The sequence below is a fragment of the Lepeophtheirus salmonis genome, chromosome 6 (assembly GCF_016086655.4).
Source record: "Lepeophtheirus salmonis chromosome 6, UVic_Lsal_1.4, whole genome shotgun sequence".
NCBI classification, from domain to species: domain Eukaryota; kingdom Metazoa; phylum Arthropoda; class Copepoda; order Siphonostomatoida; family Caligidae; genus Lepeophtheirus; species Lepeophtheirus salmonis.
The window spans coordinates 9,320,517-9,446,818 of record NC_052136.2 but is presented as its reverse complement, the minus strand read 5'-3'; the positions used below and the strand labels follow the sequence as shown (position 1 = coordinate 9,446,818).

The following is a 126,302-nucleotide window of genomic DNA, read 5'->3' as shown; positions in this document are numbered from 1 at the left end:
ATTATTCATAATGTATATGGACTTGAAGGTCAATTCCTCGGTCCGATGGATTAATTGTAATACTATAATGTTTACTTATACTTAATCAGTACAACTCCATCTGACCACTTAAGGGAACATTAAAAAAATATTCTCTCAAATTTAGTATCCTCAAAAAATTATATATATAAAAAAAACAAAGTTATTTGTAAAATTTTATATTTATCAGAATCATCAAAAAACTACCCATTTGAAAATACAATCAGACACCGGTGTGTTAGACCGTGGATCGAAATTTAATTGTTATCTTATCGTGACCAATTTTTTCAGCGTTACTCTATCTATGGATAACTTTTTTTGTTCTCAATATATGGACCTCTTTTTTTCTCCATACCAGTCAACCATAAACTTTTGTTTTTTGTATGTAATAAAATTTGTATGGTGGATAAAAATTACAACATATTAATATTCTGATTAATTTTTTAATATTGAAAAAATATTTTTTTGTACTAAAGAAAGAGATTTTGCAAAAATCACTAAACATGGTTTCAAGTAAAAGACAAATCCCGATATTTTGAGATAAATTATGATTTGGAAAACACACAACGTCATCTACATTTAATTGATCAAATCAGTCTGGACTGAATTTTATATGAGGGTGAACAAGAACATTTTTTTTTACCTATATAGATTGTTTTTTTTTTTCTAAGTGGTCTATTAAGACCAGATTTTTTAAATAACCGAATTGGTTTGGGTAGCAAATATATCCGTCCGAATCGGGTGTAGTATTTCCACAATAATGTTAGACTTATCTTTATTATGCTAAAAAATATTCACCATGCACCATTCAACTTTGATCACTTAAATAAAAAAATTACGGATCGTAGAAAAATATATTTGTTTTTTTCGCATTTAAAATTGCCAAATATTATCCTGCTTTTCTGTAACAAAATTTCCCAGAGTGATTTTTTTCCCAGAAATTATGTTTTCTTTGTTACGGAAACTATTACCAGTCTGCATTCTTCTTTGATATTATATTTATTAAGTCTTCTGCCTACATTTGCTAAGTAGTTACAGCAGCAAATAAAGATTAATTCCTTCCCGAATTTATAATTAATTTTCAGAGGAAATGGTTTTTCCAAATGGTTTCATAAAAATGGATTACAAATAAATCTATTATATATCATCTTTCTGATGGTGCACACAGACAACTCGAGGTAATGACGTATTTTAAGAAAATCATCATTAGAGGTTTTTTGGTATTTGAAACATAAGTCAAATCGGGTTTAACTTTTTTTGATGGCTTTTATTTCTTTCTCTCTCCTTGCAATTCGATACAAACTTATATAAATATAATTTATCCTCCATTTTTAGTAACTTGGATGCCCTGTTTAACAGCTCTTAAAAATGATATGCATTTATAGTAAATCCAAGAAAGTAAGTTTTCTAAGTTATAGAAAAGAAGGAAGGAATGTTATGACGACTAATGTATGGGTGGAGATGTTTTTTGTTGTTGTAAGAACGCATGGAGAAGGCACTAGAAAGACATATGGTAAACAAGAATTAAAACCTTTGTTAACACCAGCTGCTGTATTAATGCTATAAAGAGGGAAACCTTCTGCATTTAAAATAGCATTAGTTTAGGGAAAATATCATAATTATATTTAATTTCATATATATTAATTTTATTCTGCATTTTGAATCAATATAAAGCAAAGATAGGCGATAATTCTTCTTTTGGAAGGATATGTTAACAACCCACGACTTATTAAATAATGAACAAAAAAAGCACACGCTCAACCGTTTTTTTTCTTTTTTAATCGCTATACTTAGTTTTTTCTTTACACACATCCCATCCCATCTTCATACATAGCACATAGAACAATATTTTCTCATATTCCTATTCTTCTCTTGTGTCGTCACTCACCATTCACACATATAACATCCTAATAAAAAATCAGTTGGAAGTTAGAAAATTTTGGACCAATTCTTCCTAAATGTGGAATTATTATACAATCATTCTTGGGAATTGTTCAGTGTTCACAGCTTAACAAGAGCTGATTATAATTCAACCAATCATCGTTCATGACACTGATTAAGAGAAAAGAAATAGACAAATCTATATCTGACAATAAAATACAATGTAAATTTTTGTGTGAGGGATGAAAGTATTGATGTTCATGTGCCAATTTTGTGTGCACTGTATAAGTTTTCTCTTTCTATCTCTTAATTGGAGACAGTAACAGTGGAAAGTTGAGATTCATTTATTACAACCGTTGAATACTAAGGAAATAACTGTGCCAAGCGCAGAATATATTATTAGGAGGAGAGGGACCTCGACTTTTTGAGATACTGAGACAATTAGCACTTTAAAGAATCATGAAAGTAGATGGAAGGTCTCATTACGTGGAGAAGGTTATGAGTTTCTCTCTTCTGGAGTATACAGGGGGAAGGGAGGTAAAAGAAGGACTCGGAGTCGATCCATATACTGAGGATGCAGGCCGGCGAGGATCACATTGTACAAATAGTCGTAGTACTTTACATAATGAGATGGGATCTCCCTCATCCTCAGTCCTCGGATCGACTCTAAGACCCTCTTCCCCATCTCCAATAACATAGGTTTTGCGTCGCTTCGTCATTATATAATGAATATCTTATGCTATTAAAAAAATTATCAAGGGATTTTCCAAGGGTTCAAGAAGCAATAAAGGCTTACGCACGCACTTGTTGATATAAAATGTAGGTGCTCCAAAAATATATGTATCTATGTTCATTTCTATTGCCAAGGCAAAACTTGACGCAACTTTCGTAGTGGTTAAATCTTTTCTATCTCAATTTTTATTTTGGAACGATACCCTCTATAATGAATATAGTCCCCTCCTCTAGTCAGTCAACTAATATTTATATATGCATTATGCCTCCATTTATCAAAAAAAAGTATTTACGCATGAAAACCAAGTAATTGAGTCATTTGTTTTTCCCATTGGGTTTTATTCTGAAGAAGGTGAATATGCATTAAATTAACATGCTGCTCTATCCAATTTTGAGATAAAAAGAGAAGATATGACGTGCGGGCAAAAATATACAGTGTACCCCTACTTTGTTAATTTTATCGTATCTTGCAACCTTTGATCCAACAATAAACAAGTGAAAAGTGCCTAACATGAATTGGCAGACCGCAATTCTCAACAACTATATAAAGACTACACAAATTTTGTTGGGAATTGTTCAGAGCAACTTTCATTATCCAATTTTTGTGGTATAGTACAATTATAAATGCATGGGTACTCTGGTACCTTTGTATGTCTGGTATCAGGGGGGTCCCCAGGATTATATTTTTATTGAGGGCCCCCTCAATAAATGTTTTTTTTTTTTTTTTTTTTTTGGCAAAAAATATCAAAAATTGAATTTAAAAAATTAAATTTGTTGCAAAAAAAATTAAAAATTCAAGATTCATAGCTATTTACAAAGAATTATATTTATAAAAAGATATTTCAAAAATTAAATGTTTTGGAAAAAAATTCAAAAAATGAAATTCCACATATTTAATTTTTACAAAAATACGTTGTTATTCACAGAAAATTATATTTTTTCGAAAAAAACTTCAAATGTTAAATTTTTTCAAAAAAAAACAAAAAAATTAAGCATTAAATTAAAAAAAAAAATTTAAAAAATCCACAAATGTTCACTGAAAATTTAATTTTTCCAAAAAAATTTCAAATATTAAATTTTTTGCTTTGCAGTATAATTTGCCAAAATTATTTTTTTTTTAAGAAAATAAATCTGTAAAAAAAATTCTAGTAAAAAGTAAAGATTCCCATATTTTTTTGGGGGGGGAGGAGGGCTCCAGCCCACCGTCTTCGGATGCCCCTGGGTATACTGAGCTATGAACACTAATAGATAGATACATTTGACAAAATACTTGATTGATGTGTTTTATTGCTCTTACGTAATTGAACCAAAATTCGTATTGTATTTCAATCATGTTTCTAGGATACCATTTATTTATAATAATATTGGAATCACGTTACTTCTTTACACACATGGGTAATACATATGTGGATGGACTCAAGGATGAAGAAAATTAATTAGAATCTGCATCAAATTAATGAATATGACTGAATGATGGAACCATAAAATATTGATTCTCCTCTAACAAATCAATACTCTTTTTCTATTGTGTTTTAAAAATAATTTTCTTTGATGAGGAAAGAAAGACAGATTGATGAAGCATCTATATGTTTGTTCAGAAATGAGTTTCAATAATAACCTCAAACCTTTCTCCATTTACTTGGAAAATCCCTTTTACTATCATTTTTATTTATTTATGCTTATAAAAGGATACTATGAATAAGTCCTCAGTCCAAATAATGTTTTTGTATTTTTAACCCTCCAAATTATTAATCAAAAGGCTTTTCAAATTAGCTGGAAATATTAGTAGATCAGTATTGTTTCTTTCCATCATTTTCTCTTAATCTTCATGTAAAAAGGATTAGTTGAGCAATACATGTCGTACAGACATACATAGGTGACAAAATTAACTCTCTTAATCTTTCTTCTTCCGAAAAGAAAGAAAGAAAAAGGTCCAAATTATCAAGTACAGGGATTCTGAATTTGGTGGCCCTCGGTCCATGTCCGGCCCACGAGTTCATTTTATACGGGCCGCGAAAATGATTTAATTACAATAAATAATAAATGCATTGGATGTAGGTATAATTGAACTAAATTGTGTTTTTATGGCTGACTGGCATTCACTACCCAACAATCTCGGGAGGAAGTAAATCAATTTCCAAAAAAGTTTTCTAATGGTCCTATGTGATATCCTCCTTTTTTTCATATCAACACATTACATCAACCAACATTACTTTCACGCTAAATTATTAACGAGTAATCCAACCACCGACTTCCGTGTTCCCTAGTTTGATTGGTTTGATCCTATATATTTATTAAGGATGCCAGCATATTTTCCCTGAGATGAATGTAGTTAAAAGTAAATATACTAAACTCACTCTAGAATGGGAATATATCAAAACTTTTAATTTGGAGATTGTTTTAAGGGTAAAAAATGACTCTGAACGATGATAGTCCCGAATTACTAAATTCCCAGATATTTCATAATTCAGATGACTGAGAGAAAAACTGAGATCAGTTTTGGATTGTACGCTCAAAGATAAATTTATATTGAACGCCCAATGAAGCACCTATAACAAATCAAAAAATGAATATTTGATTATGATTAATATAACTTCACGTTCTAATGTGCGAAACATGAACTAATTGTGAATTTTTAAGAATATGAGATTAGCACTACCTAAAAGTATATTTCTGCTTATTTAAATAGAAAATAAACTATTTTAAATTGAAAGTATTAATTATTTAACTATTGCAGATTAATCGGTAATCGATCAAATTGCTTCGGTGCATGATAGACTTTCATTAAAATAAATATGCATGTATCTTTTTCTGAAATAAAGAAAATTGTTTGAAAGTAAGTAAAGCTGAGGGAAGAATTGAAGAAAAAATTCATATTTTTCTTTTGGAACTCATATTAAATCGAATAAATTTTAGGCGTTAATGATACTTTTTTTAAAGACCAACTTCAAAAAATTTTCAAGTTACTAAGGATTCCTTCCTAATAATTAATTAATTATGGATAATTGTTGAAAGCATAACAAGAACTTATTCGAGTGGTTCAAGCAATCAACATTTTGAGCGTTAATAAAGAATTCGAATAATTTTGGACATCTTACAAAAATTGCAGGGCAAAACCGTACTAAGGGACAAAAAATGTATTATTGTGTGTGATCAAAATAACTTTAAAAATGGCCTGAGCATTTAGCTATAAATAATTGTTTTATATAATCATTAAAAAATTGTATGCTCAACTTATACACATATATGTTAACAGTTGCATGTACAATTATATTTTTTTGAAATTGCCGGATCAAAATAAAATTAAAACATTGAATTGCATCATTTCTTAAAAGATATTCCTTTAAATATATAGTGCTTGATTTATCTACATAAAAAAGTACCTTATTAAAACTATAAATAGTAACTTTTCTAAGAAATGTGATTAGCCAATGAGTCACTTTAATAATCCATCTAGGGGTTTTTTTTCATTAAGGAAAATTTGTGGGAAGTTTTACGTAATACTCTAACGTCCTTTACTATTAAAAATAATTTTTGGAGTGAAAGATAATTTTTTTCTGATTGCTAATACTATTATCTCATTAAAATAAAAATGTACGCTTTATTTTTTGTTAGCTGTCGACTTTTCTGCTTCTTTCCCCCCAATCATAATCAGTGTTCTTAACATTGATTGGTTGGATTCAAATTATCTCTTGTTAAAGTGCCTTGAATAATTATTGAATTATAACTATAACTACAGTTTGAGAGCCTGACACATAAGATTTCAACTTATTTAAACTGAATTAAATTGATTTTTTTTAACCTGAGCCTCCCTGCTGGTTCTAGCCTCGGGAATCCCCTGAAAATATCCTCCAGAGGATAATTTAACCATGAGTTACATGACAAAACTTGCACCAATGTATAGACTGACAAAAGAAATCGCTCGGAAAACTTGAGGTCAGACCCCTTACAAATTATCCTGAAAACCCGTAATATTGACAAAAAAGTCAATGTTCTAGGTGACATAAATAGTTTCTGGGAGTCAAACCTAATGTACTTTATTGGTGAAATGTTCCGTGCTCTCAGACTATTAGTATGAATGGACCAATTTTGTGCTTTTTTAAACTCTTTTTGGGAAATGTTGCAAGATACAATAAAGGTATTGACGTGCGAACCCCTTGGGTTGTGAATATTTTGGACACAAAGTATTCGTAATCATCATGAATTAGGTAGACATGTTATTGGTAGCAAGTTCTCTTGCTATAATATATCTTCCAAAAAGGTCATACATTCTCATCTCAGAGAACAATTATACGTGAGTCATTATGCTTGCAAAGTCAAGTTGATTAAATTATTAACGTAAAATTGATAATAATAAAGACTGGGTTATTATAATGGACATAGGAGGTTTTTCATTTCCTAGGAAATTGTGATTCAGTGGGATCCCAGAAAATTCTAGAATGAGAAAGTAAATAATTCATGCTGTAAAGTTCCTTTATTTGTTATATACAAGGGAAATGAGAAAAGCTCTCGGCCTGACAATGAAAGACTACAACTGTGACAACACTTTTCATCCAGCAAAAAAATGTATCGATCACTTTTTAACCCATGTTTCATTCGTGGTTCTAAATTGCCGCACCAAAATAAGTTGAATACCTGTTGAACCTTTCCAAAATTGCTGCAAAAATTGTATGGGGATTTGATTTGATCATCCTTCTGAAAAGGCAGTACCCATCTGGTCCAGAGCTGTTGCAACAACAATACTTCGTTCAAGATGTTTTGCCTTCCTTCTTCCGATATACTCACATCCGCTTTCGTCTATTGTTAAAACGATATCCTCTACTTTTTCTATGGCTTCCTGTGTGGTTGGAATTTTTCGCCGTCTTTTGCATGGATCATCTTTAAGGAATGTTAAACCACCTTTAAATTCAGTTGCTCACTTTTTGACAAATGACATATAACTTTTTTAACTTAGGATGAATCTCCTTACGTGTTAATCCATCAAAAATGACTTTTTTTATAATTGTACGTTATTCTATTTTTTCCATTTTAACCAAAAAAGACGAAATATGTTTACTGAAACGGTTCACGTAAACAAACTACATGACTCAGCCAGTTGAAACAGGTCATAACAAGGTATGATCCTTTCACTCAGCAGGAAACATACCTTATTGCCAATTGCAACACCATAGAATCGAGAACTTTTCACTTACCCCAAGTATTTTATGAAGAAAACATAAATTTTATGCTAGTATTTATCATCTGTATTTTCATTAAAGGTCCACAATTAATTCATATATCCTACATAAAAAGACTAAGTTATATAAATTAAATATTTATTTGTGGGGTTTGCTTTATAGGTAGGTGCATAGTTTGGCTTTCTTTTTTTTCGATAAACATAGCAATTAATTTGCAACGTAGCATAAATGAATAACTTAATTTTGTAAAGATAAGAATGGTTTATTTTATAATTGCCATTTTTTAAGAAAAAACCAAGCCTTTAAGGTCCTTTTTGATAAATGTTGTTCATATTTTATTGAACGGCGTCCTGATAAATCCCAAAATGAAACTGTAAGCAATAAATCCGTGAAATTTACATTAAAGTTATTTGATATTTTAAGAATTAAAAAAACAACTAGACGTACAAGATCCAAAATTAGTTAATGTTTCCTACGTAAGAAGGTGAAGTTATATTAATTAAATATTTCTTTGTTAGTTTGTTAAAGATGTTTATTTGAGCATCCTCACTTTTTGTCAAATCACATAACATATTTGCACTCTAGTATAAATGGATAAAAACTATATCTCAAGTGAATCTACCATATTAAATATATTCAACTTTTCACTTAATGAATTATAAATATTATATATTTAAGCTAATATTATGAAATAATTAAATGCAAGACTTTCCCAGAAAAATATACTTTTTGTGGATTTTTTTATAATTGTAAAACTCCAAGAAATCCCGAGAGAGAAACTCTAATGGGCAATATGATTATTATCTACAGATGATGTTTTGTGGATAATAGTTTTGCATTCTACATCCTTTCCCCTAGGAGCTTAAAAAAAAAGCTAATTTCTGACTGCTCTAATTATATTTAAAAGTATAAAAGTAAGCAAAATATAAATTAATTAAAAAGTTCAATGTATTTTCTTAAATCAACTTTAGTCAATGAGAAGAAAAATACAGCAAAATAGGGGAGAACATATCTAGTTGGTGCAAGGGATATGATGAAATTCTTCCAATTTTTATCAGTTGTACAACAACACTTTCGTGGAATAAGCAGTGTTGCATTAGCTTCGGATCTTTGAAGGATGTGCACATACCCATTCTTGAGCTGTGACAAAAATAATATTTTTTTTTTATATTTATTAATTTTCTTCTAAAACTCCAGTAAAAACTCAAGTTCGTAAAATCTTTTTATTTATTGAAAATAAATTATTTTTAGTTAATTTAAGAGATAAATACGTCCAGAGAGCTATAAAAAAAGTGGATGGAAAGAGCCTTGTGAGAGTAGAGATGACAATTTTGACGCCAACAATGAAAGAAACCCTGTCCACCTTTGTAAGACTATTTATAATTATTATTTTGAACTATTTTTTGACACTTTTGCCCTCCCAGCCTTACTGACGGATGCCAACCCCATCGACGACTACACCTTTTGGGTGCTTCAACGTCTATGCTGTCAGCAAGCTCGAAACGTTGGACAGGGAGAAGGAAGAAGCTCTGTCAAAAATCCCAAACTGGACCCGGGGGAATTAAAGAAAAGTGACCAGGTCAATGACCTCAAGTCCATGAGGGTTTATGCAAGAGATCTCGGAGTTTCACACCAGATTGTCCAGAGAGCTATCAAAAAAGTAAGTGAAAAGTACCTTATGAGGGTGGAGAGGCCACTTTTGACACCAGCAATGAAAGAACCCCATCTCCTCTGTTGTAAGACTCTTTTGAATTATTCTTTTGAACTCTTTTGCCCACCCCAACATACCTGATGCCCAACCCCTCGAGTACAAACTTAGGGTGCATGTTGAGTGGAAGGAGTGCAGTGCCTTTCATACAATCAACGATGCCCACAAAGCCACTGTCAGTCAGCAATGGGACGCCATGAGAGAGGATTATATCCAAAGCAGATAATAAGCCTTCTGCCGCCACCTGGAAGCTATAATTGTCACTAAGGGTGGCTACATTAATTATTAAGAGAGCTCAGACCCACATCTATTTGTAGTATTAATTTTGTTGGAATTATATTTGAATTAGTAAATTATATCTTGTTGAAGTTTAAAATTCAAAGGAGATCATTCGGTAGAGTTAATTAATTCAGTGAGATTTTAGTATGATGAAAAGTCCTTGGTATTTTGGACATGTTAAAAAAAGAAACCGAACATCAACATGGTATCCCTGAAAATTTGAAGCATGTATTGGAGGAGAGCAGATTAGCTGTCATGACGTTTTATTATATCAGCTACAATCAGCTGTGACGAAGGAAGAAAAGGAAATAAACAAGGACTTTGGTAAGAATTATTCCGATGTTGATACTCAATTCTATTCTGAGTCCAACAAAGACTCGTATATTATAACTACATCTTTTATTAGCACATCGAACGTTCAATCAGGGTTTGAATAATAATATAATAAAAAATGGAGTTTACTGAATTTTATTCTTCAGATTACCAATTAAAAAAAAAAAAAATAGGCCAGTAAAAAAGTTCAAAATTCACACAATTTACAAAAATGAACATTAGTGTTTGGGGGGAAATTGGGTCAGCAAACAGCAAAAAAAAAAAAAAAAAAAAAGACAAAAAACATTCAAATATAAATTTAAAATTCTCGTAATCTTACTTACCAATTTATGATATCACTTTAATTATGTTAAATTAAATAATGTTAATTTATTATTTATTTTCTATGTTACATATATGTAGATTCTATGGAATCAAGAAAAAACACCTAAACCCCAATTTGTGATATGTTTAAAACTATATTTAGCTATATTTTATATTTGATATGTCCTCCTTTACAAGAAACTACAGGCTAGACACAACAGATCGGCAGCTCTTGACGACGAAGCCCGTGTCTATGACGTGATGGAAGTTCGGAGCGAATCCTACTTTGGATGAGAGGTGCAGCAGATATTCTTCTACAAGACTCCACAAACTAAGACTGAGGTCAAGGTTGTAGGAGGGTTACATAGAGGCAGGCAAGAAAGTCAGCTATATTGTTACTATATAAGTTTTTTGAACTATTCTTGGCTGAGTGAAAAAGAGAACCCCCACCCAAAAAAAAAAATACTTTTGCTTTTTTTTGTTGCGGTCCCCACATTTTTACATTGAGACATGGTATAAAAAACAAAACTTGTTTAATATTGTTTCAGCTATCGTTTGGTTTCGTAATGAAATCTCATTATTAACAAAAACGGCGATAAAATCGTAATTTAATCCTGTTATTAGTTTTGAGTCCCCACTCGAAATGTATAATTTATTGTAAATGAGGGGACTCCTTAGGGGGTTGTCTCCCCCAACTAAAGGAATGTTTGCTTTTTACTAGAATTTTTTTTTTAATGAGAATAAATAAAATTTGTGCGATTTTTTTATTATTATTAATCCCTGCGGACGCCCCTGTAAATGTTTATACAACATAAATAAGTTAACTAGTTTATTATATTATTTGAAATATATTTAGTGAAATTAAATTTTGCTGAAAAAATTGTCAATATTTAAATTGCTATTACAGCTTAAGTACTACGTTATGAAATTGGTTCCAGAAGTTGCAAATTGTTTCGAATTTTAATTTTGTTTTTATGAACTGAGTGATTACATAAAATACTACGTAAGCCTTCAGTTGGATAATTATTGATTCAGTTATCGAGAGTTTTTAGATTAAAATAAAGTTTGATTATGTTGGATCGATAAAATCTCCATTATTGGATCATGAATTATTTCAATATTAGATGAAGATCCCTGATATTATCAATAAAATGAAACTTTCTAACACTTTGCTCCCGAGTGTTATTTCATGCCAAAATGATCGCAAGATGTAGATGCTATTTATGAATAATCCAAGTTTATTTTTATTTTTTATAGTGTACCTTAGTATATGTAATTTACGAAAATATTCTTCTCTACTTCGCCACATGTCTGTAATTGTCCTTGAAAATTAGTGTAGGAAATTACAACAGTCTATTTTTTGAGAAGTAATATATCTGCATCAATTTTAGGATAATCGAAAAAAATTGGCAAGTTATTGATGTTGAAGTGAGGGTTCTAGGATGTTACGCCCTCTGCAGTTTCACCCTCATACATATATTATAGAATAAATGTATCTTCTACATATAATTTAAGATTTAAAATTAGTCTCCCCCCAATTGAAGTCCTTTGTAATGCCTTTTGCATTCAGTAGTGTAAAATTAGTGCATTTAATTCAATTTTAATATATTTTAAAATAGAACATTTCAAACAGTTCGCATTCATTATAATTAGAAGCAACAACTATTTCATATTAATTACTCAAATGCCATAATTTCATAATTAACTACAAAGGACTTCAAGTTGAAGTAAAGGAAGACCTTAAATTATATGTCGGATATACATTTATGCTATAATATATGTATGATGGCAAAACTTCCGCAGGGCGAAAGGGTAGTTACATTTCAGCTCCTGTTTTAGTCACACACTTGGATAAATATATGTATGTTAATCTTGATGAACATTAGGACAAAAAGATAAAAAACATTCTCATATTCTGCAATGTGTTCCATATACAAAAGTATAAAATAATAGAAACTTAAGTTTAAATCTTTGATTTTCATACAAACGGAAGATAAAAAAACTTCAAAAATAAACATTTTCCATTCGATTATGTATATTTACAAATTATATTTTAGAAAAAACAAGTAACAATTATTTACATATCCCAGTTTGCTCTTAAGAAAATGATTACATGTAGTAGATCCTCCATTCAATGATCAATTGATCCCTTCTGCTCACTTAAAAGGAACGAGATACCAGAGAACAATCATTCGATACTCAATTGTGATGATAGCATTGCCAATAATGTTTAAGAAGAGAACGAATGTCTGAGGAATACATTGAAGAATCTTTGTTTATTGCGTCAAAGGCTGTTTTTCCTCGGAGTTGATGTCCATTCTAAACATTTATGATTACATCCTTCAATACTATTTTTCTTGTGCTGGGATAAAATTTTGGATGAGTTCTCTTGGAACGTTTCGAAAGAATATTTAATTCTTGTCATTTATTATAGAGTCCAATTCCGTCAATATGCCTTCTTCTTTGTTAATGTGAAACATTTTTATTGCTGTTTCAATGATAACTTATCTGTCCAACATCTTATGAGATTCTTCTAGTAGAAGACAATATCTAGGATCGAGATAAACCCCTGCCAAGAATAGTGAATTTGACAAGTTCTTCTTTTTTTTTTGCCATGGAATTTTGAATTTCATAAGAATCTTTGAATCTCTACACATATTGAGTTTTGTTAAGTCAATAGTTTGTTTATTCTCGATAAAAGATTATGATGTTTATTCTGTGTTATTTTTTCATATATAATTAATGTAAAAATATATATGAAACTATGGAGTCCAAGTTCCCACCTCTCACAATGATTGACCATTGTAACTTAAACTATAAATCTATTATTATAATAACAATCAATAAATCATATATATATAATTGAAAACTCAGGCCTCTTCTCTTTGGTGGGAAATTCAAAAAAGAACAAAATTAAAGAATAAAATAATTTCTTCTTTCCCCACACCAATTTTAGAGTGTGAGCTAGGCTTCATCAATCACTCTCTTTTTTATTTATTGATATCCCAATCCCAGCCTACTTTAGTAAGAAAAATGACAGAGTGACGTCATATGAAAGGCGACATCTTGCAAAAAGTGTTAACACGCTGCATCATTGTATCTCCTCAGGGCAACGGTTTCGTTTGACTAATTATATTTAAATTCATATACCTATATTTGTTTTATTAGGTATTTTACAAAAAAGATAGTAGATATTACTAACTTCCGAATGATAATTTAACATAACAACCGTTTTTTTCTTTTCTAATTTTCCAACTAGTTTTTTAATTACAAAAATAATATCCTTGATTATTATATAATTCCTGGAGCAATATTCCTATAACTTTAATTTGTGATTTATTTTTCACTCACTAAAAAAATACAACTCTTATCGTGTAAATCAAGAAAACTCTTAAATATTTTATTCAATTTGCAAACGTGACATTTTAAAATATGTTCCAACTATTTGAATTATGTTGGTTTAGTTAAATATTGGTTGTATATCATAGTGTTGTGTCAGTTCTTATATAGGACCGAGGACTGCGGTCCGGTCCCATCCAGTCCCACAAGTCAATCCTTCAAGAAGGTAAAATTGATCCCTTGTGACGTCATTGTGGGCGTCTTTCCTTTTTTATTATTTGGTTATATAGTAACAAAAAATATATAACTATGTAAAATATATTATGTTCGTATTATTATGACAACTGGGATATTTTTGGCAAGATATGTGCAATAATCGTAATACATATCTCAAATATATTATTTGGCTTAATAAACCAATGACTTTTTGATGAAAAGTTCAAAGGACCAACAGGAATGGTGCCTAGACGGGATGGGACCAAATAAATAAGGACCAACGCAAGACTAAATGTACCTTAATTGGGGTTTCCGTTTTTTTAGTTAATTCGCTAATGTATTATAATTCTCCATTTCGGGCTTCCCATGGTCTTCATATTTCTATTGGCACTAACATCCGAACTTGCGATTCAAAAATTAAAAATATAGAACTATCAAATGATATTTATTGTTGAAGAAGTGGAAACGCCATTTAATTTTTTTAGTAGGTTATTATCTTAGAGATGAAATACATTGAGTGCTTACACGGAGCAAAAGCATGGGAAGTTTTTTGAAGTCTAAAGTTAGTTGTCGAAAACAATGGAAAATATATTTGCTTATACATCAATCACTCCCAATCTTGTATGAAATCATTCTATACTTCTATCAAAGGGAAGAATTCCATGAAAAAAAAATTAAATAAAAATAGAATCAAATGTAAAAAGCAGTGACGCACTTAAAAATATTAGATCGCTCTCTATGTCGTTAACATACTTATTTATTAATACTATAATTTGAATGTTTTGGTCAAAAAAACTTTTTTCTACATCATCATTCCATATTTTTATCTAAAACAAAAATTTAAGTCCTTATCCACAAGATGACGCCACTGCAATTAGCTATAGTATTAAAATATACCGAGTGTTGCAAAAAAAGAATACATTAATAGCTTAATTATGAATTTTCACTTTTATTAACATGTATTGAATTTGTTTTTATAAATTAAAGCTTAGATATTATATTTAGTTAACTAAGTTTTCATTCAATTTATTCTCCTTCGGCTTCAATAATGACCCTTAATTAGGGTCTAAAGGCAGCTCCTACATTGACGTTGTACTAGTTGACGGTTGACTACCTTCTTCCTGGTATTGATATTTTTGTGACGTCATCTAGAGGCTTTGAACTTAATTTGCAGTCAAAACGCTGGACTGTCGAGAGATCTCATTGTTTCTTTCAAAAAAGTAAAAAATACTTATGTTTTTTCTTTCAATCTCTTTGTCAGAAGGTGGTGTCACTATTTGTGGCTATGTAAACAAATTATTATTTAGTCAAGAACGCTTATGTGACATTGAAAATTAAGATAAATAATTTTTTTTCCTCTGAAATTCAATGATTATATGAATATTATAATAAAAGGTTTTGATGACTGCTTATCAATAAACATAATTTTTCATACTAAATAATTTTTCCATCATATAAAAGCGTTTCTTACGCAACACATTATTGACAATCATAACACATTCAAGAGTGTAATTTACTTAGAAGTAAACTCAGATAAAGCAATATATTACTATATTTTTCAAACTCTATATAACTTGGAAGGATAGATGTATATAAGTGTTCATTTTAATAACCCAATTCCATTTATTGGGTCGTGGGATTCAAAATTTTATTCTTCGTCATTAGAAATATTATTATTGCTCCCTATTTGTACAAACTTTTTATAGCTGTTAGCGTAAGAAATATTGAGGGAGAGCTAGAACGGATATGACTATAGGTTTTAAGAGACAGGGGCCACCCTAGAAAAAACAATTAATATTCGGTCTTTGATGTATATAATTAAGAATTCATCGATAAACAATTTTCCCGATTAGTCAGCAGTTTTTTCTGTTAAATACTAGATACAGTAAAATCAGGCCCAGTAAGTGGGAGTAATATTTATAACATTCTAAATTTTACTGGCAGCAATACCCTAGCCTTGTGCAGTCTCTCACACTAACAATTAGTTACTTTCTACCTGTCGGAAAAGGAGAATATATATGACTGCAGTTCCTGCGTTACCCTTAGCAAAAGCTTTAATACAAAATAGCGAAACCTGCCTGTTAGCTTAAGTAGATTCATGGTTAGAGATTTAAAAAAAAAAAAAATTTGAACATTGCATTATTTTGTAATCGGTAGCTGAAAATATTTTTTTATTTATTAAAGCTGTCATAATTATTATAGAAAAGAGAACAATAAAATAAGCATAGTGCGCGAAAAGAAGAAACGTACCTAAGATGAATTGTTGTGGAGTTAGTATAAGCTATATGTTCTTGTTGGGGCCGCAGTAGAATTGATGATCGACATTGGTGTAATTCCTTCCTGTATCATTGCTAGATACGGGTTGGGATTTTGTTTATTTCCTTCATATCATAGCTACTCCCAACTAATTTAATCTAATGTCATGCCAGCTTATCTTCTCTCCTCCCAAACATTCTTAAAATTATCAGGATGACCAGGTAAATTTACAGTTTATTTTTATTGACATACCAGAGTTTCATTTTACTATTTGAATTTATATTCGTGGTCGTACTGATATTTGTTTTCTCATGCAAGATCTCGCTTTTTATGATACCACTAATGGCTTCACTATATCTTTATTTGTCGTTATCCCTTATACCGTAATCAACTTTTCTGCCCTCAGTAGAATTGACAATGTTAATTAAGTTAAAAGGGTGAATTCATGGAGACTACGTTGTCAGTTATGGAGTGATATTCAACACTCCTACCGGACATATAAAAAAACTGTTCCTACTACCAATACCTTGTACAAATATGGATCATGTGGTGATTCGTTTCGCCACTTGGTCATGCTTTGACCTAAACTTCCGCTATTCTCTTCAATAGTCTCTTCTTACGTTTGTAAGAAATGTTTCAGCTTCTTTATCTTAATCAGTGATCTGGACGTTGATCAGTCGCTTTAGATTTAGCTCTTGTTAGGTTGTGAATAGTTGGGAAGAACTACCAACTCATTTTGGACCTTTCTTACTGTTTCCTTTTGTATAAAAGGTTACGTGATATAAATAAAGTTAACGACGTGCTGTAACTTTGTCCTTAATTTGTGCTATTTCTCTTTTTAAGTTTGCTACCTCCGCAACGAAGTTGAATGGAGGTTATACTTCAGGCTGTGTTTGTTTGTTCGATAGTCATCAGAGTTACAACTTATGTTACAAACCGATTTTGAATAAAGATTATATGTAGTCACAGTGGCCATTAAATTCCAAGAGTTCAAGGTTAAAGTTAGCACAAAACATTAAAGATGCATAATCCAACATGACTTGGTAACAAATTGAAATATATAGTTTAATTTGATTATAGGCGGAGGTTTGGGGCTCTATCAAGTGCCCATTCTACTTGTGAATGTTATCCTACATTCTCTTATAAATTAAATCAATGAATGTTTATGTTTTATAATTGCTAATATAGTTATTGGAGTGTTAAACCCTCAAGTTGTAAATCCTAACTTTTTTTTGTAGTTGCCAGAATCAATTAGTTTCCAATCAATTGGTGCGCTTCTATTTATATTGATTGTGAATTGTTAACAATTTAGCAAAACCAAATTCGAGTTCAAACAATTCAGGCTCAGATCACTGCTAAGTAGAAAAAAGGATATAAATCGACAGCTGACAACAAATTACAATGTAAATTATTTTGTTAACATAGGTAACAAACACCCTGTAAAACCACTGTTATTAGTTTTTATAAGATAAAAACTTGTTTGCAAATATTCATTCTTATTTTTGGGGCTCATCTTATGCAATATGATGCAAGAGGATTTGACGAGTGTGTTTATTTTCGTTACCTCCTTCTTTTCCTCCTCCATCCGTTCTTTGAAACAACAGATGAAGTCTATTCCAACCCACATTGCCAATAATTATCTTTTCGCATCACAATTGGAACTTATATTCTGTATAGCGTTACATCCCTAATACAAAATACACTATATATTTTGTTGTTAGCTGTCTATCCCCTCCTCTGATTGATAAAGCATGCTATTTAATTATTTTTTTTTTTTTGATAAATACACAAAATAATAAGTTATTCTATACATATGCTCCGTTTCCAAAAGGACAGGAATACAATTTCTGTTTGACCCTTCGTCGTTTATATAGTATATATATATATTGGCCATTTTATTATTTTTATGAGGAAATTTTGGCTATGATATGCAAATAAAAGTTGCGTTATATCATAAAGGTAACACTGTGTCTGTGTATAGATGTAATTATTATTAATTCCCTATTCTTGCACAAAAAGTAGTGGTATCACAGGATACAAATAATATTTTTGTATCCTGTGATGGGATGTATCACAAAGGGTCATCATATATTTTGCATATGTGCAAGTGTTTCTGAAATATAAAAACATACATTTATTCGTCACCTGTTGTATTGTTTACATCTTTTATTAGATCCTATTTATGATTAATAAATTTGTAATAATTTTTGCATTCATGAACTCAGAACGACAATATAGACAGAGCCGGTTTTACGGTGAGTGAAGTCTTTTTTTTTTCTTTTTTTAAATTTCGAATTTTGTTTTTACGCCTCAACAGTATCAATAACAGGGGGGTACACATAAATATATATTTTTTTCTTTTGGGTGGGCTTGGTTTTTTGGTTTTTTTTCCTTCACAATATAAAAAAATTAATTTTTTTGGAAAACAATTTAAAAAATCCATAACTATTCTCAAAAAAATATCTACAGCTTTTAATCTTTTTGCCAAAAATATTAAATTTTTTGAAAAAAAAACCTTATAATCTATAGCCATTCAGAAAAAATTTAATTTTTTAGAAAAAAATTTAAAAACACACGGCTGTTGAAAAAAAAAAATTATAGAAAAACATTTAACAAGACAACAGCCACTCAGAAAAAGATAAATTTTTTGGAAAGACATTTCAAAAATCTATAGCCATTTTGAAAAAATTAAATTTTTTCAAAAAAAAAAATCAAAACCCACAGCTATTCAGTAAAAATTAAATTTTTTGGAAAAAAATAAAAAAATTCATAGCTATTCTTAAAAAACTAAAAAAATTCAAAGCTTTGACAAGAAATATAAATAAATAACATTTCAAATATAAAATTTTATGGAAAAAAATATAATTTAATTTTCTAGTAAAAAGCAAAAATTAATTCGGGGTCAGATGGAGGGGCTGTATCCCGACAGAGTTCACTTTTTTGGGGTTAAAATGCAAGTATTTTTGACATTAATGTTTTTGGTTCGATTTCAAGAGTACAGGTATTTCTCAGAATTATCTCTAGCTGAAACTGTCAATGTCCTCCTCTAAGTATTTAAACAGTTCCATATGTTTATACAGGGTGAGGCAAGATAGATTCCTTTTATTATCCTACTTGGTAATCAGGCTGTAGAAGTAGAAGAAGGGGGGTCGATGTTTTGTAATAGAGACGATATTTTAAAGTTATCTTGGAAATACAGTGAGTGGCTATTATGCAATGGAGTAGTGAGGAACGTGCATTTACCGGGTAACAAAATATTGCCAAAAAATGATTTGGCAGAATATTTTATCAAATTAGACTAACTGTTATTTAACACCTGAGTTTGTTATTAGTGTAATTTATGAAAATCACTTAATTGCTTCAATTTCTAATATATAAAAAACAATTTTTTCAGTTCATTGTAATAATTTGCAATTATTTGAAGACGAATAACTCCACATTTAATGAGGAAAAAGAGCTAAAATTGATCCATCATATTTATGTTATGTCAGGCAAGAATTTTAAACCGGTGGAATTTTTTCAACTTGGGTAATTGAAACCGTATTTATTTTGGCAAAATCAACATTATTAAAGCACTTTCCGAATTGGCAATTACTAATTATGTAATCAACTCATCATTCCTTTTTAAGAAATAAAATATGTTGTTTTTTATATTTTTCATCATTTTGTATAAAATAAATATCCGTCTAGAACTTATCATTGAAAAGTATTTTTAAAGAGAGGCGAAGAAATGAAAAATGACTGGGTATTAAAGTCAAGATAATCGATTTATTCAGTCCATGAACAATGATGTAGGAAACTGTTTAAAACAAAACTTTAAATGTGTACTATCATTATGAAACAAAATAAAACTTTTCTGATTCATAAAACTTACGTGATTGCCTATTGGAAAAACTACTATAGATAAGGATTAAAGACAGAACTGAAACACCTACTGCCGCAGTCCTCAAATTATTCAAATTACTTATTATTTTTCATTCATTGATTTGTTCGTTATTGATTCACTTTTATAACGTCTCAAATAACAATGAGGAATAAAGTTAAAGAGACTACAGTCAAATGCTGATTCAACCTTGTTTCAGGTGCTTTTTTATAGTAGTCCTTGGTTATAACATTAACATGTACGTTGTACATATAGAGTTGCATGAACCTGCTGAAAAAGAAACGGGAAATGAATATGATAACCGGGACTTTACATTAACACTTGTCTGACCGTCCGAGACCCGCAATTGTTTTGTCAGACAGGTTAATACAGTATATACATATGTTGTCTAAACAGACAAATGGCCACAATTAATGCAAACTAAGTTCGTTTTGACATGTGAGACTATTGTACCGGGTTGTCCATTGAAAACTGAAGACTTACTAATCCAATAATTAATGGAGGTTGAGGGATTTAAATTTCTTCATATTTCGATATATTTAAGTATAAGCAATTAGTTACAAGACAATACAAACTTAAGTACAAGTCGAGTAAAAGACAACTTGATCGTGATCGAGAATCTCCATTCGCGCACTCCAAGCTGTTGGGTGTCTCCAAGACTGTAGTATACACTGTCAGAAATTCTGAAAAGTTGGAGAGTAATAAGGGCTCTGTCAAAAAGGTCAAACGGATGAGTTAAATAAAATAGCTCAGTATAATTCCCTCAAGTCCATTAGGGCCCATGCAACAAATCTCTGGGATGCACACCAGCCTCTCCAGAGAGCTATCAATAAAGTTGGCGAAAAGAGTCTTGTGAGGTTGGATAGGCCACTTTTAACATGTACATGTCAAGGGGAAGTGTCCATCATCCAAACACCGAGGCCATCAATGTCACTGTCGTCCAGCACTGGGGCACCATAACAGAGTGTAATGTTCCACGAACACCACCTACAGACGGAAGCAAAGGACCGGAGCAAAGTCAATAAGAATACCTTTGGATTGGGGGTACAATCATACACTAAAACATATATTCTGTAAGGGATTACATTTAAAAGGACGTACATACATTTGAGTATTAAAATATACAAACTCGTAAAACACAAGGTACCTACCTATCTATTTAAAACAAATCCCTACGTCATGATTTAAAAGTAAATAAAAGACAATGCATACCACAGAGGACTACATCCACTGTGTACCCGCCCTTCCGCCGCCGCCTGAAAACTATAATTACCACTTAGGCCAGCTACATTAAGGGTTAAGAGAGCTCACAAACCCATATAATAATAGTGTTAATGAATCAATTATACGTTGTTGAAGTTTAAAATTCAAAGAGGTCAGATTTTTATGGACCACTCTTTATTATTGTAGAATCATTGGATTCTGCTTTATTTTAACAAATTTTTATCGACAGGCATTATTTTTACTTATAACTCTCGCACATGCGTACAGCAAAACTTTTCAACCTGAAGGACAGGTACTTTTTTGTAGAACAGGTAAAAAAGCAATGTAAAGACAACTGGAGTACTTTAGCTATCATGACGTTTCATTAGATTCACTATGAGCTATCCTAAATCTTATCCAGCATAGACATAAATTATTCCGTCGTAGATCCTCAATTTTACTCTGAGTCCTAAAGGACTTAAAACTATAACTCCCCTACAGATCCTCATTATTAATCTCTGTCTTTCAATGGCACATGCAATTGTGATTAATTTTTATTGAGATGAATTAAGGAATTAGGATAACAGGTTTGAAAGATAAAAAGCTTGCACTGTATGTAACAACAAAAAATATTGCATGAGTTCTAGATCGTATATTATACAACTCGTTATCATATATAGATGAATCATGACGTAATACATTAATTAATAATGACTTTAAAAAAATAATTTTGTACTAATAGAATTTGAAAGACACTCTTAAAATTTGATAATAAAGATGATCATTGAATAATGAATAGAAAGAACATACATATGCACATAGTACATGATACTTTCAAATGGGTAAATATATGCGTTCCTGTTTCTCTGTTTGTATTTGTGCAAAACAAGTATGAACATACTAGTGTTGAGACTCGATTCAATACAGAACTTTTATCAGCTCAGTCTTAAGGCAGAGGCGTCTGCAAGAGGTGGGTGGAATTATTGCTTTTTACTAGAAACTTAAAGATTTGTAATTTTACTTTTTCAAATTTCTGTCAATAGCTTTAAATCAGTGAAGATTTTCTCGAAAACTTTTATTTTGACATTTCTTTTTTCCAAAAAATTAAATGTTTTGTGAGCAGTTGTGAATTTTGGAATTTTTTTTTCAAAAATTTGATTTTTTCTGACTAGCAGTTGATTTTGGAAATCATTTTCTAAAAAAATTTGATTTTTTATGAATAGTAGTTGATTTTGGAATTTTTTTTTGATTTTTTCAAGATAGCTATATATTTTGGAATTTTTTTCAAAGAATTTAATATTTAAAATTAAATTTTAAATTTTTTTTTCTAAAAAATTCAATTTTTGAATTTTTTTCTCAAAAATAAAATTTTGAAATTAAAAAAAAAAATAATCGAAAATCAGCCCCCCACCCAAACAAAAATATATGTATATAATCCTGCAGATTTCTTATAAGGAAATTTGAACCGATATTTAAGACCAGACAGTGACCTCAAACCGTGAATCAAAATTTAATCGTTCTCAAAACTTTTTGTATCTCAATCTATGTAGCGAAATCTCTCCTGTTCTGATCTTTTGTGTCGAAAAATTTTATGATGTATACTACACATTTAACTGCATATCACGTGATTGTAACCATTTTGAAACACAACTGACGTCATCAACAATTCATTTATAGAATCAATCTAGTAGAAAAAAAAATTTAGACCTGTCCCAACCGATCTTTTTTAAAGAAACGGATTTATCTTACTAAAATTATAACGGTCTCACACAAAAGTCGAGGATTCTCAGACAAAAGCTCAACTCTAATATATACGCATTTATATATATATATATTCAGAAGAGCTCACGTGAAAAAAAGATTAATGAACAAATTATGTTGCCGACATAGGTAATTAAATTTTCAGGGCATCATTCATGTATTTAATCGTATATACATACTAGGATGTACTCTTTTTATATACTTTATTACGAATTATTTTATTATACACATACTAAGACAAACTCGCTAATCCTCTTCTTTCCCTTTATTACGAATTTTATTATTATACACATACTATGAATACAAAGATAAACTTGCTAATCCACGGACAGGGACATACTCGTACAATAATATTTTACTATAGAAGATTTCTTGGATTTACTCAAATGCAAAAAAAGGTTCGAAGTAATTTTACTCCAAATATTTTCGCCTCAAAGATTTTTATATCATAGATTCGAACTTTACGTTTCTAGGAGACTTTGCCGAATGCCACAATACCAAACAGACACATTACCGAATGACCACTTAATGGATATTTTTATAGATTCCTTTTCCTTTTTTATGGTCTTAAAGTTATCAATCGCGGCTCCTCTCTAGAACAAAGCCTGGGACACTTGCCCCCAGTCCCGTCCTAAAATCAGCTCTAAGGATAAGAACTTGAGTCATATCGGTATACAAAAAAAAAATAGAGACCAAAAAATAACATGGTAACTCTGACAATTTGAGTAATGTTTGGGAGGAGAGCAGAGTTATGAGAGGAATAAAATAAACAAAAATCCATAATATATAGCAACGACATGGGAACATACCTATATAAAAATTAACTCTTTTGTTCAATTTGTATACAACTTGTATAAGTTATTTTAGGCCTAAAGCGTTTCTTAGATACTTCGACACTATAACCCGTTTTCAAAAAAGATATCCGTGTGAACCCAGGTGCCCTCTAGCTTCTTACGGATACGCTGAACAGTCCGTAAATTCACTCCTAAGGTTGAAGCAATCGTTGAATTGGAGATTTCACCTCCATTATTAACCAATGACAACGGCGGACCTCGAAAGCTCCTCGTTCCACTTATAGCTCTTTATGTCCTCATATGATGACGGCATGATGCTAACTGAACTACTTATCCTCAGCTGACGAGAATAGCTTTCCTATTTGGTAACCGGTTTTTTATTTGATAATGTTGTCTTCAAGTTATCAAGGTTGAAAGTAGGCGACAATTTGATCCCCGCTCCCTGTATATAGACAGAGATCTCTCAAGCTCAATGGAAACATAGAACATAAAACGAGGTATTCACATATGTTTTTCTGACTGGTTTTAGAAAGAATAAAAATGTAATTGGTTTCTTGAGATGTCACCAATTTCGGCTCCTCCATGGTTTAAGGTCCAACAATGTTAATATATAGTATATATGTATATTCATGTATTTATTGATCAATTTATTCATCTACATATTTTAATTTTCTTCCTCTTTACTGTGTTCATATCTTTTTAATTTTTTTTTGTATAAATAACATAACTAATAACCTAAATTAAAACCTTTTCATCCCTTTAGAAATAGAGAATTTCAGTAAAAAAAAGTCATTTGGTTATAAGGGTCGAAGATAAAATTAAAAGATGACGGTAAAAATGGGGCACCCTAGTACACATGATAAAATAAAAATTTGATTTTTAAGACGTTGATATTTTGTGACCTATGACCTTAAAGCTATACTACATGAATTTAAATTATTTAAAGGCTATTGTTTCAAGTATTAAAGGGATTTAATGATAACAATATTCACGAGTTTTTTCTTATTAGTTTGAAAATAGGTTCTTCCCTCTCTCTTATTTTCTCCCTCTGTCTGTTTCTTTTCTTCTACCTTCCTCCTTTGTATCTATTCCCTTCTATTTAGACCTGCAACGCCGGCACACTCTTCTGGTAGATGTATAAAATAAACCTATTTTTATTATAACTAATTTTATTACGGTGTTGCCCAACATCCTTGATTTTAATTATTGTCTGAATAGAGGATTTTTACACGAATCGACATTATGATATTTTTTGGAATTGTCCCAGAACTAATTTTAAATCCCGTATTAAAACTGATACATTTCTAATTTCATTCAACATAAAGTCAGTAGGATTTTAAAATACAACATATGCTTTTTACTTATGTATTTTTAGCTGGAGGAAGTTCCTTGGGTACTTTGGCACAAGAAGTATTATCTAAATACTCGTGCAATCAAGATCTTGAAAGAACATTTGTATTTAGCACTTTTTAAGCTCACGTAATTTGTACTTATATAATATTAGTATACATAATACGTGAATGACATATTGGCAAATAAATAAATTCTCAGACGAGTGTGCTAATCATTTTTGCCACCTCCAGTACCTCCATTGTACACAATATACATACGTAAATAATAAATTGCATATCTAGGTATAAACACACATCGTGATTAGGAGTACTCCTTCATTACATATTACAGGTAATATACATATTAGTGTTAAGAGTGTGTTCCCAAACCGAAGTTTTTTCGGGACTGGTCTGAAACAATTTTTTGTAGTTCGTTTTTACTACAAAATCGGTCCAAACCGAAGTTGGACCAAATGAGTTAAAATGATAAAAGTCTGAGACCAGTCTAAACCTTCGAAACTGTAAGCCAACACTAATAAATATTGCATAGAATTATGTACTTAGGGAAGAGAATCCTACTTGGGTTAAGAAGTATAAACCTACCTACATAATTAAGATAATTTTTTGTCAAACACTAATGAATATAATTATCATAATAGATCATATTAGTTTTGGAAGAGTACTTCTCGTGTAGGATATAGGTACATACATATTTATTAGGGGGTATCTATCCATAATATGAGATTTGCTTAAAAAATCTGTTCCGCAGGTGCATCTTCATAAAATATATTATCGTAAAGCGCGGGGGAAGACTCAACGTTTACCACAGTCACTTGTTTATTATGGGCATTTGTGAAACACCCGAATGAATTATAGTTTATAAATAATAGAATATATAATTAATAAGATGTTTTCTTATATATAGTAGGCATAGTTGTCGGCCCCTTGAGATCTGGCTATAGTGGATTTAACTGTACAATCAGTACTTGAGTATTGATTGAGTATGAGCCTGATTGAAATATATTTTATAAATCATCAAATTTTCGACTTCTCCTTAATAGTCACGTCATAATCTTTATAGTATCCACAAACTTTCCTGCAACGTAAAACAGAAAAAAGGCCCGAAGTCATCTAGTAGTTAGACAAAAGGCTCCATCCTCCCAACTGCAATTTATCTCTTAGGTACAACCAGACTATCATTTTATTCTATTTCTTCACAATTTTTTATTATGTAATAGTAGTAGTAATTTGACGTTGACTCAAATACCCATTTTTTTATAATAATATAGAAGGTAACACCCCAAGAAATCCTCAGTGAACTGCTCAATACAAAAATAATACTTATATCAATTCAAATTACGTGTCTTTCCTCAAGAATGAAAGAATACAATAAGAGCTTGAGGCTAAAAAATCTTTAATCAAAATATGTTTATGATATGCACTATATACAGCGCACCTGGGGACTTATTCTCATATATTCAGGCATTAAGACAGACAAAAAGACAAACTTTGTTTTATTAATATAGATTTCATAATATTAAAATGATAAATAGTATTTTACTTGATACTGTATAATATTTTTTTTTAAAGTCCTTAAAATTGCGCTAAAATTGAATTTGATTTTAATTTTTTTTTTAAATCTTGGCAATTAGTATATCCTATTAATTCATTATTCGCTCCTCGTATATCTTAAATGAAAAAACAATGGAATGCAGAAATGTCAGCCTATTGTTGTTTATGTTGATATTTGTAAAGTCTTTTTCTAAGTATATACATACTATTTACCTTGATACTGCCACATAAGATATAAAGAATCATCAAAACATTTGATTTGTGTGAGTGTATCTATCTATCTACCTTTCCTACGCAGATGTGTAGGCCAAATCGCCTACACTATTTTACACCACTTGCAGTTATCCCAGCTGGGTATTCCATATACACAGTTCTTCATATGATAAACGGTGGCTAATCGTCTATTATGGTACACATTTTAATAAACTCCTGCTTCAAGACTTACTAATTAAACGACTTCACAATCTAATCATGCTTCCATTGACTTCGGAGTCTAAATAGGAGTAAGGGAGGAGGAACGTTATTTGTTCATTCATACATTGAAGGTCAACAACTCCCAAGGGATAAAATCCGCCCACATTTTATAACTAACTTTTAATAAATCACAGTGACATCTTTACATGGGTGTTTCATGTTGAGGATGATCAATAGTACATTCTTTCAGTAAATATAAAAGGATTCTATTCGATGATTTGCTGACGTAACATGGAACTTAATAAAGGAGTTAATCTTTGTTGATTTTTGAATCTATTCACGGTGTTATTCCACTTGCATCAAAATTTACAGCGTATTTGTTTTTCAACTGTCGATTTTTCTACTTCCTATTACATCAGTATTCTCAACATTGATTGGTAAGCTGTGAATCCTTCCCAGTAATTATGGGATAGTAATTCTATAGTTGGAAATAATTGACTCACTGCTAGTAATTAATTTAGGATTTCTGTTTCTTTTTTGAAGAAAGGTTGCGAGATACATTAAAAGTAACGACATATCTGCTAACATAAAAATGTGATTTTTTACTTCTTATAAGTATTTTGAATGTTGATTGGTTAAATACGAGTTAGCTGTTGTTCAGCCGTGAAAAATTATTTACTAAGAAAGGAAGAATTGGTTAACCAGCAATGGACGTTTGTTCTTTTTTCTGTTTCTTAACAGAAAAAATATTGCAAGATACCACAAAACTAACAATTTGTTTTGTAATATAAATTGAAATCTCTTCTGTCCGACTATTATTGTTTTTTTTAGCCGTATTACATAAATATCTTCAGCATTTTTATCATTTTCCTTAGATTACCAAACTTACTTTGAATTTAATATCCAATTTCACGCGATTCAAAACTTTTTTTTATATCATAGTCAAAAACATCTCTTAATAAAGATTATCCTTTTAATTACTTAAAGGCCAAGGAAATTCGACTTGTACAAAACACACCCTTCACTTGTACATAACCTGTACATCCATGTTCAGTTACTCAAATAAACATATAAAACTTTGTAATTTAGTTTACTGAGATTTATAAATATCTCAAAACAATGAGCTTACCATCTCATTAGGTTCAAAGATAATTGTTCTGAACGTATATAGTATACCTGGGGGTGATTTCATAACTTACAATTTTCATAACACATTTTCTTCTGCACTCTACAGTTTCTTTTCATTTCTTCCTCCCTTATTGAAGTATTGAATAAAATGTAAAAATGATTTTAAGGGATAATTTTTTTTTTTTTTGAAGGAACGATATTTTGTATTTATAAAGTGAGTTTTTCATTGTTTTTACTGTTCAATTATGTTTGCTCTTAGTGATATAATTTGATGAAGATTCAAAATTAACTCATATTTGGTCGTATGAGTTAATACTAAATACAAAAGCGTCAGTTGCAAGGTTTGGAATTTTCTTCGTATTATTAATTCCTCTTTATAGCGGGATGGGGAAAAGTCTGGAAACCATTTTTAATCACATTTTTTGATAGGTTTAATAAGTTTACTTAAAAAGTTTAGTAACTTAACTGTAGGGCTAGGTTATCAGCGTTCGTTTGAAATATATAACATAAGCAAAAACCAAGGTAATTATGAAGGAAGAACAAATACCCTAAATTTGCGTTATAGACCGCGCCAGCAAACACAAGATTTTTTATCCCATTGTGTCTCTAACCCCTAAATTCCTAACAGAGGCCTCGTATTTGGTATTGATGACATTTTTAATGTTGCTACTCTGGTATTACCAAAACATATCAAGAGGTTTTTTTTTTTTTTGCTGGTGGTAGACAGGATTCATACTGAATGTCCTTTCATCAATGCAAAAATCATATTTCCATTGTGTTTTAAGTCATTCAGAAGTCAAATTCTAGTAATTTAATGAAAATCTTTGTATATTTTAATTTTCTATATTGCATAATAAGTTAATAATAATGCAAGTAAAAAAATAAGATACTTTTTCAAAAATCTTTTAAACTAAAGAGAGGTTCATCTAAACGTTTGCAAGCCGAAAAAAAAGAAGCTGTGAACTTATTTCTTTACCGATTTTATTAAAATTTTCATAGAAATCAACCTTATAATATAAATATGATATCCAATAAATAAAAATCGCAGTAAGCTCATACCACACATTCACAACGTCCCACTACCTTTTTGACCGTCACACTGTGTAAAGTTCCAGAATGCCTTCTTTATCCCAGCTCTCAGGGATCTTGTGATGATGTTTGGGCTTTAATTGGAAACCGATCAACTTTACTCCAGACAAAATCGTCTAAAGGGTTCAATTCCAAGACCAAGAACATGGCAGTACGTACATCACATTCGGAGAATCAAGAAAATTGAGTACACTTTTGCTGGTATGGCAGGGTGACCCTTGCTACTGCCAAATCCGAAGTTGGTCTTTTATGATGCTACAGATATAGAGAAAGATTTTAGTGAGCAGAACACTGATGTATACCTTGGTGTTGAACTTTAGGCACTACTTGAAGATAAAAGACGGCATAACCTGATCCATAACTACTAACAACGCCAAGAACCATAACGCCAAGAAAGAGGTTATGTTGAAAAGCTGATAGGACAGAGTTAATAACTACGTCATTGCTACTGTTGTAGTTATCATAAAAGACCAATTCTAAGGAGGCAAAATTTTATTAAGACCGGACTGATGGGACTGCAATCTTTTTATTTTTTATAAACCGATCCAACACTTAAAGTTAAACATAATTAAAAAAAGTATACTCTATTCCTGGTACAATTTATCTTTCTTTTTTCACAAATAAGCATTTTAGAGAAAAATTGAAATATCATCATTGAAGGATTGTTTATTCTTCTAAAAGAATTACAAATTGCTTTATTTTTACTCATTCTTACTATTTTTAGGTAAAATACTATTTTTATTTATTGATTGATCATTTGGCTCAAACTATATCGTTCTTTTTACCTTCATAACTATTTTTGGGCTATGTATACTCAACATTTGGATTAAGTCAAAATTAAGAACCACTCTAATTTCGAACATATATTTTTATTTTATTTCGGTGAATGATGAAGTGATTATAAACAGATTAAAAACGTATTTTTGGGAGGTTTCTATATAAAAATCTTTACTAATACTTTAGATTAAGAGCTTAATTAATTCTTGCTACTCAGAACTTGCTTCTTATGTGTATATTTGTTATACTACTTTGCGAAGGAAGTAAGTGTTATGTAACAAGAAGATGAATGGTTTTCATATGCTCAAGCTTCTCTGAGGTGAAAGATAGAGCTGTTCTAAAGTCGCAGTTTAATGCTACAGGGTAAGGGGAGGGGTGACTCTTCCCCATGTGGATTATTTATATAATGATTTGAAAAAAAATTAATGTCCCTCTTAAAAAAAAGTTCCTTAATATTTCATTGGAAAAAAAAAAATAAGATGGTCTTTTAAAAAAACAAAAACATAATTGATATTTTTTAAAAGATAAATATTATGCGTAATTAAATGAAATATGGACACCATTTATTGAAAAGGACAACATTGGCTTAACCTTTTCTAAAAAAATAATTATTTTATTAAAAAAAAATCTGATTCGATAAGTTAACCAAAAAAATTATTTAGAAAGGTAAAAATATTCTTAACCCCAAAAATGAAAGGACCCATATTTTGCTCTGGGCTCGCATCTATTTATTTATTTTGGTCTATTTTATATACCTATAATTTAAAAGAGGAACTATTGCATGCCTTTGATTATGACCTTCATATGATCCTAACACCATCCCTGGTCTGAAATGACAGTTTAATTGTACTTAATATTTTATATGCTCAGAGCTTTAGAAATTGAGTCTGGACTCGGAAAAACATTTGAACTCAAATACAGCTCTGGAATCAAGGCCCCTTTCCGGAGAAAATAAAGCAAGGAAACTGTAACTGTCAATCACACCGGATATAATTAAAAATTGAAAAACAGATATATGTATCATAGACACCAGAACAGAATACTGTTCAAGTTAAAAATTTTGTACGCCTTATAATCCCTAATTTCAGTAAAATAATGGTCCTTTTAATTATCAAACTTTACTTTAATAATCAAGATATATAATCCCAGTTTCTTTACTTTTTTAATATGGCGCTTAGCATTAGCTACATGCTCTCATTTCTACATGGTTATTTCTTAGATCAAGTAGTCAATAATGCAGTTCTAAGATATTAATTGCACACTAAAAATGACAAACAAAATTTCTTATATATATAGATTTACAAGTTATAGAACTATGGTCATTAGAACTTTATAATGTATCAAAGAATATATATTTCTTAATTATTAATTTCCATTAAAAATCAGGAGTTACACCATAAAAATATCAACACTCCATAAAATATTGAATTATCCTCACCACTAGTCTTTTGTTAGTTCTCCATTTAAAACAATTCATCTCATTTTTTGGTTGCTACACAGCACCATCTCTCATTAAAAAAAAGAGCTAATTACACTGTAAAAAGCTCTCGATTTTTTTCCTTATTAGTATTTTGAAAATTGCCTTGATGAATATTAATTCCATAGTTTGGAACAATTAGCTAACTTCTAGACTAAATTTTCACCTTAAACTATTTTGCCTTAAGAATATTTCGCCATGATATAAAAATAATTAAGATTTATATCTCAGTATTTTTGGATGTAATTGATGATAAAATTGATTGAATTTTTAAATCAAAATATGTAATGCTTATTACTTTAAAAATATGAAATGGGGAGTATGAGTAAAAACCAGTGATTTTCCCTTCTGTATGATCCAGAATATGTCAAAAAGAGGCAGTAGGCTCTAGTGAGGCAAACAACTGAGAGAATTCATGGAGGTACTAAAAGTTTGGTTCATAATCCTTGATCATAAAGTAGAATACTGTATAATCAATTTTTTATTCGAATCGCTATCGTCTTTCTTTAATTTAATTTTTATTATTAATTACTTTTCGTATTTTAAACTTATTCAAAGAAGTTTAAACAAAATGTAATAATGATCACCCTAGAAAAGAGCTACTCCAAAATCCAAGTAAGAAGAATTATAGATTCCTTAAAGAATCTCAATCGAGAATACTCAAAAGAGGATGTAAACACATTTCAAAGCTTTTCATTGTAACCATTAAGATGCAATTGACGAAACCCCAAACGTATTTGAAAGGCTGCATAATCATCAAATTGAATTATATCCCAAGTGGCCAAAAGAAGGCAACCTTTGAAAACAAAGACAAGAATTAAATCAAATAAGCTTAACAAAAAACTGAAACTGAAGAACGCAAGTGCTAATCTGAGACAACTTCTACAGATTTGACAATTTACAAATTAATATTTATTATTCATGTATGTAAAAAAAATATGTATGAAATAATTTTTACTTATTGCTATTATTTTATTCACCACTCTTATACTATGAAATAAAATGGCAAATTAGATAATATGCATAAAGCATATTAATATAAGCTTACATACAGATAGTTCATTATTATTAATATGCAAATTAATGTTAGTCTTTTTAAATAGTTAGTTCTGAAATGGATTTTATTATTCTATAAGTATGTATATTGTCAAGTTTCATAACAATGGAAATAATTATTGGAAATGATTTACTTTTATAGATATTAATATCAATATTTATTAAATATTTTTTGTTTTCATACTTTTTAGTATGCTGCTAAGTTTACAATTTTATACTATAGATAAATTTTAATTTAATTTATTTACATAACTTTTGTTGCCTTACAATAATTTCACTCTACATTTTAAAATTATTACTTTACAATTATATAAGTCAGATTACCATGTGGATCAACAGTGACGTAATTAAATTTTCCTTTTTCTTTTCGTAAGGAAAAAAACCAAAAAAAAACCCACAAGAGTAGAATTTCCTTGCTACCTGTCCTTACTGCAGCCCCTCAAGCCCATCCTCCTCGGTCACCCCAGTTAAAGTTATACAAATGAAATAAAATGTTCAGGTTTCAACTACAAAAATACTCACACCCGTCCAATGTCATATTTTTTACAGCTTGCTCCTAAATACATGATTTTTTTCGTCGAAATGGTTCCCAAAACTTTTAAAAGCTGTTATATATTCCTGAATGTCCATATTTAACGATTTTGAGAATTGAAAGAACATTTTTCGTACTCTTTTTGAGAAAATTGATAGAATTTTTTTATTCATGGCTCGAAAAAAAAAAGTTCGAGCTTTTGTTTGTGTTTTCTTTTTAAGTAATTTTGTTTGAAAATACAGTGTATTACAATATTTTGTAGGTATTTATTTTTATAAGTATGATTTTGCAAAGTTTTGTAGAACTATTCATAACTGTCATAATCAATAAGAATGCGAACTCTCTAAAATTGTTCCTTCCTATTAAAAAAAAAAAAAAGGATAATAAATATGCAGACGCTACAGTTCTCAGAGATCTGAAAGACTCCCTTTTTATCACAGTACAATTTTCTAATTAACTTAAAATGGACTAATTGTTACAAATTATGAACTTATATAAAATGTAAACTCACTTGTGTAAAAATATTAATACTTTAATGTTATTTTTCAATTTTACAACTTTTTTTTCTACTAATTCTCTCTATTCTTGGCAATGAATCAATTCACTTCAAATTTTTTTTTTTTTCAATAGATCCGTCTACAAATTTAAATTATATTTTATATCAACTCAAGATATTTCGTATCATATCATGTTTTTTCGAATTTAAAAACATCTATAACAAAGATTGGTCAATTAAAATCTAAACAATTTGAATTTTAAACTTCAATAAGATATAATTAATTAATTTAAAAAATTAATGCTATAAATAGATGTGTGTTGGAGCTTTCTAAATTATTAATTTAGCTACTTTTAGTAGAAAAGATGACTTCCAGGTGCCGGTGGAAGGCCTAGAACCCGCTGCTAATTTAGTCCTCCGTCATGGTGTCTCAGTGCTGGCTGAGAGTGGTTTTGAGGGCCTCAGTGTTTGGAGGACGGACACTAAAGCCCTTCTCCTCGACTACACCTTCTGTGTGCATGTCGAGGAGGTTGGCATCAGGTCTGTAGTGGGCCGAAATTATCAAAAAAAGAGTTCAAAAGAGTCTTGCAACAGAGGAGATGGGGTTATGTCATTGCTTGTTTCAAAAGAGGTCTCTCAACACTCAAAAGGCTGTTCTTACCCACTTTTTTGGAATTTGTCGATCACGTTCAAGGGTCATTTTCTCATCTCGTACATAAGCTACCTAGCTCTGGTTTTGTAATTAATTATTTATGCTTTAATAAATCGAAATATGAATTATTTCAATCACTCAACCTTTATTAGTTATTGAATTCGTAATTACTCAGATTTCAATGGAACACCCGGTAGAAGGAAGTGTTAAATATTTAGTGTTTTCCAATTATGACAAGATAAATTACTTTTTATAATATTTTATATGATTTTTGTAAATTTGGAGTTTAATCCGAAAACTATTCGGAATTTCTTTTAGATTTCTTGGTTTTTTTAATGAAGGTTAAGACATGAACTCAATAAAATATCGATGGAATTTCAAACAGAAATATTTCTCTAGATTTCTGCTCAAAATTTTACAGTATAGCATGTTATCCCGTCATAACAGAGCTTTAATCATTTTGATATTATTATTAGATATTAAATCAAATATTTGAATGTCGATCATTTTATCATGACTGATGGATGGTGCCATTGAACATACCTTTCTGGCTTTTATTGTCAATACCTGGACCATAGAAAAAATATTTGTACATACGATTTTTTATCTTTTCTATGGTCCAGGTATTGACAATAGAAGCCAGAAAGGTATGTTCAATGGCACCATCCATCAGTCATGATAAAATGATGATTTAATTAATGCTTTTAATATAAAAAATATGAACTAAATTTCAAAATAGTTTTTCATATTAATTAGTCGTTTGATGCAATTTTCCCTTCAGCTCAAAAATTGCAAATTCAAATATATGTCTTAAATATTATCTTTCTTAATTTTGCGAGTACAATCATGATCTCCTTCTGAAAATAAAATGGCAAATATTATATAAACCCTCTTAGTGTTAAACCATTTTATTTGGATTATTTTTGAATCAGGTGTGGTAAGTTATGTCTTTGTACTATAACACATTATATTCCGTGTTTAAAGGTACATTCACATTCAAATTATAAGGATATTTGAGTTATTTACTGTTTGAATTTAGAAAATTTAGATAATTTAGTATAATTTAAAAAATACCCTTAGACAGAGCAGAAACACCAAAGAATTTTGAAATCTATTAGTCCTTTCCAAAAAATAGAGATAAAAAGTTAAATAAAAACGTTTTAAATTGCAAAAAAAAAATATATATAAATATTCAAATTTATATACAGATGAGTTTACATTTTATATTAGAGACATTCCTATTTTTTGCTAATTCGAAAATTGTACTTTCATGAAAAGGCAAACTTCAGTTTGGTGTGCGCTATACGTGATACCCGTAAAACGTCAGCACTATTATTTTCCTTTATTGATAAGGATAATTAATTTTAGAGATATTAATAACAATACTGATGAAAAACTATGTATAGTTCTAAAAAAAAGTTTAAAAAGTCAATTTGACTACATTATATTTCATTTAAAAAAATACATTTTTTTTTTAAATTTCTAATTTCACCTCATCTTGGAATTTTATAAATATGTCCCAAACTTGGAGTTGTTGTTGACTTATTTTAACTTAAACCATTTTTTTAAACCAATATAAAGAAGAGATAAAAATCAATGTACACAAAACAACTCAATAGTTTGTGTTTAAACTCTCAAAATTGTTAACCATAGGCCTCTAATATATTAATGAGCTTTCAAAAGTTTTTGAAACGATTATGACAAAAAAAATCAAAGCGTGTATATTTCAATGTAACTATAAATATTTCCCTGGACTATAAGAATTTTGAATATACGATGTTCTTCTCTTTTATCGTGATTATTTAATTCTTGATGAGTGAACATTCTTTTCATCCTAAATCTGATTGAACATTTATGTGAATCATAAATACGAAGAGTACCCCTGAGGATTTGTTACAGAGTTATAATTGTAAGTTCTTCATCGACATAGAAGTCATTCTTGCCAATATTCTTATTTATTTAACCCCCCTCGAAACAGCTCATAGTAGCTGATCAAATGAAATGTCATGACTGCTCTTCTCCGAAACATTGTTCAAATTAAGAGAGTTACTGTATTGATTTTCGTTTCCTGTTTTTTTACATGCCCAAAATATAACAGATTTTCATCACAAATCATAAGTATATTTAATCCTTCCTTCCCCTTGCGCTCTACAAAAATCCCATCCCTATATATATAATAAGAGTAACGACTTGGTACAAGAAGAAAAAGATCTGAACATTGCATATTCAGATCCAATTACTTACAGAGTTCGGAAGCAAAACGTGGACTGTTAATAAATGTTAAATATATAATTTAAATAGAGAGATTTTCTTACTTTTTCCTGCATATTCCGAATTTCCTGTCTATCTGCATAAGTAAACTATAATAAACATTTCTCAAATCTTTCATCATGAGTGAACAAGAAGCAAAAATGCAGAGGATCTTAGACTTTCTGGATGCCAAAGTTGAGGTGGCAGAGATTGTAGACATTGTGAAGTGCTCCAGGAACCTCATTTTCAAGGTAGCCAAGATGAAAAATGATGAAAAAACCTATCAAGGAGGTCCCCACAAAATCCATAAAACGCATCTCGAATGAGTTTGACATGGACGATGGGACAATCAGGAGGGCTGTGAAGGAGGAATTGGGGTTGTCCTCTTACACAAAGACCCCATGCCACCTCCTGACGGGTTCGTGCATGGATCAAGGCCAATGGATCCACAGTAAAAATTTTCTCTAACGAGATGATTTTCACCGTGGACCAGGTCTACAACCGTTGACTTGGTGGAACACCAGAAGAGGTCAAGGGGCTGCTCCGTACAAAACATCCGGCCCAACCAATGTTCCTGGGGGTCGTGGCGTCCAACGTCAAGAAGATGCCTCCCTTCTTTTTTAAGACTGAGGAGAAAATCGGCCAGGAGGCCAACTACAAGGTGCTCAGGTTCACCATACGGGCATGGCTGAAGGCCACCTAACCAGAGGAAAACTATGTGTGGACCCAAGATAGTGCACCCTCACACACATCGGCAAAATACCAGAAGTTCTGCGCCGACAAAGTGGCTGATTTTTGGCACAAGGAGATGTGGCCATCATCTTCGCCGGATTTGAACCCATTGGACTTTGCTGTCTGAGGCATTTTGGAGAGGGAGACTAACCGGACATCTCACCCGAAGGTGGACTCCCTGAAGGCTACCATTGTGAAGGAGTGGAACAACTTGTCCAAGAAATTTATTATCAGCTCCTGCAAGCCTTTCCACCGCCGTGTGGAGGCTGAGATTGCTGCTGAGAGCGGTCATATTGAGTAAACATGTTCACAATGGTCATGTCTCAAAGTTTTGTTAAAAAAAAAAAAAAATTATTGACATTTTCCTTAAATCAGTAATTCAGTCCATGTTTTGCTTCCGAACCCTTTACCTATTTAAGTTAAAAAACTTTCCAGAAATAAGATATTTATTTGATAAAATGTAATATGTTATGTTAATTTAACATAATATAGGAAATGTTATTTGACTATAAATATATATATATATAAATATTATTAATATATTAACATTAAAATGAAAAGGCTTTTAAATTCCAGTCACGTCCTTTAACGCGACAGTCATTATCATTCCCACAATTACTAATAGAAAACTAATGATGGATAGAAAGTATGTACATAGAAACTACATGTTAGAGGTTGGAAAATATTTATTATTAACATAACACATTGTAATTTATTAATAACTTTTAAGGACAGAGATTCTTCTATTGACCAACTGTATGATGTAGGTAATGGATAAATTTACGGTATATGAAGACATAAATTGAAGAAAAAGTGAAAAAAATAATTAAAAAATTTACAAAAGTTTTTCTAAGTTCTTATTTCAATGTATGAAAAAAGTGTTACAATATCTCTTATGTAAGACAATAGTAATCTTTTATGAACGTACTCGTAGAAGAGTAAAAGTCTTAAAAGGAAGTTCTTGAGTTACGTGATGTGTGTTTAGGATCATCGTCATCCCTCTTTCCTCCTCATTCATGGGATTCATTCTGGCGTAAAATACTTATTAAATAATAATTACGAAACTTTATTTCATCTTTTTCTTTGTACAAAACTGTACGAAATACGTATACTTTTATCTATGATGAAAGTCATTGCATGTGAACTATGGAAACGGTTTTGATTCCAAAGCGTGATTGTATGTATCTATGCATGATAAGAAATGAACAAGAGACTCCGGAATTAGTATGGTAATAAATATCACGTTCAAATTGCATCAAAATCAATTATCCTAATTTTGCCTATAGATACATTTATCCCAAAGAATAACAAAATCCACCCTTAAATTAATGGATACAAATATAATAGAAAATATAATTAGTCATTTTCATGCTTAATCCTTAATAAATAAAACCTTTTTCAAAAGCATCATGATTAATTATCACGTCATTCCCTTTATTGTGTCTGGCAACCTTTATTTATTCTTAATACTTTCTCAAGATACAAAGAGACAAAGTATCTTTTTTCTTCTCAAGATTGTTAAAAGGATATTCATTATCAGAGGCATTGATGATGACATGCAGCAAATCTAGGGTTGTAAATTCAAACATTTTTTTTTTAGTTTTTGTTTTTGGCAAACTGAACAGTGTTTTTTTTTTTTTTTTTTTTTTTTGAAAGAAGAGATAATATCTATTTATGGACCTGGTAACCAACAGGCCCCTGACAAAGGGAATGGGAAATAAAAATATGGCTTAATAATGGCGTCTGTAGAGGGTGGGCTCGAGGGCCCCTCCCCCCAAATTAAGGAATTTTTTCTGTTTACTAGAAATTTTTTCGTCATTTGGGCAAATTGTGCAGCAGATCAAAAAGTATAATATTTGAATTTTTTTGGGAATAGGTATGGATTTTTAATTTTTTCCCCAAAAATTTAATTTTTGAAATTTTTCCAAATAAACTTTGTATATTTAAAGAGACATCTGACACCCTTCTTCCTTTTAGGAAACCTTTTTGATGTGTACCAATCTTCTTATTCAATATTGGCTGAATCTGAGTTGCAATTACTCCAGATATAATGAATTATTTAGCCGAGGGACGAATGCTAGTCCCGTCTCCCTTTTTTTAAATTAATATAATTCTTCCCTCTGTGATTCATCTAGGAAGCTTTCCGTATCTTTCCATAGATTTACCAACACATAGTAAACATGGAACAATCTCATCTTTAGCACGAAAATAAACTTTTCCTTCAATTCCATCAGGACCTGGAGCTTTGTTGTCTTTAAAGTTATTTTTAATACACTTCAATATAATTTCACAAGAAAAAAAACAGGAGCTCTAAACATCTTACAATATTTAGAAAAGCGAATTCTCTGCCCACCCATCTTGCCCTGAAAATCTTTTTGAAAATCTTTTATTATATTGACAGCTTTAGTCAAAACCTTATCCTCATAAATTATCTGTTTAAATTTTGAGAGGTTTGTGTTTCGTTTAATTTCATTCTTCCAATTCTTTGACAGTTTTGTTTCAATTTTCCTTTGAGCGTCCTCCTCCACTATTTCAGAAATTTTAAAACAATTAATATTGTCGGATGGAAAAGTTTGCAAAAATAAAGTTCCTTTCATAAGAATTTTGTCTATCTTTTCTTGTAAGCCATCAGAGTTGTATCAACGATACAATGCTTTAGAGTATTAACTAACCTCCGTGCAGTAAAGGATGCATAGAATTTCACTTTTAATCATCCCTGTAGTAGTTGTATATATTTATCCTACATTAAAATCCACTTTGGGTTCTGAATATACGTGATGAAAAAACACTCTTAAACTCAAGTTCCAATATCTTATGGTCTGAAGATAGTTCAGGGTGATAATATGCTTTTTTAACCTTGGAAAATAAAATGGAAGACCGAAGAGCCAAATCTATCATGGAAAATTGTTTTCCTCTTCTCCAGTATATAAAATCCCTTTGATTCAAAATACCAACCGTATCTAGTAAATCAAGTTACAAATTCAATTTACGAAGAAAAATTGACTTATTTGCATATTTTTCTGATGATTCAAGATCCACATTCATTCTGCCGATTAATAAAAGTGGAGTAGGCCCTTTTATTCGAATATTTATTATTGTCTGAAAGAAGGGAAATGATTTTTCGGTAGGACCATACGCTTATATTAAAGAAAGGTTGATGACACTAATAGAAATTAAAATCCTATGCCATTGACTAGAGCCATTATAAGATTTTGTATACATATAATCTTCTACTTTGTTCAGCACAAGCGTCAGAGTCCCTCTAGTTGAACCATTCCCCGTAAAAAAGTCGTAGAATGATTCAGGCAGACAAAAGGAACATACAATGCCACAAAACGAGGAAACTTTGGATTTCCTGAAGACAGATTACATCAGGTCTGCACGATAATAAAGGCTTTATCAGGGCGTAGTGTGATCTCCGATTTTTCTTCCCCTTATGTTGAAGGACATCATTTTAATAATCCCGAGGCTCTTTGGTATAATATTCGTAAAGTTTTTTACTCTATAATTGAAAAAATCATCCACTTTCATTTGTACTTCTCTCTCCTTGTTTATTTTGATATCATTCATGAGATTCATGACAGAAGAATTTAACATAGACAAATAAAATTAATAAAAAGACGACCCGTTATTTATTTGGAGCTCCTCAATTGCTTTATTCTATTTTATTTAACGATGGCGATGTATCCGGCTTATTTCGTTTACCAACTGATTGTGAACGAAAAAGCTGGGTTAAAATTTGTCGTTTATTAATATTCATAATAGGCTTTGAGGGTTTAATTAACCTTCTCGTTTCATTTGGTTCTTTAGAGCTATTAATATCGACGTAGATTGAACTAATTAATTTGCAAATATTCGATACTAAAATGATTTTTTTATTACAATTTGTCTCTGTTGGAGCTGTATTTTTCGCTTGTTGTAACCTTTTCTTGCACAATACAAGTGTTTACTCTGTCATTTTCTGGAATATTTTTTCCATTACATGTATTTCTCCTCCCATCTAAATAAACCACATTATATATGTTATCCTTAGTCTTGTCAGCAAGGATGGAACCATTATCAATGTTTTCACTTGTTTTATTATTATCCATTGCATTTTCTTCAGAGAAAACTTCCTTGACTGATTTAAGATAATTCCCCCCTCCATTTCACAAACTGATTGATGATTTTTTTTTTTGCACGGTGACCTTTTTCGTAACACCTTGCATTCAAATTGTCAGAGTTACCAGGTTTTTGAGGTTTATTTTTTTAACATACAGAAAAGGCTTACAACTTACAACGTAATCATAGATAGTAATATATAAAATATGACATCACGCATGAAAGATTTTTTTTTTCAAGTTGGCAATCTTAAGAATGTTTTTCATCTTATATAACTAATATCATTCTTGAAGAAAGACCATCTCAATATATAATAACCATTAGTGTGTGTGCTCATGAATGGCGTATAGTAACGCTAAGGATGTGTTGGAGAGTTATAAGTGGAAGTACTTGATGGACTTGGAGTTAATGAGGATCGAGTTTGCAATCATTCTTTCTTGCTAGATACGGAGTATATTTCCTTGCTCACAACTAATTTAATAGGATCTCAATAAAACTAAGCTGCTCTTTTTCACAAACATTATTAAAATTGTCAAAATTAACATCTCATTTTACGGTTTCTTTTATTTTTACATTCTGGCCGATCATATTTTATACAAATGTAAGTATAAATATTACAAGCTAGGGTTGTATTTTGATATTCGATTCTTTCTCAGCTATAGAATAATTATTTTCTTTGTGTGTTTCAACTACGTCCTTATATTTTGCTAAAATATATGGACGTGGGACGCTTGTAAGTTTATGTTTCCAAGATAGAGGAAGTATATTGATGGTAATTTCACTGACTGATATCTATAATAATGAAGTCGCTAAGCAAAGTTTGTTCAATGCAAAGACTTTTGTGTCCAATGAAAATCAAGGAGAGTACATCAATTTTAGGACTGTAAATCTGTAAGTTGTAAGTACTGTTAGTCTAGACAATGAGAGGATTGTAATTTCTGTTAGAGTAGCCAATGAGAGGAGTGTGTTGGGAAATCAGACTCTCCCATCCTTCTACACTGATCCACGAGGCTGGTTGATTATTACTTTTAGCCCAATCCACCAAAAGCTACATCAAAAAGTGGGAAACGCGTATTTCTTGTTAAGTAGATTTCCTTAGTTAGATGAAAACTTTATCCCCTTCAAGATGTTGCATGTGAGATACCACTAATGACGTTATTTATCATTTTTCCTTGTGACGTAAACTGTTTTTTTCCTTCCCTTTGCAGAACTCACCATATTAATTCAAATAAAAGGGTGAATTCATCAAGTTGCATAGTTAGTTACAGTATGTAAAATAGTATTCATTGCTTCATCGACGATCCCAGGGGACAGAAACGTTATATGGTAGTGACGTATATTTAGACAATAATGATCACCTGGTTATCCTTGGTTTGTATCTTTGAATCTATTTATTCGTTTTTTGCCTGTACAACATTTATCTCTAGCTTTACTTCATTCTATGACGTTTATACTGAATGTGAGTTCCACAAGGAATTACTTTATTGGGGAATTGAAACACTCTATATGGTAAATTCCTATTTTCATAACAATCAATCCTAATTTCAAATACACATAACAATAAAACAAGATCACAGTTTTATGTATTTTATTCAAAAATATAAAATAAGTTCTAAATATCATGGTGAACAGGTTTCAAAAATCCTTTTTCGCATGGTATACTTATACACTTATGTAAACCTTTGTATGTAAGTAGTTATAATTCACGCATTAAAAAATATAAAATGCCTATGGGTTTTTTTATTTATTTTTTTACTCTTAGGTCTTAATGTAACTTATAGGAAGTTAAACTGTTCGTAAATACTTAGTTCCTGTTATATATTTTTAAAAGATGTGGAGTTATAATGACATTTCTTCATCAAATATGTGTCAATTGTCATGTACAGTAATTAGATACCTTTGATAACCTAGTACTTGAACATCAAGTGTTTATGCATAAAAAAATGCCCATTTTTAAATGACTTCTTGTGTCACTGTAGCAAAATGACATTTCTAAAACAGCAACACCTCCACCGTATTTTTGGTGCAGCTGTGTGCTTGTATATTCATACTTATTATTCTTGTTATGATTGTTGATCCACTAAACTCGAATTATAGCTTGTTAAGTTATAAATAGCAATGTTATTAAATGTAAAATAGTCCAACAGTTGAGGAGAATGACGCCACTGGTTAGCTACAAGTGTTGTTCGATACCCCAGTAATATAGTTTTACCAGGGTGTGTACAATTTATTTAAAACAATGCTATACTAAATTGATATTGGGACTGGTAATTGCAGCCGCATAAGGTAATTTTAAAAATTGACCCACCGATGATATAAATGCTCAATCTAAATAAAAATGGTCAATTATAATTTTTAAATGTCCCCAAATTTTTGAGCTAATTCCCATTCCAAACAAAATTTCTTTGAGTGCCCCTGTAGGTTCATGTTAATTGTTCTTAATGATATTTTTTTGTATTTTTAGTTTAGAATATTCGATAAGTACCGCAATACCTATACCTATTTTGGTTTACGAAACTTGTCCAAAAAGATCTGTATCATTAAAACACGAATAGGTGAAGATGACATGTGTGTAAAGAAAAAACAAAGTATAGCGATTAGAAGAGGAAAAACGGTTAAACGTGTGCTCTATTTTCTTTTTGCTTCATTATTTAATCAGTCGTGGTTGTGTTAATATCTCCCTAAAAAGAGGAATTATCACGGATTTTTGACATAAATTGATTTGAAAATACATAATCAAATAAATAAATATTTTTTTTTAAATAGAATTATGATATATTCCCTACACTAATGCAATTTTAAATGTAGAAGGTTCTCTCCTCTATTGCTGTAATTCATTTTCAAGCCCCCCATCCCCCTCCACCCAATCATATAAGAGGCCGTTCATATCAACAATAGTCCTTAATTCAGTAATACCGTATGTCTTGCTCCCACCTTCTCCCCGCACTCACTCTTATACAAATCCCATCTCTACTTATAGCTATAGTTGATAATATTGTAGAGAAAAACGCGTGCGAGGAGACAGGGGGGAGAAATACACATGGTATAATTGTTTAAAATACTGATGTGATTATCGCTGATAATCACATCAGTATTTATCAGTTTTATTATGATTTTTGAGGGTGTAACGAAAGTATTTATTAGCAAAATGTTTAATAAAGATATACTACGTATAATTGACTTAGACGATTTTTATCCGTTACTGTAGATTTGGAAACGTCACACTCCATGAAATAGTAATTTATTGTGAACCATATTCTCAGAAAAATAACTAATAAAACGACAAAATAAGAGTATTTCGAAATATATTTGAAGTTCCAAATTTAAAATAGAAGGCTTAAATTAAATATAATCTACATACTAAAAAATAAACCATCATACATTTAAGTTAAATATACAAAATTAAACAATTAGAATCATATAACTAATAATAACAATAAATTATAAATACAGAGTATTGAAATAATAGATTGATCCAAATAATATCTTCTTGTTCTAACATCGGAATTCAGTTCAATATGTCATAACTTGAGGTTTCAAAATACAAGCCAGACGTGGAGTTTAATCAAGAAGATCATCACCTTTTTTCCTTATGTGCAAGTTGCATATACAATTGTACACAGGATAGATATATTTCTACCGATGAGATTTTAATAATTATTAATAATAAAGTAAATCATAAAATAATGTTAGATTTCAATCCATATCTTCTTCCAATCTTAGTAAGAACAGCTTTTAGAATCCCACTTTCATTTATTTCATATTTATCTAATAAAAGAAAAGTTAATCCATGCAGTCAAATTTAACTGATAAGACAATTCAGGCAACCATTCTTAACTTATTGTAGTTTTCTAACATGACAATGATTTATAGCAAAAGCTAATTATGTAGTAATGTCCGGCGATATTACTCCTTATTAAGAGCATCAAAAAAGATTTTTTTCTCCGACATCCTCCATTAATTTAATGATGGCTCCTCGGGAAGGGATAGGTTTACTCGTGTATTTCTCCATAAATTTTTTGAACATAGATGATAAGCAATTGATAAGTAATTCCCAAATTCCTGGGCCTCCATTTTCAGAAATCCAGACAGAAGGCGACGTTATTTTAGGCATTTTATTCAGTTCTCTATCGACTATCACCATCTAATATTATATTAATAGCTATAAGTAAGGGTGATAATTTTGGTAAGAATAGAAAAGCGTGCGAGCAGAAGAGAAGAAATACTTATGGCATCATTGATTAAATAATATACATCCTCTTCTATCAATCAAGAACGTCATCATTCCCGCCTTTATTATTCAATATTAATATAACAATATTAGATGGGGATAGTCGATAGAGAACTGAATAAAATGCCTAAAATAACGTCGCCTTCTGTCTGGATTTCTGAAAATGGAGGCCTAGGAATTTGGAAAATACTTACCGGATGAGAAACAGATGGTTTGCCGGATTTGTCGTTATAAATGTGCCTTTAGTCCCCTGTCTAGAATTACACGCCACTCATTATCCTCATCTCATAACAAGAGTATGGCTATTCATCTATAAAAACAAGTTAACGATGAATACATCAAGTCAGACTTTAACTTTGATCTCACAAAGATGCTTATTGCATGTAATATAACCTTATCCATTGCTAATCATCTACGTTCAAAAAATTTATGGAGAAATACAAGGGTAAACATATCCCTTCCCGAGGAACCATCATTAAATTAATGGAGGACGTTGGTACTGATGTCATATATAGAAATACTTATAAAAATGTTTTGAGTCATCCACACCAAATGACGATCAAGTTATCAGTAAAAAGTTAAAAATATTTACTAATTTCGAAATGGAACTCTGAATTTTGTACTATCTCACAGTAAGTATTCAATTTTTTTTAAATCTAACCATAAAATATGATTCTATTTTAGCTAAACATATCAAGAATTATGATACACAACTCAGTAAAGGGCAAAAACAACTGCTTAAATGGTCACAACAACGGGGGTAGTAGCTTTGGATGGTTTGCAACTAGTTTGTCTGAGACTACTTACTTCGCTTTAAGACTTGGGTATGATAATTAGATTTTCCAATATTACATAATCAATAAATATTACTTTTTTATCACTTAAGGCTTAGCTATGGTTGATGGGCTCCAAGAAATGGTGTTCAGAAAACTCATAAAAGGAAAAAACAACTGTTTAAATGGTCACAACAACGAGGGTAGTTACATTGGGTGTTGCATTATAATTAACAATTGTGTATATCCTTCATGATAATAGTATGTTGTTATATAAGCATACCTAAATAACGGGGGAAAATCTTTTTTGATGCTCTTAATAGGGAGTAATATCGCCGGACATTACTACATAATTAGCTTTTGCTCTAAATCTTTACGATGAATTTATTTCTAACATTTTTTATTAATATATTTATTGTCTAATTTTATGATTTTGAGATTTACTTTATTATTAATAATTAGTTAGATCTCATCGGTAGAGATATATCTATCCTGTGCACAATTGTATATAGCAACTTCCACATGAAGAAGAGGGGTGATTATCTTTTTGATTAAACTCCACGTCTCGCTTGTGTATTGCAACCTAAAGTTATGACATATTTAACTGAATTCCGATGTTAGAACAAGAAAAAATTATCTGGATCAATCTATTATTTCAATATTCTGTATTTATAATTTATTATTATTAATAGTTATATGATTTTAATTGTTTAATTTTTTATATTTACTTAAATGTTTAATGGTTTATTTTTTAGTATGTAGATTATATTTAATTAAAGCCTTCTTTTTTAAACTTTGAGCTTCAAATATATTTCAAATACTCTACTTTGTCGTTTCATTAGCTATTATTCTGAGAATAAGGTTAATAATGAATTACAATTTCATGGAGTGTGACGTTTTCAAATCTACTGTAACGGATAAAAAACGTCAAAGTCAATTATACGTAGTATATCTTCATTAAACATTTTGCTAATAAATACATTCAGTTATACCCTCAAAAATCATAATAAAGCAGGCAGATGATAATCACATCAGTATTTTAAACAATGATACCATATGTCTTTTTTCCCCCCTCCTCCTTGCACGCGTTTTCTCTACAATATTATCAACTATACTTATAGCTAATCAAAGACATCTTTTACTACAGGACTGGAACGCTATAAACGAGTGTGTGTAATTTAGAATAACTACGTGCTTTTCATTTTTTTATTACTGATTAGTAGTTACTATTATATTTCATTTATATATATACATAATGCTAAGTGTATAAACCTATTCGATTTATTCATCATCGCCATTATCCATTCAGTGTTCATACACCACAATTTTGTTTGGATTAATTAAATATTAATTTTATTATCGTAAAATTCTTAGTTACCTGATATTTAAAAAAAAATTTAATATTATTCGCTTAGAATCAAGCAAACGTTAATATATTAATATTATGTTTTGAAACGTTCTGAGGATGATTTTGATACATAAGTTTTTGTGGACAAAAATGATAAATAAATGGAAAAGAGTAATTCCAAGAAATTAGGCTTTTAGTATCAGTTACATCGAAACACATTCATTATATTAGTATAAATATGATTATTACCTAATGATATTTATTGTATGTATCCAGAATTACACCGAATAAATCTATTAGTATAATATTATAATAGCATGTGTTAGTTATTTTCTCCCACGACTAATATCTTCATCTAGGAACAGTGTATATTATTATTTTCGGAATTTATGTATCCGTTGTTATTAATAAAGCCTTCGCCTATTTTGTAATGATTTCTTGATTGTTAAATTGTCATTTGGCTATCGTTTGATCTCTGATAATGTATTATTTCATTTAAAAAGATCCTTATGAATTTCCCAAATAGTGAATCAAGCCCTCCCCAATATTGAGATGAACGACACTGTTAAAAATGTTAAGGAGTCGTCTTATATATATATGGATCTATGGAAAAGTCAATTATAAAAGTCACAAAATGTCAAAAATGCTATAAACTACGACTATTTTTTTTTATCCAATGATGTGGACAAGTTGATAGAGCTCAAACATTTAAAAGAAAATGGTTAAAATCTGAATAATAGAGGATGATTAGTTTCACCTTCTAATGTTATTTATTTATCTTGTGTCTTCACTGTACAACTTTGTATGGAAATTATGAAGCAAAGGTATTATTTTCTACTTTTAGTCAGTCAAATGACTTATCTTCAAACAAATATATATATATATATAAGTCGAGTTCAAGAGCAAACAGAGTTCCGTTCTATAAGAGCAATTGTATGTGATGAGGTTCATTCTTTTGTAGAATTCTTCTGACATATCTCAAATAATAATTCAATGTTACGAGTATATCTAAAATATAATGTCACAACAGTAAGACTGTCCAATATCTCTTAATATGAGTCCAAGTCAAGTGGCGAGTTTTTGGGCAGGTGAGTTAATGAGTTTCAAGCCTTGAGTCTGATTTAAATCTGAACTTTGTCGATCTGATGACGAATTCTAGTCGATTTTTAGTTTTTCACTTTTAGTCCTCGTCAAATCAAAAATTTCTTTTTTCTAATCCAAATTGAATCCTCGTAGAGTATGAAGTCCCAATTTAATAATAATTAGGGGCAACTCGTGTTCCAGGTTCCAATTCTGATTAGTGAGCTATAATTATGATTAATTGATGACCGAGTAAACTGAATAATATTTTCTTTAATTTACTTCTTCTATGTATTGAATATAACAAAAGAAAACAGCAAGCAGTTGCATAAGGTTGCGTGAGGCATTCAATTCCTGAGGTAAAAATGTCTTTGATAGCTAATGAACAACGTACCTGAATGGACAATACGATTGGAAGAATTAATTATCTTGATCTCTATGTGCATAACTTTGCGTTTTTCCTCAAGAAGGAAATATACTTAATGTTTATGTCTTTCAAAGACAATTCCCAAATAAGATGGGTTAATTTTAACACGATAATGTTAATCTTTACTTAAACAGTGCTACTCCATCTGACCAATTAAAGAAACATTAAAAAAACACAAACACATACTAATGGATTCTTTCTCTTTTTGAAGAGAAGGTTAATATTTAGAATGAAGATTGCTATGAATCGAAATAATCCAGATGTATTTGTATTGTATACATTTTAAGCCACTTCCTCAAAAAACAAAAAAGTCATAGCCTTAAGCCTCCCTCCCTCCTTAGTAATGATTAATTTATTTACAATTAAAGGGTTGGTCAAATTTAGGAGTGGAATTTGATGTCTCAAAGCTTTTTAAAAAAGATTGAAAAATTAATTTCTAGTATTTGAGTAAGTCATTATCCGCATCAAGTATGAAAAACTAAATATGCCACTCTACTGCCGATATTAACACCCTTTAAGGTTTTCAAAATCAAATGAGTTTCCTGGTACGGGCACAGAGTTATAGATATGTTAGGGCGAACACTGTTGTCCTCATTTTCATCCACATCTCCTCTTTTTACATCTTGTCCGGATCGTTGGGGGATTTTTTTTTATAAATCAAATTGTGCATATTGAAAGTAGAATTAAAATGAGAGTTAAAATTCAAAATAAATAATTAAGAAGCAGGAATTACAAAATTGAATAGTGTCCCTTTTATTAGAAATCAAAATATGGCTATCCTGCCAAGACATGTAGTTTAGGGAAATCTGAAATGAACATAGATGAAAATATTATTATAATGGAGGAACGACTGGCTTTTTGTAGTTGCTACCTGAATTAGATACTTTAGATATTTTCTAAAGCTGTTCTCATTATTCTTTTCACACTTGAGGAGAAAACATGTACACATAAAGTGTAACCACGAATGTGTTTGATCATAAATCACAGAGCCTAACACTAAGATTTGTTATAAGAGTAAGTCCTTGTTGGACTCGGAGTAGAATTGAAGATCTACATTTGAGTAATTCCTGTCTATATCATTGCTAGATACTGAGTGGGTTTTGAGTTTATTTCCTTGATCTCATAGCAACGAGTAATTTTGCATTATATAACAATATATCAGAAAATTGTGAATTTGCACTAATTTCGCGAAATTTCAAAAAGGAGCTAATTTAATGAAACATCAAAACGGCGAAGCTGTTCTCCTACAAAACATTCTTCAAATTGTCAGGGTGACCAGGTAATTTTCGTTTTCTTTTTATTAACATATCAGCAGATAATATGATTTTCATCTATGGCTATGGATATGGAACAATATCTTTTTTAGACGTCCGCTTATTTTGAGTGGAGTGAAAATAATTTTCTCATATTTATAGAGTTAATACTTTAAATTCTTACTTTAACATCACATTTCTTACCCATTTTTAACTATAATTAAATTTTTATATGTAAATTTCAACTATTAAACAATTCTCATTTTAATGGCATATACTACTAAACTTTACTCTAGGGGCAGACTGGAGGGGCTCATGGCCCCTTCAATATCCAAACTTCTAAAAAACAATCATTATTTAATTTTGTCTTCCAAAAAAAATATTTTTTTTGTGAATAGTTTGGATTTTGTAGTTTTTTTTCAAAAAATTATACTTTTTGTGAAAAGCTATGATTTTTTGAAATTTTTCTGGATTTTCTTTTAAAAAAATTCCTAAAACTAATAACAATATAAATAGATATAATCCTGCGAATGCCCCTAAATTTGTATAAATTATTTTCATTCAACCCAATTTTAAAATGCAACACAATTATGCATAATTTACACTTAAGATCATTGAATATATCTTGCAAAAAATATTTATTTTTTTTCATTATAATACGAACATATTATAAAAGTTTATTCTATTAAATAATGACATAATTAAAAAAAAGGAAAAACCCTCTTATGGACATCACAAGTAGTGTTGTGTCGGTCGTTATTTATTCGGTCCGGTCTCAGAGCCAGTCCTTGGAGTTTTTCATAAAAATATCAAGGGTGTATTAAGAAAAATAATATATAAGGAATATGAATTAAGACTATTACAGATACCTTACAAAAAATATCAATTTTTTCATTATAATACAATATAATACGAACACATTATATTATTACGCAGTTATATTATATAACGGAATAATAATAAATAAATATAAAAACACTCTCATTGACGTCATGAGGGATCAAATTTACCTTCTTTAAGTATCGACATTTTGGACTAGACTGGAATGGACCACCGAACTAATTTTAGACCGACACAACACTAGTCACAAGGGATTGATTGTACCTTCTTTACGAACCGAATAAGGAGGATTGGTTTGGACTTGATGGGACGGGACAGGACCGCAACGCGTTCCTAAATAAGGACCAACACAACACTATAATTATTAGTCTCCCCTTCTAAAACAAACACTGAATGAAGTGCTCTTTTTTTTGGAAATGAAAATATGGCCATCCTAAGATAAGTACTTCTAACAAGTTGAGAACATAATGATAAAAGAACTTACATTGATACATAAAATGTATCATTTACAGTTTCTAAAAAAGCTAGATATGCAAATCAACAACACGTCGGATGTGATCATGTACACATTATTATTACCATTATAGACCAACCAAAAACCACTTATTTGTGTAGATATAACTTTCTAATGGTGGCAGTGGTTCTACATCCATCTATCCATCCATTCTTGTATCCACATATTTTATTATTCTTCAAACAGAAAACCATTATAATGTACAATTTATGAAAGGTAACTTATCATCTCCAGAATAATAAATTATATTATAATTTTTCACAGTCGTTGTGGACCTAATTCTACGTGGGAGCTATGTGTCTATTTAATATACCCTCTCTCCTTCTTTCAAGCTTATATGACTTTATGTATATTATGATTATTTGATGGTCTAAAGATGATTATAATTAATTAAAATATTACTTTACTCCATATTTAATTGATAGAGAATTGATTTAAAACAACTTCAAATATACAGTAGTTTCATGTCCAAGAAATACCGTTAGTACAGGACTCTCAAGGATGGTAAAAAACTTACTTTCAATCCCACACTGAAGAACATATATATTTATAATATAACATCAATATATATGTTTACTTCTGTCGTCACGATACCAATGTTTTCGGACCAGTTCTGTTAATGAACTTGTATCGTTATTTTATAACTTTATTGTATCTTCCAACCTTTCATCCAAAAAGAGAAAGAAAGAAAAAAGGCCGAAAACATATGGTCGTTATTCCACAAATAGCTCAATTATACCAACTGTTTTTATTGTATATGTATTTTTGGAAATAGGTCGCTATGATGCGTTGAGTGATGAGAAACGAATGTTTGCAATAGAAAATCAATATTGGCAAAAAATGCTTTGACGGAATATTTTATAAAAATAAACTAATTGCAATCTAACTCTTGAGTTTTTATATATGCGATTTCTGCATATAAGTTAATTGCTTCAATTTATAATATACAAAATACGATTTTTAAATTTATTTTTATAATTTGAAATTTTTAATTGAATTTTTCATTGAATGCAAATTACTTACTTGATAATTATAGTAGGGAGCTAAATCCATCAGATTTAGTGTCATGCAAGTATTGAATTTGTCCAAATTGGGTTATTGAAACCGGATTCTATCCCAAAAAACCAACTTTTGCCGAATTGTAAAAAAACTATTTACCTCATCATCAACTACATAATATGATATGTTGTTTTGTAAAGTTTTCTATGAAATAACTATCCCTCTAAAACCTTTATATAAAAAGTCAATTAAAGAGAAACAAAACAAATGAAAAATTCACCAGGTATTAAAATACCAAAGTTCAAATGCAAAAAATTTCTTTTTTTGTGACCTGTAGATTTTAGAAATTTTTTTCAAAAAAATTTTATTTTTTAAAACTAATTATGGATTTTTGATTTTTTTTTTCAAATAATTTAATTTTTCCGATAAGAAACTTTTTATTTTCAAAAAAATCAATAACTAAAAATTTTAGAAAAAAATTCAAAACTCCAGCGCTGTTCACGAAAAATTTCAAAAGTCCCAGTTGTTTTCAATCAATAGTAATTTTTGTGAAAAAAATTTAAAAGTCCATAGCTGTTCACAAAAAAATTTGAAAAATTAAATGTTTTTTAATAATTTCGGAAATTCACAACTAATCACAAAAATGAAATTTTTGTTAAAAAATTTCAAAATTCATAGTTATCTACATAAAATTAAATTTTCTGGAAAAAAATATAAAAAGTTCACAACTTTCCCAAAATATTTAATTTTTGTAAAAAAAATTCAAAAATGAAATTTCAAATATTAATTTTTTTTTTAAATAAAATCAAAAATGTATTAATTTTAACTAAAAAGTCAATAATGATTAATTATTTTTTTTCCCTCATATCCATTGGATATTTTGATGAATATTTTAATCCTATTGGACAAACCAATTTTACAAAGCTTCTTAAAATACCAATAATTTAGTTCAACGAACTACAGATTTTATTTCCGCCCATCATTAATCGGTGACCGGCCGTTATTCATAATGATGGAGTAATTTAGAAATAGGAAATCAAGCCAAAACTACTTCATAGAATAATATGATTACAAACATTGATTCAGGTTGTTTTTTTTTTTACACATATGCTTATAACTTAAAACAGTTGCATTTTTTTTTTTTTGTATTTTCCTGGGCTCTGGAGGGCAAGTTTGATTTTTTAACCAATAAGTTGATTTCTTTTCGAAAACAAGATCAATTTCCCGTGTTTCAAAGGTGTTTTTTTAAAGTACGGGTTATAGATTAAAAAATGCACCAAAAAAATTAAGAATCCAATCAAAAGAATTATTGTACCTACAGAAAAAGGGAGAAGGTATATTAAATACGAATTAAAAAAGAAAATTAGGAAGATGATTAGCGTGTTAGTTCTAGTATATATCTTCAATCTCTATTATGGTTAAAGAAGGAGCATAGCAATCTAGCAATGACAATAAATATATCACAGGATCAAGCATTTGAAGAAATTGCTTTATATTTACCAAAATCAATATTTTCACAGGATCAATTATATGTTACATTTTCAAGAGTGTCAAAAAAAAAGTGCAAGTTTGATTATATTTAACTCAAATGGACAGAATAAAAAAAAATGTTGTATACAAGGAGGTTTTACAATAAAAATTTACTTATTATATATGTACTTATAGTGTATAGTAAATTGTTTTAATTTATAATTTTAACATAAACAAGCAAAATATAAATAAAATATTTTAAATTTTTCATTGGCTATATTTAAGATAGTGTGTTCAATCTTGTTTTTATTAAATATAACTAACTTGTTTATAAAATAAAATGTGGCTCACATTTTTTTTCAAATTGCCATTTTGTAAGAAATTTGCAGATGTTTTTTTTATCAAATATATTTTTTTTTTGTATAAAGGAATGTTTTATTTATTTAGAACGACTTTGTATAGGAAAGGCCTTGTTCTAAAGCCCTTGTATCCATATTTTGTTTAATAACTTTTGTTGTATGCCGGGTGGTACATTGAAATCTGAACACTTACTAATTCAGCAACTAATTAAGGCTAAGGGATTGAAAGTAATTCATATTAAGATATATTTAAGTATAAACAATTATTTAGAAAACAAAACAAATCTGAGCTCAAAAGCTATGTACAAATTGATGTATAATGTTGTACAAACGTGATCAACGAATTTCCAATCGTACACTCCAAGAAGTTGGGCGTCTCTCGGACCACATTTACCCTGTCAACAAGTCCAAAATGTTGAATAGGAAGAAGAAAAAAGCACTGAAAATAAGGCCAAATTAGACCTGGAGGAATTAAAAACAGCTCAGGCCAATCCCCTCAAGTCCGTGAGGGCCCATGCAAGAGATATCTGGTTTTTACACCAGACTGTGCAGAGAGCTATAAAGACAGTGGATGGAAAGATCCTTGTCAGGGCGGAGAGGCCACTTTTGACACCAGCAATAAAATAAACCCTTCTCCTTCGCTGCAAGACTCTTTTGAAGTTTTTTTTGATTTTTTGACACCCTTACAGGCCTGGTGCCAACTCCCTTGAGAACAACTCTTGGTTGTTGTATGTCGAGGAGAAATCCTGCAGTGTCCGTCATTCAAACACCGAGGCTCTCAAAGCCACTGTCAGCCAGTACCAGGATTACATCTGCATTGGGTGTCAAGTCTTCCTCTGCTGCCTAGAAGCCATCATTGTCACTAAGGCTGGCTACATTAATGAGTAAAAACGCTCAGACACACATCTATTGATAGTATTAATTTTGATAAAATTATAAGTTATATCTTATTGAAGTTTAAAATTCTAAGTGTTCAGATTTTAATGGGCCACTCTGTAAATACTTTTTCTAAACTTGATTCAAATTCACTTTTTTGGAAAATATATAATTTTTTCATTTAATCAAGTAGTAGGAGGAACACTGCAATGTTGCAGTGTTCCTAAGGCTTTGTGCTCCCGTATATTATCTACAAATTTTAGATTTGCAAATGTATAAACAAATCAATTTTAATTATTGTAAGGGAATATGATTTCTTTTTTAAATATTGATGATTTATTATCAATTAATTAATGGAAGAAAGGCGTATTTGAGCAGATGTACAATCAATGTATGTCTTATTATGGACGATTAAATGTCTAGTAGTGTATTTTTTTTAAATATATTTGTAGTTGTTTTTTAAAATAATAAAAAAACATGAAAAATAATTCACTCTTTGTGGTGACTTGTGTGTGTATTAATAAATATGGTATGTTTGAATATTTTTCAGAGTAGGAAGTTGTGAATCTATATGAAGAAGGTCTTTTTATAATGGAATACGTTTCAAGGGCATTTTTTGCAATAAAATTCGTATATTAAAATTATAAGTCTTATTCAATATAATGTTGTTGTGAATGACTACTAATGTTAGGTTTTTATAGTCATAAAAATATAATCTCCCTCTCTCCTGGAATGTTCATCTCGACAATAATATTAAATTTCTTTACAATATAAATGATCTTTTATACCTAAATGACTCACTTGATGCATGTACAATGTACATATTCATATTGAGGCTTGGCCTGAGACCGATTTTATTTTCGACTCGGTCTTAGATGTTTCTTGTTTCTTTTGTCATATTTCTTTAATTGGTCGGATGAACTTGCACTGATTAAGAATAATAAACATTACAGTATTAATCAATCTAATCTAGGAACAGCCTTTGAAGTCCATATACATACATATTGTATATTTTTTTGGGGGGGAGCGACTATGAACCGAACACACAGGCATTGAGTTTAAGATATTAATTCCTCCCAAGCACGTTGTCCATTGAGCTACGTCACTCCATTTAGATTAACTTTTAGGTCGATTTGGGCCAATATTTTAGACTGTGGACCGAAATTTAATTGTTGTAAAAAAAACCAGTGGACCGTTTTTTATGGTGTCACTGTATGGACTAGGGCTGTCTGGTATACTGGTGCTATAATGTTGCCAAGATACTAACGTATTCAATGTGATAATATAATAAATTGGTATTGGAAAGGTACTTACAGCACCATCAAAATATTAACCCTCAGATAATGTAATCCCGAATTTCTAGGCTAGGTCAAATCCTTCACCAAAAAAATTGTATTTTATATTAAAAAAATATTAACCTGTTCTCTCATCAATTTAAAATAGGTGAAATATTAAATTTTCTATTACTTTTTTGCAATTTTTTGAGGATAAGAAACAAACCCCAAGAAAAAAAAAAAAAAATTTTAAAATGATAAAAAATAGAAAGTATATAAAAAAAATAATATATATTAAATTTAAATTCGAAATGCATCTATTAAATTAAGAATGCGTCCCAGGACTTCATATCATACAACACAAGTTTTATTATTCTTCAAGTATTAAATAGTTAACTTACAATTTCCTAGACAGAATTATATAAAGATTATTGAAACTGAAAAGATTGAAACAATCGTGAAACAGATCAACTCCGATATTTAAAAATGCTTAAATAATTATCCTAAAATACGTATTAAACCGATAATGCTTGCATGTAAAGGTCATCCTTCCTTGGCTTCAGAACATATATGGTGATGCCCCTTAGATCTTCAACCAATTGGGGGCACCCTTTGACACTGCAAAAAGTGTACAGGATTGGCGAAAAACAAATTTCAAGGTTTTTTTTGGAAAATAATATAAGCCTCCTAGCAGCTCTGACCTAAATTCCATAGACTTTTCTATATGATCCATCCTATAGGCCAGAGCTTATAGCAAGCACCATACCACCAAAGACACCCTGAATCCTGTCCTGATCCAGGAATGGGACAATACCTCTTAATTTAACTGCCCTTGCTGCTTCTCCCAGAATGCATCTTTGTCTCCCTCCCCCTATAATCCGAGAAATGTGTGGTTTTTTCCTTATTCTTCACTCTGTAGACCTATTTGTACATCCTAATGGATTCAGACAGAATAAGTAATTTGGCCCAACAAAAATTATAGCGCTATCAGAGTGGTCTAAGGTTTTCAGATCGAAACACAATACAAGTACTTGTTTAGGCCCTCCATCTAAATATATATACATATTATGTAACAACAACTGTTCAATTATAAATAACACAAATCAAGGTTTATTTATAAGTGAAGTGTTTGTATAGATATAATATATACAAGTAGTTTGACAAGGATGTTACATATTTGCTTTCGGGATATATAAATATAACATCCTTGGGATACACAACTATAAGAAACACATATATAAGAACGTATATATATATACATATTTGGACTTAAAGGCAATCTACGAATGAATAATATATACTTACTTGGCTTGTTATGAATAAATCTGCATGACTCCAACATTTGTTTTCCTTAATATGATTGGGTAGAAGAACACAATAAAAAACATAATAAACTGCAATTGAAAAACCAAAAAAAAAAGTATCTTTTGGGTCGTGGATGTCCAAATATACAATAGATACATGTCCAAAGTAACGTCTCTCAAATTGTATATGGTAATAGATATAACACTTGAATTTTCATTTATTTATTTAGGATACAGTGTTTGATATGGAGGGATATGTAACGTTTCTAATCATTACGTCGGTATATGAATGTTTGAATAAAAATAAAGAATTTTTCTTCCAAGAAATAATTTTGTGCTCCCAAATAATGATGAAAATCCGCTGTTGTTTTTTGTTTTTGTTTGTTTTTTGCTCGTCCGGTTTTTTTATATTATTTAGATGTAATCTAAAGAATGAATTTACTTTTTCTCAGCTCATGTCATTATTATTTAACTCCTGAATATTGAACTTCCTTTCTTAGCAAATTCAATTTTATTCAAAGCCTGATTGCATATTCGTATGTCTCATAAAGACGGAGAGTAACCAGGAAAATTTGTTGTGGAGTTATAATTGTAAGTCCTTGTTGGACTAAGAGTAGAATTGAGGATCACCATAGAAGTAACTCTTTCCAATGTCCTTTGTTATTCCCTTCTCCCCCTCCTCCTTTTTTACAGCTTATTATCTAATGAAACGTCATGTCAGCTCAACAGCTCTCCTCCAAAACATTTTTCAAAGTGTCTGGGTTACCATATTGATTTTTTTAGCATGCTTAAAACACACACAACTTCCATCACTCTTAATGGAATCTAAGACTAGTTTTGCTTGTAGCATCGAGCATGTATCCAGGGGGAACTTTATATAGCACTCCCTGATGTATATTATACAAATAATTTTGTTATAAGAAATAACAATGTCGTCATATTAATGGAATGTCGTAGGCATTTTGCATGTAGCATCGAGCGTGTATACAGGGATGACCGCTTTTGTGTGTTTTTGTGATAAAATAGTTAAAAACACTGAATGTGCAATCTAATTAGGCTTAGTAACGAGCGAGTGTAAGAAAAAGAACAGTCCGTGAGCGCTCTAGGGACTAAAGTACTCAATTTTTTTCAAAAACCCATATTATTATTCTTACATTTCGAGGATAGAAAACATCACAAGAATTGATATAAGTATTGAGTAGGTACGTTTGAATGTGCAGATGAAAAACTTAGGATTACTTGGGGAGTTATTTTCTATATTATTAGAGCAAAATTTGTCTTTCTTGTTTTACCTAAATACTCTGAGAAATGACTGTCACTACTTCTAGTATAATATAAACTTAAAAAAACTCTCATGTAGAAAAAACTGGATGTTGACCTCCCTACATTCAACATTGTGTAATGAATTATTAAGACAGATAAAATGAAATATTTCTTTCTCTATGGATCATGCTATATATGTACAATTTACATTGAATGGATGTCCTTGAGTGATATAAATTAATAAAAAGTATATATACTATGTTATACTGTTTTTGAGTTCATAATGCATAGAGTCAGTTTATTTAAATCATACAAGAGTCCACTCATGAAAAATACATAGAATTTTTGTTCATTTCAAGGAGCTAGGGGTGCTGGGATTAACGTCATAAATACAAAGTTAAACCTTTGGTATATTCAGTATGGGCATGACATAATAAGGGTGTATTAGGAGATTTTGATCTTTTATCAAGTGGTACACTGTAAAAAGTTTGAGAAACACTTATCTAAGGGATTCGTACAGTTAATTAATAAAAATGAGAATATTAAATTTTAGCTCAACTTTTCGGATACAACCATGTTTTAACCACTCTGTAAAGAAAAAAAGTTCTGGCCATACCCACCCCCTACCCCAAAAATTACTTTTTGGGGTATGACACCGTATTTTTTACATCTATTGTCAAAGTAATAAGAAAAAACTTGCCAATTTCGTGATCATTAAGGTTTTTTTATGATTGAAGGAATAGTTATATAACATTTTATGTTTATTAAGTATTGTTTTAAGGTCATATAAAAGTTCAAAGGTAACAAAAAAGGTCAACTTCTGTTTAATTTTTATTTTAGCGTGTGTACTTGGGTGTCCAATTTTTATAGTTACATGTTAATTCGATCTTCATATTTCAAGGAAAAATAATGTTTGTAAAGTTTCAGTCTTCAAAGGGCGTTTTTGACCTCTATAGCCATTTCAAAATTACATTTTTTGTGCAACAAACTAAAATTGGAGGGGGGAAGGGCATAGAATAAAAAATTATTATTTTCATTAAACTAGGTAAAATGTTGAATTAATGTCCTGAATATTGATGTCAAATTGGTACCAACACATCAAAAGACTTAAATCTTTATTTCCTGTAAAAAATCTATCTCTCCAGCATCTAAAAATAGTATTAAATGGTATTAGTAGGGTTTTTTTGCTTTTTTTTGTGGATAAAAATGGAGTTTAGAGATTAGAGAGGCAAAAACTATCTATTCTATATGTTTTTGTCAATTCTTTAATAGAAAATCGTGGTATTAACATCTCCTTCTAAAAAAAGAATTTTTGCTGTCTTGATTTGCAAAAATTGTTACATAAAAGCAACATGAAATAAATGTATATGAATTTAAATATAATTATAATATTTTTCCTGCACCAAAGTTATTTTCAATGTATAAAGTTATCCTCTTTATAGAAGTAACTTTAGTTCTACATAATTCAGTAATACCATAAGTTTCACTCCCGTCTTCTCCTCGTGCTCTACAAAAATTCAATCCCTTAGGATAGTTTATTACATCGTTAAATACATTAATATTCACATAGTGTGAAGAGAGGACAATAAATTTGCTATTATATTTGTAAGAAGCATATATTTTTCTCTTGATATCTTACATTTATCATACTTAATCAATCTTAAATCAAATTGATGTAAAAATATAGCCATTTCATATGGATTTTTAGTTTCTAGATATTTAATTTAACTCAAATATAGCTGTTTTTTTGTGTTTTTTTTGCCATCAAGTTGGATTCAATATTGTTGATTAATATTTCTTAAGTTTTTTTTTCTTTTGTTTCCATGCTATTAGAAACTAAAGTGAACACAATTCTAACAAGGATCAACTGACGTATACAAAGAAAGATAGAGCAAAAAAAAATATATATATATAACTTAGAGATATAATATAATACAGCATTAATCTTGTTTAATCTATATTCGAGTATATCTGCAGAACCAATTCATCTTCAGTCATCATACATCTAAAACACTATATATTAAAATTCAGGTATTGGAACGCCGGCTAGCTAAAACCACTGTTATAATTGTTATTTAAGTCATAAAACACGAAAATTATCCTTAAAATTTTCAATTTAAAACTTTAAAGTATTTTATTTTATATCGCGTTTTTAGATTATATTTTCAATTCAAAGCCATATATCGAAATTCAATAACTATATGAATAAAACTTTTTAAAAAAACATTAAATATGATAAAAAATTTCAAGACTCGAAAGATGAAATATTTATTAAATTATCTAAAATACAATTGCCACAAAATTTGTCCAATCTTAACAAAAAATCAAGTAAAATAATGGGTCTTATTTGAAAGCTACTATTTTTTTCATATTTTTTTTCAATTGCATAATATCAATCAATACTAATCAAACATATTAAATCAATTATTTATTACAATTAGTCAAATAATCGATTTAATTGTGTTTATTTATTAAGTATTTTATAAGAAAATTAGAAGATTAGTTTTATTGACAGCAAATCTTTAACAGTTGTTATTTAAGGGTATTCTTTAGCTATAATATAAAGCAATTGAAAAAAAATATGGGAAAAATATTATCTTATTATTATCTATTAGCTAAATTATACTGAAAAAAGTTGATTTAAAAAAAATGCTTTAATAGACAAACTTACCACGATTGATTGATTGGTTTTTTGAATTTTTTTAACAAATTTACAATGTACAATTTGATCTTTAAAAACATTTCAAAAATCCACAACTATTCACAAAAATTAACTTTTTTGAAAAAAAAATTAAAGTTGTTCACAAAAATTTAACTTTTTTTATTCAAATTTAAAATAATTAAACTTTTTGGGAAAAACATTTGAAAAATAAATAAAATTTCAAATATTAAATTTAAACTTACAAAGTTTGGTTTGTTATTTCTAAAGATATTTTTTGAATTTAGATATTTTTAGTCAATTTTCAACTTTTTATTTAACACACGAGTGGCGCTATCATTATTTAATTTATTTCATAACTTGGAAAAGTTATAAATAGTTTAATTCCGGTAATAAATAATAATCAGAATCGCAAATTAATCATTATTTTCCGAACGCCAATCCCTACTCCAGAAAAAACACCTTTCTCAGATTCCGATTAACCTTCCTATCACTATATAGAACACACGTGTCCTTCTTTTTTGAAAATCAATCAAATATCCTAGTCCAAATAGTAGTGATGTAGTACTCAAGTCTGGGCTTATAGTGTTTGAAGTCCAAATCAAGTCTGTGTCCTTAAAAAAAAACTTTATACCTAATTGGAGGCTCGATTCATTTTTTTACTAAAGCTTTGGTATTTTTAATTTTCAATATGTACAGTACACAAAATATTTAAGAGTCGTTATCTTGTAAAATAAATTCCATAAGTCAACTGGAGTGGAACTGGGAGGTATTTTGTTTAGACTTCCTGTGTATATGATATAGGTATATTTAGGAAATTATAAACTGTTAAAGGAAATCGATCTGAGCAAGGAACAACTCTTTATGACGTCGCCTCACACTACGAGTACGTAGACCCCTGCTATAAGCTCATTCAATCCTTATTTTATATATGGTAGGGTAGAGTGGAACTGGTATTTTTTGTGTTTGGAGGCTTGTTATAAGAATTGGAGTGTATTTTTCAAATGATCCATCTTTTCATATTAGCATTATATATCTGAGATATCAATTTTCATTTAGGCAGCTTTAATTTGCAATTGTAGAATTAAAAAAATTGATCAATATATGGTGTCAAATGGGGGTATCAGACTTCTTCGTGCCTTATTACAGAAATTGATACTTTTTTTTTTTTTTAATTATTGTTTCACTTCATCTAAAGAGTATTCCCTACATTTTGATCCTATAGTTAATGGCATTTAAGCTTAACATTTTGTGTAGAAGTCCATTATTAAAAAAGGAATGATTGTCAATTTTATAGTATTAAGAATTTCGCGTGTTTTGTTTTATATCGCGGAAAAAAGGAATATATCCTTCCAAAAAAACAAGTCAATCTGAGGTAGGAGAAATTGTTTTATGTAGTAAGCAGGGGAAGGGGATTGGAAATAATGAAGGACTTGAAACAATTTTTAAGGAACACCACATATATTGTTTACATAGCCATATATTAATTTTATTTTACTAATTACATCTAGTTAGTTTGTCATGTTCCAAATGTCCGATCGGGCAATTTTTTACAATCACTTTTTAAACTTTGTATTCAACCTCCAAGTTTTTTAAATAAACGCGCTCTTGAGCCGGAGAATGACTGAGTTTGTAAATAAGGGGACAGAGAGTGGCGTCGTATTGTGACAAAACAATACAACTTCCTGATTGATAATTATAACTTAGAGGAGACACCAGCGTCCAAATATATTCATATTAGCCCAGGCTACAGGAAGTCACACCAACTTGTGGATAATATATATTATAGAGAACAATTTTTTTGAGTGAGGAGGGGGGCTCAGAAACTTGAGGGGTTACGTCATCGGTGGATCAATACTTTTATGACATAGTGACGCCAAAAGTATTGGTTATGACATTAATATGTGATAGTACCATTTAAACAACTTATATATAATATTTAAAAGAACTAGAGTTGAGGAATGAGTGCACTGTCGTTTGGCCCAAAGATACCGTATGACAATGGCATGTCTCAAATATATCTGGGTTAATATTGGGCATTCAGATGTAGCAGCTAAAGAACCACACGTTTTTCGGCTCTTGTACTAGGCCCTTTAACCCCACATAAGAAAAAATGATGTTTTGGGTAATTTAATTTAGATAGGAAAGAAATCCTTATACTTCCTGAAACTTTATGATTTAAGGTATTGAATGAGCCTAACTTTTACTGTTATGCTAGTGACCAAAAGACAAACGATGGAAGATGTCGCTCAATGGACAACACGGTCGGGAGAAATTATTCTCTTGAAATCAATCTGCATAGGTTCGCAGCCCGGCCGTTCCTGGAGAAGCAAATATACTTTCTATGTATGGACTTCAAGGACAACTCTTAGGTCAGACGAAGGAAATTTAATATTATAATATTTACTTATATTTATTCAGTGCAACTTCATCTGACCAATTAAAGGAACATTTCAAAACAAACACAGTTTTTTGTTGTTGTTTTTTTTACTTAACATTTACATCTCTAAATACTACACTCATAACTTTTCTATTCGAAAAGTGGGTAGCCAGTTGAGTAGCCATGCTATATAGACATAAGGAATATAATATCCTATGCTTGTTAGAAATGAAGTTATTTCGTGATCTATGCATTGATATTTCAAATAATTATGTTAGTTGATAAGTAGTCATTTGTAAATGGACGCATTCACTCCTAATGGTACCTTCATATTGCTGCATTATCCAATCATGACGATCAGGAAGTTCCTCTTCCTCAAGTTTTTTATTCATTTTCATGTATCAATATATATATATACAGGGTGAAGGGGGGATTTTATAGAAATGTATTAATTTTAAATCAGAGAGAAATATATTAATAGTGATACTTTGTATTTAAAACAAAAAATGTTCAACCATGTAATGACTAGCATAACTCAATATGGTCATTTTGTAGTTTTGCTCCTGGTTTTAGTTTTTAGTTTCAGTTATCCATGATGTTTGCCCTCAAATCATTCATATCATGCTGAGAGATCTCATCAACCTCGGCCTCCAAAACGATCCATACATTATATTTCAGATCAGGTGAGTAGAGGAGCCAGAAGGGGGCATAAAACTTCAACCCTAGCCTTTGTGCCTTGGAGACTGTATGAGTTAGAACTCCCTACTGATTCCATACAAAGTAATTGGACTCTTGCCTTTTTGCTTCCTGCGCGCTCATTTTTCGTTTCATTACAAAAAATATAAATTTAGAGGCCAGAGGATACACCAATCTGTCATATTTTTTTTAAATTTCCAATTCCAGAGAATAATGTTCAAATCAAAATAAAAGAGTGCAACCAAATTACCTCCCTCACCTTGTAAGTAATATGTAATTGATTGCCAGTCAATAATACAGTAAATACAAATAGATAATAATTCAGCAAATAGAGGTGTAATATCAAGGATTCAATAAACAACAGACCACGAAAATGAATGGAGGAAGAGAGAGAGTGAGTCTGTTCGAAATTGAATTGAGTGTAAACACTCGTCCAAGTACATACGTAATTGCATTACTGAGGAAAGTATAGATATAAAAATGAAAGATATAAAATGCCATTGTTTAATTAAGAAAATGAACATTTGGTAGACTGTTTCTAATATTTAATTTCACGAATAATCTTTTTACAAAACGATATTTATTTGTTAAAAACTAATTTGAAGCTTCTATTCTTTTTTTTTTTTTTTTTTTTTTTGTCTTCAAGGCAATTCATTTGATTGCTATGAAATACATAATTATGCATGTATATTGTATATACTAGTGATGTAACGGATCGCAAATCGCTAAACTGAGAAAAAAAAGAGTTACCCGTGAACAGTTTTTCAAAAAATACGTCAATGCACCTGTTCGTAAAACGTGAATTTTTACTAACAACGGAATTCTAGACGCATGGAATCTTAACTTGTTTTACTTTCTTTCCCCTCTCGAAGGAATAGAGTAAAAAACTACATTGACTCTTGTTTTTGTTCCAGCCATCAATCCTTTTATTATCCCTCATGTGATAATAAAAGTTATACCGATCATTAGAGATCTGTAGAATTCCATGGTTGTGATAAACCAAAACGAATCAAGTGTCCACATTCAACTAGTGTTTGTTCTCCTTCTTTCAGATAAGAGGTTACACGCTCAAACACCCTGTAACTTAGCAGCTTTTTATCACCCTAAGCAAAATATAAAATTTACCTTCCAAAATTTATAAAAGAATAACCAACTAAGAAATTAATGAAGTTTTTTGCGGTCCCTATATAAACTGCCTAACTTCCTTATGACAATTAGGACAGACCTGCCTCTACCCCTTCCTATACCCGTTGGTCCATTGAAATATGAAAACAAAACCAATCAAAGCTCTCAAGCTTACGTCAAAGTCGAAAAAAGGACACTTGAACGTGATTGACGAATTTACATTTGCGTTCTCCAAGGAGTCAGGTGACTCCAGGACCACCGTCTACACTTTCAGTAAGTCTGAAATTTTGGAGAAGAAAAAGGGCTCTGTTAAAAAGGTCAAAATGAACACGGAGGAATTAGTTTAAAAAAATAGCCTAGAAAAATTGGTCGCTTTTGACACAAGCAATCAAAGAAATCCATCTAGTCCATTGTAGAACTCTATTGAAGAAGTCTTTTCTACGCTTTTTTTGACATTTTTGGCACCCTACAGAAGGGCTGTAGTGTCCGTCCTCCAAACACTGAGGCTCTCAAAGCCACAATAAGCTAGCACTGAGCCGTCTTGACAGAGGACTACATTAGCAGCCTGTTCTAGGCCTTCTGTATCTGCCTTAAAGTCATCATTGCCGCTAAGGGTGGATACATTCATGATTAAGAGATCTCAGACACACATATATTTATTGTAATAAATTTGTTGAAATTATATCCTACATAGTATTAAAATAATTGATATGCGTGTAAGATGTACGTCCCGTTTAGAAAAACAACGAATAAAACGGAATTATTTCAAAAAAAGAGACAGATATAGACAATAGACATAAAATAAAAGTTGTTCAGAATTTTAAGTTACGTCTGTAAGGTTATGTCTAACTCTGATCAGACCAGATTCCTGGTCTCTGGAGGGCAAGTTTGATTTTTTTCATGATTCAAAATCGATTCCCCGTGTCTCATTTTTTTATTTTTTTTTTTAAGGTATGGGTTCTCGATTCGATATTAACCAAAAGAGATCAAAAATCTAAAAATAGTATTGTTGTACCAACAGAAAAAGGGAGGACGAATATTAAATACGAATTAAAAAAGGGAAGAAGAAGATTGGCAAGTTAATCTTAGTATGTATCTTCATTGAAGGATTGAAGGAAGAACATGGCAAGTTAGCAATGACAAGTTTAAAATTTACAGTTTTTAGATTTTAATGGAGCAATCGGGAGCTACTATTATTGGTGTGCCGCTCTTTATTTATGCAGTCCAGTCTTGGGACCGTTCCTTAGGACTGCCATTATTATAATTGATTTTTTAAAAAAATCAGTTCATTGCCGTCATGAATGACCGAACTTTATCAGTTTTTAGGACTAATTGGAGTGGAACAAGACTGAACTAGGCGAGACTACAGTCTCCATTCCTAAATAAGTACCAACACAACATTAGCTATCCTCATTACTAAAAAAGAGGTAAGAAAGACAAAAGCAGTAAAAGTGTTTAAGTACATAGAAAAATATAAAGACCATATAAACTTTCCAAGAACAATAAAACGACAAAAAAAAATGAAAAAAAAAAGTAAAAACCCTAGTTCATTAATTTTTTTAAATAATGTCTTACAATGTTTAAAATACATACACCAATTTCCATTTTCTTTGCATTGATTGCATACACACAGAACTGTAATTATACGATTATTGCATGCAAGTTTACGTCACTTTTTGATATTAGAACAAAAAAATCCTGTCTCGCTTTACTGGCCTTCCAAAAACAAATTCTAGTTCTTCTTCCAATGTGTCATATATTGTAACTTAAAAAGAATATTGTCAATTGTTAACAGTCAAAGAAAAAAGGCTTGTAACGGCCCTAGGAAAGAATTGGACCTTCAGCCTAATCAAGGAACTGGATTGGAATCGGATTAGAATTGCTAAATTATAAATGATTTTCTGTTAAGGACTTAGAATAGGGGGAGTAAAGAAGTGCATTGAACCCGGAACCCTAATTTTATGGATCTATTCCATTACTAATAAGTACTATATAATAAATGTAATTCATTGAGCCAAATGATTTACATATTATGGATTATATTATAACATGCACTCAGCTTATTGTAGATTTGTATGTAAATTGAAGATATGTAATTATAAAATCTATGAATAACAGTTAACGTTTACATCATCATTTGTAAAGGGATGCTTGATGGATAGATACATGAGTAAAAAGTTTTTTAGGTATACATACGAGGGTGATCTGAAAAGTTTCCAACCACAACGTGAAGATAGCAGTACATCTATCTAGCATTTGTTGACAGTTACTCACAAAAGTTTCAACTGTTTTGGACACGTAGTTGGTATGTTACAGTCGTCTGATGAGAGTGTTTTTGTGAATAGCTTTTAAAATTGTAACCTTTTGAAAAGATTCAAACAATAGCAGATATATAAAGGCTGGTTGTGTAAACATTTGGCAAGTCTAAGTCAATCCTACTCGGAGTAATTGAGCCCAAAACAAAATGCGTCTCGTGAACAATTATTGTGCTGAGAAAAGCACTGAGTACTATTGCCATTATTTTGGGAAGTTTTGAAAAAATAGCATGTTCAATATACATAATTTTCTGATGATTTTATCAACTTTTAGAGAAGAAAAGAGTCCACAAGCCGTTCAACCTCTACAAAGAAAAGCAATTTACTCTATTTGGTTATCAGTCTAAGACTGTTCATGACTGTCTTCCATATTTTAACGACCTCTTAAATAAGATTGACAATTTTCTTGTTTATGTATGCAGAATATACCTGGAGAACGCTTTCATAATTGCAGTATTTAAGACTATATGTTGAAATTTTCAATCCGACAGTACTATGTAAATAACTTTCAAAATTGTTTCAAGAATTAGAGGTGGGTACGATAGAAACACTTACAAAATATCATGTAGAATGAAAGCACGTAGACATGGTCGACAAACCCATGAACTTGAACAAGTTCCCTCTGAGGTAGATGTGCAGAAATGGAGCAGAAAGGCATGAGGGAACAGTGTAGCAAGGAATACTGGGTGAACAGAGAGACATGTGAGAGCTACACATATTCCTCAATGAGCAAAGGAAACATCTCCCAACTAATAGAATGAACTGTGGGAGATAGATACCTAGGTAGGTTTGGGTATTTGACAGTACAATCTGCTCCAAAAACGAATCGGTTTTGTTTTAAACAAAGAGGATCAAAGATAACCTTATATTTACCTCTTATACCTCAGAAGTAATTTAAATGAGGGTCATAATAAAACTGAATGTATAGAAAGACAAAATGATTAAAAAAACATTAAGAAGAAGAATAGATCCAATGATTTCGTTGATATCTTCTTAAAAATTGCAAAGAGCATGGTGGTAAAAAAAAACGGGACAGGAGGTTAAGAATTTGATTTTGAATTACGCTTCTAAAGAAATTGGACAGTTATGAAGAACAACATGATTCCATTACCTTTCCTTAAAATGACATCGGTGCAATAGTGTGGGAAATTTGTGGACAAAGGGATTTACTTGGATGAAAATATTGATGGACACACTTCATAGATCATTTGCTTAGGCTTAAGAATGGGAATGATGTACTCGATGAGCAAATATTCCCAGTTATCAAGATTATAGGAAATTGGGATTTTACAGGAATAAAGCTTGTAAAGGTTTTATCTAATAAAAATGATATTTTTTATTCTTAGCATCATTCTGTATTTTTTTAGTATGTTTCTTTATCATTTTATCTATAGCTACCATTTTGAATTTGATTGTGTAATTCTTATTCTAATTACTGAAATACTGGAAACTTCTAAATCGAAATGGGTTTCAAAAATTGTGTTTTTTGTCAATTTTCTGAACTAAAATTAGATTTAAGCGTTTCAAAATATGTCATGTGTATTGGGTATAAAAAAGGCACGCGGTCGCATGGGCTTGCTCACCTTTGTTATAAGACCATGCCAGTTTGTTCATAATATGTCTAGATAGGCTATTTCGAAACTATAAAAAAAACCAGCCTAAATTACAATCTAAAAATCTATGGAATGAACCTCTATGCTGTCCACTCCTATTTCAATAATAACAATTTACTGCCATAGCTATATGAATTTAGAGATGAAAACAGGTCAAGAAATTATTTTTAAGCAGATTATTTTATGAAGTTACACATTGGCTGATAAGTATCGGCCTTGAAAAATAAAACCTTTTTTTTTCTTTCAAAATTGGCTTTATTCATTAAATTAATATCCATACGAGTAACACAATCATTCCAGCTCCAGCTCTTCAATGCCACTGCTTAATCTTTTGTCTCAAAATAGTCCTCTTTTTCACTGATAACCTCTCATTGAAGCAAAATTTCTTACCGATAAACATTTTATTAGGTCTGCAAAGAGGCAGTAATCTTTGTGAGCCAAATCAGGAGATTAAAGTGAATGCAGAAGCAATTTGAAGTTCAATTAATTAAGTTTTGCCATTTTTTTGATTTACTTGTGACATGCGCGTTATCTTGGTGCAACATCCCTTTTTTCTTCTTCAAATTGGGGTATTTTCCCGTGATTTCGTCCTTCAAACGCTCTAATAACGCTATATAATATTCACTGTTGATTGCATTTCCCTTCTGAATGTAGTCTATGATTATTATACATGCATACCCCCAAAATACCAAGCCCATAACCTTTTCAGCAGATTTGTTTTGCTTTCAGACTCTTGGAACGAGGTTCACTAGATGTTGTCCACTCAAATGATGATCGTTTCTATTACGAAATGAAGTGATGGGTCCATTTTTCATCCATAGGCACATACTGCTGCAACAATTTTGGTTTGTTACGTTTAAACATGACCAAACAATACTTCGAATCATCAGCACGTTTTTGATTTTGATCAACAGTGTGCAAATCCACTTTAAACAGAGCTTTCTTGTGGACAAATGATCAAAACGTTCTTTTGATATCTTTACAATGTCAGCTAACTCATGCAACTTCACTTTCCGATCTTTCAAAACGATTTTGTGAATTTTGATATTTTATTTTGTTACCGCCTCATTTGGACGTCCACTGCGTTCTGCATCATTGGTGTATCTACGACCTCGTTTGGAGTCTCAAATCAACTATTGTTTCTGATAGAACAGAGTCCTTATAACACTTTTCAAGCTAGTACTTTGCTCCAAGGCCTTTAATTTTTTATAGCTGCTCAATATATCATTTTTTTAAATTTCAGCTGGGAAATTGAGGCTAGATAATATTTGAAAATCCGTGAGGCTGAAAGAATTAACCATATTCCTCTCTACTTTAAAAAAAAAATGAATGTGTGTTTCATGTAATCACTAATTCATCTCATAGTCTACAATATAGTTTAGCCTGCTATAAGATTTATCCGATCTTGGGATTGATGTGGGCTATTAAGTTGAAGATTTTAATTGGAGTGTAATCAAATTACACTCCAATTAAAATCGAATCTATAATTTTTTTAATTATTATGATGTCAATAAAAATTGGCCCAAAATCCGTTAAACTATTTGCAAAGATCAACTAAAATCAGCTAGCCTCGTAATACTGGATTTGTATTTATTTTCTTCATCTCACTGCTGCTAGCGGGTAATCCAATAGAACGTCAGGGCAGGTAAGCTGTTCTTTTCCCAAACATTCTTTAATTTTTCAGGGTTACCATATTATTTTTCGATTAATTTTTTTATCTCGAAGCCAAGGACTTTGGACTCTACTTGGACTTGCAACTTCGGGACTAGAGAACTCTAATCTAAAAACAATTCAGCTTCTTGTGACTAAAAAACGTTGCTTTGTGTCATCGATGAGTGGTAGAACATAAATAAATATATTTTACAATACAATTAAGTTCCCTCTAAGTGTTTTTTTATAAAGCATTCTCTATACGGATATTCGTCTAATCCTCTGTAATTATATATCTACCTTATGTGAATGGATGCTACTAAATGTTTATATATGTTTCACGTGCAGATAAGGTGTAATGATTTATTGCATATGGTGTAGTACATTCATGCAATAAGACTCTTATAAAGCCTAAATCATTGTTTGAAGAGATGTGAATACTTCTACCTTATTGACAAAAAAGTGGTAATAAAATAAGTTATTATCACATGAATCACAACAATCCTTGTATGTGCAATTTAAATGTTTAATTAAGCCATGGTTTCCCTCAACACAAAAAAAATGTTGAACAAAAATCAAAAAAAGCAATTTAATTTTTTGCATCATATACATACATACTGCCCAATATTTCATTAAACCTATTTCAATCAATTATTCAATCATTCAAATTTCTGGGGTGATTTGACGTACCCTTGTAGATTAATTATACTGTAGAAGGGGTGCCCTCAGGATTGTGTGTGTTTGTTTTTTTGGTTTTTTTTTTTTTGGGGGGGTGCTTGGTTTTGGAATTTTTATTTTTAAACCCAAAAATCCATAGCTGGAAAAAAAACATCTAAAATTCTCGACTGTAAACAAAAAATTCACTAATTAGAAGAAAAAAATCAAATATTAAATTCAAAAATCCATAGTTATTCACAAAAAATAAAAATTATATTTACAAGTTCTAAAATTTAATTTTTGTAAAAATAATTCCTAGAAACGTAATTTCAAATATTAAATTTTTAAGAAATTTTTTTTTAAATTCACAGCTGTTTACAAAAAAAATCAAATATTAAATTCAAAAATCCATAGATATTCAAAAAATTTTTTTTTTTAAAGTTCAAAAATGAAATTTTTTTGTAAAAATAATTTCAAAAAAGTAATTTCAAATAATAAAAACTTTCAAAAATTCACAGCTGTTTACAAAAAAAAATCAAATATCAAAAACAAAAAATTATAGCTATTCACAAAAAAATTAAAATTAATTTTTTTTTTTTTTTTAAAAGTTCAAACATTAAATTTTTTTGTAAAAATAATTCCTAAAAAAGTACTTTCAAATATTAAATTTTTAAGAAAAAAATTTCAAAAATTGACAAGTGTTGACAAAAGAAAATCAAATATTAAATTCAAAAATCCATAGCTATTCACAAAAAATTTGAAAAATAATTTTTTGGGGAAATTGGTATATTTAGGGGGGGCACAGCCCTTCCAGCCCACCCTCTACGGACGCCTCTGTGTAGAATCTTCATGTGATTTATAAAACTGTTTTTGGCCGCAATATGACCTTTCAAAAATAATCTATATAATTATTTCATTACGATAATGATTATTTGATACTTAAGTCCAATTTGTGGCCTCTACAAAAGGGTTTAATAAGCTACATTTGCTTATTATAATGTACGATAATTCGTACAAAAATAAAGTTGAAAACTATTTTAGATTGATTTTGTGTTGACGGGCAACATATAGGTAATTTTATGTATGTAGATTATAGAGTATTATATTACTATCTGATGATTAGATAAGATAGATTTTCTTAAACTGTCGAGTACAGATAAATAGATAAATGAAAGCGGAAATGATGGGCAAAGTGTGTATTTTTGTTATTCTCGTAGGCAGGTAGGCAGATACGGCTGGAAAGAAAGCAGCAAGCAACATTTGTTTGACATGTAGACTTTTTTTTTTTAATGAATACATATATATTTTGTTATATGATCTATCAGGTACTAATTACATCGTAAGTCATCTATAACTCTATCTGTGTAACTAGGATGAAGGATTACAAACAGTCGTCTTCTTTGTTATGGACGTATTTACACAACTTCATACCTTGTTATGTAACATCCTCATAAATATCATCCACCCTCAGAATACATTTGTTTAACTGGCTGTAAAAAAATATATGTTGAATATTTTTTTATCACTGTTTTTAATGGGGAATGCAAATTTAGATGAATTGGGACTCAATATCTAAAATTAAATAGATACATATTTTTATTTAACTATGTTGGATACAAGTTACTGTTTATCCGTCACGTTATTTACAGGGTCTAATGCAAAAGGGATTGCTCAGAGCCCAAATCCCAATTTGAGTAAAGATAATGATAATCACTGAGACTTGGGACGGTGTTGGAGTGAGCAGGAACTGGGACAAAGATAAATAGCTGTTTCCATTCTTCTCTCATTGAAAATTTGAATTTAATCTCGAATCTAATTTTTCTAGAAAATAGATTGCTCCAGTCAATCAGGGAGTTTAATGAAAATGCCGGGCCCACTGCGGCTAAATAGTTTGAAGTGGCCAATGGCCACTCCTGTTTATTTATTTAATCATCAGTCATTTTAATAAGGCTCAAGGAAACTCAAATTAATTAACGCCAAGGTGGTGTAAACGTCTGTAGCTTGTTGTTACAAAAAATTGTGCATGGTGAGAAGAATTTTTATAGCGCCCTCTATGTGTGTAACATACACCTGTCTTTTAAATTAAATAATTCTATCATTAAGTGAGATGTATTATTTTGCTACAACTCTCTTTTATTTTGTTAAAAAATAATTTCAGTAGACAACGCTCACGCCCAATTCTTGCAAATATTTCACTTTGATTTATTGAAATTATGTACTAGCGGGAGGACCTGGCATTGCTCAGAATTATTAAGTGTCGACAAACAGACAAATATTGATATGATAATATAGATATGTACTACCTTTTTTTTCTCAATATGACGTGTTGAGCTTTAGTTACACACGCTCGTTCTTACATTGGTATTTCTTAGAGCAAGTAGTCTTGCAGTTCTAAGATGTAACGTACAAACTCAAAAAGGAAGCCTCTGTAAACTCCATAGTGTGCCAGAGAAATTATCTTGCCAATTAGCAATACCCATTAAAAATTAAACCATTAGTATGTCGACCATCGAAGGAATATTCAACTATTGCATTATCCTCATCACAAGAAGGACTCTAACATTTGCTTAAATACAACTTGTACAAAATTGCAACTTGTACATGACATATATATTTTTTTATGCTTCTAAACTAACACTTCTCGTCTTATCGTACACACACAAAAATAGATAAGGGGTTAAATAACATGTGATACATAATCCTCCTTGACTATATAGATGAGAAATAATGAGGTCAGGGGATATTAGTTAATAATGCAGGGGGTGAACTTTGAGGGAATTGTCACCATGGTAGGTAAATAAATCTATGGAGTGAGCAGAGTAAGAAATAAGAGGATTATCTATCCAAGTCTAAGGTTTTCAAACTATGTAAATACTTGTGTAGAGTAGAGTTGCATTTATAATTTTTTTAAACTAGGGGAGATGGGCTTAAATACATTTTTACTTTTTAAAAGATAATAGGTAGAGCTGTATAAAATATGTCCTAGAAAGCGGGTGTGGTTTTTTTTATTATTATTTTATTTTTCAGAGTTTATGTCGTTATTATTTTATTTTCATGAGGATAGAACATCTCAGTGTAATATAATAACTAGAGCGTGTGCTCATGAAAGAAGTAGAGGAACAATGAGGGATTTGTTCAGGAGTTATAAGTGTAATTCCTTGTTGGAATTGTGAATAGAATTGAAGATACACATCGGAGTCATTCTTGACTATTTCTCCTTGATATATACAAAGTGTTATCTGAGCCCTTCCTCTCATGACTGATTAGAGCTAATCTAATATAAAAGACATTACAGCTAAGCTTCTCTTCACCTTCCGAACATTCTTCAAATTGTCACGATTAACACGTTAACTGTCGACTTCTTTTATTGTTACATGGTGCCAGGACATATTTTATACACTACCGATTATTTACATCGAAACTGCCCTTTCCACCTAAATAATAAATAAAAAGAAAAGTTTGCACGCCTGTGGTTTCACTGCAAAAAGAAAAACACTTATTGTGATCAATATTTGTCCAAATATGGTTTACTACGAGAATAGTTAATGGGAAATTTTTTTATCGTTACATATAACTATCGGCTTGTCTAAATAAATGATGTTATTTTTTCTAATATTTGTCTTGTCTATAAAAAAAAGGGTTATTCGTTCAAATTTAGTCTCTTTAAAAAAAGTTAACCGTCAATTTTTCATACATATTAACAAAGTAGTCATGCTATGTATCTTGCGGTTTGACACTTTATTTCATAGCTTTTATATTTTTCCCATGTTTTAGAGCTTTTCTGAATACCTTGATAAGTCTGGCTAATTGATACTGATTCCAGAGTTTTCTACATTATCAGTGTAGTAGATTGTATTTTTTTAACTATCATTTAAAATATTAAAGAATCTGAATCCGGAATTTTAAATAGAATCCCAATCGAATCGGGATTTTTTTTAATTGTTGCATCCCTACTAGCAATACAAAAAGAATACTATTGCAAAATACGGACTGAACAAGGGATTTATATAATCCTAAATACTTACTTGTTGAAAATCTTTTCACACTTTCCTCTTGATGAGGTAAGTCAATAGATAATTTATACAATAATGAAGTTTTACTTGAAATTGCTGTTATCGTATCATTTTTGTCATCTGTTTCCAGTTGATTTTATTTATAGAATACAATTTTTAATTGTTTTAGCGTGTCATAGTTTTTATTTGTAGATATAGCAAAAAGCTCATACAGTAACAGCTGACTTGAAAACGTGGGATAACAACCGCTTTAAGGAATCTATATGCACATCTCACATTTTCTGTCAAATAATAAGAGGCTGTGTGTGGAACAAACAGTATTGAAACACCCTTTAATGATGATAAATTATACCTAATCCATGTTGAATGATTTGTTTAAAAGCATACTGGAATAAAGAACTGGAAACTCTGACCCCATGGAGAATTAAGTATAATATTTGCCAAAAATGTTATTTGACACTTTTAATAGTCATTAAAGTTCCTATTAAGTAATTACATAACATTTCTCTTTAGTGAAAGGGGATCCCTCTCTGCAATCTGGGACTACGTACATAGTAATCATACAAAGGAATACTTTTTGAGGGTGGAGAGTAATCCGGGGATTTATAAGTGAATCCTTTTTTGATAAAAAGATGAAAATATAGAATATACGTACATACAGATGTATTTTTATTTTATTCATGAGCACCATATGGGAAATGAGGAGAGAAAAATACAAACGATGAGAAAAACATGGATACAAACATACATATCAGATAGTTATAATTGAGTGAAAGTTTTTTTCCTTCCCCTTGATTTTTGTTTTGAAAAGTATAGTATGATTTGTGCATGTTTTTTTGGCTTTTTTGACAAAAATACCGACTTGTTGTATTTATGTACATTTTTTCCCTCTGTTATACATATGTAGGTACATAGGAAAATAACGTTAAACAACCTCGAATAATCCGCCTGCATGTACTTAGCAGGGCCTTATCTTCCTAACACATAAATATACACAGTATTTGTTTGTCAGCTCTTAGATTTTTCTGTATTTTTTAATATCAATTATTGAATAATTATCTCGTAGTTGAGAATAATTGGCAAACTATCACCTGTTTTTGGACCTGTTTTTTCTGTTTCTTTTCAAATGAAGGCTCCAAACTATAGTTGGTTTTCCTAATTATCTCAATTTCTCCAAAAAAAAAAAGTAGGGAATTAAGCCTATAATTGACAAAATAAGTCAATAATGGGGCGTTTAGTAAGTAAAGTTCAATATATTGGGAATTTCTTCTTTACTTAAATTTTAAGCAAGATTGTTTTGTGGTAACACAACAAGTTTTGTCACTATGCCTCTTTAAATTATACATACATGCAGAGTAAAAATGGAAGTTTCAATCTATACTCATTCAACTTACTTTCGGAAGGGATCGAGAGCTTCTCATTGATTGGTTTAATACGTGTACGAGATTTTATAAAGGTCCTGTGAATCATTCCCCCGAATGATTGAAAAATAATTTCATAGCTGGGAAGAACTGACAAATTGCTCCCCATTAAATGATTATTAATTACGGAATAATTGTCATTGAAAAATATTTGCTAAATGACTTTGTATCAATCAATATTCAATATTTATTATGGTAATAATACCAAATAGTTTAATTAGACCTCAATCATGATTAATGGAAGACTATTCTCGTACATGAAAGGCACTTCAACTTTTACTATACATAGGATGACCATATTTTGATTTACAAAAAAGATGTCAATGAGTCCGGGTTAAAATTAACATATTTTGATTTTTTCTTTTTAGAAAATAAAATATGAATCCTGTTTTATTTTTGAAAAGATATAAAGAAAATATATCTAGAATCTTGATATAAAAAAAAAATATTAGAGAAGATTATATCTACCAGAGGGCAGATTAAAATTTGGTACTTTTTCAATGATCGATAACGGAATGATGGACGGATTAAAAGTCCCATATTATGGACAAATACAACTCTAACTTGAGCAAGGATTACCTATAATACTAGTAAAAGGATGGATTTCTTATGGAGGGTGCTTTAAAATTTAGAACATTTTTGAAGGATCGATTATGGGAGGGGTGGAACAGATTTTAAGTCCCAAATGAAGGACCTATACAACCTTAACGAAAGAGATCTTCTTCTTTGGAATAATTTTTGAACTATGTAGATGTGTTTTCTAATAATTCCCGTAGAATAATTTGAATAATAATTTTCTACATCAACCACGGACTAGAATTTCTCTAGCCTATGAATGATTAATTTAAACGCACATAGTACATGGATAGGACTAACAAACTGTGAAAGTTACTACGAAGCTGCTACTACTACTCCTCTGGAGTGAGACGTCGACAAAGTCATTACTGCATTGTATCCCCCATCACGTTAGGCCGTGTGTGTGTATGTATGACTGAGAATAGACCTTTATTTCATTATTGTTTTCGTATATATATAGGTATAAGTATGTAGTATGTAAGTAATCAAATAAAAAGTAACCAAGGCAGACTCGCTTCCAGGTGCGCCTCTCTCGTCAGAACACCACATACCTGCCACAGTTCCCTTTGAATATGCAGAAGAAGTAGTTAAAGCAGAGAAGACATAGTAATGATTGCAGTGGTGTTCAACTAACTAAGCAATAATAAATCCTTTTAGTGTGATGAAAATATTTGCAAAAATAGTGCTAAGTGTGTGAAGGATCAGCACCATTTGACCAGTTATAATCTCTCTCAAATGTGCAATGACTCTCTAGAGGCTCCCTGATATTACTACAGTGACTTTGTCGTCGTTGTTGTACAAAATGGAGTTAGAGGTGAAACCGAAATCCAAGAGTCTTCGTCCTGGAGTACGTACTCTAGAGAAAAAGAATAAACAGCTCTCCAATGCCACTAAGGAATTAGAGGAAAAAGTAAAGAATCTCCAACAAAAAACCTCACAAACAACAACGAGAAGCTCTCGATCCCTTCCGAAAGTAAGTTGAATGAGTATAGATTGAGACTTCCATTTTTACTCTGCATGTATGTATAGTTTAAAGAGGCAAGGGGACAAAACTTATTGTGTTAGCACTAAACAATCTTGAATGAAATTTAAGTAAAGAAGAAGTTCCCAATATATTGAACTTTCCTTCATAAATATAAACAAACGCCTCATTATTGACTTATTTTGTCAATTATGGGCTTAATTCCTTATTTTTTTTTTGAGAAATTGGTATATTTAGGAAAACCAACTATAGTTTGAAGCCTTCATTTGATTTATGATACTCTTTATTTTCCCCCGGTGTGCCCTTTTAAATATAACTTATTGCATCTTTTATTCTATAACGGATCGAGAATTGTTAGTCGTACATTTAATTGCAATTTTCATCTCATTCAAAGGGAATTACCAAACTAATGTATTAAAAGAAATGTAAGATAATTAGACTCCAAATCAAATTTGCAATTCAGATTTACTTTTGAGAACTGTCAATCCAGCCTGCATTTGTATTGATGGGCCATATATATATAACTATGGATGTATTTCTAGATATCACTCAAGCAAAAAAAAAAAATATATGTAATATGTGTATATTTTGTGTAACAAAAAGGTAGCATAAAATACGACTACACACTAAAAAAATTAATACCTGAGTGACTCCGTAAATTGTTCAATTAAAAATAAAAGACAAGATGCGTAACGGAGAAACATATTGCCTATATGTAAAATGTAATAAATTATTGTTTCCATACCATACGTACAAACTTTGTTGCTTATTTTTATATTTTCTATCTCCACATAATTTGTATCCATGATGTATGGACGACATATATATATAGTTCATAAGAATTAGCAAACCATTCAGGCATTACCTCAAAGAAACATAAATGAAGCATGGTTACTTCAAGTAAAATAATTCTTCTTCCTTTTTTCTTTCTCCTTTTTTAATGTTCCTTTTGGTGGTCAGATGGAGTTGCACGGATTAAGTTTAAATAAAAATTATTGTATTTCATTTACTCCATATGACAGAAGAATCGTCTTTGAATTCCATATATATAAGGTATATGTGCTTCTCTAGGAAGTTCACTAGTATAAAGGTAAAAGTTAGGCTCATTCAACACGTTAAATCATAACATTTCAAGAAGTATAAGGATTTTTTCTAATGCGGGGTAAAACGGGCTAGTCCAAGAGTCAGCCAATGAGTGACTGTTCAGCGGCTGCTGGCTTTATATTAACCCAGATATCCTCGGCACAGGTCATTTCTATAAGGGTGCCTTTGGGTCAAGGAGGCCCACAACAGTGCACTCATTCCACGACTCTAGTTCTTTTAAATACGATATAGAAGTCGTGTACAAGTTGCAAACTCTTTTTAGTTCGGTATGCCGTTACTACATATGGTATTACCGGAGTACTGACACGTTTAAAACGGTACTATGCCATATTAATGTCATAACCGGTATTTTTAGCCCCCCTACGTCATAAAAACATTGATAACATAACCCTTCAAATTTCTGAGCCCCTCACTCCAAACAAAATTGTTCGTTATAAAACAACCAAGAACGAAGATTTTTCAAGATAAAAAGGTTTTCAAATTTCTCTCGCACAAACACAAATACTTCAGACACCTTATAACTAAATAATAAATTATCTCCAAGGTGGTGAGTCTTTCTGTAGCCTGGGTTAATATAAGTATATATTGGGCGCTAATAATGATCATTATCATTCAGGAAGTTGTATTATTTTGTCGCAATTCAGCACCACTTTCTGTTGCATTATTTACAAAATTATGTAAGTAAACATCATTTATTCCCTATTGCTCTTAAAAACGTTATATAGATATATATTTATATTTTGAGTAAAAAAGATATCAAAAATATTGGATCCCGTACGAAGAAGATATTGGTATCGTTACAACATTAGTTGCAACCAAAAATTTAGATGAATGATTTAGAGTACTTTTAAAAAAGGATTATGGAATAATTGACTATTTTTTAGATTGCCAAAAGATTTATGATGTAATTTTTGTAAATATACAATAAATGCGTCTTTTTAATAGATCAAACTGTATAAGCCAACTGTACAATAGGGGGATACAGTTGCCCCTAAAATTAGAAATCCTTGTCAGAATCAGCGGTACCTAATTTTGGTACTGCAGCTAGATAAGTAGAACACAAATACAAAATTTTAGCAAATTTGGTTAAAGTTTACCTATAGAACAGTTGCAATTTCTAAGCACGTATGAAGCAAAAAAAACTTGTACATTATTTTAAAATATGTTTAAAACCTTTCTTTCTTTTTTTTTCTTATTGATTATCCTTTTAATATAATATAAATTTTAATTTAGAATCTAAATATTGTATATATATTCTAACAAGAAAAAATTTGTATTCACAGGGCACACTTTGTTCAGTAGTAGCATTGGTCAATATTTGATTGATGGATTAAACTATTATTTAGCCTAAGTCATTATTTTACTGTCATATCAAGGACGTAAGATATAGCAAGATATAGTTCAAGAATTACCTAAGGGGACTCTATTTGTGACTGGACAGCAGCAGAAACTAAATCACTTTGTAGGCTTTTTTATTTTTGGGTTCCTGTCTTGGTGGTTTACAACTCCCCTTCCTTCAGCAGCACCTTTGAATAATCTCATATTAGTCAATAACTTGATCAGTTATATGAAGATCTATAAAACTTTTGTAAATGGAGAAATCAAGGCATTCTCGACACATTTGTAGTAACTAACTGAAGAACTTCTACCATCAGTATTATTTATTTCTATTGAGGTTTTCATTTTATATGCACAAATTTCATAAGAAATAAATGAGGGAAGAAGGATCACGTAAAAAAGATCACATAAATAAAAATTTCAGTTTAAAATTATCCCTTTCCAAAAAGAAAACCTTCCTAAACACTATACACATATTACTTATCAAAACAACTAAATAAAATCCTTCATCATATAGAATTTAGAACACACATACAAGCATATAACTAAAACCAAAATAGGAGCAAATAAGAATCATATAAGAAGCTATCCACCATTAAAAGTACAAACAGTCTCCCTAGTAAGACTATTTCCTTTTAAAAAGCTTTGTAAGATCTTTGAAGTGAAGTGTCTAAATATTTTGCAGACATCGAAGGGTAATACCAAATAACATCACCTCCATATTTCCATCCATATCCAGAGGTGTCAGGAACCATCAAAGAGAAGGCAGCATACCTTGCAATAGCTGAGATGATAACAGTTCTTACCTCTTCAGCAGCTAGGGATTCATAATTTGTAATTTTGCTGGCGATAAGAGCTTTGGAATTTAATAAGACTAATTCCAATGCCTTCGTCTTTCCGCAGATCCCTTTCGTTTTGAAAGCCCCGAACAAAACCAGTGCTTTTGTGAATTTTGATTCTTGGTCATCTAGTTCCTTTACATTTAAGGATTATTTTTTGATCAAGTTAGAAATGACATCAAAACATACAATGTATCGAAATTATTGACTTTAAGACAAAGGCAAATTTTTTAATTATAATTATAAATTTAAATTAATATATAAGGTTGATAATTATTATTATTTCATTCTTGATGAGAGAACATCTACGTATTGTGTAATTTCTTGTGAATGAACAGTAAAACTAAATATTTCTTGGGGAGTTACCTTCTTTATTACTTAAGCAAAGTGTGTATGTTGCTCGATGCCTAATAACTCCGGGTATTATTGCTAGTATGCTAATATATCATTCCTCGGATGAGTTTCTCTTTTGACTTCTGAACAAATTATCCATATTTTGTCGTCATTATCCCCTCAGAAAGGGGAAGACCCCTTTTTAATGAAGGCACATACATATGTAATGATAGGAATTGCAAAAAATATCACCAACTCTCTCTTTGCCGGACTTCCTTCCTTTACATTCACCTTCGGCATATTACCTTGTTGTAATTGAAGAATGTGTTTCAATCAATGAAAAAATATACTTATACATTTTCTATGTAGATTAAAGATATCTGACTATTTGATATTGGAGTGCACATTAAATGATTTTTTCCCCAATTTCCAAGAGAGAAATTCTTCTTCAAAAAAAGAACAAACAAGGTGCATTGGTATGTGGTAAGTTAACACAAAAACAATCTTAGAGAAAAATAAAGAAGAAGAAAAAATACCCATTTTCTTACATCATAATATCGTATAATATGTTATTTTACATATACCCCAATATTTCAAATACTTATTAAAATACATCATAGGGTTTATATTCAAATTACTGGGTTATGCTGAAATGGAAAATAGCTTAGAGTCTTCTTTGTAAGACTCTATTTGGCCCCCATATAGCTCCTTTCAAATAAAACTCTTCCAACTATAATTATTTAATCATGAATTTTCAATAGAAATCGATTTTAAAATATGAATGAAAATTATTTATTTACAAACATTAAGAATAATTCGTGGAAGATAGTGTTGGATATGTTCTAGGACTTATTTCCGAATCTGACTTTTTTTCTCCCCCTCTCAGTCTTTTTTTTCATATATATCGGACCAATCTTTTTCACCATGCAACGGTCCTATGGACCGATTACTCGCTCCTGTGGTCCTAGCTAGGATTGAAGAATATAAAGACAAAGAAAATCATTAATGATAGCTAGAATGTAAAATAATACGTTCTATGAACATACCTCTCCCTGTCTTTCAACTACAGATATCTTGTCTCTTCTGAAGGAGGTTATGATTAGGTTCGACATGTTTGAAATGAACAAACTAAGTTTAGATATTAGAAAAGGAAAAACGGTTGTTGCAAGTACTCTTTCCTCATATTTGTTCATTAAGGTCGTTATTTCTCCGTCTGAAGTAAGCATTCTCGCCTATTTTGGGTTTAAATTGTTTATCAAATGCTTATTAAAATAAAGAGAAATGAAATAAATTTTAATATAGTTTAATTTTCCTGCACTAGTGCTATGTTAAATGTAGAATGGCCTCTTCTTTTTTTGCAGTAATTCATTTTCTCCCGCCAAAAATCATATAACAAGCAGCTGATACTAACAAGGCTCTTAATGAAGTAGTATTATATTGCTCACATTCTTCTTGCGTTCTTATTTTCATTACAAAAATGTCAACTCTATTTATAATATAACTTCAACACCTGAAATGGTGTAGTTAGTAATTACGTCATGAACGCTGTTGTAGTTACTATAAAGAGCGATAAGAACCGGTCTTATGACTGACAAAGTGAATTAAGACTGGACTGATAGGACTACAGTCTTTTTGGACGGATCCAACGCAAGTCCATTGTATTCCAGATTGTTTTTATGTTTAGTTAGACTAAAACAAATATTATATTTCCTTGACGAAATAAAGACGAGACTAAATTTGCAGAAAATAGTATATATTGATAAAAATCATGATAGCTTGTTTTTATATTGGCAGGCCACATATTTAATATGTAGGTATTTTGTTTACGTATTGTATATGATATGTACATACATCTTCCATCTCCCATAGTCAAGGCCATCAAAAGATTCTTAATCCAGAGAGTGAAATGATGAGTTATGTACTTTTATACGTATTATGTCAAATGTGTAAAACAAATGTCACAATACCTATGAATATGTTGACGACAGAGGAAGGTCGTCCTGTCACTCTAAAAAGTTCACACACACACACACAAAAGAGGTTCTTTATTCTTATTATTAAATGATGTACATACTCGTAGTAACTCAGGACTAGAAAATTTCATTTTTTCCCCTTCATTATATGTATACTTCCATGAAAGAAAGAGAAAGTTGTTGGGGATACATGAACGCATAATATTTATGCTATAGTTTCAAGATATATATTATAATAATATACAATATCAGGGCCTCTGCAGGAGGAGGAGGCTACAACCCCTTCAGCCCAATATCTTAATTTCTAAAAAATTTAATTCTTCAATATATTTTCCAAAAAACATCATTTTTCTGTTAATAGCCTTGGATTTTTTAAATCTGTTCCACAAAGTTAAATTTTTTGTCAACAGGAAATTTTTACTTGTTTACTAAATTTTTGAAATTTTTTGAAAAAAAAATCCAAAAACCATGCCCCCCCCAAAAAAAAAAAAAAAAAAAAAAATATATATATATCTTTCTGCGGACGCCCCTGAGTATATAAAATAAATATTAGGATCCTTCCTCAAAGATAACAAAGAAATTACAATGATGTACTACACATATATTAGGGGCTGTAAATCTTAAACATTTTCTAGCATACAAGCTTTTTCTGTTGGTAACCTGAAACGCTGAGGAGTTATTTGGGTCTTACAAGTACCAATTGATAAAAGTTCAAAATTTGGTATTGCAAAATATTTTGTATTTTGCATTTTATTTATTTAAACAAGAAAATAATAACATTCAATCGTTCTAAAAAAAGGTTCTTCATGGACGCAATTTGTATTAAAAATTAGTAAAAAAAATTGATTTTTTTCCCATATTGTTTCGCTTAAATTATCTGGTAGAGTTGAGATACAGGGTTTTTATCGAATTAAGCAATGTAAATTAGCAGTACATCTTTCATCAATATTTGTGAGACATTGCTCTAATTTATATTATAGCTTAATAATATATTATTATCCAATATACTTTCAGAGTTCGTTTATTCCAAATAGCATTATATTATTTTTATTTATTATTTTTTGACTGTTTTGTAAACTATTAAAAATAAGACATTTTATTTATCTACCCTTGATTTGTAGGGTGGATGTGTTAAAAATGCCATATTATTTATTATATAATCTTTAAAAAAAAGTTATTTATTAATAATTTTTCAGCTTGATTCTTTCATTGATTTATATGGATTTGAATTTTTATAAAATACAGCCATTTTGTCTTTCTTACCCAAAAACTTAAGATGATTCTTTCGTTACTTATTTTACTACTTACAAATTTGCGTATGACACTATAATTTGGGAAATTGAAGGCGTGGAGAGAAAAAAACACCAATTTGACAATGAGGATTGGCCTGCGTAAAGAGAGCCAAGTAACCTTGTTCTGATCTAAGATATGCTTAATGGAAATATGTAGAGTTTGGGTGATTAGTAAGAACGTATACTAACATAGCCGTTTGCATTTAAATTTTTTATTTCTATAATTTTTGATATTGTGAATATCCTATTTTCTTGCTCAGAGCTTGAAAATAAAGATAGTAGCATATATTTAGATTGACCATGCTACAATCCCTAAGTTTCGTTGCTATACTTTTTACCTTCTTTTAAAGTGCATATCTCTTTTCATCCGCTGAAATAAGTTTATTTGATGTAAAGACATGCCATTGTGAGTCACCTTGAATGCAATATAATATATATTTTAATTGTATGAGGATCAATTCCTAAAATTTACCATTTTTGGAATGCGATAAGCATAGAATTGGTCATTAGACAAATCATCAACTACACTTTAAGGCTTTTCAAACAAGGGGAAATTTCAATCGACGTTTTGGAATTTATCATGAAATTCTAAATCGTGAACAACAACCTATTCTGGTCAAATATAGTAAAATATTTTATCTACTTGAATTTTAGGCTGATTAAGTATATTTTTCTTTGGGAGAAAAATGGTCAATATAAGAACCTGTTGGTGAGAATGTTATTATGAAATGTTATTTTTTTTTCTTAGGAGGATATTTAAGGTCATTATTATAAAACAAAATTGTATTTCTTATGTTCATTCGACCATCAAAAAAGAGACATTCATTTGGCTGATTTGAATCGAACGTTAACCCTTGCTTTTCTTGAATACTTTTCATAATTTCTCTATAGTATTTTACTTATTTTTTCTAGTATTGTTTTATATTTATAATCAATTATAACATTTGTATAAATAACCGGGACAGTTTGTACGGAAACGTTTTATCTTACTTGTTGAGCTAAAATAGGATGTTCAATTCGATTTTCTCTCTAAAATTTTCTTTCAATGCGATTGTTTATGAAAATATTCGGAAATAAGCCTTTTTTTGACAAAAATCGATTTTGCTACGGTCCAATATTAAAATGGGTTTTATTTGCTTTACAATAACACCTACTAATATTCTATAAGAATAATTAAAAATCGTTATTGGCACCCATTGGCCCAATTGGGTTCCATTACCCAACTTAGGGATACAATCATTCATACAAAATGATATATAAATGTCGTTCTTTTTCATATTTTATTCAAATGAATAAATTATCAGTAAAAATGATATAAAAACTGGCATTAATCTTAAATATATCTTAAATGTCGTATTTTTATTCATTTAAATGATAGTTTTTATAGGCCAAAATAATAAATAGGTATAATAGTATTTTAATATAAACGAACTCTGGAAGTATATTGAATAATAATATATTAGACATTTGGTATCAAAAAACGAGGTTTGAGTAGTAAAAATGAAAAAACATATCAAAATATAAGCGTGTAATACGTGTTACGAAAAGAAAATAATACTTTGCTTGCAATATCTTCAGTACTAAAATACGCATAACTGGAGGCAAATTAAAGCAATGTCATTTGAATATTTTTGAAAGATATACTGTTAATCTACATTACTTAACTTTATACAAATCCTGTATTTCAAATCTAATCGATAATTTGAAAGGAACAATATGAAAAAAACCTTTGTTTTTATATTTATAGATTTTCAAATCAAAATGCGTCTATGAAGGACTTTTTTTCAAACGATTGAAGGTTATTTACTTGTTTAGATGAATAAAATGGAAGATAAAAATATCCTGCAATACTAAATTCTTATCTTTTGTCGTTAAGATACTGTTTAAATTTAGCATAGATAAAAATAATTAAACCAATATTTAAAAAATAAAAAATAAAGTTGGTCACATAGACAATTAGAAAATGTTTAGGATTAGAGCAGCATAACCGTCACAAAGTGTTGCTAAATTTGCTGCAAGTACCTATGAGGTCAAGTAAATAAACATAATACCAACTTGATATTGGGAGGAATTAATCCGTCGAATTCTACCCTGAGTCTAACAAGGACTTATAACTCTTCTAGAGTAACGGGAATATCTTAATATAAAAAAACTTATATTCAGGTAGTAACTGTAACCATGATAGTGCTAATTTCATCAATGATTACTCCTTGTTGGAGTAACAAAGTAATTTCTGTCTATATCCTTGCTTCATACGAAGTAATACTTGTGTTTATTTCCTTCATATTACAGCAACTCGCAGATTATTAAGTAAAAGTTCATGAAAGCTAAGCTTCTCCCGTACACAACATTCATCAAATTGTCAAGTATTACCATGTTATTTTTTCGGTGTCTTCTTTTACATACTGAATATGCTTACGATTTACAATCCCAATATTAGAATAGTCAACTCTTGTCTCCGTAATGTTGTATAAATTCAACAATGAAACAACCAATGTGATTAAGGACAAATGAAAATGTTAGAAATCGAATTAAACCATATTAGCCTAGTGTGACGTACTTATCACGCAATTTGTTATTTGGGTTTATCCACCCTGAATGAATTTCATAAGAAAAGATTAAATATACATTAAGAATAATTTTGTTTATCAAAGAACTTGAAAATAGGAAAAGGATATAAAAGAAATGTCATTTTCAAAAGAGACATAAATATTTTTCAACAAATGAAATATGGACATACTTTATATTTTTTTTTAAAGACATTTGCTTTTCTAAAAAAATGTATAATTTTAGATTTTTTCTTTAAAAAAAAGTCATTTAAAACAAATAAAGAGATGGAAATTATTTCATAAAAATCAAGTTTTAAAAAGTAAAGAAGGAAAAGGGCCCTGCATATTTATCCTTGCCCGACTGTGTTCAAAGACCATAAACAAATTGATATTATAAATATGTACTAAGATAATCAACTATTATCTTTCTCCGGGGCATGTCTTCTAAAAAATATATTAATATAAAAATCTACACTGCATTTGATAGTCAGTTGTCGATGTTTCTGACCCACCCCTCCCCCATTGTATGTGTTCTGAACATTTTTTTTCTAGCTGTGAACAATTTCAACAAATATGATTAAATAATATTTCCATAGTTGCGGAAAACTGACTAAGTGATACTAACGGATTTGGGGCATTTTCCCCTTATGTTTCTTTTTAGTGAAAAGTTTGATATAAAGGTAGGGGAACTATATTTTCATTTATAAAATGTTAAATTGTGTTCTATTTTTTAAAAGTCGTTATTCAAAAGTTTGTCCCACACAAAAAAAGGAGTTTTCATAAATTGATAAAAATTGACAGGACGTAAATTGAGGACATGTGCGGAAAAGTAGAGGAAGATTGGTCACCTAAACAATAGTTCTTATTTGCTCAGTTTTTATATTCATTAACCTCAATCCCTAATAACGGATTATAAATCCTTTAAAATTATAACTATCTACTTAATTGTGCAAAGTCGTCTATGAATATAGATCTTCTTTCATAATTAATTTCACGCTTGAAATAATTAACATTGAGGAAGTCAAACTTTCTTTTTATATCATATGAAATAAGATGATATTCCTATAAAAATATTATTTCATTTGATAACTTTTTGTCAATATAATAATGTATTTGGCACATAATTAACTACTTAATCAAGCCTTGAATGAAGGATTGGCTAAGTGCAGGGATTGTACTACGATTCCTACAGGAGCTGTGAGTACTTTGTCTCCGGGTCATGCAGCAAATGGCCATTAAGAATTTTGAAGATATGTGGTGAGTTAACACAAAAAAATTATCTACAGAAATTATAAATATAAGTATGTACCTAGAGCACAATAAAACCATAGGTATATTTTGGCAAATTGAAGGTTTTGCATTCAAATTTCTGTTAATGTTAATTATAGTTTAGATTTTTTTTATCAACCATGAATTGGACCCGATATGGTTCTTTAAATATAATCAATCAATTTGTATTTTTTTCAAAAAATGACGATGGGTTTTTGCTTCTTTAAGTGCAATTTGTGGTGACTACAAATAATGAAGTATAATATTTTGCTGAAGAAGTCCAATCTTCTCAACTTTATGAAAAAAAGCTTCCTTATGTGTTAACGGGCCACATACCATGTAAATATTATTTCATACTTTATCCAATTTTGGTGCAAGATTTACTAAATAAGAGTCTTTGTTTGCCACTAAGAAGAGTTTGTTAAGTGCAAGGGATAGGTTATAATCCCTAAGCTGGTTGCAAGTACTTGGTTTGTATTTCGGGTAGTAAATAATTAATTAATTAATATTTTTAGTAGAATAAGTATCGAAAAGTATCTTTGGTACTGGAATCGCTCTAAATCTGAGTTGCGTGTACCAAATGCCTAGGAACCCACTGACTGCTGGTTAAGTATAAAGGAAGGGAAAATATTTTTGTATATATATTTTTTAATTTTTTTCCATTCTCGGAACTTTAATCATCCCTTAAACTCTCTCAATTTGTCAGATTTCCCCCTCTCCAAATATTACGTCCTATAAATATAATCATATCATGAAGGTATTATATTTTATTTTAACTTCCTATGCCCACACCTGATGATGAATCATGTGCTTATAAAAATTAATAAAAACTTATCGATAAAGAGAGGAGGGAGGGGGGGAGGGAACTTTAAAAAACTCTCACGCAAATAACTTTATGTGTGGGTGCTGAGTAAGGAAATCCCAAGTGACCATGAAAAGAATACAAACTTGGGTTTTGATATCTTCATATTTTTTCCCTGAGGCAAATATAAATAGACAAGATTTGTATTTTTATGTCGGTATCCATTACTATTTTGTTTGTACCTATTATAATCATTATCAATTTAATATTATTATGAGTCATTTTAATGAAAAATGAGAGGTGTCTACTACAGTCTCTATTCTAACCAGTCAGTCCTGTCTTTTGAAGTTTTTATCATTATCATTACTATATAGTAAATGCACTTTTAAAAAGTCAACTTATTTTATTATTTTACTTTTCCAGCTTCAGTCTCGTTCCCAATCCACTCCTAATCGACTACGTGAACTCCCAACCACCCCAATGGTTGCACAGCGAACACGACGAGCTTCAAGCACTGTCACCTCTCGAATTAGAGAGAGAGAAGCTGAATTTACTAAACAAGTTCAAGATCGGGATGAACAAATTGCAAGACTCAAGGAAAGACTCAAAATCCTAAGCAAAAAGCTGGGAGACTACTCTGCTGGACGAATACTAACAAATAAAGAGAAAAATGTGAAGGAGGAGGGAGTAGAGCTTCAAAACATCATTAAACAGGTGACTAAGGAACGGCTTCAACTAGAGAGACATCTCCAAATGGCCAACGATTCTCTACAGCGCAATAATGGCGTGGATGTACAACGATATATTGAGTTAGAGACTAGAAATAATCAACTCAAACAACAGTTAAATTCCCTTGACGGACTTCAGCAGGAACATAAATTGGTTGAGCTTCAGTTTAAGGAGAAAGAGGAGGCCTGTAAGCAATTGATGAGCTCTCTTAAACATAAATCAGCTCTGTGTCATGATTTAGAGGCACAATTAGCAAGGGTTATAGAACAGAATAATAAACTTGCTTTAGCAAATTGTGATTTACAGAAACGTGTTGTACAGCTCCAAGACGTATCAGAGGAGTGTCATGAACTCAAATCAACACTTGTTAAAGTAGAGTCAGAATATTTTTCTGCAAAGAGTGAAGTTGTAAACTTGAGTGGAAAAGTAAGAAATTTAGAGAATGTGTTGGAGGAGATGCATAAAGCCGCAGAGAATCGTCGTGAAATAGAGAGACAGCATAAAGAGGCTTTAGAGAATTTGAAACGCAAACGAGAAGAAGAAGTTGAAGTGAACGCAAGTGTTAAACAAACTGAACTTATTGAACAATTACAAAATAAAATTCGTGAATTAGAGAAAGAGAAACGACTCTCGAATTGTAAGCAAATTGATTTGGCAAAGGAAATGGAAGCAATTAAAAAGTTCAGTTTCTTGGACGACGAAGACAATGACAACTCCTTTTCTTCACCTTCAGCTGAACCCAATTTAGAAATTGACGCAATTATGGCAAAATTAGAACAAGATAATAAGTTTCTTGCTGAATTAGAAGAGCAGAGAGCCGCTGCCTCAAACAAGGGGCAACACTCACCTCCGAATAATAGAGCTCCTTCTGCCATCACAGACTCTGGATTTTTATCTCAAAGTTCTCTCGTCAATGGAGAAGCATCCTCAAGTCCAAATCAGAGTCACAACGGTAATTTACACAAGTTACCTAAAGTTTCTGGAATTGATAAAATAAAACTCTTAAACGGTGACGGTATCAAATCCTTTGATAAAACAGAGGGAACTGTAGAAATCCCTGGAAAGGGATCCTGTTTTGTGTACGTTTCTAGATACTCCTACGATCCCTTTCAACATAGTCCAAATGATTGTCCCGAAGCAGAACTTTTAGTGAATGCCGGGGATTATATTTTAGTCTGGGGAGATATTGATGAAGATGGATTCTTTGATGGGGAATTACTGGATGGCCGAAGGGGCTTGGTTCCATCCAATTTTGTGGAAAAGCTGGAAGGAGAGGACTTAGTGGATTTCCACCAACAGGTTATCCTTGGTCTGGGTGATTGTGATGACTCTGTTTGTACTTCTGTGCCACAGGATTTGGACTTTATTTCATCATCTGATGAAAACGATGAGCGAACTCCTTATTTCACACGAAGTAGCCTTATAAAGCGCATCAATTCCTTACCTCAATATGCCTCATGCACTGATCTTGAACTCACTGAGGATGATGAGGAATTCGATGATGGCTCTCGCTCACGGAATGCACTTCCACCTCCACAACAACTCACTGTAGAAATGCAGCTTAATAAATCCTTCCTCGTGGCCTGGAATGCTCCTGGATCAGGAGACGATGAGGAATGTAATAAAAGATACAGAACATTGGTTGGGGAAATCTCCTCATTTCAAGTTATTGTGGATGGAACTTTACACTCCTCCGTACTCTCAAACAATGAAACTGGACTTAAAGCTCTAATATCTGGCTTGGATACGAATCAAGGACTTCATCGAATAAGTGTTAAATCTGTATCCAAAGAAGGGGGTAAGAAGCCCTCCCAAGAAGCTGCATGTACAATGGTGATTGGTAAGGAGGCTCCCCTGGGCCCAACAGGTATTAAATCATCTAGAATTACTTCTACTTCCTGCACTATCACATGGATACCAAGTAATACCAATTTCCTCCATTCTATACGTGTGAATGGAGTTGAAGTAAAAACAGTGAAGCGAGGGGTCTATCGACATGTCCTCGCAGGGTTATCCCCTAACACAAAATATAAAGTAACAATAAGAGCAAAAAATATTCGGCAAGCAGCTCCAGCTCAAATAATTTCCTGTGAAAATCTTTTAGATAATTTGTCGTCTCAAATAGAAATTCGTACACTCCCTGAGGGTTTACCAGACCCACCTTTAGACGTACGAGTTGATGCTGCAGAGCAACCTGGGCAATGGTGTGTGTCCTGGCTTCCTGTTACAATCAATTCTAGTGGGACATCAAACGGTGCTCTGGTAATTGGTTATACTGTCTATTGTGATGGAAATAGGATCAAAGACGTAGATTCTGGAACAGCGGATCATGCAAATGTTCTTCAACAAAATTGTGGCAGATGTGTGACTGTTAGAACAAAGTCAACGGGAGATCGATTCTCAAAGGAAAGCCATCCCTTCATCATTCCAAGTCATTTGCTTTTTCAAACCTCTGATGTAGACGAGGAAGATGATTTGGAGGATGTTAAACAAATGCAGCCTGTCAGGGAACTTACGCTTAATTACAATGGATTCTCTCATGACTTGGACTCTGATATTGGTCCTTCTGAACTCTCTGACATTGCCGAGGAGCCAGAAGAAGATGAAGAGGATGAGGACGGAAGTCCTCGTAGAAAGACTTCATACTCTTCGTCGTCCTTGCTTGCTCCTTCTTATGAAAGATATAAGCAGAGTAATTCACTCAGTATGTGGAGTAAAACTGTTTCTAATTTGTCTTCTAGTCAATTCTCAGCTAACCAGCTGGCATTTCCCCCTGAAAAAGACAAAATCCTCAACGCCAAAGGTATTAATAGCCCCAATAATACGACAGCAACAACAACTTCCGGACTGACCACCAAGATAAATGTTTCCTCAACTTCAGATCAACTTGATAATAATAATTATACCAAAAATTTTTTAGATAAATCATCTCCTAGCCTAAAATCCGGAGTATCATCCCGTATTCGCATATTTGTGGCTCTCTTTGACTATGATCCGTCCAAAATGTCACCCAATCCTGATGCCTCTGAGGAAGAACTACCCTTTCGAGAAGGACAACTCATCAAAATTTACGGAGACAAGGATCCTGATGGCTTCTATTACGGAGAAAGTAATGGAAAATCTGGTTATGTTCCTTGTAATATGGTATCTGAAGTCCAAGTGGATGATGAAAGAGTCGCAGAAGAGCTCTTTCGTGATCAGTCTGGCCGCAATACAAACCAAAATAACAATTCTAAAAAACGTGATTTGGAGGATCGATGGGGTGATATTTATGAAGACTCTACTGTAAAAAAGAAATTGGCACTCTATGACTACGATCCTGCTGAATTATCTCCCAATGTAGACTCTGAAGTGGAATTAAAGTTCCGTACAGGAGATATCATTGAAGTTTTTGGGGATATGGATGACGATGGTTTTTATTTAGGGGAGTTCGAAGGCAAGAGAGGTCTTGTTCCATCAAATTTCCTCACAGACGTTCCACGAGGCTATGAGCCTAAAAAACTATTTGATAAATTGGCTAATAATATTTCATCCTCATCGGTCCATGTCGTTAATTCTGAACACTATCAGCAACAGCAACAGCCCAGGATACTTGGGCAACAGCGCCGCTGGTGAAAAAAAGGACTCATGAAGAATTTGATTAAGAATATAGTGTTCTTTTATTTTTATAACCATGATTCATTCTTATTATTAATACTTTCTTGCAATTTACGTCATAAACATACATACCTACTACATACATTTAGATCAATATTTTGTGTTAACCAATTGATAGATTAAATTGATGTTTTTTTCCCTTTCAAACGAAGGGTTAAATAAAGTCAAGTTATTATATGTATTTAAAAAACAAAAAAGTAACATATTAGCCCTACACAAATGTACAATAACATGTATTCATTTATTTGTTTGGAAAAATACGTCTGAGTCAGCAATGGAGAGAGAGTTCTCGTCGATTTTTTTTAATTTTTTTCATCATGACTGTTCCTTCAATGATTTATTTAGGTAGTTTGAATAATAGAAGGCTGTTCGTTCCATTTATTCTCGGCTTGAACCGTTTATAAAATTTCAAAGGTCTTTGTTTTTTCGCCAAAATATCCCACATGGCATACCTCTCTAAAAAAAATTACAGTGGATTTTGTTGTCAGCTGACGATGTTTCTACTTATTTTCCAACCTATTGCCAACTGGTCAAGGGCATTTTTCCCCTCTTTATGGAGTAAAGATTGCTAGATACAATAAAGGTAACGACGTGTAAGAAGGTTTAGTGTATAGAGCGTTTTCATATAACGTCAGTATTATTTTATGCCATGTTGGAGGCCTAAACAACCAAAGTAGTTTAAAAGAATAATTTGTCCGTTAAGACTGAGGAAATGGGGAATTAGTACTGCCTCGTATTTGGATGTGGAAAATGTAAGTAGCAAATAAAAGGACTTTACTCTATAACTTCTAGCTTTATAATATATTAGATCCTAATATGTATTAAAAATATGTGATTATATCGTTAAATACATTTTTATTTGCAAGGTGTACACAATAAATTAACTAAATTGCATTTGCAAAGATAAGATATTTTTTCCAATTATCCTACTTTTCTCTGTTCCTTAATCGATCCAATGCAAGACTAATTCTACGAATATAATCATTTCATTATTATGGATTCATAGTACCAATTAATTTGATTCCATTCCAATATCACTCTATTTAAAGAAGTATTCAATAAAGGCAAATTGAAATAGTTTTTTGGGAAATCCGTTTATTTTACTTATCTAATAAATAGATCTACTAAACAGATACAATTTGTAAAGTTTAGTGAAATATTGTTCTATACATATTTTAAGCAGGCATGCCACTCATTATTATATAATATCCCTAGATTCAAACCTTGAAATCTGAAGAATAAATAATAGTTTACAGAGTATCAATACACTCACCTTGAATCGTCATATATCTTCTTTTTCAATAATAATTATGCAGATAAGTGTATAAAATATTTGTATTGTTGATTATCATTCCCTTGTTCAAGTTTTGTGATTAAAGTTAGGAGACTGCCAGTTCGAACATGCTTCACAGTTCTTTCTAATACATTATATAGCTACAGTTAAAATATGACGAAACTAAAACGAGTTGTAAACTCTTAACACTTAACATACATTTTTAAAGATATAATCAGACTTGCTGTCGTTCACTTTTTTTAATTGTTTAGCTCCCTTGAATCATTCATTTTTTTCGTATTCGTTTAGTTCACTAAATCATTCATTTTGAGTTCCTTTCATCTTTAACTTTTAATCGCTCATTATTCACTTTTTAAATGACTTTTCGGAACTTCCTCAATAGAGATATTTCCAATAGATTTTTCCTCAATAGAGGCATTTGAAAATTGGTTGTCCAAATTTTTTGCCAATAGGGATCAGGGCTTCAACGAAAAGAGCATTATGAAGTTGGATTCTCGTTCGCAACAATTTATCGAACAGAACTAGGCATACTTGCCTTAAATCGGATGACTTTAACAAGCATTGAAATAAAGCGGAAAATACTAAATACTCTTTCACCAACGCATTATATTCCCTGTAATTTTGAATAAAGGTCTTCTCATTGTCCTCTCTTTTTGTTATTAAATCGCTTGTTTCATGTACATTTAAGATTGGGTGTCAGGTCCGTACAGTTAAAATACAATCGTTAAAATATTGAAACGTGTAAAATCTCAAATATGTCTTTGAGAAAATTTATTTATCGAGATAAATTGAACTACTTAATGGAAAAATTTATAAACAATTGGACTAAGAAGATATTGAAAAAAATAGGGATCAGGAATAATATATTCTAAATAAACGATGAACGATTGAAATGTCTATTTTTTCGTTCATCATTTGTCGTTTACTTTTTTAAATTCGTTTATCGTTCTTGATCAACAACAAGCCTGGATATAATATATATAATCAAATTAAATTCATAAATTATCGTTCCATGTATAAAATCCCGAGGTGTTGACAATTTGATACAAATAATCCCCATCGTACCGTCAATATCCCAAAATCTTTGGACAATGCCAATGGAGTGGCATCTCTGATTGTAAGCTAAAGTCCTCTTTGGTAGGCAAATCCTACAGGATTTGATAGGAAAAATTCACAGATAAGGATAAATTCAATTTTTTCTTCGCCTGGTTTTATGAGACTTACACAAATATAAGGATCTATTGAAAAGAAAGTTTATAGGACTCTAAAAAAGAAAAAGAAGCAAAAAAAATTTTTTGTTTGTCATGTCTCCTATTTTTACAGCCATACATAGTACGGGGGTATCATTACTTTTAACTCAATCTTATTGTGTCAAAATGTATTCATTATTATTCATGAATGAATCTATTTTCATATCTGTTCATATTAAACGTACTTAAGTCTGTATGTATGTACATACATATTGACTCTATTAACGTAGGAAGTTCTGTACTCTGCAGCCTTTATTGGTCTTTCATTCATTTCATTTCTCTCTCACTATGATACACCTTAATGTCAAATTAAAATTAACTACCCTTTACTAACCATAGACATGAATATATTATATATGTAAATGTAACATCAATATCATATTCATTACTATACAAGTATGACATTACATACAATGTACACATATACTTATGCATATGGGGTAGGGGAGACCAGAGGGAGTTGCAACCATTGGCAATGGGTAATATAATTTTTTAAGGACATTCAAATTTTGATCAAATTTTTGTGACCATCACTTTTTTTTAAGGATATACACTTTTTGATACCGTTTTTGTAACGAAATATATTTTGGGGTGCCCTAAAAAAATTATTATATAAGTACGGAGTGGGTACTCAAAACGCGCAGTATCATGAATAAATTACTAAAAACGTGATTTTTACGAAATCAAGAACAGACCACTCAAAACCAATTGGTTATATGTTTAAAGACTACATTTAGCTATATTTTTTATTCAATAAGTCCTCCTTCACAAGCAATAACAGCCTCGAGACACTTGTAAACAGAATGTCAGCTCGTGAAAATGAAGGCCGTATCCAATCCATGGCGTACAACACTGTCATTATAAAGTGAACACAAATTAGGATTAGAGATGAAGCAGACATTCTTCTCCAAGACGTTCCAAACTGCAAAGTCCAGATAGGTGAGGTCAGGGCTTGAGAAGTGGCCTGTGGAAGTCAGTCATATTGATGTTTACAGAAATGTAAGATGATTAAATTAGGAATATAAATTTCAACACAATTCCCTTCCTTGATATTCTCCATGTTGTAGGCAGTCGAGATGGAGATACCCACGGTCTCTTCAGCCTCCTCGGCACTGATACTGGCGCAAAGGAAATTGCACACGCGTTGCCTTTTTATTTGCTACTCCGGCATTTTCACACTTAGAGACAGTTCACTTATCTTTTTTACCAGTTGAGTTAAAGTTTATTATTATTTTATTTTTTTAATAATGAGCTGAGTTATAATTCATGGCAATTTCTCTGAAAATTAATAAGTTAAGTTAAAGTTAATTTCGAGTTTAATTTTTGTAATTAGTTAAGTTTGAGTTAATTAACTTTAGATTATTTTAAGTTAAATTAACTTAGCCAACCTTGATTACGTTAAAATTAATTTTGATATTAACAAATAACTATTTAAGTTGATCCATTAAGAGATTTATTAAGGCTTTAAGCTGTGGTTTTATGATTTTTTTTTTTTTTTTGTGAATAGCTATGGATTTTTGAAATTTCTTTAATATGGCACATTATAAGGTTCAAATGCCCACAGTTATATTACTCATAAATTAATGATATCCATGTAATTTTAAGTGATGTAAATGAAATTAATAGTTGGTAATTAGAAGTACTAATGTTGTAATTAAATAACGTATTTTAAAACGAATAAATTGCAACTATTACAGTTTCCTTATACAAGTTGCAACTTGTACGCAACATAAAAATAAACAATACTATGAAAATTGTAAAACTTGTACTCTTTGTATTAAGAGTAATAATATCTCCAAAAAAATTCACCAAGAAAGTTTTGAATTTGGATAGATTATATCAACTGATAGCAAAAGAATTCTACGAAACGATTCTATTTAAACGGTATAACTTACAGCAAAAACAATGAGCAACAAACTTCAAAAATCACACAAAATTATACTCTTCAAAAAAGGGTTTTTACCCCTCAAAATCAGAAGAAAATTGCTTAAAAATATTGATTTTTAAGCAATACAAATCATCTATGCTTTTTTGATGTTCACGCCAAAATGCTTGTTCTAATGTTTCTTAGGCTTCCCTAACTACATTTATAAAAAGTAATACAATGAAGATATCATTTTTATTAAATTCATATTACTTTTTCTTTTTACATATATTCCTCTTCTTGACGAGGACGTTGACAGAAGTGCAAAGACGTGTAAAGGACATTGTATAATGTACAAACTATGCGTATTAAACAATACACCGTACATCAGAAAAAAACATTTTTATTATTTCATAAACACAAGATAATATAATAATACTTATGTAGGACATGGAACTTTAATTACTTTTGAAATGTTCCAATGACTGCCCGTCTTACTTACATACTTGAATATTACAGAAATGTATGCCTTTTTATGTACATAGACGTACTTACCTGGACCTTCAAACCTAGTTATTTTTTTTATAATGGACGAGAGGGAATGAAGGTAGGATTCCATTAATTTTGATGTACTTGTAACTAATTTGTAACTTTCATCATTCATATGTATGTAGATTATTGTGATCTTCATTAATATTATACCAATCTCTCAACCTTTACTCCTTCAAAAAGGGTAAAGAAGAGTTTCCACATTGTCAATGCATTTTCACGTGACGTTAGCATCTTTGATGTCGGCCATTTTGGGGCCCTAAACAACTTTATAACAATGAAACCCATTGTTTCATTAAATATTAAGGAAAATAGAGAACTATTGGATGTCAAAATGGGATCAACAAATAGAATGACTTAAATCTTAGCCCTAATCAAAATTTTATTCTTCTATTGCCTAGTTGCATATCTATCAGAAGCATCCCCAGGATTACAACCCCTCCACCCCCCACCCCTCCCTACGTACGCTCTGAATATCCATTGAAAATATTTTATTACATCGTCATATAATTTTATTTCCATATTGTACACAATAAATTGACTATTAAAATGGAACAAATAAGATATTTTTCTATAATTTTCGAAAATGAATTCATTATGAAAAAAAGGTCATTCGAACCCATTACTCTAAAAAAAAAAAAATTTACCCCAAATTCGGCAACAATAAAATAAAGTAAAATTGTTAAAAGCCCCCCTCAAAGAAAAAGCCTAGTCATGCCCCCAAATCCCGTGGGTATTCCTTGACGTCATTATTATATTATTTCCTCCTCCTCCACTTGTAAATTTATACAATTTAAAAATGTTCTTATAAAACAAAATACAGTTTAGAGGTTGCATTAGGTCCTTAAAGTTTTTAAATTTAATAATAAAATAAAATTATTTTCTACGAAATAGTCACTCAAAGTCCCAAATTACTATAATCCTATATATTTCAGATGACCCAGAGAAAAACTGAGATCAAAGATAAATTCCTTTTTTGGCTTGAATTCGTTTGTACAAGTAAAGATTTTTTTATGAAAGATTTTTGTCAAAAATAATTTTTAAGATTAATTAATAATTTATATAACTCAATAACATAATACATTATTCAAAGAAGCACTTTGTAGGTCACAAAATAAGAAATTTCAAGTTACAAAGGTCATTTTTATGTTTCTCCATGTAAAAACAATCAGAAGAATTCTATCACAATCCAAAAACACAATCAAATTTAAATTTTGTTTTCGAGTGTAACCTTGAAACCCCCTCATGACACACGATAATTTTACTTTTTGTGACCTACAGACTGCTTTTTTGAATACTATTTTGAATACTAATTTTTTCCAACATCTGCAAGATTTAGCGTTATTTATCTTCTTTTTTTTTTGCGAAAAAATGCTTCATTTCACCAGAACCTATTTGTAATAACAATAGTTCAATATACGTAGGTACATGTAATAATAATAAAATGAATTATATTTTAGCACCCTCTATTATTCCATTCCCCTTTATTTGCACCGAAACAAACAGAAAACTATCTGGATGATCCATAGAGGCTTTATTGTTTATCTGTAGCTGACCATTTGCAAATATCTACAGAAATTTCTTGAATAAAGATATGAAAATAAATCTTTGTATTAATATTATAGCAGGCTTGGGTTGTTGTTTTTTCTTGTGTTTTGTGGTAGGCATGTAGGTGACTATAAAAAAATGCAATATAAATTCATATGCTAGTAGAATGGGATAGCATTGTAATATTCATTAAGTGCTCAACCTTTCCTTAAAAAAAAAAGAATTAATAAAAATGTCAGAAATTATAGTCCCAACCAACTGTTAGATTATTCTCCTGAGCTATTATCAAGGTTTTGTTATTGGGGATCTTTTGGACCTTTAATAACTCCTCACTGCTAATAATGCAGATAAATACTGAAATTGAAAAAAATATTAAGGCCCCTTCTAGGTTATTAGGGGTCTTATTAAATAGTTCAAAGCTCAACTAAAACTCATTCAAGTTCGGCTAATCAACAATGTTAAGAACATTATCAATAAAAAAATTGAAAATCTACAAAAAAAAGTCATTATAAATTCTAAAAGTTGTACATGGGTTACGCCGTCAATAATCTTCATTGCATTTTTAACCTTACCTCCAAAAAAGGGAATGAATAAAAAACATGAAATGATAATTATGGCTGTAAACCAATTTATTTCCAAAAATTGGAGTATTCTTTATTTAATAGTCAGTCTATGTTATATAAATTACATTCCAATTCACTTTGATCCTTTAGAGAAAAACTACTCATTTTACTGTTTTTCTCTGAAAAAGTTACTCATTTTTTAAACTGATATGAAATAAATAAATAAAATTTGGGTTTTAATTAGATTACACAACAACTTTTGATGATTCTTTGATAACATTTTTCGAGAGAAAATCCCCCTGGAAAAAGCCTTCTTCATTAAGAACTCTTTTTGGAGGTAAAAGTATGTATATGACTCGGTTGTAATTACATGATAGGATATGTGAGGGAGCCAATCAGAGGAAGGAGAAATACTTTTGTGAAAAATTGCAAAATCCTGATCTTCCATTTATGCAAAGGGTTGGACGTAATATCAGTGGTGGTCATGATGAAATGCCTTCATCTACTCCAGAGGATTTGTCGATATAATATAGAAACATTTATGAATATATTGATATTTGGGGAGTCTACTAAAGAGTGATAAAATTAACAAGTCGTTTGAAGATTATTGAACCTCGTAACCTCTCTGGTAATACTACCAGAAAAATATAAAAAACGGTAATGATGATGACAAAAGAGGGCGTATACTTCAAATGAAATGCCCCAGTTATCCCATTCTTTACGACTATGTATAGAATCACTATTTATAAATGAATTGTGTGGAATTGTTTACAACTCAACACGAGTTATTTTAAATCTCTAAATTCAATGTTCGGCTCGGTGTTACCTCGCTAACATAAAAATTTACAGTATAGTTTGTTGTAACTTGTTCATATTTCCATTTATAAGTTGTACTATAATTAGCTGCTTTTAAGCTGTGAACAATTCTCGAATTAGTTGTAAAGAATTGACTCACAGCAGCTATCAACTCATTTTGGCCTAATTTTCTGTTTCATTTCGTATGAAAGGTTGCATGATGCAATATAATAATATAATAAGGGGGAAAGTCGTAGAAAAATCGACATGTGACAAAAAAAACAACTCTACGTCGTAATTTTATGTTAATGGAATTATAGTGACCTTATTATAAAAATAGAATACATTTCTAAATTTAGTCAGCATGACTTTTGTCTAACTTCTCAAGAAGATACATCCGATCCAGAAATATTCCTTAAAAGGCATCTTTTAAGGAATATTTATAATTAATATGTCACTCTCTCATCAAAAGTTAAATATCTTTTCAAAAAGTTTTTAATCTACAAAGAATGAATATGTAGAATATTGTATAGTGCATAAGAAAGAGCCGCCATTTTGATAAAGAATCAACCTTTCTCAATGCCAAAAGGATCTCATTGTTGAAAATGGATGGAAATAATAGGATGTAATGTGATATTTGTGTAATTGTTTACACAGTTACTTGACTCTGAAGTGATAGCATGATATGAATTATGAAGGATACGTTCAATGAGTTCTATGTATGTGAAAATGGAGTAAAACAATCCAAAGTCCCTCAATTTCATATATAGGGTTGTAGATCATATGACCCTGTCATATGTAAAAATAAAAGAAATCAAAAAATGATATGGTAATTCTGAAAATGTAAATAATATTTGGGAGATGAGGAGCAGCTTAGCTGTCATGATGATACATGAGAATAGCTGCGAGCATGGAATGAACCACTAATAATCCTCTGGGTTGTTTACAGGATTATATTATGGTGGGCTTAGTTTTTGGATTTTTTTTTTAAATTGAAAAATTAAAATTTTTTAGAAAAAAATTGAAAAATTAAAATTTTTGGAAAAAAATTCCAGCGATTAAATTTTTTGAAAAAAAATTCAAATATTTTTGGTTTTAATTTCACAAATACGCACCTGTTCACAAAAAAAAATGAAATATCAAGTTTTTTAGAAAAAAAATTCAAAATCCAAGTCTATTCACTCAAAGTTCCAAAAAAACAACAGCTCTTCAGATAAAATTATTTTTTTTGAAAAAAAAATTCAAAAATTAAATTTCAAATATTAAATGTTTCGGAGAAAAATTTCAAAAATCCATAGCTATAAACAGAAAATTAAATTTTTTGGAAAAGGATTTCAAATACTCCATTTTCCATGCAATGCAAAAACTCCTTAATTTGGTGGGGTGGGGCTACAGGCCCTCCAGAGCACCCTCTGCGGACATGCCTGATATTCCATATCTTGCCTGGACATAGGCCGGGATTACTCTAAACTCGACCCTTATTTTACTCTGAGTACAACGAGTACTTACTCTTGTATCCTCCCAACACATCGTAAGTGTTATTCTTAGGGATGTGAAAATTGCATTTATAAAAATACGAATTTATCAGCCTACAAGATGTTACTACTCTCATTAGTTATTTATCCTATTTTGAAAAATTCAAACGTATTAGCAAGCCTTAAGTAATCTCTATCAGCAAATATGTGGTCTCTGAAAGTTGTCAGAATGTACCCTTCTTTTTGATGTAAACTCACGAAGATTTAGACCATTTCCACATCCGAAGTTATTGTACGTCTTTTATGAGCACACCCAGGAGTGTTTATTCTAAACATAGATTTTATCTTTTCAAGAATAACAAAATAATGATAAAGTATTTAGAAAATAAATTAATTCACTTTTTGGTAACTTTTTTTTAGCAATCCAGCAAGTTATACTGACCACAACTCTATTCATTGGGGATATCTGTTAGAGAGTAGTATTTTTAGGTTTAAAATCTGAATAACTAAAGCTAAGTCATTTTTTTTTAAATAGCAGTCCCTTGACAATTCATCAGCCATGATGAGCTTATTGCCACTCGCAACCTCAACTTTGAAAAGAAAAGAAAACTTATGGTAACTAACTTTTTGGCACGCTATGGTATCTTTGGCCAAGCGAAACTTATAAATTCGTAAAGTCATTTACTTTAAATCAGATAGGATTAACTGACAAAAACAGCGTTCAGAACATTGATTATGGGAAATGGAGCAGAAATATTGACTGGTGACAAGAATTAGGGAGTGTTACTTAAGCAACGCCGTGTGTGACGAACTGAAAATTATTGTTGGTGATTGATTCTTCGTAGTCTATTATTATCATTTAAGTTATATCTAATTAATTATCATAATCGTGAATCTCAATTTATATGCATAAAGTTGAGTGACATAGCCTTGTTCTACTTCATTGTTATTAATAGAACTCATTGCTACGGCTTTTTTTTTATTAGGGTCCCAAGACACTTTTTACTGAAACTGTATTTATTTTACGTTGTAACTTTTCTCATAAATCCGTGAATCACTCATGGAAATTTCCTTCATTAATACCAATGTCATGGTAAATAAGTGTAAAAATCAACTTTCTTTTTTTCTTCCTCTTTTGTTACAAGATGTGCAGAAGGATATTAATTTTTTTGTCAAGCTTGAGGAGGTAAATAATGATTACTGTAAAATGTACTTCCTGTTTGGTCAAGACTTTCCTCATAATCATTGTGTATTTATGTATACTATTCTGATTTGTAATGTAAAAGATTAAGTAACCCTAAGGTCCCCTTTGGCAAAGAGTTTGAATGGCAAAAAAGTCAATAAAAGTATGTACAAGTATGAACATTCCAAGAACAAAGCTCACTTTCGTTATGGCAGTGAGGCATAATTAGAAATGATATTTGTGTAGAGGACGAGAAAAAGGCAGGAGATAGACATTTGGTACACCTGAATTAAGATTTTGGTTAATATCAGTTCCCTATTTTATGATTTTGGTGGTAGAAAATGAATTACTGCTATAAATAAGAAAAGCTTCTACATTTAAAATTTATTTTGTATTTTTAAATCAATTTACATCAAAGATAGGCTAGAATTCTTCTTTTAGAAGGAGATGTTAAGACACACACGATTACTAAATAATGAAGAAAAAAAAACAGAGCTCATACATCAACCGTTTTTCTTTTTCTAACCACTAAACTTAGTTTTTTCTTTACACAAATGCCCTCTTTGGGTATAATATATATCCTGCCAGTATATAAAAATAAAAGTAACTGAAAATAAACGTGGTCATTCTGACAATTTGAAGGAGAACAGCTTAGCGGGTATGACATTTTATTAGATCAGCTGTATGATGGACGAAATAAACACAAATCTGACTCCGTAATATCAAGGGCATATAGCCTGTAATTACTCCAATGTTGATCCTCAATTATACTCCGAGTCCAACAAAGGCTTATACTTATAACTCCGGAGCAGACCACTATTCTTACTCTACGTCTTTCATGAGCACACGCACTAGTCATTACATTATTCTGAGATGTTCTGTCATCAAGAATTAAATTAGAATAGCAACAGCTATTATAATTTAGCTATAGTCAAAGTTATAAAACAAAGTGACAAAATGTACCGGTTAGCTTCAGACTCTTTGTCTTATTAGTATATTTTCCCCAAGCAAGATGTCGCTATTTGTGATACCACAGATGATATCATTTCATTAATTTCCTCATCCTTTTCTTCCCTTCACAGAATTCACCTTATAAATTAAATCAAGAGTCAAATTAATTCTTATTTAGCAGAAAAACATATTTCTAATGTTAAATAAAGAATAGTTCTACAGTTGAGAAGAATTGGCTAACTACCATAACTGTAATTTTGGTTCGAAAAGGTTGAGAAATGGAATCTATCCATTTTTCTTCCAACACTATTTTGTTATCAGTTGTCAGTTTTTCTAATTCTTCCTCCTTATCAGTGTTTTGCGTGTTGATTATTTGATCTAAAATTAATTGTGGCCATGGTGTGGACATTTGTTGACTCCATTGACATGTGTAGGCATGTCAATACCTCAATAGATGTTTATAACATTTTTTTAAACTGTTATCAAATTCTTTATTCTTGAAGAGAGAAAATATAAGCATAAAGCAATCACTAGTTCGTGAAAGACGAAAAGTAACACTGAGGACCATTGCTAGATACAGAGTGGGCCCTGTGTATATTTCTTTAACCTCATAGCTGGTTGCAGCTAGTTTAATGACACGTCATGATAGCTGGTGTTCTTCTTCTAAAGATTCTTCAAATTGTCAGGGTGGTCCTGGAAATTTTTGATTTCTTTATTTTTAGCATACTGGCAGATCTTATTATTTTTAACTATGTTGATCTCTGTCAGCAAATATGTTTTCTCTCACAGCAGGGATACATATATTATAGCCCAGCTCAAAGTTACCACATTTTTATGACGTTCTCTTAGGAGTGGTTTTACGTACAAACCAATTTAGCCAATATTCACATTATACATGGAATACACCAATGTCATGCCCTTAATCAAATTTAAGTTATTTGTTCCTAACTATAAATATTGATATGGATATCGAGTATCGGCCATTACAACATTTATGTAGATTAAAAAAAAAACTGGACTCGGATCTGCAAAAATATGAAATAAATACTTGAAATACAACTTATATTTGTTAATAATTATAATATTCTGACTCATATATATATATGAAAATGACATCACGACTTATTACATTTATATTTAGATATAATATATATATATGATAATTTTGGTTGGTAAAAAGTACCGTATTTGAACTATTTTAGACCACAATTCAATTAGTTATAACTGTATTTGCTAAAGGTAATAGTCTGATCTTCATGCAATCAGGATCCAATAGATCATTATTCATATTATGCAAGGTTAATAGAAATACAAAGTTATAGCATAACGCTTTTCTGACTGATGTTAGACTTCTACCACGCTTTTTAATAATGACGTCAAGGAGTAAATACTATTATTTATATGTAAGGTTGGTAATTTTGGTAAGGATACAAAAGTGTGCGAGGAGAAGGGAAGAAATACTTATGATTAAATAATATACATCTTCTTGTATCAAGAACGTTATTATTCCCGCCTTTATTATTCAATATTAATATCATATTAGATGCTGATGGAAAACTGAATAAAATGCCTAAAATAACATTGCCTTCTGTCTGCATTTCTGAAAATGGAGGAATTTGGAAAATACTTACCGTATTAGAAATAATCGTATTTGTCGATATAAATGTGCCTTTAGTCCTCTGTCTAGAATTACACGCCACTCATTATCCTCATCTCATATCAAGAGCATGGATATTCATCTATAAAAACAAGTTAACGATGAATACATCAAGTCAGACTTTAACTTTGATCTCACAAAGATGCTTATTGCATGTAATATAACCTTATCCATTGCTAATCATCCTACGTTCAAAAAATTTATAGATAAATACAGGGGTAAATTCTTCCCTTCCCGAGGAAACATCATTAATTAATAGAGGATGTTGGTAATGATGTCATTTGTAGAAATACCCCCGTTGTAAATTGTGAAGTTAAGATAATTTTCAGATAGTTTAGAGTTATCCACACCAAATTACGAAATGGAACTCTGAATTTTGTACCATCTAACAGTAAGTATTCATTTTTTTTTTTAAATCTAATCATAAAATATGATTCTATTTCAGCTAAAATTATCAAGAATTATGATACACAACTCATTAAATGGCAAAAACAACTGCTTAAATGGTCACAACAACGGGGGTAGTAGCTTTGTATGGCTCGAGACTAGTTTGTCTGACATTAGTTTCTTCACTTAAAGACTTGGGTATGATCATTAGGTTTTCCAATATTATATGGTCTATACATATTACTTTTTTATCACTTAAGGATTAGCTATGGTTCATAAGCTCCAAGACAAGGTGTTCAGAAAACTCATAAAAGGCAAAAACAACTTCTTAAATGGTCACAACAGCGGAAGTAGTTATATTGGGTGTAGCATTATAATTAGCAATTGTGCGTATCCATCATGACAATAGTATGTTGTTACACAAGCATAAATCACGGGGGGAAATCTTTTTTGATGCCCTTAATAAGGAGCAATATCGCCGGACATTACTACATAATTAGCTTTTGCGCTAAATCTTTAGGATGGATGTATAATTCTAACATTTTTTTATTAGTATTTTTATTGTCTAATTTTATGATTTTGACATTTACTTTCTTATTAATAATTATTTAGACCTCATGGGTAGAGATATATCTATCCTGTGCACAATTGTATATAACAACTTCCACATGAAGAAAAAGGGATGCTGATCTTTTTGATTAAATTCAACGTCTGGTTTGTGTTTTGCAACTTAAAGTTATGACATATTTAACTGGATTCCGATGTCAGAACAAGAAAATATTATCTGGATCAATCTATTATTTCAATATTCTGTATTAATAATTTATGATTATTATTAGTTATATGATTCTAATTGTTTAATTTTGTATATATAACATAAATGTATGATGGTTTATTTTTAGCGTGTAGATTATATTTAATTTAAGACCTCCTTAACTTGGAACTTCAAATATATTTCGAAATACTCTATTTTGTCGTTTCATTAGTTATTATTCTGAGAATATGGTTCATAATGAATTACAATTTCATGGAGTGTGACATTTTCAAATCTACTGTAACAGATAATAAACGTCTATCTCAATTATACGTAGGATATCTTCATTAAACATTTTGCTGATAAATATTTTCGTTATACCCTCAAAAATCTAATAAAGCAGGCAGCTGAAAATCACATCAGAATTTTAAACAATGATACCATAAGTATTTCTCCCCCCTTCTCCTTGCACACGTTTTTCTCTACAGGATTATCAACTTTATTTATATGTAGTTAATATACCGGTGTTATATTCTATGACGTCAAAATCTCCTGTCTTGCCCAGCAGTCGGTACGGTACATTAAATTGAAAATTCTAGCAAGCCTGATTACATGATGGTCTAACCTTGTATTTCTATCAATCTTGATATAATTCTTCCTTTTTAATATTGCTGTCACGTATGTATTTCAGTACTAAGTACTATTATGTATTAAAAGTTGAGTTTTGATACATTATCATTTGTATATAGTTAAAAAAGAAAAGGAAAATCAACATAGTAATCCTAACAATTTGAAGAATGTTTGAGAAAAGAGCAGCTTAGCTGTCATAAGTTGCTAGAAAATCAAAGAAATACAGATAAATCCCACTGTGTACCTTTAATGATTTAGGCAGGAATTACTTCAATATCGATCCTTAATTCTTCTCTGAGTCCAACAAGGAATTACACTTATAAATCCTGAACATTTTTTGGTATTTTTGCTGTCATTCAAGCACAAGTAATTAATGTATACCAATGGCGTTGATATTATATTATATATGGGGGGAGGGGGAGAAGCTTAAGCACCTCACACACACCAAACATTGAAAAAAAGGATCTGCCCGGCTTTATACTTAGTGTTTACTCATTTAAAAATAAAATAGTATTGATGACAGCCTTGTATTGATTATTCGGCTCATGTAGCAAGTACAAAGAGTATTGCTCTGGTCCAATGCCATGTTTTTTACAACTCTATTGGTAGAAGTGTGGTGTTGTTTTTTTTGTTTGTTTTTCATCTTTGTTTCATTGAATAAAAGAGCCTTTGTTCCAAAAAAAAAATGCCCTAAAATATTTTAGAGAATGACTTGTTTATATTATTAAAATTACTTATACTCTTATGCTTAAAGTACCATCGTATCAACCCTTTTTTGTAGATCTTATCTTGATATGGGATTATTTTATTTTTATATAAATTTGTATTTCACAAAAGAATATGTAAAAAAATCATTGTGCATCGTATATCGATTACTAAAACTTAATGATCTCGTAGCCTTAAACATGTGTATTTTATGAGATTGTGTGCAAACAAATCTTTGTTAAATTCAACAAATTATAAGAATGATGAATAAGTATATATTAAGCACAAATTATGTATTACTCAAACGTGATTGATGACAATAAGTAATTGTATACGTAGTTACAAGTTGTTGATCATATAGTTTCGTATTTTTTACTGATAAAGATCTCATAATTTAATTTCTCATATCTTTGTATTAGATTTCTTTTATTTATTGATCTAGAAATCCCGTTGTTGCTAAAATTGTTATGAAAAGAAATTTAATCAGGGATTTTGGAATCTAGAGAAATCCTTGAGTTAGGACTTTTTAAGCCCGAATTAGAGTCAATTATTACTTGAATGGGTGTTAAATTATTTTTTCTCGTCTGTAATACATATAAAACACTAGCATAGGAACACAAATTTTAGAAATTTAATTTAAAACAAGAATTGAAATATCTTTAAACACAGAATCTAAAATTGGTCTCAGTTTTCGCTGACTTTTCTAGTTTCTGAGATATCTACGTTTATTATAATTTGGGACGAATATCTTTCCGTGTTTTTATTATTTTTTTTAATTATTTCAAAAATGTTTTGATAGCGTTTGTAACTTGTTTTCAACTCGGGATATTTATTTTTAAAACACAAGACTCTTCTTTATAACTTATTCATAATTTAAAGTAATGAGGAATATCATTATATAAGATATAGAAAAATGTTCCATCTTTTCAAGTTTTGTTCGATTTTGTATTTTTGTCTTAAATCCAATAATCAAGATGTGTAAGGTTGTGTGTTTAACACACCTTAAAACTTCCGTTGAATAACTTTCCTTTTTAATTTATATTATGTAAATATTGTCAACTCTTCGGGAAGATGCAAGTTTTTGATATTTTAATAGTTATATAGGTATGTACCTACAATGTATTACAAGTTCTGAAATAAAGGTTAGACATGATTTCTCATCAGTTAAAGTTGAAGACAAATAACTGTATCACAAAAGCTTTTCGTTTATTCTGTTGATACACTTTTGATTTGGCTTGATGAAGCTTAAACATAATAAAGAGAAAATATATTTTTAAATTTGATAAATTTCATAGCGAAATACTCAAATATATTTGTAGAATAAGAAAAATAATTATAAATGTTAAGTCAACATTTATGAGTGATTTCATATTTTATTTTGTACCCTGAAGGGATTGGTGGTGCAAGTGGATAAAAACCTTTGAAATTTAAACTTCAAAACTCATACATATAAATAAATAAAATTTTATTAGAAAGCCAAGAATTATTAAGATTAAAAGATTGAATTGATTGATGGTATTTTAGTATGAGGAAGTTGCGTGATAAAGAAAAAGTCGTCGGTGAAATTGAAACGTCATCATCAAATAAGCTGCAAATGAGAATTCTGATTGGCCCAAAGACTTAGTGAGTGCTGATACTAACATAACAAAAATAAACACGGATCACTTAATTATTATTTATAAAATAAATAGAAAAACTAAGGATTAACAAAAAATAATATCCATTGATTTGAATGTCAGTATGTCTCTAACTTTTTCAAAAAAGTTGTATAGTCAAGTGCCTTATTGTGTACGTAGGTAAGCTGCAAATATGATTCAATTTCTCCTTTTTAAAGTGTGTTTTAAGGCTAGGTTACCTCATCTATGATGCATGTACATTTATACGTCGGTGTATTATATCTTAATTATTTTTAATAATAATATAATATATTTGTTGATTAAAGGAACTCTCCGTAAGACCAAATTTTCTTCCAATATCTGTCTATATAATTACAATCCAACCTAAGTCGGCTGTACACGAACAATAGATGTGGAAATCTGCCTTAAAAATGTTGGAAAGGAATTGCTATTTATCTTGTTGTTACTTGTCGCAATTTCTCCGTTTTAGAAATCTTAGTCGTCAACAGTTATTTTTCGTGGTTTGTACAGGATCCCTTCTAATCTCATTTCTAGTATTCTTCGAGATCTTCTTCCAATTTCCCGTAGATGAGCATGAAATCCCCGTATCAGCTCCAAGTATTAAAAAAACACCACAAAAATCCCTACTCTTTCGTATACCAGAGGTTGCCCCAGATATGAAAGGGAAATACACCCCCAACAAGTAATTCATTCATATATTCAAAATTTTACTTCCGTCAAATAATATAATCCTCTTTTATTTGAGTCTAGATTCGGTCTCATACCTTGTGGTGATGGAACATATTTTACAGTCGCGAAACTCAACGATGATTACTGTGATTGTGAGAGCACTGGGTTTGATGAACCTTCCACAAATGCCTGCTCAAAGGGCGTCTTTCAATGCTCAGGATCTAATGTGCAGATACCTTCATCATCCGTTAATGATGGTATTTGTGATTGCTGTGATGGGTCAGATGAATACGATGGAAGTATACGGACTTGGTTATCTATGGAGGAACAGGAAAGACTCTTTAGGTTCATTGCTCCCTGCAATAATTCTTGTTGATAATAATTTGATTCACGTACTTAAATAGTTTTAGGATTTTTATTAATTGTGTTGAATACAAAAATATAGAATTATTTATTTATATATACAAATAATTTAAAATTCATCTATTTTCTTCATATAGGATACATTAATTAGAATATATTCTTATAGAATATAAAACTATCTTTTTCAGGTACATTTATTAATATTAGGTTTTGCTTTTTTAAAGACTGTATGATCTGCTGCAAGGCCTTGATGAATATATTATACGAGGGTAAGAAAGTTCAATATGCTTGTGAATCGATAACCAATTTATTAATTTAGATATGGGCATAAAATATAAATATTGTTGTTGTTTTTTTTTTTGAGAACCTTATTCCAATGATTTTTCAATTACCTTAATTTTTTATTGAAAACCGGGTTTTTTTAGACATTTTACGACCCCCTTCTGGGCATCTGGGAATCATTGACCTATAGTGGTCAGTTGATCTCTGTTTACTTCAAGGAGCAAAATAGATCAGGGGGAAACGAGCCTGGATTTTATAAAGGATGGTTGTATCGTTGGGATTCCTATATTTCAACATGCCATACTCTTATTTTTGTGTTGTAAAATAATTATTGGAGTCCATGGGCATTTCATCATTGTTACCGGTTAATTTTGCTTAGAAGTATTATTACATTCTAAAATTCAAACTACCCAACGCATGCATATTGAACATAGTTAACCTCGTATGTATGAAAATTAATTCGTTGATAATTTCTATTCTTTCAATTTGCCATCCTCGTTAATTTGAGATCTCTTACTAAAGAAAAGAGCAAGTCCATAGCTAAGTAGATTCAAGCATTTAAATACAAAATACAAAGTCATTAAACTTGCACTCATAGTTGAGTTTTCATAGATTAAGCAATTTCCACTCTCTCCTTCACAATTGCTGGATTTCCAAAGGGTGCATTCTCTATCAATCATATATCCAAATATCATGGGTCCTGGTATACTTCCGATCAATCTAAAATATCAAGAAAATGTACATATTGTTTTTGGTTTTTTAAATATCAAAGTACCTTAAGATAATTGTACTCAATCCAAGGGCTAAGGATTTATGAACAGGTTCGACCGATCGTAGTGTTGCAAATATTGTTGACATTGATGACATAAAAGTAATAAAAATGTTGACACCCATGAGTAAGATAAAAGGAACTAGATAGCTACAAGTGGAATCGACTTTGCAGGAATCGATATGTTTTGTAGCAGTACTTTGATGAGGTATACACTGGCAGTTATTGAAAAAAGTGTCATTAGACTGAAGACCGCAGCCTGCATAACAAGGATTGTAATATAGATTTCCATCGGCTCCACAGATTGGATCATAGTTGGATTTTGAGCATGAACAGTTGTAATTGCATGGAGCATTCAATCCAGATAAAACAATCGAACCCTTTGTATCGTTGATATAGGGGGTTGTTACTCCAGCAAACGGGGTATTTTGACAAATTAGAAGGAATGAAAACCCTAAGGGTATGCCTATGACTTGACATATCAAGTAGAGTTTAATAACACCACTTCTATTCAATTTCAATTTCTTGGTGAACCAGCCACCCATAAAAGTTCCTAGGCCCCCTGATGGTACAGCAACCATTCCAACAATTGTAGCAGCATATGCTGACGATATAAAATATTGAGATTCAACGTACCTAAGTAAAGTATATGCACATAAGTAAGATACTTTGATTTTCAGAAATATGCGAATAATTATTTATTTTTACTTGGGTAAAAAAGTCGTTAAACCGGATAACCAGAATCCGTCAATTCCTCCTCCAATACATAACAGCATATATGTAGGATTAATAAAAAGGGTTTTTAGAGCCTTAGGTAATTTTTTAATAGTTGAAAATTCGTCAAAGCTTTTTGAATCATGTGGCGGAGAGCCAGGTAAAATGGATGGATACCGACTCACGAGTGCTGCACATATCCAAGACACAACTGCCATGATAGTAAATCCTAACCACCAGGATCCGACCCATAGGGTACTGGGAATTTGAACTATTTCTTCATATGAAAGTTGATAAAAATCCGTGTAGATATTAAGGAGTTGGCCCCCAGCAACAAATCCTACGGCTGGTCCAATGACAAAGAATGTCTAAACGTGAAAAAAGATCATATATAAGTACAATATTTCTGGCAAAATGTGTAGAATTAACAAACTTACAGAGAATATACCAATGTACAGTGGGGCTAATTTCGGCCCTACTGATTCATCAATCAATGTATTCCCTAGGGTTATTAACGGAGATGCTCCAATTCCCTGTAATATTTGACCAAATATGAAGAAATATTTATAATTTCCCAATGATTCATGGCTTCCACATTTTGGTTTTGAAAAATTTTCAGAGTGCCTGAATTGGCAAATTTGGTGATAATTAAAGGAAGCAAGAGTACTATTGGAAGGATTGTCTACCGTGCCCTCAATATAGTAACCTGTTATAAAATGAGGCAAAGAAAATATTAAGGATCCCATACCCATGATGGCAAGGCCCAGTGCAATGTATCTGAAATATTGAAATGAGTTTCAAATGTAACTTTATTCGAATGTTTACAACTTAGTTCTTGCTAATAATAATTACTTACCTAGGTTTTGAAGAACCAAAACGACCACCAAGATATGAGAGTGGAATTACACATAGTGTAGAGCCAAAGTCATAACTTGATGCAATTATACCCGTTTCTCGAGATGAAAGATGAAACCGTTTTTCAAGGGTTGAGATGACGACATTTACAAACCCATTTACGACGATTCCCTGTCAAGAAATATAATTTATTAAGTCTATTTTTTTTAATTAACCTTCCGTTACAAAACCCCTATTATATGATTGGTTAATATTTGAATACATGTACAATCAAATACGGATAGAAGGAAAATTAATTTAAAAGCAAGGTTAATAGAAATACAGGGTTATACTAACACGCTTTTCCGACTGATGTTTGACGTCCACCACGCTTTTTGATAGTGACGTCAAAGAGTACTGTTACTATTAATCATATAATTTCTAGTATTATATGTTGTTTTTATATGGTTTTTATATTCTATTACGTCAAAATCTGTGTCTTTTCCAGCATTCGGTACGGTACATCAAATTGAAAATTCTAGCAAGCCCAATTACATGATGGACGGTCTTAACCTTTTATTTCTATTAACCTTGGCTTAAAAGCAATTTTGTATCAGGCAAAATATTTTACTCCATAAACTACTTAACATAAAAGCAGCATGATACTAAAAGAATAAGTGCAACTTTTTGACGACACTTTTAAAAAATGGTAATTTTACTTGATATGCTAAGTATGAGTTGTCAAAATACCCAATTTGCTGGATTAAAAACCCCTTATATCAACGATATAAAATGATGTGATTGCTTTATCTGAATTGAATGTTCCATGTAATTGCAAAAAAATAGTCAAAATTGTTTAACAAACAAACAAAAACGACAGACTGCATTAAATAAATATGATTTGGAACTAATAGCAAATTGTCTTATTTTATTCTGCAGTTGACCAATACCAAATTAATCAAAATTTTAATATTCATTTCGGATAAGAACAACCTTTATACTGAAACCAAGGAGCAGTTATTATCCGAATTTGACTTTATTTTATGAATTATCCACGTTAATCATTTTTCTTACCTGAATGAGGGACGCAAAACAGAGAACCATTAAAAGTCCCTTTGCACTTATAAAAATATTTCCTTTCCCAATATTAGTTTCATCATCTTTTGAGGAGTAATATGATGAGATCATTTCATTCTTTGGCGTGGAACTATTCTTTGTGTCCTCACTTTTGTCCATCACGAAAGCAGAATTCGTTACTCCTTCTTTTTCAGAAGAGTCCATTGTGATGAAAATAATATTGTTTCAATTTCCTGCATTTGAAAAAAAGAAATAATAAAAGACTTTGATTAAATCCTCTCCATGAGATTAGAGTAATCTTCATTCAAATCAAAGAACACAGGGATACTGTATTCATAAACTTTGTATGTGTACAGAACTAAATCATTTAGAGGCATTCAATATACATAATTCATGAAAATTATCTTTTGTATGTTGTATATAGTATACATATATTTATTATTTGCAGCCCAACGGAAGTTAATGATGACATATAAGTGTTTCGATCTCATTATAATATAATATACACACTTACACACTTTATTACAATAGTAATGATAGACTGTGACTCAAGTTGAAATATAAAACGGTGTATATTAAGAAACTTTGATAATTATATTATTTATGATTTAAGAGTGAGAAGGGTCCACATATGGCAGAGAGTACTAGAGAGATAACTGGAGAACGCACTCTTTTTTAAAGGATTTTTTGTCTACAAATCTAGTCTCATGTAGAACTAGTATTTTTTGAAACTTAATTCAAATTTCCGCCACAAAACAATTAAAGCTTTATTTTATTCCGATAAAGAATATGTTTACGACAAACCATGTTCATCGAGACTGAAATAGATACGTTGATTGCTACGAATAAACAGAGGGGTCCGCAAGATTATATTTAGAGGGGGGACCTGACTTTAAAATTTTTACAATTTTTAATTTAAAAATTAAAATTTTTACTTTGCTGCATAATTTCCCCGAATGACAACCTTTTTTAAAAAAAAAGAAATCCTTAAAAAAAATTCCGTTCGCGCTGAAGAATGTCTTCATGAATTTTAGGAAACCTCTAATGATACAGGCAGTATTAAAAAAGAGTTAATTAATCCATTAATAACTAGAATTTTATACTCAGTAGAGCGGATCCTCCATCTAAAATCATTTTTGATAAAATTTATGGTGAATTATACGCCTGTAACGTTTCTCAAAATTTAATGTCCTCAGTTAACATAATATTTATATTGTATTTTTTATTCTGACAAAGTTTTACCAAAAACCGTTTCCTGAACTTTTTGTCATCCTGCTTACAAACAGACAAGCAAACTAAGCAACGGAAGTGATTACATACTCTCTGTTTAACCTCCTTGTCGGAGGCAAAAGTACATATATAATATGAATAATTCACAAATTATAAACTAATCTAAAATACAAAAAAATATTTTAATGCCTTAATTTTTTTTAGCTTTCTTTTCTGATTCATTATTTTTGGCTGTAATTTTTTTAAATGTAACTGGCTACTCTTATCTGCAGTATAAATTTTATAAAATAAATCAAACATTCTTGAAGAAAGTAATCTCAAATAAGTCTTAAAATCATTACCATTATCCCACTTTGAGCGGATAATCCATAACACACTTTTCTTTACTCATAAGTATTTCCAAAAGTGCAGTTTTAAATAAATGTTCAGGATGTTTAGAAGAATAAAATATTTTTTCTTATAAAATCCTCATTTTCAAATACGTTTTTTTGTAAATTATGTAATATGTGAACAAATGTGAGAAACATAAAATCACGTGGCCTTACAGGGGGAGGATGGAGAGGTTACTTTTGACATCAACAGTGAAAGAACCCCATCTTCTTTGTTGCAACACACTTTTTATGAGTGTCCTTTGAGTTCTTCGAACTTTTTTTTATATAAATATTCTACCCTTAACAGTCCTGATGCCAAAAGGCCTGCAATTTTCATCATTCAAACACCGAGGCCCTCAAAGCACTCTAAATTAGTAGTGGGTACCATGACGGAGAACTACATCAGTAGCAGGTTCAAGGCCTTACGCCACCGCCCGGTAGCCATCATTGCTGCCAAGGCGCTGCATTAAGGATTAAGAGAGCTCGGACAAACATTTATTGATAGTGTTAATTTGTTGAAATTGTATTGTTAGTTAATAAATTATATCTTGTTGAAGCTTAAAATTCAAAGTGTTAAGACTTTATGTGACCCCTCGGTACAAAAGGACATTTTCAAAAAGTACTGCAATCTTCCTTGCATTACTTATTCTTTTTTAATCTTTTATATAATTACGCTTTACACCAAGCATGTTTTTTTAGCCAGAGAAGGGCTCTCAAGAGATTTCTGGAATTGACTTTCTTCAGTTTATAATCAATGAGTTATAACTTAAGTAGTAGTATTTCTTAATGTACAATAATTTTCAGTGAAAGTTAATCATTCAAAATCATATAAAATAATTTCGTATATTTTCTTTTTTTTTAATTTTGAACTTAAACTCGATATTTTTTTTATTGTTGCAACCGTCTCTGGCTACAAGTCGCATTCAAAAATATCTGTGGGAAAACTGGTTATAGGTTTAAAGTTTAATTTAATTTAAACAGTATGAACTTTGTGTCTTAGGGAGTGCCGAAAAACAAAAATCTAGAAAATTGAGTATGGCTTATTTATACTTCTAAATGCAAAAAAAAAAAAGTATAACTGCCAAATTTCAGATAGGATAACATCTTTTTCAGCAGTGTCATATTTTGCTATGGAATAACTATATAGATTTAAATCAAAGTAAATAACAAATTGATTCAAACATTCAGTATTAGAAAAATTAATTATTGATTACAGGTAATAAAAAATGTATATAACCACTGAAAGTAAAATAGAAGCGAATATCTTTTTTTTTTCTTTTTCTTCAAGTTAATCCTTACATTTCAATTTAATAAAAATTCACTTTAAAAAAAGTGTGATTTAAATTCATTTTTGGCCAATTTAGTTTATAATATATAATATGAAATTAAATGATATAAGCTAGTTAGGTTGTGTGAATATATTTCACAATAATATTCTGAAGAAAAAACTTAAATCGTTTATATCTATCAATTAATCAATTATTTTGAATATGAAGCATCTTTAAACTTGTTTTAAGCCCCTAACAACTAAATTATTTTTAGATTTTATTAAATATCATTACTTAAAAACTCAATAAGATTTTAAATTATTTTGCATGGAATATTATTGTAATCTGTATTTAACGCGACTAACCAGCTTATTTTATTAAATTTCTTAATAAATATTAAAAACTAAACTGATCAAAAATCAACCCATTATTATGGGCAATTTTTTTTTATTGAAATATAAAGTCTACAACTTTGGTTAGGATATAAAGCACTTGAAGAAAAAATAAAAAGATATTTTCTTCGAAGCAAGGTACTTCATTTAATCGATTTTTTAGTGGTTATATACATTTTTTATTAACTGTAATCAAGATAAAGTAATACATAATTCATTTTTCAAATGCTGAATGTTTGTATCCATTGGTTATTTACTTTGATTTTTATTTATATAGTTATTTTATGTCGAAATGTGGCACTTCATCTTAAAACGATTTTTTTAATAGGCTTTAAAGGTTAAATCTTTGGAGGTTGAAAGTTTTAATAGCATTCTATGGCTTTAATATCAAAATAAATTAATTGCAAAAATGTTGTTGCATTTTAATTGCTGTTGAAAGAGCTGTTTAAAATGTGAACTGAAAATCATTAAAATATTACAACGACTTGACAAAAGTTGGTTTATATATTTGCAAGATTTGCATGTCTTACTTCGAGTTCAAAAATGACTACATATACTTTTCAATAATGGATATTTATTGTATTTAGAAAAATAATATTGTAAATGTGTATTTATTTTAACAACGAAGAATCGTTTATTATATTTTTTTTATATATATAAATGAAAGGAATATTAGTATAAATATGTTATTAAAATTAAATAAACTTCAAAATAAAGTGTCACTTATACTAATCAACTATTGCTATGCTTCATATTGGCAAAAAGGTACCAATAATAAGTTTACTTGGATTGATTCACAGAAAGGGCTGTCTCTAGGGCTTGTTTACTATGAGTGGGATCTAAAATAAAGATCAATTGGTGGCGTAAAACACGAGACCTAGGACATGGATTGTAGTAACTATTGTTCAAAAGTAATTGAAATAGTCCTTTTTTAGTCAAATACGGTTATTAGTAGCATTTAAGAGATCAGAAAATATATCTTTTCAGATTAAGTTGGACTTAAAATCTATATCGCTCTCACTTCTGCTTGTTACTAAAATAAATAATATTTTATTGGAATCTACTCATGAGTATGATAAGCAATAACCCATAAAAATATAACTTATCGCTTTGTTTCGAATATTTTTCAGTATGAAGTTAGGGAAAAAGTAATTTCGTATTTTTCGCCTCTTTTGTAACTGAGTACATTTTGTTCATTATTGGTCACATCAGATCATATGATAAAACCTTGTAAAGCTGTTAGTGTATACTTTAAACGATTTTCGAAAATATTACGCTTGGCCGATTCAGTCGTGAATTATCGTACGTCGGGTATGAAGGTCTTAATGCAAGAAATTCGATATATTTTACATTTTTACTATCTGAAGGAGAAAAACGGGTCGAAAGCGACCAAAAAAATTTGCGATGTATATGGGGCCAATTATCTTTCAGTGCGTGTTGCACAAAGGGGTTCAAACGATTTTTTTCCCCTCAATTCTGCCTCTAATGTGGATAACTTGGGCGTTCGAAGCTGTCGATCGAACAAAAGTGGCTAGTATTGGTCAATTGGAGACAACAAGACATCATCAAGATAACGCCAGGCCCCCACATCTTTGATGACGCGCCAGAAGCTCTGGGAGATCCGATGGGAAGTTCTTATGCATCCACCTTACAGTCCAGACCTGGCAACAAGGGACTACCATCTGTTCCTATCTATGGCCATCGCGCATTGGGTGTAAAAATCAATTCAGGGTTGTAGAAATTGGCTATCTGAGTTCAGGGTCATTATGAAATTGGATTCTCCATCACAACAAGTTATCAAACAGAACAGGGAATATTTGGCTTAAATTGGATGATTGAAACACTAAATATAAAGTATTGAAATAAAATGAAAAATATGAGATTACTTTATAAAAAGTTTGACACGTCTTAGTCAAACCAGCTCCGAGCCACAAACAAAAAGTGTATCGACTGGACACGGTAAAAAAATATGTCACGTGGATATAAGAAAATAACCTATCCAATATTTCATTGATCTGCAAACTCATCTTTAGGTTTATACATTACATCTTTGTCAGTGATTGAAAAGACAAACAACCTTTATTTAGTAATAAAGGTTAAGAATACCGTAAGGAAATTTTGAAAATTCTTCAAGTCAACTTTTGTTCTTTTTTTTAATTTTTACATTTTAAAAAAAATAAGAGATTGAACATAAAAATATTTGATGCGCCCATCCACTATGTTGTCCATATTTACATACCTATTTATTACTACTTCTTCACGTCATCACTCCATGTTCTTTGTCTGTATATCATGGTGTTACCCTCGCTAAAACAAAACAAAAAACTACTTATTTTACTGTTAGCTGTACCTCTTCTAATTCGATACGTCATGGCTATTTCATAATGTATTCTTTTTTATAAAAAATAACCAAAGTAGTAAGAAATAGTATACTTAAGCTCCGTTTCCAAAAGGACAAGAATACAATTTCTTGTTGATTGATCCCTCTAGGCGTTGTACAATTGCTATCATACATAAATACAAATGTATAGGTACGCTTTAAAAAATAATATATTTCTGAGCAGTATTATAATCCAGTATCAAATTGTTGAGAAATAATATAGCAATGATAGTCTGGGAGAATTAAGAAATAAATAGCAGTTGGTATGAATGACTTATTTGTCTAACGACCAAATGATTTCAGGCTTCTCTTTCTTTCTGGAGGAAAGATTACATGATACAATTAAGGTAAGGGCGTGCTACGGTGCAAAATGAAGATGACATTATAGAGCAATAGTTCTTAAAATGTGCACCCAATGCTTTGTCAGGCACGCTCTGTATTATTCTTTAAATACCTATTAAATATTTGCCCTATTTTGTATATAGTACTCCAGCTAGTATCTATACTGTTTTAAGAATCCTCAAACTGTATTATGTTTGAGAACAACTATCATTGAACTATTAAATTATACATAGGTGTTTTTCATTATGACAACTTTTCCTTATTTTCAAAGTGCAAAAAAAAAAAAGATGAAGAATACACATTACACACAAAATATACATTCAAACCTGTATTAAGCGGACAGACAAGGGAAACTGAAATAGTTTTAGTTAAGGTGACCTTTAAACAAGATTTCCTATTTTTTAAAAGTTAAATTTGAAAACTTGATATGAGCGCTTAGTTCACCGGTAAATGCTTAAAACAGATGGTCGTTAGACCAAGTTTGACTGTATAAGCAGGAATAGAGATGAAAACATTAATAAGTAGACATATGAATGGTGTAACTAAGAGTGTTCTTAAACATATGTTTTCCAATCAAAGTTTGTTTGTTTTTTTCCGCCAGATTGATTTATATTCGTTATAATAGTATACAGACATCAATATGGTCAAAGGATATAGAAAATATATATAGCTTTTATGATTTTTCTCATAATTGAGTATGGATATATTCTTCTAATATTGATCGTCAATTTATATCAATAAATTATTAAAATTAACTATTTGGTAGGTGTATTATTACTTAAAGTATCGAAAATTCATGATCACAAGAAAATAATTAAAAATAGATTGATTTTATTTGAAATACCATATCAGGACCAGATGCAGTCCTATAAATCAATAAAAAGTTTAAACTACAGCTAACAGTCTTAGGTATCTTAACCAGTAATTTGAATACATAACCTACAATTGATCTAAATATGTCTTTGAAATATTGGATACATAATAAAATTTATTATGAAAAAAAATGAATGTTTTCTTATTTTTTTTATCTTTGTTCAAGATTATAAGAATCAAAAAAAGTTTTTTTCTTAAATTACCACTTAAATAAACACATCATTACGGATGAAGGATAGACATATTGTATCAAATAATTATTTTCACGTAAACAATACTTTCAATCAATAGCTGATACAAATTTACACATGTAGTGTGACCAACCATCCACTTATCCCCATCACAAAAGTCTCCTCTTTTTACATACTGTTGGATCATTTATTTAAAGCAAATTTTGCTTATAAATATTTTACTTCAATATTATGTTGGTAGAAAATAAAATTATAGAAAGACAAAAATAAACTAAAAACCACCTCAACTTCCACAAGATGGCGCAGATAACTATATAAACTACTAAACAACTCAAGGTGGCGCCACTATACTCGTTTATGTATACAAACTACAAATCAGTAAACAACAGTCATGTCCCATTAATACATTTATTAATTTTTTTAAATATTAACATCTGTGCCAAGAAATCAATATATATGATACCCCTAATTTGTATGCCTTTGTGCTGAATAAGGATTGTTTAGTAAAGACATACAAGTATGAGTTTTGTGTCAAGTTATGACCTAAAAATTAGTGTTGCATCGGTACCCCAATTTTGACGTCCAGTTCAAAATCCTTAAGACAGCAAATCTCTGCCCAAGGACTTTATTATAGATAGTAGTCTGTGACGTCATCCCCACTCAATCTCGGGTTTCTACGATTCAATTTGTTTAAGAATAATAAATATTTTATATAGGCCACAATTATGTAAGAACAATGGTAAACTATTTTTACTCATGAAGATACTTAAGTTGTACTAAACACCATAATTAGTTGTTTACCTGATATACTTTACTATAAAATGTATTGTAAAGGGGGCTTTAAAATTTAGGACGTTTTTCAAGGATCCATAACAGGGTCTGGAGGGATTTTAAGTTTGAAGGATTGAAAATGAAGGTCTCTGTAGGAGACGACCCCCACTGAATGCCTACCATAGGCTGCACATCTTACCTTTTTGCTGCTAGTAAAGTGGAGTTGCTTCGTCTTTATGAAAGGAAAAAGAAATAATTTCACTTCATTTGTCGCAATCACTCTGAACTAGTCGATTTCATAAACATATCTAACTCCTTTAATAATTATATACTTTACACAAAAATAATAATCATTATTTCCTGAACAGGTATAAATAGTGCCTTCACTTTTGTCGAGGGTACAAATATACATACAATGTCTGTATTTTAAAAAAGACGGCGATGGTAGATATATGAATGATGTATGAGCCTACCTCTATAGACAAACATATTAGAACACATAGAACTCCTTTACCATACACATTTGTAGTCTGTATGATATACCTACATACGTAGATTGAGAACTATGTAGACGAGCCCGGAGCAAGAGTCAACATGTGTGAACCTTGTCCCTTTTTTTATTTTTAAGAAAATTATAAATAAATAAAACTTACGGTAAAGCTGTTTTAAGAGGATCTTCAATATAAAAAAAGTAATAATGGCCTAGATTTCTCTCATATCTAATATCTATATGAATATAGGACTTATAATATGTAGTTTGATGGACCTTTAACATATCAAAGTACGAGAGTGGTCTGAAAAGGCTCCGACCTAACAAATATACAAGACATTCTTTCTGAATTTTTGTTTTTCAACAAAGTCTCCTTGTTACTCAGAATGCTTATCTCAGCAATGATTTCATCTCTGTAAACCGTCCAAATACTACTTGGCAGTTTTTTCTATATAAAATAATTGTTAACGAGACGCTTTTTGTTTTTGGCGCAATTACTTCAAGTTGGATTGATTCAGACCTGTCAAATTTCAACACAAGTCTTTATATGTGTTCCATTGTTTGAATCTAT

The 126,302-nt window shown here is 30.6% G+C and overlaps 3 protein-coding genes and 1 long non-coding RNA gene across 8 annotated transcripts; 3 read left to right on the top strand and 1 right to left on the bottom strand.

Annotated features, from left to right (window-relative positions):
* The first annotated feature begins 45,080 nt into the window (after window positions 1–45,080).
* Window positions 45,081–109,909, top strand: LOC139905780 (uncharacterized). The gene is made up of 4 exons (XR_011780829.1): window positions 45,081–46,353; window positions 109,048–109,187; window positions 109,250–109,516; window positions 109,602–109,909. It is a non-coding gene; the product is annotated as an uncharacterized lncRNA (long non-coding RNA).
* Window positions 79,149–95,879, top strand: LOC121119477 (RIMS-binding protein 2). The gene is made up of 2 exons (XM_040714143.2): window positions 79,149–79,579; window positions 91,511–95,879. Exons 1-2 carry the CDS (start codon window positions 79,409–79,411, stop codon window positions 95,429–95,431), a joined length of 4,092 nt encoding a protein of 1,363 aa, XP_040570077.1. The 5' UTR covers window positions 79,149–79,408; the 3' UTR covers window positions 95,432–95,879.
* Window positions 109,910–112,699: 2,790 nt separating the features above from the next.
* Window positions 112,700–113,842, top strand: LOC121119693 (uncharacterized). 3 transcript variants are annotated; one of them, XM_040714434.2, is made up of 3 exons: window positions 112,700–112,874; window positions 113,185–113,397; window positions 113,466–113,842. In XM_040714434.2, the coding sequence occupies exons 1-3, from the start codon at window positions 112,819–112,821 to the stop codon at window positions 113,758–113,760; spliced, it is 564 nt and encodes a 187-aa protein (XP_040570368.1). In that variant the 5' UTR covers window positions 112,700–112,818; the 3' UTR covers window positions 113,761–113,842. The 3 variants fall into 3 exon arrangements, with proteins under 3 accessions (XP_040570368.1, XP_040570366.1, XP_040570365.1); XM_040714432.2 differs by having other exon boundaries at window positions 112,702–112,874; window positions 113,021–113,397; XM_040714431.2 differs by having other exon boundaries at window positions 112,729–112,866; window positions 113,021–113,397.
* Window positions 113,786–125,632, bottom strand: Oatp26F (Organic anion transporting polypeptide 26F). 3 transcript variants are annotated; one of them, XM_040714428.2, is made up of 7 exons: window positions 125,441–125,632; window positions 117,421–117,656; window positions 116,369–116,538; window positions 115,950–116,289; window positions 115,507–115,880; window positions 114,805–115,434; window positions 113,786–114,749 (listed from the first exon to the last, which is right to left on the bottom strand). In XM_040714428.2, the coding sequence occupies exons 2-7, from the start codon at window positions 117,625–117,627 to the stop codon at window positions 114,503–114,505; spliced, it is 1,968 nt and encodes a 655-aa protein (XP_040570362.1). In that variant the 5' UTR covers window positions 117,628–117,656; window positions 125,441–125,632; the 3' UTR covers window positions 113,786–114,502. The 3 variants fall into 3 exon arrangements, with proteins under 3 accessions (XP_040570362.1, XP_040570363.1, XP_040570364.1); XM_040714429.2 differs by lacking the exon at window positions 125,441–125,632 and adding an exon at window positions 117,938–118,113; XM_040714430.2 differs by lacking the exon at window positions 125,441–125,632 and adding an exon at window positions 117,853–117,873.
* Between the last annotated feature and the right edge of the window lie 670 nt (window positions 125,633–126,302).

Excerpts from the sequence above, each read along its gene's own strand:
- LOC121119477 (XM_040714143.2), top strand. The coding sequence starts at position 79,409 with ATGGAGTTAGAGGTGAAACCGAAATCCAAGAGTCTTCGTCCTGGAGTA. Across the intron at positions 79,580-91,510 it reads GCTCTCGATCCCTTCCGAAA|CTTCAGTCTCGTTCCCAATC; the intron begins GTAAGTTGAATG and ends TTACTTTTCCAG.
- LOC121119693 (XM_040714432.2), top strand. The coding sequence starts at position 113,105 with ATGTGGAAATCTGCCTTAAAAATGTTGGAAAGGAATTGCTATTTATCT. Across the intron at positions 113,398-113,465 it reads GGGAAATACACCCCCAACAA|ATTCGGTCTCATACCTTGTG; the intron begins GTAATTCATTCA and ends ATTTGAGTCTAG.
- Oatp26F (XM_040714428.2), bottom strand. The coding sequence starts at position 117,627 with ATGGACTCTTCTGAAAAAGAAGGAGTAACGAATTCTGCTTTCGTGATG. Across the intron at positions 115,435-115,506 it reads TTAACGACTTTTTTACCCAA|GTACGTTGAATCTCAATATT; the intron begins GTAAAAATAAAT and ends TACTTTACTTAG. Across the intron at positions 114,750-114,804 it reads TTGAGTACAATTATCTTAAG|ATTGATCGGAAGTATACCAG; the intron begins GTACTTTGATAT and ends TTGATATTTTAG.